Here is a 144,179-nt window from a genome sequence, read left to right as displayed (position 1 = left end):
TCATAGGCACAAGAAGCACAAGCAGTAATGTTGAGAAAGGTACATCAATCAGATGTTGATCACCCTCTGTAACATTACATGTCTGACCTACATTCTATGTATAATTAGACTTCCATATGACCCTGCCAGGGTAAAATGCATCCTTCCCCAAAGGCTTTAATTAAAGATAGGAATCTTGTTTAGCATCAGTTTGTATGCATCAAATACAAGGGAAGAAACCTGTAATTGCAACTATACGATCAACACTGTAATTGCATTTGAACATCTAGGGAGATTACTTACAAGAGGAAAGCAAACGCCGAGCAGATGGCGATGAAGTAGACGATGGCACGACGACGAGGGTGACGATGGCAAGGGCGACGACGAAGGCAACGAAGTGAGGCGCTAGAAACAGACGTGGAGGGCTGGAAGCAGACGACGAGGAGCACCGAAACGAACTAGACGGCGGCGAGAGCGACGAAGCAATAGGACCGAAAGCAGATGGCGGCGAAGGCAAGGGTGATCGAACTCGAACTGGAAGAAGAAAAAGAAGAAGAAGAGGAGGAGGAGAGGAACTAATTTTGGGGTTAAGGCTTTTCTTCAAGCCATTGAAATCAGCTGAAACGCATTTCCAATAAATTTTATTATTTGCTGAAACGGCCCAGAAGTATCTAAAAATTACACAAACGGCCCGAAAACGTTTCGAGCCGTTTTTTCCCGTTTCCGAAACGGGAAACGGTTCGAAAACGCCGAAACGGCGCCTCCGAGCCATTTCGTGCATCATTGGCTGTGATTGATGAAGATTGTTAAATGACTCAACAAGCAAAAAAATTGAATGTATAATGAACGACTGAGTTTGGATGGTTTGACAATGGAGAGAAAGAGAGTAATGTTAACGCTAGAGGATGAGAGAGAAGAGAAAAGCAATATGAAAGAGACAAGGGTATTTTAGTAAATGAAGATAAGAACAATGTGGCCTTTCTAATTTAAAATCTCATTAAGGGTATTTTTGGCATCTCACATAAAAGTAGCTATAGAGTGCAATTAGTTTGTTTGATTTGTCAAAAACGTTTTTTTACTAGAAATGGTTAAAAACAATTTTTTAAATTTCTTTTAGGTTATTTATGAATTTCTCTCTTCTTCTATGTTGACTATATAATTTGCAAATAATAATAAGATTAATATTGTTACGGGTATTTCCCGTTCTACTTTATAAGGGCTGGATTTAACTCGGTGGGCCGGCCCAACCGCTAAAGGGCCAAGAGGCCTCAAGCTAAGCCCCTTAGAGCGAGCTCGTGCGTGACTGAAGCCCAGGCTAGTATAACAACACCTAGCGAGCTCCCGGTAATGCCTCCAGGTTATCAACGTATCTGGGCGAGCTCCCAGCTACGCTTCGAGCAAGCTCCCAGCGATCTCACAGTTTGCTGGCTCAGCTAACCAGCTCGTATTATAAGAAAGGTATAAGCCCTGATACGCTAATAGGCCAGGGATTGCCCCAGCTAGACGGCTCAAGCCCACTTCCTCAGCCCATCTAGCCAGCCCATGCCAGTCCCATCCTAGCCTTTTCGTAACAACATCATTACCACCATGCCAGGGTTTTCGCGCGTTCGCCTTAAGATCCCATCCTCATTAATGACGGGTCCCCTCGTTATTAATAACGGATCCCATCCACATTAATGGAGGTTCCATCGGCATCTTTCTGCTGCATGGACATCCTTCGCTGGCACCAGGTATTCTGTCCCATCTCCTGCAGCAGGCATGCTACACATGCAGGGGGACACCTCTTGCTATATATCGGCCAGCTCTTTTGAGAGCAAGGTAAGAGACTTTTTATCTACACAAACTTATCAAGAATCAGGGCATTTTTTACTTACTCGTTCATTGACTTGAACTTCGGAGTACCTTGTAGGGACGGACCAACGGCTCAAGAAATAGAACCAGACATCTCATACACATTTTTCGGTTCCACAGTATCACTGCAGGCCAACGAATCACGGTCGACCAATTCCGAACGTCGACATATGCATCGAGTATGTCCCACATCGATTTCCCAGAGGGTAACCACTGAGGGGCTCATAAGTGCGGTGGGCCTTCTGGTCGTCGAAGGGTGATAGTTGAGAGCTAACCCGCAGCTGTGGGCCCCACGATGTGTGTAATACCCCAAGAGCTCAAATGAGGGTAGTATATATCAAGAATAAGTAAGAAGAAAATAATACCAGCTGGATACCTTTTGGGCTGAATGTAGGTAAAGAACTCTCAAGTTAAGCGTACTTGATTTGGGGCAATCCAAGGATGGGTGACCCCTCTGGGAAGTTCGCGTAGGCCCATCAGGGTAAGTTGTCCCGGACCTTCCTATCGCTCGATACAAGGTGTTACAAAAATATGTATCAACAAATATAGTTACTGAAATTTATTTTCTATTGAATTGTTGTTTTTTTTAAGCTTATGCAAAAATAGTGCAAGTAAAATAGTAACTTTCTTATCTTCTATTCCTGTTTTTATCATTTTTATCTTCATTGACTCAATTCTTCTACTTCATGTGTGTGTGTGTTATACTTAGCAATAATAGTTAAAATTATTAATGCTAATCCATCTAATCCTTGTTATTAAGTTATCTAATCCTTGTTAATAATAGCTTTCTTGTTTTCTCATTCTGTTTTTATAATTGGTGGGTTAAAAAATTGAACCATACATCTTTATTAATTTGCTTTCCTTATCTATTATTATATTAATAAAAAAATAATTTAATTTTAAAACATTTTGGAGTATAAGTATTTTATTTTAAAATCAACATTTCATCTATAAAATGATATTTGCTACATGGTAAGCTCTATTCGCATTATTATCATATAAATATTTAAAAATAAAATTTTTGATTTTTTTTTCGTGCCTTTTGCATTGTTCTTTATTTCTTTTATGGTTGTTTTTATATTTTCGTAAATAAAATTAATTTCAAGATCTCAATTATAAAACATAGTTGTACTAATTAAATAAGTTATAACCAAATACTTTAGGAACATTCAATTATATTTATATAAATTAAAATTAACTATAAATTCTAACTATACCACAATTTCAACCAATTTGTTACTCACCGCCAATGAACAACCAATCCCCTCACCAAAATTCACGCTAGTAACTTCCATGACACATGTCAAATGATTGGATCACGATAAATTAAAATTTACACTAGTAGGTCGTGGGTTCGATTTTTTGTTTTGTATGATGAAACAAAACTTTTACTTGTAATTTTTTTTATTTGTTGAAATCGAATACACGAGCGATAGAAGACCGTACAAGAGCGATAATTTTCATATTAGTTATTTTTATTTTATTTTATAAACAGGCATGATTTATTATAATTCAGAGTATGTATTTCACATTAGATAACTAAAGTGACTGGGGATGTAAATAACTAATTATATGAAAGTGGGGGTTAGTGATGGTTTTTTAGTTTTTTTTTTTAAATGCAAAATTGACATATGTTTTGTTTGATTTATTTAGTGAGATGTTGTGGATGTAAGCATTTAGAGTAACCACCTAACCATCTTAAATTTTTTGTGTCATATTTTCTCAATTATTTTATGTGATTTGAGCAATTAAATACTAATAATATATACTATTATTATAATTAATACTTAAGAATAGATTAATATAAAATATTACCTTATATATATATATTACAAATACTTTTTATTATTTAATATTATTAATAATTATTGTTACATTATCATATATGACATAGTATATAACATTAATAATTTAATTTTTATATTGAGGGTAGAAAAGAAAATAAAAGAACGAAAACAAAAATACAAATTATCAAACAGCATGTTAAGGTCTATTTTTGAAAATTAAAAATTAAAACAAGAAACATAAATTTTTTGATTTGATTTGATTTAACGATTATACAATTATTATTTATAATTAAATAATTTTTTAATAAACGATAAAACAATAAAATTATGTTTTAGTTGTTGTTGTTGTTGTTGTTGATAATTGAGTGGGCTCTGACCCATCATTTAATGGGTAACCTACGCCAATGACACCAACGAACTCTTCCAGGCTTGAGTGCTGAGACAAGGGGCAAAAGAGAGAATTTGACTAGTCGGTTAAAGGAATCGGAATCGATGAAAGTTTCCACTATAATAATAACTAGTGAATCACCCATGCGATACATGGATATCGTAAAAAAAAACAAAATTATTAAAGCAAAAGTTGTATAATTTAGTAGTTACAATAAATGAAAATCACAATAAAGAAGTAAAAAATAAACAAAATAATCGTGTTACAATCATGAGAATACAACAAAAGGATTACAAATTTTGAAAGATTTCCTTATATATATTTAATGGTAGACGAACAATAAAAAGCACATAACTCTATCCCGAAATCATGTAAAAAATAAACCTAAATTAACATGTAATACAATAAGCAATGTGTAAAAAACTACAAAAATTACACGATAACAGGAAAAAAGAATAAACGATAACCAACCTCTTTATTCTAAAATATGCATTCAAGAGTTCTTTTTTTTTTTTTAATTTTCACGTGTATTTGTCTCATATGTGCGTACCACACGAATCCTCAAGGCTTAATTTTTCCTAGTTGCATTCATATCACTCACTTGACAAAATAGTGGTGCTATGTTACACCAGAAGACCAAACTGGATAAAAAAATACAGTTAAAATTTACTAAATAAAAGTAAAGAATAAGAGAAAATTTAAGAAGAAGAATTGAGAAAGGAGAAGAGAGAAAATAGAAGTGTTGAACGGGAATGAAGAGGAAGAAGAGAGAGATATATTTGTTTTCTTTTATTATTTTTTTTTCCTTCAAATTCTCTTATTTCTCTCAATTTATCAAATCACATGTCACCATTAAGTTTCTCTTTTTTTTTTCCCACGCTTTGCCACACAATCCGAATCTTACTTAACATAATTTTCAAAACACAAATTTAATTTGTATTTAATTTTCCCAAGTCCAACATATAGCACATCTTCGGAGTAGACCAATGAGAAAAATGAGAATTAAACAAATGACACTAATCAATTAAGTTGAAAAATAAAATTATGACATTTAAAATTATAAAAAATAAATTTAAATTAATTAAATTGTATGTAAAATGAAGATAATTTAAATAATCAATTAATTATAGAAATAATAATAATCAAATTTTCAAAATTGATTATCCATACATGACTTTATGTATTTCTCCTAATAATTAATTACCAAATTTAAGATAGGTCAAATTTTTAAAGAAGTAAAAAAAAAATTAAAAAAATAAAATTATAACATTTAAGTTATATTTAAAATTATAAGAAAATAAATTTAAATTAATTAAACTATATATAAAATAAAGATAATTTAAATGATCAATTAATTATAAATGGTAATAATCAAATTTTCAAAATTGATTATCCATGACTTTACATGTTTCTCCTTACAATCAATTACCACATTTAAAACAGGTCAAATTTTAAGAAAGTAATAAAAAAATAAAGTTAAAAAGTAAAATTATAATATTTAAATTATATATAAAATTATAATATTTAAAAATATAAAAAATAAATTTAAATTAATTAAACTATATATAAAATAAGAATAATTTAAATAATCAATTAATTATATAAATGATAATAATCAAATTTTCAAAATTGATTATCTATATATGACTTTATATATTTCTCCTGACAATCAATTACCACATTTAAGATAGATCAAATTTTTAAGAAAGCAACAAAGAAAATAAAGTTAAAAAATAAAATTATAATATTTAAGTTATATATAAAATTATAACATTTAAAATTATAAGAAAATAAATTTAAATTAATTAAACTACATAAAATAAAGATAATTTAAATAGTTAATTAATTATATAAATGATAATAATCAAATTTTCAAAATTAATTATACATACATGACTTTACATATTTCTCCTAACAATTAATTACCACATTTAAAACATGTCACATTTTAAAAAAACAACAAATAAAAATAAAGTTAAAAAATAAAATTATAACATTTAAGCTATATATAAAATTATAACATTTAAAAATATAAAAAATAAATTTAAAATAATTAAACTATATATAAAATAAGAATAATTTAAATAATCAATTAATTATATAAATGATAATAATCAAATTTTCAAAACTGATTATCCATATATGACTTTATATATTTCTCCTGACAATCAATTACTACATTTAAGACAGATCAAATTTTTAAGAAAGTAACAAAAAAAATAAAGTTAAAAAATAAAATTATAATATTTAAGTTATATATAAAATTATAACATTTAAAATTATAAGAAAATGAATTTAAATTAATTAATTATATAAATGATAATAATCAAATTTTCAAAATTAATTATACATACATGATTTTACATATTTCTCTTAGCAATTAATTATCACATTTAAGACATGTCACATTTTTAAGAAAACAATAAATAAAAATAAAGTTAAAAAATAAAATTATAACATTTAAGTTATATATAAAATTATAACATTTAAAATTATAAAAAAATAAATTTAAAATAATTAAACCATATATAAAATAAAGATAATTTAAATAATCAATTAATTATATAAATAATAATAATCAAAATTTTAAAATTGATTATTCATATATGACTTTACATATTCTCTTTAGCAATCAATTATCACATTTAAGACATGTCACATTTTTTAGAAAGTAATAAAAAAAATAAAGTTAAAAAATAAAATTATAATATTTAAAATTAAAAAAAATAAATTTAAATTAATTAAACTATATATAAAATAAAAAATTTATTTGGCAGTCGGTATTTGACAGTATTACCTGATATCTCAAGATTTCTCCCGATTTAAAAAAGTCTCATTTTTCTGTAATTTATTTCAATTAAAATTTTATGTTAATATTTAAAAATTAATAATATAGATTAGATCTTATCTTTTCATATACCAGCATACTTACACATTCTCCAAATATTATTCAACCATAAAAAAATCATTTACGTGTTCCAAGAACTATACGTTTTTCATAAATCTAGACTTAATTAATAACCTATAAAAATTCTATTTCAGGTAAGCAAAAAAAATTAAAAAATATAATAAAATATCAAAATAGTAATTGAAAATGGGCGGGAAAAAATTTTGACGACTGTTTACGTTATATATAAAATTATAAAATTTAAAATTATAAAAAAATAAATTTAAAATAATTAAACTATATATAAAATAAAGATAATTTAAATAATCAATTAATTATATAAATAATAATAATTAAAATTTTAAAATTGATTATTCATATATGACTTTACATATTCCCTATAGCAATCAATTATCACATTTAAGACATGTCACATTTTTAAGAAAGTAATAAAAAAATAAAGTTAAAAAATAAAATTATAACATTTAAAATTAAAAAAAATAAATTTAAATTAATTAAACTATATAAAAAATAAAAATAAAATAAAAAATTTACTTGGCAGTCGGTATTCGACAGTATTACCTAATATCTTAAGATTTCTCTCGATTTAAAAAAATTTCATTTTTCTGTAATTTATTTCAATTAAAATTTTAAGTTAATATTTAAAAATTAATAATATAGATTAGATCTTGTCTCTTCATATACCAGCATACTTACACATTCTTTAAATATTATTCAACCATAAAAAAATTATTTACGTGTTTCAAGAACTATATATTTTTCATAAATTTAAACTTAATTAATAATAATCATTTACGTATTTCAAGAAACAAGAAGCAACGAACTCTTCCCGGCTTGAGTGCTGAGACAAGGGGCAAAAGAGAGAATTTGACTAGTCGGTTAAAGGAATCGGAATCGGTGAAAGTTTCCACTATAATAATAATAAAGAAAGAGATCAGCCTTCGAGCCACACGAGAGTTTCGTATTAGTTTTCTTTTTCTTCCTCTTTGTAATGTGATGTAGGGTTTTGGCTACTGTGAGTTCGACTGTTCGAGTACCGGCGGACAACTGGAGGCAAAGGCAAACCTCCTCCACTGCGACTGCGACGGCGAACGGTCTTTCCCCTCTATCTCCGGCAGACACAGCCGACGCTCGCCCCATTACCGGCAACACAGGTTTGAGTGTTTATGTCCCTCTCTGTTTGAAACTCTCGTATATGCTCTGTTTGGTTGTTGAGATGATCGAGAGAAATTATTAACAAATCGAATTCTGGGTTTTTCTTACTTTAGAGCTTTTGCTTAATCGCCGCCTCTGTCCTTGAGTGATCAGGGAGCTTTTAAGGAGTGGAATTCGTTATTACAGTTTTTGCTTTTCGTAGGTTTTTGAAAGTTTTCATATTTGAAATCTATTGTGGAGTTGTTTGTGGTTTCAGATTTTCATGTATTCTTGTTTATGTTTCCTTGTTGCAGGAAATGGCGGCTTCTTGTGAAATTACGGCGTCAGAGTTCCTTCAAGTAGGCTTTTTTATTTTGTCTTTGAAACTAGGGTTCATCAGTGAAAGGATCGCGGTTTATTTTACCTTTGTTTTGCTTTGCTTCTTGTTCTTATTCTTTTTCTTGACTCTTTGCGCTGGTATTCAATCTTTGGGGATGGAAGAAGTTTAAATGCATTCTCAATTTTCTAATTGCAGGGTTCTCGTAGGCAATCTCTGTTTTCGCCAAGAAATTTGCCAAGGCGAAGAGACAGTTTACTCTGGGGTTCACTAAACAGTAAAATTCGATCACTTAGAATATCTACCAAAGGTACTTCACGCGGGCCTTCCTGTCCATCAAAGGTCAGAGCTGTTGTCTCCGGCGGAAATGTGAGCAGTGCAGTTGATATTGAGATTCAGAAGCCTGCTGAAAGGATTATACATTTTTTCCGCATCCCATTTATTGGAGAGAGTGCAACAGCTGAACTTTTGAAGTCAGTTCAGACCAGAGTTTCAAACGAAATAAGTGATCTGAAAACAGAGCAGTGTTTTAACGTCGGACTTACTTCTGGCCTTTCAAGCAAAAAACTTTCAGTTCTTAAATGGCTTTTGGGAGAAACCTACGAGCCGGATAACCTGGGAACCGAGAGCTTTCTTGATAAGGAAAAGGAACCGGGTTCAAATATGGTGATAATTGAAGTTGGGCCCCGCTTGTCTTTCACAACAGCATGGTCTGCTAATGCCGTATCAATATGCCGGGCATGTGGGTTGACAGAGGTAACCAGAATTGAAAGATCAAGGAGGTACTTGTTGTACACTAAACCCGGAAGTGGTTCATTGTCAGATCATCAAATCAATGAGTTTGCAGCATTGGTGCATGATCGGATGACTGAGTGCGCATATGCTGGTAAGCTCACCTCATTCCAGACTAGTGTAGTCCCTGAAGAAGTTCAATATATACCAGTCCTAGAGAGGGGTAGGAAAGCACTGGAGGAAATTAATGACAAAATGGGTTTAGCCTTTGATGAACAAGATTTGGAGTATTACAGTAAACTTTTCAGGGATGACATCAAGAGGAACCCTACAACTGTTGAGCTATTTGATATTGCACAATCTAACAGTGAGCACAGCAGGCATTGGTTTTTTACTGGAAAAATTCTTATAGATGGTGAGCCCATGAGTAGGACTCTCATGCAGATTGTCAAGAGTACTTTGCAGGCAAATCAAAATAATTCTGTCATTGGGTTCAAGGATAACTCAAGTGCAATCAAGGGATTTATGGTGAATCAGTTGCGACCGGTTCAGCCTGGACTGACTTCTCCACTAAATATGAGCAGTCACAATCTTGATATCTTATTTACAGCAGAGACCCATAATTTTCCATGTGCTGTGGCCCCTTACCCTGGTGCAGAGACAGGTGCAGGAGGACGAATCAGGGATACTCATGCAACTGGAAGGGGCTCATTTGTTGTTGCATCTACAGCTGGCTATTGTGTCGGGAATCTTCATATTGAAGGGTTTCATGCACCGTGGGAAGATCCATCTTTTAGATACCCTTCAAACTTAGCATCCCCTTTGCAGATACTCATTGATGCTAGCAACGGTGCATCAGATTATGGAAATAAATTTGGGGAGCCCTTGATTCAGGGCTATACCAGAACGTTTGGGATGAGACTGCCAAATGGTGAAAGGCGGGAATGGTTAAAGCCAATCATGTTTAGTGGAGGAATTGGGATGATCGATCACATCCATATATCAAAAGGAGAACCTGACATTGGAATGTTAGTTGTAAAGATTGGAGGCCCAGCATATCGTATAGGAATGGGGGGTGGTGCTGCATCTAGCATGGTTAGTGGTCAGAATGATGCTGATCTTGATTTCAATGCTGTACAGCGTGGGGATGCGGAGATGGCACAGAAATTGTATCGTGTTGTTCGGGCATGTGTTGAGATGGGAGAGAATAACCCAATCATCAGCATTCATGATCAAGGTGCTGGTGGCAACTGTAATGTTGTGAAGGAAATAATATACCCAAAAGGTGCTGAAATTGATATCCGAGCAATTGTAGTTGGTGACCACACCATGTCTGTTTTGGAGATATGGGGTGCAGAATATCAGGAGCAGGATGCAATATTGGTGAAGCCTGAAAGCCGCAGCCTTTTCCAATCAATCTGTGAAAGAGAAAGAGTCTCTATGGCAGTCATTGGTACAATTAATGGTGAGGGTCGTGTTGTTTTGATTGATAGCAGAGCCATTGAGAAGTGCCGCTCAAGTGGACTCCCTCCACCTCAACCGGCTGTAGATCTTGAGCTTGAAAAGGTGCTTGGTGACATGCCGCAGAAAACTTTTCAATTTCATCGTGTGGTTCATGCCTGCGAGCCACTTGACATTGCTCCTACAGTAACAGTGATGGATGCACTTCAGAGGGTGTTGAGACTTCCTTCTGTTTGTTCAAAGCGCTTCTTGATGACTAAGGTCGATAGGTGTGTAACAGGCCTTGTGGCACAGCAACAAACTGTGGGTCCTTTGCAAATTCCTATTTCTGATGTGGCTGTTATTGCACAAACTTACACTGATTTTACTGGAGGTGCATGTGCAATTGGAGAACAACCAATAAAAGGTCTTTTGAATCCGAAGGCAATGGCACGATTGGCTGTTGGAGAATCACTCACAAATCTTGTTTGGGCAAAAGTAACTTCACTTGCTGATGTGAAAGCAAGTGGGAATTGGATGTATGCTGCCAAGCTTGACGGGGAAGGAGCAGCAATGTATGATGCGGCCACAGCTCTCTCTGAGACCATGATCAAACTTGGAATTGCTATTGATGGTGGGAAAGACAGTCTTTCAATGGCAGCCCATTCGTCAGGTGAGGTGGTTAAGGCTCCTGGAAATCTTGTAATCAGTGCCTATGTTACTTGTCCTGATATAACCAAAACAGTGACACCAGATTTGAAGCTTGGAGATGATGGGTTACTGCTTCTCATTGATTTGGCAAAAGGAAATCGGCGTCTGGGTGGATCTGCTCTAGCTCAAGCTTTTGACCAAGTTGGGGATGAGTGTCCTGATCTGGATGATGTTTCTTATTTTAAAAGAGTGTTTGAGGGGGTTCAGGATCTTATAGCTGACGAGTTGATCTCTGCTGGTCATGATATTAGTGATGGTGGGCTCATTGTCAGTGTACTCGAGATGGCATTTGCTGGTAATTGTGGCATCTGCTTGGACTTGACTTCAGCAGGGAGTAGCGTCTTCCAAATGCTTTTTGCAGAAGAGCTTGGTCTTGTTATTGAGGTTAGCAAGAAGAACTTGGATACAGTAATGGAGAAACTACTCAATGCTGGCATTTCTACTGAGATCATCGGACAAGTAACTGCTGCACCAATTATAGAATTGAAGCTTGATGGAATAATGCATTTAAATGAGAAAACTTCTTATCTTAGGGACATATGGGAAGAAACAAGTTTTCAGCTTGAAAAGCTGCAAAGATTGGCATCTTGTGTGGATTTAGAGAAGGCAGGCTTGAAAAGCAGACACGCACCTTCTTGGGCATTGTCCTTCACTCCAACTTTTACTGAAAAGAAATTCGTGGTTGCTAGTGTTAAACCAAAAGTAGCCATAATTAGGGAGGAGGGTAGCAATGGGGACAGAGAAATGTCAGCTGCATTTTTTGCAGCTGGTTTTGAACCATGGGATGTCACAATGTCAGACCTTCTAAGTGGAGCCATCTCTTTGCATGATTTCCGTGGGATTGTGTTTGTGGGGGGTTTTAGCTATGCTGATGTACTTGATTCTGCTAAAGGCTGGGCAGCTTCTATACGATTCAATCAACCTCTTCTCAAGCAATTTCAGGAATTTTATGATCGGCCAGACACATTCAGTTTGGGGATTTGCAATGGGTGCCAACTCATGGCTCTACTTGGTTGGGTTCCTGGCCCTGAGGTTGGAGGTGTCTTGGGCATTCGTGGTGACCCATCCCAACCAAGGTTTGTACACAATGAGTCAGGACGATTTGAATGTCGCTTCACAAGTGTGACAATTAAGGACTCCCCAGCCATAATGTTCAAGGGAATGGAGGGTAGTACACTTGGTGTATGGGCTGCCCATGGTGAGGGACGAGCATATTTCCCTGATACTGGTGTTCTAGACCATGTGCTTGACTCAAACTTGGCCCCGGTAAGATATTGTGATGATGATGGGAAACCAACTGAAGTCTACCCTTTCAACTTGAACGGCTCTCCCTTGGGTGTGGCGGCAATTTGTTCTCCTGATGGCAGGCACCTTGCCATGATGCCTCATCCCGAGCGTTGCTTCTTAATGTGGCAGTTTCCATGGTATCCGAATCACTGGAATGTGGACAAAAAAGGACCAAGCCCGTGGCTGCGGATGTTTCAGAATGCCAGAGAATGGTGCTTGTGAGGAATTTTTTCTTTTCAGCATCAAGCTCAGGTTAGTGTTCTGGTTATGTAATAGTACTTCTATTTTCTGTTTATACAACAACATCAACAACAACATATCCAGCCTTTATCCCACTACGTGGGGTTGGCTATATGAATTCTAGACTTCCATGTATTTCTGTCTTTTGTCATATCCTTATTTAGATCCATATATTTCATATCAAATTTTAATGTCTCTTCCAAAGTCTTATTGGGTCTACCTCTACCTCTTTTTGTGACTAATTGTTCCATTTCATCAACTCTCCTCACAGGAGCGTCTCTTAGTCTCCTTCTCATATGACCAAACCATCTTAGTCTAGTCTTTCTCATTTTTTCCTCGATTGGCACTACTCCTACCTTATCTTTTCTGTTTATGAAGAATGAAATTCTGCCACTGTAGATAAATTGTTTCTGCTCTTGCTAATGAGAAGGGACATAATTTGTCTTTTTTTAAAGACGAAGATGCAAAGTGAATTCTGCTGTTCTAACTCGCACCACCTGGATAGTCTGTTGAGGTTGAAAATAGCAGATTATTTTTTTTTAAAGAAAAAAAATGCTCTTATGCTTCTGTGTACCTTTCTTTTATTTTTCCTTGTATTGCTGAGAAATATTTATTAGCTACCTACAACAAGTGAGCTAGTTTCATTATTTCTATTGGAATTTTTGTTTACATTAAATGCTGCTTTGCTTCATTAGATTGCATTGACGTTTTCATTGCTTGCCAAGAGTCAAAATCTCGGAAGCAATGATTAATCTGTTGGAAAATTACATATTCCTTCTCCTGGGATGCATGAGGACCATATTTAACATCTGTGCTGTTTTTTAAGTAAACATATAATTCTGCTATCATTAGGATTAAAACATCAAATGAATGATTAGTGATCGATATGGTCAATAATGGGTTAAAAAAGGGGGACCCCCCCCCCAAAAAAAAAAAAAAAAAAAAATCAGTTGCTCAGTTACTCTTGAATACTGATTCTGAAGAACATCTCAATTGAATCGAATGTTGTATCTGCAAATTTTGGGTGTGAGATCTCTGTATACTGTTAAAGTTCAACTGTAGGTTAGGGTTTTGCCTGCTACTCTAATCTTGTGCAGATTTTGTATATTTATGTCTGTGTATTGAGTTTTGTCTCCTTTGGACTGTAACCATTGATTTTTATTATACATCTGTGAGGATTTCATCTTCCTGTCACCATGCATACCTGATTCTGAGCACTGTACCCTTTATTTATTTGCTTTTTTTTTATCCATTCGTTTCCAGGGTTATTTCTTCCAAGTTATATGTTTTTCCTTGCAATTACCGATGATGAGAGTTGTTGGTTCTTATGTCTCTGCATCCTAAATTTCATTGCCTCACTTAAGTTGAATTATTTTGCAGATTTCCTTCCTGTTTCTTAGGTTTAGTTATTGACATGAAATTCGAAAGAAAACTAAGTCCCAATTGAGCCAAGAATGTTTATAGCGATTAGTCTTTTTGTTGTGGTGTTCAATTCAGCCTGCATGTGTCTTATTGTCATTGGATTAGTCCATAAAAACAATCCCAATTTTTTTCTCTCTTTGCCTCATCATTGTAACTGTACACAGTAACAGCCCCACCTGCTAGTGAGCCAAAATGGAGTCTGGCACACAAACACACGTCATTTTAAATGATGTGTCAAACATTATTCCCTGTAACAAATATCAGTGTTCTAAAAATCGCTTTAGGTGGCTGTTGGCCGCCCCAAGAATGCCCTAGTCGGGCCTCCTAGGCTCCAGCCCTATTAATCGGCCACGGCGGCGCCTAGGCGGCCCACACCGCAATTTTTTGCTTTACATATCAGCCGATTTTAGGGTATTTTATTTCTTAATCTTGTCTCTCAGCCTCTCCCCCTCTCACCCCAAGGCCGCCGCTGCCTCAATGCTGCCGCCTCAACGCCGTCGGCTCGCCGGTACTCACCGCCATCGCTGCCTCCAGCTCCATCATCGCCGTCAAGTTTCATCAACACCACCTCTACGCCATTCGCGTCCTCTTCGCTGCCTGAACATTAGTTGCTGCAGCCACGTTCTCACCGTCAAGCTCCATCTCCACCGCCAGTGAGCTCCATCTCCTTCGTAACCACTCTCTCTCTGAGTCTCTGGTTATTGGTTTCTCTTTCTCTCCGTTACATTGTTTCTATTTTTCATTTTTTATTTTATTTTATTTTTCTGTTCTATTTATACATTAGATATATATTTAGTTTTAATTATTATTAATTATATATAATATATGTGTTTTTACATGATGAAGAAGATTGAAAACAAAAAATTATATGAGGTTATTGGTTATTTTGCAGAAAATAATTTCTGTTTTCATTATATTATAAAACAAAAGTTATTTTGCTGTTTTATTGTTTTAATTTGATTATTTTGTAGTTATTTTGCAGTTATGGCATGATATGTTATTGTTATTTTGAATATTAAGTGAGGTTATTGGTTATATATATATATATATATGTTTCTATTGCTAGTTTCTTCGATTAAAAAAAAAATCAAATTTTCCTAGGCTCTGCCTAGCGCCTTTTAGAACACTGACAAATATTAAGCTTCAAAATGGAGTTGGTTCATTTGCTTAATTGGTATTAACTTCATTTGATTATTATAGACTTTTAAGCTGATGTTTGGTGGTTTTGGCTGTTGGTTGCAGAGTTTTTTTAATGTTCAATTTTTTCTCTATTTGCAAGATCTGGGTTTACTTGTTAGGGGGATGGGAGTTCCCTGCACTACACTGTCTCTGTTTTGTTCTGTCTTCAATTCTACATTGTTGCTGCTGTTTGGTAGTGCCTTTTTTGAGTTGATTGTATCTTGTAGTTGTTTTGGAAGGGTGTTGACTTGCTTCTGGTGATGTGGGTGTTGGTTTGTGTTAGATGTTTGTTGTTTAGTTTGTGCTTGTTTATTTAAGTCTAGGGGAGTCTTGCTGTTTGTTTGTCTTTTGAAGGGTGTTCAGGAAGTCTTTTGGGCTTTTGCCCAAATCTTAGTAAAATTTTACCATTTATCAAAAAGAAAAAAATAATTGATCTTAGATTCAATTATTGCTAATTATACTAATTCTATCTTCATGATCTTGATATTAGTTCAATTCGCAGCTTTTGTAAAGAGGAAGAGTAGAGGTTAATAAGTATTTTATGACATAGGTAAATGAAAAATTCCCCAGAATTTCAAGCTTGAACTTCTTTGTGTCGTGAACCTTCCTTTGCTGGATAACCAAGCAGAAATTATTTTTTGGCATATTTGTTTTGCAATAGTTCTCTCTAATCGAGATGAGACCTTAAGTCCAAATTGCTTGAATGCTTGAAAATAAACAGACATAACATGTTACTTTTGAGTAGTTCTGCTTGAGATAGAAGATATTATTTGTTTCTAAATTGTTGAAAGTTCACATGTATACTTACATATGTTTTCACCCTTGTTTTATGATTAAATTATTTCATAGCAAGTGAATAGCCACATTCAATGTGAATTGTTACTCCAACATTCTTGTTGACCTAGTAAGGTTTGGTAACGTTATAGTTGGCTATATTCATACCCAAAGTTAAAATACTCCAGATAATTTGCTTGATTGCCTCAAGAGTTCTTGTTCTGATGACTGCTTTAAAATCTTACATTGGGGTGTGTGTTTCCTATTATGTTTTCTGGTTTGCGGATGTGACCCAGGGAGTTTCCTTTTTCTCTTGTTTAGGGTTTGTGAGTCCTCTATCCTTGGTTTGTTGTTTGCTCATTTTGTTCAATTTATATGTTGGTGGTTCTGGTTCCCGGTGAGATTTGCAGTCTGGTTTTCAGGCTATCTGTAATGAATATTGTTTTTTGTTTGAAGAAGAAATACAAAAATTTAGCTTTGCTTGACGTTACTTTTACCCCATGTACTAGATTAGGTTGGAAAATGATTCCTGCTCTTATCCCAACTCAAATTTTATTTTTTTATCTTGATTTTTGTTTCAGGTATTTGACTCTTCTTAAGAAGTACACTATTTTGAGGAAAGTTGTTACGTATGGCATTTGTGACTTTGATTGGAGTTTTGATCTCAGGTAGATCTGTTTTAAGTTTTTATTTCTTTCTCCTTGCCTTGGTATTGCTTTTCATCTTTTTTTTTTTTTGGCGGGGAGGGGGGGATAAGTTGAGAATTTGGATTAATAAGGCCATGTTCTTTTTTTGTTGTTTTTAGTTTTTCAACATAGTGAAAACGTGTTTACTTTTATATTTTAAAAAACGCATTTTCAAAAACAAGAAAATTTTTTGTAAAGAAAATTCAAAACAACAAAAATTTGTTTTTGCTGTTTTTATCACAAACACGCTCAAAATTTTTAAAACACGGAAAACACTGCAAACAAAAAGAAAGTGTTTTCAGCAATTTCAAAACAAACACTCTAAATATAGAATTGAAAATGAATTTAAAACTGAAAACTGAAACACGGAGAGAATAGTCCCTAAGGATTTCACTTTGGATGATCAATATGTTGAATAATGAAGGATCTTTTACATATGTAATCATGCTGTCTACATCTGGAGGGTTGCTTATCACATGAATTTTGTAGTTTCAGTCTTTAGTCTTCTGTCTGTTTATATTGGTCTTAATTAATTTATGTTTGGACTGTTTTTCAGGATACTGCCTAAAGGCTCCTCACCATTGTACTATTTAAAAATTTTGGATGTCTTTCTCGTCTTATAAAAGCTAGCATTGTTGCCCATGTTAGTCGTTTCAACTTGGTGGGAAGCTCTTAGGAATTGCAGCGTACTAGTCTGCTGGATTGAAAGTAGTTATTATTCTGTTATGAACTTAATCTGGTGTACTGAACTTGAAAATGGCCTGGGCCGACCTGATTGAAAATGGGATTGTAATGCTTTCATTAATTGGGATGTCTTGTTTCAGAAAAATGTTGATGATATATTGTAATGGATATGAGTATGCGCGCATAATTTACGGGTATATTGGAATATTATTAACGTATTTGAATGGAAGCCATCAATAATTTACAAGCAGTACTGACACGGGCTGCCCGTATGCTTTTGTTCTTTTGTTGGATTGTTTCTTCTCTAAATGCTAATAGGGGCTGATCTTGAACTAAGTAAAAGGTTTTAGCAGTCCTCTGTTTCTTTAAGTACCGTTTTATAATTTTCGATGCATTAAAATACCAGGTGCTTAATACAAGTAAGTTCTTTCTTCTTCTTTTTTATTTTTTATTTTTTTGTGGATTATGGATTGATAAATTGATAAATGTTTTTTTTTTCAGCTTTGGATTGCTTTGGTTCCTGACCATTGTTAGTAACATGGCTTTGGTTGTGGTAGCAGAAGAAATTGCTAAAAATGCTATCCTGAAGGTTCAACAAAGATTTTGGAAATTCTTTAAATCTCATCTTTTCTGTGTTAGAAGCAATACGTGAAATAAGAAGGAACCGATATGGATGTCCAACTGCATAATACAAGGAGAGGTGCTTTTGTGAGCGGCAGCTTTTTCTATTCTCTTTCATGACCAAAAGATTTGTTTATATACATATATGTTTATAATTTTATGCCTGGCGAAGTTGTTTTAATTCAGAATTTCAGACGAACCATTTGTGCCTTGTAGGAGTTTTGCTTAATGAAAAGTATGTTGTAAATGGAATGGGTGTTTTACATAGTTTGTGTTATAAATGTTTTGGTTTATGAGTAACTAAGAATGGAACATGCATGCCTTAGAATATTTTGTTCTTTGGGATTATGTAACTTTTGGAATAAGTAATTGATATATGTCTTATCATAGTTTCATTTTTTCTTATTGAATGATGTAATCTTTGGGTCCATATTATTAGATGCTTTAAAGATGAAAGTTCAAATTTTGCTTTGAATACCTATTTTCATTTTTCAACTTGAAGATTATTGGCTTTGGATTTGGGGGATAATTTTTCTTAACAGACATAATTGTTTTCCCTCACACAGGGTATGATGAATACTGTGATTTGTAGGCAAAATCAAGTCATTTGGAGTACAATAATAATATTGGGACACTTTTATGAACAAATTCACTAATAATTGACCTTTCTCATCAACGGGTACATCATGTTGGGAATGTTCATGAATATTTTACAAATTCTCTTTGTCATAATAACAGTTAAGCCACCTTTCCAATAGCTCCCGACAAAAGTTTAGCTCGTGGGGATTGATTTTGTCAATAAATTTTGTTGTTTTATCCAACTGAATCTGTTTTAGAATGTTGAATTATAAATTCAGACCAGATATAGCAAAGAACAGGCAAGTATATATTTTCAGGTTAATTGAACAAGAAGCCCAGAACAGAGGTATCTTTATATGGATAATAATAATAATAAACTCTCTTCTTGAAAAAAAATATTCATCTCCTTAATTATTATTATTTTTTTCATTTTATACACCAAGTAAATAAATTTAGGCTCGATTTCTTCATTTATTTTCTTACTCCTTCCATTTCCTTTGTCATCGGTCATCACTCATCAAGGCATGGCTTTTCTTAAGTGAAAATTCCTCTAGAAGCCAAAATTGGCACACTCCATTCCATATGTTCCCAAAAACACAGTACAAAATTCATATGGAAGCCTGCCAAACAAAACTTTTAAGGCAGTACAAAACTTGTTTCAATTTGGAACACTAAAAAAGACCCTACTTTACATTCACAAAATGTACCCATCTGTTTTCACCCTCTCAAGCTGGATGTTGCTTCCATTTTCTATCCATGGAGGATAGCCCAGAAACCCTCCTTGTTCAACTGCTTCAAACTGTCCCTCTACTGGAAAACAGGCCTGCTCTTCCAATCCAAACACATCAGAAGCCAACACATTGATCTGGGCATTAAGACCATCACTACCGGAAAAGTTTCCTAAACTGGAAAACAATGAGTTCTCATCAAGCCGAGATGAAAACTGCAAGCCATTAGTACTGACCATCTGGTTACCAGTCACTTGAGAGCTACCACAGCTGGAGACATCAATCGAGAGGCTAGCCATCTGATTTTCCAGGATCTCCATCTCCTCCTGCAGCCACGCAACCTGCAAGGCCAGTACCAAATTAGTAAGTTCCAAGGACGAAGGAAGTAATATATCCGATACCTCCCCACTAATAGACTCTGCTGGGTCCTGAAACCTGTTGCTGGAGAGCGATGATATGAGCGACACAGCCATAGATGGGATCCTGCATTCGTGCCAGGGCTTCGAAAGATATTGTTATGGCAGCATCAGTTCGGCTCTGAAGGGGAAGATGTGAGAGCAGTTTGGAGGCATTACTGGCTCCAAACACTTTGTGAACAGCAGCAAAGTGAGCTGAAGCCTCATCATAACAGAAGTAAGGAGCAAAGACACAATTTGTAGTGCATCTTCTTCTCAAAAACTTGCATGCTCCACAGGAAGAGCCAAGCCCTGTCATATTAATGACAATGAAGATATGATCATAGAACTCTTTGCCTTGATTATGGGTTTTGGGGATTGGATCTTTATAGCCACCACCTGGAAAAAGTTTTGATAGGTTTAAGGGGGATGGAACATTAATTCTCACTAGCTACTTTTGGATGGAAGTAATTGTTTTTGGGTCTCCTTATTGGGCAGCAATGTCATTCTCAATTGGGTAATATTTCCTAAATTAAGCCTTAAAAGGGCTTCTGTTCATTGTCAGGCTTTGCAGATTTGACAGGTTATGGAAGACCTAATCATCATATACAATGTTGGGCTCTCAAAATGAGAGAATAATTGCTGGTTTAGTATTATAAATTAATGATGTTATCCAGTAGCCAAGTACAAAGGCTCCTTTAATCCCTTTTGGCAATTATAATGGAAAAGCTCATTTTGCCTGCACTACAATTGTGCTTCACCTCTAAAGCTTTGAAGCTTGTGACACTAATGGAGACTCACATGAATGGAAAGCTGATCATATTGCCTGTACTGGGGTCTGGGAATTTTGTTTATGCGTATGGAATCTGAGAAACTCAGATTGACTTGATTCTACTCTCTCTCTTTTTTTTTAAAAAAAAAAAAATGTGGTATTTTCATTTTGGGGAATGGTATATGGGTCAATTTATCATTGTACTTTTATTTTTAAAGCTAATAGTATTTTTTTTTGGATTTTCTGACTGTCTTAATTTTTATAATGATATTCTACTTATTTATTCATGTATTATGTTTTATATAAGATTCGAACTACTGTAACCTCGTTCAATACACGACAATTCTTACTGACAACAACAGATAAAAAGAAAATTATATTATTCTAATTGCCTAATTTTCTATATAAAAATAGCCATATTACTTGGATTTAATTTACCAATATTATTGGTTGCAGTAACTCAGTCTGGTAGGTTAATTAGGGGTTGGATATAGAGTGCATGAGTCATCAACATAAATTTGGACACCCTCCATAATTGTGAAATATTTTAATTCTGAAAATATTTACCAAAGTTTGGCTGTTGGCCACTTTGGTAGGGTAGGGGTGGTCAAATGGACCCCCTCTCTTGTCTGCATGCAACACAGTTAAAAGCCTCCCTCAGCTTCACGCCCCCATCTAATTACTTTTTCTTTTTAGTTAAATTAATTAATTGTACCCTCCTTCAATTTTTATCTTTTCATTCGGATCCTGTTGGAATATTTTAACAATTTTTTGAAATTATTCGTGATATCTCCTAAATTTTGACTTTGACTTTTTAAGGGGTATTGTAATTAATTTTAGAGGGAACAAAGATTAATTATAATCGTTGTAATATTTTAAAATTTAAGAGATGTTTGGATTAAAGAGTCAAAATTCAAGAAATCTTACTCAATTTGTTCTACTTTTACTTTTTCTCATATCTCACGAGGGAGGGTGATGATGGGCATACCCATCACCCTAATTGATTGGTTATAAAATTACATAACTGGCTTTGAAAAATTAAAATGATGAAGAATATATGATATTGAAAGTTAGTGCACCGAACAGCAAAGTTATTGGGAAAAAAAAAAATTGAAAAACAAGAGCATAGAAATCATAACCGACCAAACCCTAAACAACAACTATTGATGTGATGTGCTTTCAAGGCTCTAGATAGAAATTTAGAGGGAGAGAGGAGAGACTGGAGAAGCAATTAAGAGGGGGCCTCCCCCTGGCTTTCTGTCTTTTCAAAGGCCCAAAAGGTTTTGTTTGAATTGAAAAAAACACAAACACTTCCATGAGAACTGGGAGCTAACTTGTTAAGTGATGGGGGTTTTGAGTTTAACGATGAAAGTGACTTCCTCTATGGATCGTGGATTAATCATCTCTCTGTCCATATGCTATGGTGGGCTTGCCTGGTTCATGCACTAATAATAATATATAAGCTAAATAATAAAAGCCATTCATGTTAGCAACTTGGTCTTCTTTAATTAATTTGTCCTAGTTATATAGATCGAGGGTGTAGCTAGATTCCTCCTCTTCTAGTTGTTTTCTTTGCCAATTTGATTAGCAGTTGCTAATGTTCATTTCATCTTACAGAAAAAAGATTAATATAATTTTTTTTTATATACATACTTCTCACACAAAAAATATATATAATTTGTCCACGTTTTATTTTGTTATTGTTCATTGTTTATATATATGAGTAAAAATTCTTACACTAAATGTAACATATTGTGTTATCTATAACATTGCGATCCATATCTTAATAATTACCCTTGATTTGTTAATGTGATACAATTTTAATCATATAATAATAATAATGTATGAATGAATGAGCCTATTTACGTTTACTCATTGATTTGAAATATATAGGAGATATATACAAATAGACTTCCTTAAACCATGCCGATTTGTCCTAAATGGTTAAGGGATAGGATGGTTCTTTTGTTACAAGGGCTCTCATCCTCGTCGATGCACTCCACCACGGTCGGTCTTTTGGTTTTTTAGATCTAGGGGTTTAGTCATTTTTATCATAATTTAATTTATTAAGATGTCACAAAGCAGTTCAATTTTGTATGAGAAGAAGGAACACAGAGGCAAATTATTTTGGATGGTTCAATGGTTCTAAAAATAGAAGAGTAGGTTGCAATTGCGTGCCACTAAAGCTTTTAAAAATATCAATTGCAAAATAGCTGTAACTTGGAATATTGATTTGTAATGAATATTAAATCATAAATAGACACGGTATCATATTCTGAGGCTCGTGATGGGCCAAGAACAGCCCATTAATGAGTCTCGATGGGATGGGCCGTAGGCTGCAAGGGCACCAACATACCCCCGTGTTACTGTTGGGTTCTGCTTGGCCCAAACCTTTGTAGTTATGGCCCGATTGGTTTAAATTATTATACAATAATAATAATAATAATAATAATAATAATAATTTGGACTCGAATTTAGTCTGATTGATTCATAAAATTAGACTAAGAACTAAATTAATTATTAATTAAAATTAAACTAATTCAACCCCATAAAAATTAGGTTGATTTAGTTGAATTCTCAAATAACGCAACTTCTTATTTTTTTTCTATTGCGTTACTAGTTTACACCTCACTATTTATTATCTAATATTGAAAAATGATTCATAGATTTTGGAAGTTGAGAACCTCTTTATTTAAATAACATCTTACTATTCTTTGTCTAGTATTGAAAAATAATCAGTGAACTTAGGGAGTTGAGAGGTCTCATCGTTTAAATAGAACAACAAAATAAACAGAGTATAAAGTTAAACAAAAAAATCATCATGGAATAGAATTTCAAATGATAGGACCTTATTTTTTTAAGGTCTCTCTTTATTTGGGGTCATAAGCATAGGCCACTAAGGGCTATGCCTTAACTAGCCTCGGTGTTGCTTAGACTTGATGCACAAATGTCTTCCATAATAAAACCACGAGGATCTACCCTTAAAATATGGTTATATAGAATGCAATTAGCAAAGACAACATCAAGTTATATTTTATATGACCAATATAGATAAGAATCTATTACACAAAGTCGTTTCTTTAGCATACAAAAATCGTGTTCAATTATGGTTCTAATGATTAAGATTAAACATCATTTTTTTCATTTTTAAGTGGTTGATTAGTAAATTCCTTAGCATGATATTGAGCCCCACAATATGAAGTTGTTAATCTATTTTGAGTTCCATAACTCGCATTGCCAAGATAATATTTTTCTACAAAGTTAATATAAAATATATTACAAATAAAATATATCTATAATTTTATAATTATATTTACAAATATAATTAATTTTAATTCTATGAATACCTTTAGGAATTTTAAGCCCTCCAACTCTTGATAATACATTATTTAGAACATGTAAATCATGCGCACTTCCTGCCCAACCAGGTAAAATATAGATAAATTTTAAATAAAAAAAAGAGATAATTACCAACACATTTTGTGTGGTCCCAATTTTTTCAACTATAGAATTTCTCTTTAATTTCAAAAGGTACATTTGTTTGAACATGAATTCCATCAAATGCTCTTAACACAATTTTAATTAAAAAAAATATTTAGTGAAAACTTTTGTTTTAATTGAATTGACAAATTAAACATATAGAAATAATTACTTATCTTAAAATAAGAACAATATCTTTTATTATTGACCATTTGGGTAGGGATAGAGTTTAAGGGTCTTTAATGACATATTTACATCATTTTAAAATTACACATAGCAAAATTTTAAAATAGCATTTAAAAAAAATTAAAATAGCGTACACAATTGCAAGGGGTCTTGAAAGAGTTAACCAACACAAATTGTTTTGCATAAACTAATGAAATTGCGAGATTAGAAAATAAATAAATAAATAAAAAAGTTGAAGAAAACATCAAAGGAAAAATAACTTCCTTACTATCTTTATCACGATGGAGAGAATCAAAGCTTAATTATTTTTTCGTTTGTTGTGATGGCAATCAGGGCAGATCTAGAGATTTATGTAAGAGGAGGTTAAATTTTTTTTTTGAGATGTAAAACTATACACCACAGATTTTAGGGTGGGCTGTAATTTTTTTTGAACTAATTTATTAATTTACTAATAAAAATAAAAATTAATTTTTTAATATAAAAAAATTAATTTTAATTATGGGCTGCCCTAGACTTCAAATGTTTAAATTTGCCTCTGGTGGCAATGACAATATATGTAACAGTGGAGTAGTGATGCAGGAAAACCTACACTCCACTCATAAACATGAAGAAAAAATCACTAATTCTTATTTCACAAGCAATTAAAAATTCTACATTGACTGAAAAAAGTCTTAAATACAATGCTTCAACGGGCTATAGACTCAAACTACATTGGGCCGTATAGAATAGGCCCAAAAATAAAAAACATAACTCAAACAAAAATAAAAAAATCATAAAGATAATTTTAAATGGCTAAAACACGACATCAATAGTGGTTACGCGCTAGTTCAATCTGATTCGTCGAGTTACTCTAAACGCATATATTATTATGAGCTAAAAATGAATTTTGTATGCAAATTGTATGCCTATAATATTGAACACCAACCACTATGATCATATATTCGACTTCTTTCTATCATGTTTGTCAGATAAACTAATGCTGCTAGATCCATCAAGTAGGTGGCTAACAGTGAACTGAAGGAGAGATTGGTTTTGGGGGGGCAAAAGTTGGAACTAGAACTAGAGGCACTTCGATACATAGAGACAGACCCTAGTATTAATGGAAACAGAGAGAGAGAGAGAGAGAGAGAGAGAGAGTGTGTGTGTGTTTTATTTTTTTTCTTTTCTTTTTTGGGAATTAGCACAAGTTGAAGGCTTTAGTTTTTGTTGACCAAAAACCAATTTCAACTTACTTTTATGTTTTTGTAAGTTCAAACATTGGAAAATAAAAAAAAAAAAGTATTTTTCTGTAAAATATTTTCTTGCAAACAAGCGGAAATAGATTTTCGCCCATTCCACCCATAGACAATTTAATTTTTACCTTTTATTAAGTAACGTGTATTATTTTATTTATTTATTTATAAATCAATTTGGTTTGTGTTCATAGAGCTAAAAAGATATACTCAAAGCCAAATCCAATTTCGAACGGATTTAAAAACTTGGATCCATGACTAAATCAAATAATTAATAAAATGAACCGAAAATATTGGTACAGTTTAATCTAAAATTTACCTAAAGAAGCCATGAATGCCTAATAACCTGTTTCGCTTCTCTAATTTAATTTCGATCTTTATATGTAAGTTGTATTTCTTTTAATATCACTATATTGTTGGACCAAAATTCTCAATATGTAATTTAAAATTCTATAATCTGAATTCAGTCCAAGTAGTCAACAAAACGACAGGCGCATTTACATTTATATTAATTAAAACTAAAAAAGTAAAATGTGGTAAGCCCAATTGAAATTTTAATTTGTCAAAAATCAATAAATCATCTTAATCAATCTTTTGTTTATTTCTTAATAAATAATCGATGATTAGCACTAAGGAAAGAAATTTAGGTAAATACAATTAATACATATTAGGAAAAGTTAAAATGAAATTTCCCCTACTTTCTGTTTCTGGTGGTGGTGACGGTCGTTATCTATTGAAACCACCACTCAATCTAAAACTGACATTATAAAATTTTTCTATTCAAATGTAAAAGAAAATAATATCGAGTTTCTTATTGTAAAAAAAGAATTAATTGAATTTAACCTTTTATTGTTAGGAATAAAAAAGAAAAAACAAATTTAAAAGTGGCGCGCATCACCACCAACTCTTTCCTTCCTCGCTCGCAGAACCGGAAACCCTTTACCTTCCCCCAAATCTGGTAAGTCTTCAAGCTCCGTTGATAAGCTTTTCGCCAAATCTTGGTAAGTGTTTTCTGTAAGTTCGAGTTCGATTATAGTAGTTACTAGTTTTATTCTCAGATTCACTTCTGAAAGCCCCTTTGTAACTTCTGAAACCTTTGGAAGATTATTCTTAAACCCTAGATTTTTGTTGGGTATGGTAGAATATGCAAGGATGGGAGCTTTATATACACGACATTCTATGCAGGAACGAACCGATGACCCAAACAAGAATAGAAAATCATTTGCAGATTGCAGCATGGCGTTCTCTCTCTCTCTCCCCCCTCTTTGTTTCGCTGTCTGAATTGTGTACTAGAATTTCAATCTTGTAGATTGGTAATTTATGTTATATATGCGTGCGTGCGTGCGTGCGTGCCTGCGTGTGTTTAAGTTAACGAAGGTGGCTCTGTGAGTTAGAAGGTGGTGAACCATAAATAGAAACGTTTTTGTCTTTCCTGTAATTTCACCGTTTATCTGAGAATAAATTGATTTTGGCTTTCCTGCAGGTGAAACAGAGCAGATTTGGACTTCACTCTAACCTGCCGAATACATGTATTTGTGAATCAAATTAACTGGAGGTACGTCTCCTTTTTGTGCTTCTTTTCTATTAGTTTCATCTCAAACCATCATCCTAACATGCTCTATTTCATCATAGAACTGAAAATTGGCTAGAAGTGAATGTTCCCTTCAATACATTTTTTGTTCTTAAATTGAATTTAGTTCAATCGATATGAGTTTAGGCAACTTATGCTACTAAAGTTTTTATTTTCTTCTTGTTGAATCCAGATTCAATGGGTAGGAGTTGGATGCAACTCGACAATAGACTTTGTGACCAACACTTGGGTGGAGTTGATGATTTTCTTGAACATGCATTTGGTTGCTCACATAACAAAGATAAGAGTTTTATGTCCTTGTATCAAGTGCAATAATACATACCACAAAGGTCCGGACAACATCAAATTTGATTTGGTTAGGTATGAAATAGGCAAGAATTATATTAATTGGTATCATCATGGGGAGGAGATATTTGTTGATACAAGCATTAGTAGTGAAAGTGATGGTGATGATGATGACGATAATGATGGTTGCCTGCCTATGTTGGAAGAAGCAGTTGGGATGTCAAACTTGAATCATGAGAAGGGTGGTGATGCATTTAATACTGATCAAGCTATTGTTGGTAAGAATAAGTGTTTGTTCTTTTAACAATTTACTTCTTGTTCGTAGGTTCCTTTTTTCTGATTTTATGTAAAATAACTTTTTCTTTTTGCCAACTAAATATTATATGAAATTAGTTGTATAGTTTTTTGATTTCTCCGTCATCTTTTATATTGCAATAAATATAGGATCACACCGGATTCTGCAGCAAGATTTGACAAGAGTCAACAAATTGGATCATCTAGCACTGGAAAAAGAACTTGAGGGAAGACAAGAAATTTAAGACTAGCAGCTCTGGGACCTGGAGAAAAATTGAGATTAGAGTTCAATAACCATGGCCAAGTCATCAGTTCGAATGCAAATTTGTTCGCTACCCAAATTGGTAGGATTGTTGGAAATGGCGGAGACGCTCCGATTACATACAGATGTTGGGAGGATATTCCACTAGAGAAAAAGACTAAGATGTATAGTCAAGTATTGGTAAGATCTATGCTTATTATGTATGATACTAATATAAAATTAGATTGTATGATTTAACATAATTCCCATTTTTTTTTTTTTAATCTTTAGGACAAATATGAGTTTGAGGAAACTGAAACGAAGAAATAGATGGATTTTGCAAAAGATGGGAAGGAAGACCACAAGTATAAATTAAAGTTCAATTATTATGATAAGCACGACACGGATGAGAAGAGACTTCAGCATGTTCCGCCAGATGTTGAACCAGAACAATGGACACAATTTGTCCGGTGGTTGGGCACACCAGAATTTCAGGTATATTTTATGCCTGTGCTTTATTTTTGTCTGGTTGCCATTTTATTATGGGTAATCTTTATAAACATGAGTTATTTCTGGAAGATTTATAATATGGATAGATTTCTTGAAATTTTAATGGCAACAACATACAAGAATTTAACATTTTTTTATTGGCCCTTGTGTGTGTAGGCTTTATGTGCTCGAAATAAGATCAATCGATCAAAACAAAAGATGAGTAAGCGCTAGTTTGGCAATGCGGTTTGATCAGTTATAAGCGCTTCATTTAGCTTATACGCTATGAAGCTTATTATATTACCTGTTTGGATATCGCAACAGTTTAAAAGCGAAGCAACTAAAATGCTAAACCACCAGCATTTTGGAGAAGCCATCAGCCACCTGCCTTTGCAAAGAAGCTTTGTGGAGTGTTTTGAGTTGACCAGAAATATTATCATTTCACCCTCCAACAATATCAAAATTTACAACCCCTTATCCCTATACCTTCCCGACTCCCTTTCACTGCTCTCACCTTCTCCTTCATTATTGTCGGATCTCCTCCATAAACGGTCGTCGTTGCTGCCTAGTGCCACCTTGCTAGCAGATTGCCTCCATCGCCAGCACCACAAGCTTCCATTGTCGCCCAACGTTGCCTTCGTCGCAAGCCGCCCTGCTACCAGATCGTCGCAAGCCTCCATCGTCACCTTGCTAGCAAATTGTAGCTATCGCCAACGCCCATCGCGTTGCCGGCCGTCCATCGCCCTCGTCTCCTCTGTGTTGTTGCCATGGTCGAACTATATATATATATATATATAAAATAGTTATATATATAACAGTAATATAAATATATATATAACAATAATACATAATAATATATATTATTATTATATAACATATATAATACATATAATTTATAATCTTAATATATTTTTAATAATTATGTATAATTTATTAACATTTAATGATAAAAATATATATTTTTAAATTTTTTTATAATTTATTAACATGTAATTGTAAGTATTTTAGTAATTAGAGATTAATTTATTTATTTTTTAAAAAATATATATTTTTTGAATTTTATTTACATTATTCAGTGTTATGTCTATTTTAATCTTTTTGTCAAGTTCTAATAATTTATAAGCTTTTACAAATCAAACACATAACTTTACACTAAATGCGTGTTTGATTGTATTACCTAGAATTTAATTCTAGGTAATATTGCCTAGAAAATAAAAATCACCCCACCCCCTTGGAAAATGAATTCCATAGAAATAAGATTTAAATGTTTGTACCATACATATTTTTTCATAGAAAAATTAATAGTGTTTGATTGTTTTTCATAAAAAATATGTAATAATTACATATTTTTTATGGTAAATGTGTGTAATCAAACACACTTTAATAGCTTAAAAAAATAATTATTTAAATACGTTATTAATTTAAACGTTACTTAGTTTAAACGCTATAATTAGCTTAAACACTATCTAGCTTAAAAGCTTTAAAAAAAAACGCATAGCCAAACTAAGCCTAAAACTATAGGCATTAGAAATTTTGCTCGTGTAAAAGTTGAGTAGGCATAAATTTAAACAATTTATGTTTTTTTAACAATGTATGTATAATGTACTATTCTTGTTCTTTCATGGTTGAAATTATGCATATTTACTTACATAATGCAGGCTAAAAAACTAGGACGAGAGCCAACCCAATTGGAGATGTTTTGTGTGACTTAGACAAAAAGATAGGGCAATGGTTGATACGACATCAAAACAAATAGTGGTAAAATATTTGTAATTATTAGTGTTGGGTAACTAGACCTTTCATATCTCCACATTTGGTATGATATTGTCCACTTTGGCTCTAAGCTTTCATGGATTTGCTTTTGAATTTTACCCAAAATGTCTCGTACCAATGGAGATATTGTCCACTCGTTATATGCCCATGATCTTCCTCATGTCTAGCCAATGTGGGACTTAATTTGCACACCCAACAATCCTCTTCTCAAACAAAGGATCACATCATCGTGGTATTTGTTTTCTTGGGCCTCTTCTCCAACGATCATCCATCCATCTGCTCTATTAAGATCAATTACTCATCTTCACCGTGGGTCAATAACACGTTCGTGAAGTTCCAGAGTATGTCCTATCTTAAGAGCTTAATCACGGATCCAATCGTGAGTTTAACGGGGGCCCAACACCTTTGTCTGGCATTCCGAGAATTTTCTCCACGCATTCTCCTGGCTAGGTTTGGGCCTGAGCTCTTATACCACTTTGTTGGGTAATTGGACCTTCCATATCTTCACATTTGGTATGATATTGTCCACTTTGGGCCTAAACCTTCATGGATTTACTTTTGGATTTTACTCAAAAGGCCTCATACCAATTTGTCTACTCTTTATCTGCCCATGATCCTCCCCATGTCTAGCCAATGTGGGACTTAGTTTGCACACCCAATAATTAGTTTAATTATGCTTATTGATTTTTTAATATATATTCTTACACTTTTTCCTCCTTGCCATGTAATATCTTTCTTTTCATTTTTTAGGAACAAATTGAGACTTTATCAACTCTAACTAAGGGAAGATCTTCTCAATCAGTTACACAATATGAACTCTTTGCACAAATCACGGGTAAAGAAAGGCATGGACATGTTTGTGGTTACGGGTGAGGTCCAACGGCCTCTTCCGTGTTTGGAAAGGCTCCAACTTCAACCGAGCTTGTTACAAAATTGAGAGAAGCAGAAAAACTCAATGAAGAAATGAAAGAAAAATTGACACGATTGAGACAAAGAATGGATGAAGAAAGCAATAGAATTAATAGCTTCATGGAGGAGGTCAGAGCTACCGTGAGGGGTCATGCTCATGAGTAATTAATTTGTCTGTTATAGACATTATATTTATTTATTTTGTTTAGTCGAACTCTTTTATAGGTTGAGTGCCATGCAAAGCTTAGTACATTATTTGTTAGTAGATTATGGTTGTTCATCTTTTTTATGAATCTTTATATAAAAAAGATGTCTCTTTTGTGCATTATGTTTGTTAAGTTTAATTGTTGATTTTTCAGGGAGATTTGATTGGATTAATTTTTAGTAGATTGTTGGTTTGGTTGAGGAAAAGGTTTTGGCTGGAATTGTTTGTTTTTATTTGTTTAATTGTGAAAATTAGAGTTAGAATCTAGAGATGGTAACTATGTTGCACGGAAATGGGAAATGCGGAAACAATATTTTTCAAAAAAGTTAGGAAACGGAAACACGGGGTAAACTATAATTTTAAAAATATAGGGGTGTATGTGAAATTAAATTATAATTTAAATTTAATTGTATATAATTTATATAATATAATTTAATTAATAGTTATTTAAATAATATAAATTTAAATTATATAAATAATATAAATAATGTATAAACAGAACTGATGTAATTTTTATAAATTTAAATTATATAAATATTATAAATTGCATCAGTGGTTAATTTAAATTAAATATTATTTATATAACAGCATCAGTGGTTGCTGTTAGTTTAAATAATTAAATTATATAAATAATATTAAATTTATAATTTATATACTATAAATAATGTAAACCCTAAATTGCATCAGTGGTTGCTGTTAATGGCGGACCGTCGCCGCCTCCCTATCTCGCTGCTCGCTCTCAATGGCCGATCGTCGTCGCTTCAACCGTCTCTGCCACAGTCGCCGCCTCTCTTGCTATCGACGTGTCTCTTGCCCTCGCCCTCGCCATCGATCTCGCTTTTCACAATCAACACATCTCTGCCATTGTCGCTGCCTCTCTCACCATCGACGAGTTTCTTGCCGTCACCCTCGCCTTCGATCTCACCTCTCTCACAGTCGACGCATCTCTGCCACCATCGCTTGCCTCTCTCACCATCGACGACTCTCTTACCCTTACCCTCGCCTTCGATCTCGTCTCTCTCATAGTCGACATGTCTCTGCTACTGTCGCTCGCTTCTCACCCTCATTGCTGACTGCTGTCCGCCATCGTACACTCCATTTCTCGCCTCACTGTCAACCATCGCTGCACACTACATATCTCGCCTCGCCTCTCGGTGACCTTCCTCGTTGCAGGTGACTGGTCGCTGGAAGTGCGTTTCCTGCGGGAGACGCGTTTCCAACATGTTTCTGTAAATTGCGAAACTCCCCCCGAAATGTTTCGTAATTTACAGAAACAACCCAAACACGGTTTTGGGCCGTCTTCGCGTTTTCGAAACGCGAAACGGTTCGAAAACTACGAAACGGCTTGTTCGAGCCGTTTCCGTGCTTCATAGGATGGTAATAGGTATTCACCTCATCTCTGAGTACATGCCAAACTCCCGTCCCGTGACATAGGATGAGTTTAGGTATTAAAATTTATGTTTTATTTTAGATACATAATAACGAGAGAGAGAGAGAGAATGGAATTTGGGACAAAGGACAGAGGGAGGGATCCCATACATTCAACTCCTTTCCATTAGAATCTTCTGCTAGTAGTAGTGGCAGTCTCAGTTGCGGTCGCTAAAAGGGAGAATGGCTTTCACCAATGGAAAAATGTTAGCCACGCAGGTGGGTTTATGAGTTTATTTAGATGGGATTTAGTGAATTTTAATAGTTGATATTTAATATTTAATGAATCAATTAGAGTGTAAACACACGTGACTCATCAACGAGTTTAGAAACCTACAGATCACTATAGCAAGCACTATCCTTTAACTTCACTCATGATAGACTAGTGAGATTTTGTGATAGCTGAAAGTGATGACCCTCCTTTAAAGAATCTTTTATGGTGGTGACCACAACTAGTTCCACTTAATGCTGTTTTCTAAGGATTTTGTAATAGCTTATGCGGTCGTGACTAAAATGAGGCTAATTTCAGTTGCAATTATAACTCCAATGAAATATATATATATATATATTAATTTTTTTTATATACCTTCTCAACAAAATAAAAAAACTGGTGTGACTAATATTACCACATGTTACTACTAACCCATCACTCTAGTAGTAAGGTGGTATATAGCCATCTCATTAATTATGGTAAGTAGGACAATTTATCACCGTTTATGTATTGATATTGCATTTATACGCAATGTACTTAGCAATTGGGTACGTGCATTAAATAACTAAGTCATGAATTTTGAATCATATGCCACAAAATTATCTCAATCACCCATTTATCTCTTCTAAATTTTTTTTTCATGTTTTAAAAACAAGAAAAGGAAAGATTTGTAATTGAAAAAGGAAAAAAAAACAAGCCAATGGGGAAGAGAATCATCTCCACTTGCTCCACGAGATCTTAATTATATTTGAATTCTTCTGACTTTTATAGCTTCCCATTGATTTTTTGGGTCAATTTATCGCAATATTTTGGAGAAAGAGAGAGAGAATGAATGAGAAAGAATAAGTAGGTATTCAAATTATTAATTTTTTGGGTCAATTTATCGCAATATTTTGGTGTCCAAATATTGTAATAAATTGAATTATTCAATTGATTGTCAAAATGATTGTGCAAATAACATTATTCGGCAAACTAACCAAACTTTTATGTCTCACAAGACTTATCTGCATCTTACTTTTAGAGTCTTGATATTTATTACTCCTTTACTAAAACTAGAAAAGAGAAAAACAAAAAAAATGGTTTGACTCTTTATTAATTTGTATAGTGATAAATTAAAATAACTTTTGAAAAAAACTATATATATATATGTATTTAGTTTATGTATAAAGTTAAGAAAATATATTTTTCTAATGAGAAATGTTTTTTCTGTATATTTTTTAAAATATTATATATCTTTATGGTTAGAAATGTGTGCTTCTCTATATTTTTGAAATATAATATATATTTAGTTTCTATCAAATTTAGAATATATATTTTTAGTAATTAAAATATATGTATATTTTTTAAAAATGCGTGTTCGGGGGGGTTTGTATATTATATGGATGCCTGACAAGTCCGCGTTAAACAATATAAGAAATGCCCAAGAGGGCAGGAAATTAAGACGGGAGATATTTTAGTAAGGGGTCTGTACATGGGGAGAGGAGGGTGTTTAGGGGGTGGTGCACTGGTGGGAGGGAGGGGCATGTCCATTAGATGGATGTTTGATACGTCCACATCCAATAAGATAAGCGAATTGGATATTTTAGTGGGAGGCCTTCATTGAAAAAGACTCTTGGGCCCATGTTAGGAAGAGGGGCAGCGAAGTCTTGAGTCAAGGGAACTTTAGGAATTTTTTCTTTTTTTTTTTGGGGGGGGGGGGGGGGGGGGGGGATGGGGGACCTTCAAACTCGTATTCTCTATCTTTTCGGTGTACACTAGAGATAGGTTAATACAGAAAATAAAACGTGTTCTTGTTATGTTATGCTCAATGAGTTGGTTGAATTTTTAAACTCCAAAAGCACTGCAATTTGCAAGACAACCGCCAACTTGGTAGCTGATGGATGAAATGAAGATATAAAAAAAAAAAAACAAAAGAAGAAGAAGAAAAATTAGTCAAATGAATGGTTTAAGAGAGTTGCTCTCTATCGTATTTGAACCTATAGAGTCGACTCGACTCCCAATCCCATTGGCTTCGAAAGATGCTGCAACATGTAGAAGAGCCCAACCAAATCAATGAACACCCAAACAAAAGATATGACCTATGCCAATGAGATCATGCACTGACTCCAAAGAAAAATAAAAATATATTATTTGTACATTTAAATTTAATATTATATATTTTGTATTTTGTATCTTATCAATATAAATATATAAAATTTAAGTATTTAGATAATATGCTTTTAACAGCAAAATTCATTTTTCTATGTTAGTAAATTGAAGAGACTTGAGCAGGAGCAAGCACTACTGTCGTAAAAATCATCTAATATCATTAATTAAAGCCCAACATATACTCTATTCTCATATTATCTAAACAAATGACCATAGATTCGCTTTCTCTTTTATTCCTGTTTTATTTTCCTTTTTTCAAGTTCTTGAATTAAATTAAATTAAAAAAATAAATCATTTTCTCGGAAAGCAACTTCCATTTTCCTGCACTTTCTCCGCTCGATCTCTCCATTCCTTCCTCTTCCCCTCTCCACTTTCAGTTTTCAAACTGGGGGTCGGTCAGCCTTCCAACTGTATACTACTTCGGTGTTTGATCAGAATCCAATTTCCCCTTCGTCTTCCCAAATCATCTCCATGTCACAATCACCTTCTCATTCCCAAACCAGAAAAAGCTAAGCTCATGTGATGTGAGGATTCCATCTCCATGGCCAAGAGGCTCCATCTTTACTGGCTCTCCTTCTTTCTCTGTTTCCTCTTCACAAACCCACTTCTCTCCCAGACGGACGAAGTCATCTACAGAGGATTCAAGAACCTCCGCGACCAGAACATAAGCCTCTCCGGCGTCGCAGAGATTCAGAGAAACGGAGTCTTGAAGCTCACCAACGACACGCCCCGCCTGATCGGCCGCGCCTTCTACCCAAATCCCATCAGATTCAAGCCCTCCCCAAATGACAAAGCTTTCTCCTTCTCCACCGCTTTCGCCTTCGCCATCATTCCCGAGTACCAGAAGCTTGGCGGCCATGGCCTCGCCTTCACGATCTCGCCAACCAAGGACCTTAAAACCGCCCTTCCCAGCCAGTTCCTCGGCCTTGTCAACGCCAACGACAACGGGAACTTCTCCAACCATTTGTTCGCCGTCGAGTTCGACACCGTCCAGGATTTCGAGTTCAGGGACATCAACGACAATCATGTCGGCATCGACATCAATGGACTGATATCGACCGCTTCTACGAATGCTAGCTATTTTGAGGAAGGCGATTCGACGCCGAAATTCCTGAATCTCAAGAGCGGGAAGACGATTCAGGCCTGGATCGACTACGATTCCGGGAAAAAGGAACTGAATGTCACGCTGTCACTCTCCTCGACCAAACCCAGTTCCTCGGTCCTGTCTTTTCACGTCGATCTGTCCCCAATTCTGGAAGAATTCATGTTTGTCGGCTTCTCTGCTTCGACTGGTTTACTCGCGAGTTTTCACTATATCCAAGGCTGGAGCTTCAAGATCAACGGCCAAGCTCAATCTCTTGATTTATCTTCTCTTCCTTCTCTTCCGGGCCACAGACAAAATCAGACGGCCTTGATTATCATCCTATCTGTGTGTATTTTTCTCGCCATTGTTATGGCAATTGGAATTGGTTTTTACGTAACCAGAAGGATCAAGAATGCCGACGTAATCGAGGCCTGGGAGCTCGACATTGGCCCGCACAGATTCTCCTACAAAGAGCTCAAGCAAGCCACTCGAGGCTTCCGAGACAAACAGCTCCTCGGATTCGGCGGATTCGGCCGAGTCTACAAAGGAACGCTCCCCAATTCCGAAACCCATGTCGCCGTTAAGCGAATTTCGCACGAATCGAAGCAGGGTTTACGCGAGTTCGTCTCCGAGATCGCCAGCATCGGCCGGCTCCGCCACAGGAACCTCGTCCAGCTCCTCGGATGGTGCCGCCGCCGCGGCGATCTCTTACTCGTTTACGATTACATGCCCAATGGGAGCTTGGACAAGTATATTTTCGAGGAGCCCAGAATGATTCTGAGTTGGGCACAGAGGTTGAAGATCATCAAAGATGTGGCCTATGGACTTCTATATCTCCACGAAGAGTGGGAGCAAACTGTTATTCACAGAGACATCAAAGCCGGGAACGTTTTGTTGGACTCGGAGCTCAACGGCCGGCTCGGCGACTTTGGGCTGGCGAAGCTCTACGAGCGCGGGTCGAACCCGAGCACGACCCGGGTAGTGGGAACGCTCGGGTACTTGGCGCCGGAGCTAGCCCGGACCGGGAAGCCGACGGCGAGCTCGGACGTGTTTGCCTTCGGCGCGCTGATGCTGGAAGTGGTGTGTGGGCGGCGGCCGGTGGAGGCCAAGGCCCTGCCGGAGGAGCTGATTCTGGTGGACTGGGTTTGGGAGAACTGGCGGGAGGGGGCGGTGCTGGAGGTGGTGGACTCGAGATTGGACGGCGAGTATGACGAGACGGAGGTAGTGGTGGCGGTGAAGCTGGGGCTGATGTGTTCGAACAATGGGCCTGGGAGGAGGCCTACGATGAGGCAGGTGGTGAGGTACCTGGAGGGGGAGGTGGGGCTGCCGGAGGTGGTGGTTCCGCCGTGGGATGACGGGAAGGGCGGCGGGGGAGTGGAGTTTCAGGACTTCGTGCGTTCGTATCCGTCGTCGTCGGTGTATGAGAGGGCGAGCGTGTGGTCGTCGGCGGGTGATGGGAATGTGGTGGATATTGAAGCGGGGACGGGTTCGCCGCCGTTGCTGTCGGCGGCCAGGGACTGGAGGTAGCGTCTGGTGGGGGTGGGTGGAGACGGTAGATGTTCTCTGTCACGGTTCCTTCTTTCTTGTAAATATCATCAATTATCAGTTTAATTTTGTTGAATATTATTAATTTTTAGAGATCGTTCTTGCGAGATTCTTCATCCTTGATTCCATTAATTTTGCTAGAGAAGATAAATAGCAAATAAAAATTTTACCTCTTGGGCTATTAGCATGATTGCTCTGGTCTGAGAGTGGTCCAATGATGAAGCCCAATCTCTCGAAATACAATGAGCCCAAAAACAAAGACAACTCTGTGAGGTCACATAATTGCTCAAGTGCGAGCTCCGATTACGACAGCAAGTGAGCTCTCGCTAATGGCTCTAGCTCGTTGGTCAACCTGATTAGCTCGCAAAGAAGACCACAAAGTAGAATAATCGGATATAATATCTACTTGTGCTCATTCGTGGAAAGCCAGACCCCATATAGTGCAAAACTTTTACTCCTTATTTGAAAGATATAAGAAGGGCACTTAGTCCCTCACGAGGTAGCCCCACCACCTTTAACTTTGTGTAAAATTGTCAGTATCTCACACTATAAATAAGAGATCGAAAGTTATTGTACATGTATGATAAAAAATATATATTGTTACTCTGTAAAAAAGATCAGAGAACAGTCATGGATTAGGCACTATTTTGGCCGAATCACGTAAAAAATTCTTGCACATTGTGTGTTGATGGTCTTGTTGTTCTCTCCCTTCGCATTTGTGATTATTAAATTAGTACGACCGACAAATCTCGGTCGACCATTTCTACACGTCGACAAAAGTCAAATAAATTAATATATCCTAAACTTTGAATTAAATTTTAATTTTATTATGTTTTAATCTTTACTTTAATTTGATCATTGAATTTTTACTTTTGTTTCAATTTTATACTCGATCCAGCAAGTGTGTGTCGTGATGGTTAAAGTGTCAAATAACAAAAATGTCAACAAAAACGATACCATTTCTAGGCTGGGCTTCAATGACCATAATCAAAACGACGTCGTTTTGCCTTACTGTTACACAAGGCACAAGGTCATTTTGCCTGTGTATAAAATTCCCCATCTTTCATGACTTAGAGTGTTTGAAGAGAAGAGGTCAGCGACAGTAACAGAACAGCAGGATGAGGAAAGGATGACGATAATGATGATAAAGGAACCAATATGTGATTCGAGAAAAAGAGAGAAGTCGGGTTGGTCGAGTGATTATTTTGGCATGCGACCTAGAAAGAGAAGAGAAGCTTCATACTCGAGAAAAAAAGATGTTGATACCTGGCCAGTGCTGATGTTTGTTGTTGTTGTTGATTGCAAAATCGTCGAATCCGTCGCCGTCAATTTCGTCATCGTCGAACCCTACGTGTTGCCTTCTCTGTCACCATTGAACCTTTGTCTGTCATAGTCAAACCTGTGCGTTGTTTCGTCATCGTTGCCGTCCTCCTCTCTTTAGAAACCCTAAGTCGCAAAAGATGGTGGGTTTTATGCATAGACAAAACGGCATCGTTTTGACCATACACATTGAAGACCAACCTAGAAATGACATCATTTTTACGGACGTATCCGTTATTTGACACATTAGTCATCACATAAATTGAGGCACACGCTTGTTGGATCTAACATAAAATTAAAATAAAAGTAAAAGTTTAACGATCAAATTAAAATAAATACTAAAATAGAATAAAATTAAAAATTGACCAAAAATTGCATTATTTTTATTGAGGTGTATTATTTGACACATCAATCACCACATAAATTGAAGCACGCTTGCTGGATCTAACATAAAATTAAAATAAAAGTAAAAGTTTGATGATCAAATTAAAATAAATATTAAAATAAAATAAAATAAAAAATTAACCCAAAATTGCATCATTTTTACCGACGTGTCCGTTATTTGACACATCAATCACCACATAAATTGAGGCACACGCCTGTTGGATCTAACATAAAATTAAAATAAAAGTAAAAGTTTGGTGACCAAAATTAAAATAAATACTAAAATAGAATAAAATTAAAAATTAACCCAAAATTAAAAATATATTAATATATATATTTGGCCTTTCTTAAATTAATATAAAGAGATGAAATGGATTATACAGTATGATAAGTGGAGTGGAACGGAACTCGTTTGTTTTGGCTCTCTCATCTGATCTTATCTCATCTGATCTTTATAAAAACTTAAAAAAATAACAATTTTAAAATAAATATTACTTATATTAATATTAAATACTATCTTCCATTGATAATTGAATAATGATACATAAAGACGGAGACCGTGACTCTGACTCTTGCGTAGGTCAAGTCATATGAGAAAGTATTGATGGAGAGAGTGACGGGCATTTACCAGAAACAGACATAGACATGGACATGGACATCATGTTCATATAAATTTAATCTGATATTTTGAGTGTTACTACTACTGAACATAAAATTGAATAACCATTTGAATGTTTATGTAATTATCCTTTTATTTTATTTTATTATATATGTTTTTGTTCTTATGTTTATATGATGATATGCAGAGTACAAAATGCATTAGTCAATAATGTTCCGATCCAGTGGCCAAAGTAGAAGCCTTAGCCCTTGGGAATCAAAGTCAAACATATTACACAAACCATCATGTTTATTAAATTTTAATTGAGAGTATGAGATAAAATTAACTATATATATATATATTATTTTAAAGATATAGAAATTAGAAATGTATATAAATATCGTATAAATAAGAATATATATGATTTATATATATTTAATTTGTATTTAGTTTGTTATCTTTCTTACCGAAACCTTCCCACAAGCTAATCTAAGTCAGGTCAAAACCCCACTCATCTAGCACGACCTATAATCATGCTTAATTTGGTCTAATATTTTTCACGTTAAATATGACTCATTTGACACTTAATAAAGTGCATTAATCTTTATAAATTTTTTTTTATTCACCTAGAATATCTGAACTTCTCCTGACTAACTTTCAGGGATAAGTGACCTTTCACCTGATCCACTCCTTTAAGTAAATCTAGATACAAATATAATCTATATACATACAGAACTGAACATTCGATGCAGTCCATACAGAATTTGTCTTTCAACATTTTTGTTGCTTTCCAAATAAAAGTTATTTTCCAGCAATAAATTTATCTTCTTAGTCGTCGCACTGATTCAAATTTTGATATTTCTTATGAAATTTTAAATATTTTACCATTACTGCATCATGCACCATGTTCGTGAGGCATCTTTATAGATATTTGAACTATGATTATGAATAAACTATTATAGTTTCTTCTGGAGCCTGCCTTGGCCCAGGGCTACAGGCCGGGGCCCACAACTAAAGGGGCTCAATGATTAGAAAAAATTTAATAAAATATATATTATATTTAATTTTGCCCCCTATTCTCTCCCTTCCACTCAAAAGTTGTCCCTTATACTTTACATTTTGTCTCCAACTATCTCCTCCACTTCCACAAAATTAATCTCTTTATTCCCTCACTATTCTTTCCTCCCCCCCCCCCCCCCATCTCCTTCATGGCAAAAATTTGAAACTCAATGCCATTTTCTCTATTTCTCTTCCTTTAATTTTCTCTCAACAATATATCAATAAACCATTGATTTTGTAAAATCTATCCGTTTGATCTTCGATTTGATCATATTTTCACCGTGAAAGTGGTCTCAATCTATAAAAATGTAAGTCTTTTAAAATTTTCAGTGATTATTTTTAGTTTTCAATATAGATCCATGATATATATTTCAAGTTTTAGTTATGTACTATTATATTGGACTGTTAAGGACATCAATTACATAAGAAATAATACTTATTGCTAAACCAGTGAGATATAATAAATTCTAGTCAAATTACACTGTTATGCCAAATTAAGAAATTTGTCATTTTTTTTTGTTTTAGGAATTTCTTGCAATTAGAAATTTGTAAATTGTAATACATATCTTTATTAACTTTTTCTTTTTTATTATTTGATTCAACATAAAACTTGATTGGGATTCTTGTTCTTTATATTTAGAAGTTTCAAGTGGAAGAAAATATGCTAAAAATTCATATTTTATTATTCTTTGTTAATTAGTTTTATTTTTTTTATTGTGTTGTGTTTATTATAAAAATAAAAATAAAATGTTTCCTAAGAAAACATTAAATATGATAGTATAATTGATGATTCTGCATATAAAAGTGCAACAAGAAGACATTTTAAATGATGTTTTGTGGTTGAGATTTCATTGTTATTTTTATTTTGTAGGTACATGTGATGGTTGTTTTTGCTTCAATTAATTGTGTAGGATGAAAGATTGATCAAATCAAAAAATACTTATAGAGATTTAGGAGGAAGCATATGGACTCAAATATGTAGTTTTCGTTTAATAATATAATGTTTACAATGTGGGATACTTTTTTTCCTTCGTTTGCGGTTTTGTCCCATTAAATTTTTTCCAAATAAGATTTTAATGAGGCCCCAAAGTATTTTTCTTATTTTTTGTAAATTTTTATAATTTTAATAAAATTAATTAGTTGATAACTTTTATTTTTTTATTTAATTTGTATAAAAGGTACATTTAAGAAAATTTGCCCTGAGCCTTAAAAAACTTAGGACTGGCTCTAGTTTTCTCCCACCAAGTTAATTACAAATTCATTTCATTTTTTTTTGAAAAATTGTAATTTAATTTATTATGGATAAGGAGTATTTAGTACACATTATTTTCAAATAATGTGTATTTGTTTATCTCATTTTTAGAATTAAAAAATTATTTATTATTTATTGTTAAAACAAATGCATTGCAATAAAACTAACCAAAAAAAAATTATTTAAACTAAAAAATAAAATATAATAAATACACATTTCTTAAAAACAATATATATATAAAATATATATAAATACACATTTCTTAATATATATTTAATTCCTTTTGTATCTCATCTTTATATATTTTTATATTTTTATTTACTTATTATTAGTATTAATAATATTTAAATAATATTAATAAACTATAATCAATTAATGAATAATAATTAATAAATTTTGTCGTGTTCAATATAATGTTTTATTAATTGAGAAAGTAAATGTAATGTTTTTATTTTTTAATATTATCGATAATTAAAATTTTTAGTTAATTATGTAATTTTTAGGTAATAATTTAAATTGATATATAATAAATAAGTAAATAATTTACATTATAAAAAAATGTTTAGAATCATAAAAATAAAGAAAAAAAAGAATAAACTATTCCTTTACCCCAAATTTGGGGTTAAGAGTTGGAGAGGAATTAGGTAAGTGGATAGGATTTAGGTCTTACCCCAAATTTGGGGTGAAGGGTTAGAAATGCCTACACTAATCAAAATAAAAATATCTTCTAAATAACGCGTATGTGGCTCACTAGTTACTATAAAGGGTCAAATGAATCGTATAAATAATTGCAATCGATATATTATTATTATTTTTTAGTATGATTTAAATATTTTTTTGGAGCAAATTAATTAGTGTGTAAAACATACAAGTTGTGGGACTAAACATATTATTATATTATTTGATCCTACAAATGCAAATGCAAATGCATACGTAATTTAGATTATTTTAACAAATTTATTAAAAAATATATAATAAAGATGTTAATCTCCAACAATATATAAATACTTAATGCCACTATATGGGATCACTACGAAAATCTTAATTTGTCAAGTGTCATGTCAGTCATTCTTTTAAGATAAAAATATTTATTAAAAAAAGAGAGTAGTAAATCAAATATAGTCAAAGGAATTAACAAATATAATAAATAATTAAATAAATTTTAAATATATATTAAAAATTAAATAAAATTAATATTAATGCATAAATTGTAATTGTAATTGTAATAGTACATCCTAACTTCAACTTGCCCTTTAAGAAGAAAGGAGGAGAATAGAAATTGAAGCATTCACTCACTTCCGAAGCAAATAATATGTTGGCATTGAAACCCTCTCTCTCTCACCTCCTTCTAGCCAAGAGGCAAATTCAAAGATTTATTTTTGTGCACATAAATTGCAGTCAAAGAAACACCTAGCGACGAACAGAAACAAAACCTAACTAATCAGAGCTTGAACTTCATCAACAGGCAGAGACTCCAAAAAACATTGAGGCCCATAAATTCATAGTGTTTAGCCATAATGATGTACATACTACTACTACTACTACACTAGCAAAGCAAGCATCCTTATCCTTTAAAGGGCTTACTCAATTTCCGGGTATATTACCATGCATGGCAAGGCAAAGTTGGGCGCCGTATGCACTGGAGGACGACGTCGTTTATAATACCACTATGCAGTCTGCAAAGCAACACTGCACATTCTCCGGAGAGTAAAAACAACCCCTTCCCCTCCCCCCATCATTGCATAACAAATAAAGAAGAAAGAGTTTTGCTTGCTACATTGGGCTAGCTCACTCCCCTGTCCTCTCTTCCCCATTTTCCTCTTCTTCGCATTTCACTCCTTGAAAAATTTCGTAGTCATCAAAACCTGCAGGTGGGAGAAATGTGGGTCAGCAGAGCTCGGGACAGAGCTTGACAGGATTAGGAAAAAGCTGCCATTACCTGCACCTAACTCCTCCACATCATCAGTTGACGGTCCCAGTAGCACCGTGTTGCCCAAGGGCGGATCAACTGCCATCCAATCCCGGTTCCCAACGCCCTCTGACCATCCCTCCTTGGCCACAACCCAGTCTCCAACGATACTTATGTTATCCAAGGAAATGGGATCGATTGCATCCTGTTCTTTTTCGTTTCGGGCCCTGTAAAGCAACACGTAATGCAAGGGTACCTTTTATCTTGCAACTGTAAATAACTTATTCTGTAACTAATACGCAAAAGATCATTTGTGCCACTTACATTTGTTTCAATTGCAAGTTGTAGTGAACAAAAACAAGGTCAGTAAGCCTCTGACTCTCAAGGCAGTTCCTTGCTTCATGCATTTGTCGAATGGTATTCCAGTTTGGCTTACACACCATCAAACTGCAGGTTTGGCTTAGAATACGGATAGCCAAACGAGCCAAATTTGGGCAGCCCCCACCATACGTTGACCACCATTCGTCTAAAATAATCAAAATTTACAAGAACATGAGCAGCGTATGAAATAAAGCAGGAAATATAGCTCAAAAATAAAATCAGCTCCACGTGCAACATGCTTTGACAAGAAGGGTTTGGAGCAAGCGGTTTGCCCCAAGTCGTTATGGATATTATTAAGCCTACCCGATTCAGTCCATGGTTCATACCCTGCAGGCCGGAGCCCTGACCCCAACAGAGAAAAATACTCAAAAAAAAAATACAGAAATGTTAACTGATGCTTCTTCTCAAATCCCCATATATCTTAAAAAAAAAAAAAAAAAAAAGGCGAAGAATAAAACGTTTGTGATCCATTAAGTAACAAAAGAGTTAACCGTCAAACCCCAGTCTGACCCTCCCTACCAAAAGAAGAAGAAGAATATTAAAAGGAAGAAAATACAACACAGCGCATACAATCACATTTTTCCAGCAAAAAGCAATGCCCTGGATAATGATAATTGCAAATTAGTGGATCTGCTAAATCATTAATAAGTTTTGAGTTTGGAAGTCCAATACAAGTATGATCGCTTTATAATGTGAACTTGAAAACATAACAGGTTAGCATATTAAAACATCCGTGCCCTTAATCATCCATACATGTAACCCAATTCAAAAACCTTTCCGTGATTATGCTCTTAAACCTCTCTTTACAACTAATTTTGAATTTCTATGTGCATCTAAATACCACCCAAAGACAACCTCCGTAAACTCAAGCCATGCTCACAATTTCACCAAAAACATACCCACTAAAAACAAACTCTGCAGTATCAATGGACCTAGAGACAAACTCTGCTATCACACCTCCATCATACCCACTAAAAACATTGTAATCAACATTTGTCCAATAAACAGTAGGCAATGTTTCGGTCAATCTTTTTGCAGCAACAGAATATCGCTCTTCAGAATGAGTAATCAGTTGCAACACGTTCCTGATTCCAACTTCTTCTACCACTTCCTTAAGCAATTCATAAAGAGCATCTGGGGAATTCATAGTGTCTGAAACATCCACAGACCTCAAAAATGTTATTCCCTCAGGACAATATGCCAAAAAGTTCACTATCGTTCTACCATTCTCAGAGACCCATTCATCAACCAAGACAGAACAACCGGTCTTCCCCCATGTCATCACACATTGATCAGTGTCATTCCTCACTTCCTGAAGCTAACTCTTCAAAATACAGTTGCGAAGATCATGATAGGAGGGAGCTACGACTCCCATTCCTTGAGGAGCAATGGCGTCAATCATTGGTTGGAAATAGACCGACTTCGCTGCATCCAAAGGGATTCCAATATCATAAAGGAACCGTCCTACTGCCATACTAACTTGATTGTTTGCCCTTTTTGCACCAACTGCAGTATTGCTGACAGTAATTAAAGCATTCGAACTAGGATTTGCAGAAAGAGAGGCTTTTCATATTCTGCCTCTCTTTCTCCTACCTCCACCTTCGTTATTCAAACTCGGATTTGTAGAAAGATTCAAAGGACTTGGCTAAGGCTTTGACCTTGCTGAGGTATCGGTCGAGTTGAGGGTCTCTTGCCTAAAAGTCTCCCCTTACTTGATTGGTCACCAATTGGGAATCGCTTCTTGCATCCACCCGGACTGCTCCCATCTCCTTTGCCAAACTCAATCCAGCTATAAGGGCCTCATATTCTACTTAGTTGTTACTTGCCTTGAAATTGAAACTGATGGACTGCTTGATTATCAGCCCATCAGGTCCTTCCAGAATTATGTTGGCCTCGCTTCCCTTGATGTTGGAAGCTTTATCGACAAATAATAACCAGGGATTAAATTCCAAGCTTTGACCAGAGGAAGATAATTCAGCACAAAATCGGATAGTACCTGGAATTTAATGTGCTTACGGGGCTGGTATTGTATGCCAAATTCGGAGAGTTCAATTGACTATGCGATCATTCTTCCTGAGAGTTCGAGCTTCTAGAGCTAGCACTTGTCAGATTGGTTGATTCGTCTTGTCTGTGATTTGGTGACTTTGAAAGTATGGCCTAAGTTTCCAAACTACAGTCACCAATGCAAGTGCTAGCTTTTCGATCTTCTGGTAATGCAGCTTGGGCCCCTACAAGACCATGCTGACAAAGTATACCGGTCGTTGTGATTTGATTTCCTCTCTAATCAATACTGTGCTAAGGGTGTTTTCAGTGACGGAGAGGTAAAGAGAGAGTTCTTCCTCGGGCTCCAACCTTGAGAGAATGGGGGGACCTACTAAGAAGCCATTAAGCTCCTAAAAGGCATCTTTGCACTATTAAGACCATTGGAACTTTGTCGGCCTTTTTAGGCATTGGAGCAAGGAAAAGCTTGGTCAGTTGACTAGCTGCACTCTCACCCTACAATTAAAACACAATAAAAACATATTAAAACTTTTATATTTTTTTCTTTATTTTGGTGAGATGTTTATACTCGTCAGTGGACGAGTGCAGTTGTAGTCCAAATTTAAATTTATATTTTTTGAATGAGTCCAGGTCGTCCACTGAGAGATTTATTTATAGCAAAAGAAAAAAAAATGTCACACACACGCACACGCATTTAGATGAATTGGCAACGAGGTTTTTTTAATGATTTTTTTAGATAACAAATACTAGGAAATAAAGTAAGGTAGAAGTTGAAATAAATAATGAACGTAAGAATATGAAATTGGATAGTACTTGAGTTAAGACAATTTCAGCGCCAACTCGTTAATTCCCAAATTTTAGCAGACAAGATTAGTAACATTAATTTAATTTCAAAAATGAGAGTTTGTTATTAAATACAATTAGAGATGGTAATAGTTCTAGTTTAAGCAATCTCATACATGATATGCGGGATTCTAATTTAAGCAATCATCATAAATTCAATTGCAATTAATACATAAAACAACTAAATTAATCATTCGAGTTTAAGTATGATAGCGTTTTCAATTCTAGTAACTCCCATACATAGCATGAAAGCTCTAAGTTAGGCTTACGTTCCAATCCAAACTTAGTGATTTTTCAATAATTAATACATATTCATACTGAAATTTAAATTAATGTCACTCATTTAAAGTGCAGCTTTCTTTGAGAATCATTGGCCTTGGACACGGTCCTTATCTTAACCCAAGATTAGATTTAGCTACTTATCTCCATTTGAAAGTTAATTGACAGGAATTTAAATAACAGAATTTAAATGACAGGAATTAAAATAGCAGAAACTAACCGGCCATTTAGGCGGTGGATAATTAAAAGACAAGAATTAAAATTACATAAATTTAAAGACAGAAATTAACCATCCATTTTGGCGGTGGATAATAAAGTAACAATAAATGACATAAGAATTTAAAAGAAAAAAGAAAGGAAATAAGATCACAAGAGAAAACAATAGAGAAAATAAGATAGAACAAAACCAATTCTCAAAGAGAGAATTCTAAGAAAACAACTAAGTTTTGATTCAAGAATAATAATCACCCTTACAAATACAATCAAGTGAGTTATTTATAACCCACAAGATGCAATACAAACCACATAATTTTAATTATTCAACTAGACATAATTATATCTAATGGGCACTCACACACTTAAAGTTGAATGGATTTTAGCTACAATACACACCTAATATTAAATGAATTTTAGCTAAAATATACACCTAATAAAGCACTTATAAAGTTAAATGTATTTTAGCTATAATACACACATAATAGTTAAATGAATTTCAACTAAAAAACACATCTAATAAAATACTCATAAAACAAATATTTAAAAAAAAAAATTCTACAATTGGGTTTTTGGTCTTCATTAGGATTAAAAAAAATGACTGACTCTTCTCCAAATGATGTCTTCCATGAGCTTGCTCAAGTTGGGATTTAAATATGTGTTGGGCCTTGGGCCTTCAATTTAATGGGCATATGTTGGGTTTTAATTCTTCAAGGGTTGGGTTTTAATTCTTTATTCTTCAATCCAATTTTGAATCTCTAATCCCACATTCTTCATGCCTACAAACAAGTAATTGATTGTTATTAAATTATATATTAAGTATATATTTATATGATATATTATATGGTATATTATATACTTATATATTATATAGATGCTTCATTCATACATTCCATTGAGTATATGTATTATGTTATAATATATATTATATTTACATGTTTATTATAATATATTATATTATATATATTACACATAACTATTCAATTAAACCAATTTAAAATCAAAACGGGGGTTATAATTATAACAAAATTTTACAAAATTAACCACTAATCATTAACTTTGAGAGAAAACACGATAGGGCTGCTATCTAGTGGATCAATCACTGAACTTCCTTCACACTATCAAGGCTGCACATGTCCAAGATGACATTGCACTTGTTCAGATTTGTTTCAATTCCTTGACTTGTTAGCATGAAGCCGAGAAATTTTTTGGCTTGCACCCGAACACGCACTTCTTAAGATTGAGCCTCGTGTTGTGTTGTTGGAGTTGGATGAAAATCTCGGCCAAGTCCGAGCAGTGATCCTTGGTTTTCGACGTCTTGGCCACCATGTTATCTATGTAGACTTCGATGTTCCTATCAATCTACTTTGCGAACACCTTGTTCATTAACCACTGATAAGTTGCACTCGTGTTCTTCAATCCAAATGGCATAACCCAGTAACATAAATTAGCATTCTCCGTGATGAACGTCGTCTTCTTCTCATCGTTAGGGTGCATTTGAATCTGGTTGTATCCGGAATAGGCGTTCATGAAACTCAAGTATCTATAGTCGGAGGTCCCATCTATAAGCCAGTCAGTGTTGGGTAGCAAATATGAATCCTTCAGGCATATTTTGTTCAGATTGGTGAAGTCAATATACATTCTCCACTTGCCCAAGGATTTTTTCACCATGACCACATTAGCCAACCACATGGTATATGACACCTCTCTAATCAATCTGACCCTGAGAAGTTTGGCTCCAAGGAAAAGAACTGCAATATGGTCGACTTCTTCAATGTGTTAAGAAAGGCTCAGCACATGATCAAGTTCGTGCCTAGCATCCAATGATCTTCCTCACCGACATCCCAATCCTCATTAATGGCAAATCCCATCCACATTTAATGAAGGTCTCGTCAGCACCATGCCACCGTCAGGGAGTCCCGTCGGCGCCGGATATCTAATCTCATTACCCTGCAACACCCGATGCAAGAATGCATGTAGGAAGACCTCTCCCCCTTCTATATAAACCAATTCTATCAAGAGCCAATGTATATTCTTTTCAAGCCTATTGATACTCTATCACTTTAATCGTTTACTTACTTGAGCATCAAAGTGCTTGCAGGTGGTAGTCACCCCCACCATGTAACCTCTCTTCCTTCTATATAAACCAATTCTATCAAGAGCCAATGTATATTCTTTTCGACTCTACTAATATTCTGTCATTTTAATTTCTTACTTACTTAAGTATCAGAGTGTCTGCAGGTGCCAGCCACCCCCTGCGGTGCTGATTCCAAAGTCAATTCCTTGTCACTGCAAACTCACGTCTGATCATTCCTTTGGGCCGAAAAAAACAATGATGATGAAGACGATGACGATGACGATAATGATGGTTGCCGATGTTGGAAGAAACAGTTGGGATGTCAAACTTGAATCATGAGAAGGGTAGTGATGCATTTAATACTGATCAAGCTAGTGTGGTAAGAATAAGTGTTTGTTCTTTTAACAATTTACAGCTTGTTGCTCGTAGGTTCCTTTTCTCTGATTTTATGTAAAATAACATTTTTTTTGCTAACTAAATGTTGTATTAAATTAGTTGTATAGTTTTTTGATTTCTCCATCATCTTTTACAGTGCAATAAATATAGGATCACACCGGATTCTGCATCAAGATTTAACTAGTAAAGAGTCAACAAATTGGATCATCAAGAACTCGAGGGAAGTCAAGAAATTTAAGACTAGCAGCTCCGGGACCTGGAGAAAAATTGAGATTAGAGTTCAATAACCATGGGCAAGTCATCGGTTCTAATGCAAATTTGTTTGCTAGCCATATTGGTAGGATTGTTCGAAATGGAGTACAGACGTTGGGAGGATATTCCACTAGAGAAAAAGGCTAAGATGTACAGTCAAATATTGGTACGTAAGATCTATGCTTATTATGTATGATACTAATATAAAATTAGATTGTATGATTTAACATACTTACTATGTTTTTTTTTTTAATCTTTAGGACAAATATGAGTTTGAGGAAACTGAAACAAGAAAAAGATGGATTTTGCAAGAGATGGGAAGAAAGTTCACAGATAAGCACGACATGGATGAGAAGAGACTTCAGCATGTTCTGCCAGATGTTGAACCAGAACAATGGACACAATTTGTCCGGTGGTTGGGCACACCAGAATTTCAGGTATATTTTATGCCTATCCTTTATTTTTGTCTAGTTGCCATTTTATCATGGGTAATCTTCATAAACATGAGTTATTTATGAAAGATTTATAATATGGATAGATTTCTTGAAATTTTAATGGCAACAACATACAATAATTTAACATTTTTTTGTTTGCCCTTGTGTGTGTAGGCTTTATGTGCATGAAATAAGATTAATAGATTATTTGCCCCTAGGGCGTAGAGCAACAGGCAAAGGAAGAACTCGCTAGGGTGTTGCTCTTTGGGCTCCAAGTCCCATGTTCGAGCCCTGTCCAAGAGATAGTTTAGTAGATAAGGAGCAATAATAAGTGTCTTTTATACACTTATTTTGGTTTATAAACTTAGCATTTATACATTCAATGAATATGATTGCTACTCATTTTGGGCTTAATATTGTCAATATAGGTACACATTGTATGTAAAGCAAACATGGAGCAAAAAGAGTGATTTTGGTGCATAATGGGAGTTGAAATAAAGCTTAGAGGCATGGTCGAGTATCGATTCAAAAGAAAACAAAAGAGTGTCGAGAGCAAAAAGTAGAAGATGATGAAGAAAGAAGAAAAATAAGAAGACTAACAGGCTTATAGCGAAATGCATACTGATGTAGGACCGTTGTAAGGTTTAGTTTCAGGAGCTCACGGTCTTACAGCGGAATGCATACCGCTGTAAGACCGCTTTAGGAATTGTTATCTGGAGCTCACGGGTCTGCAGCAACAAGCATACCGCGATAGGGTTTAAAACTTCGTGAAAATGTCATTTTAAGCCCATTTTAATCCAAATAAAAGAGAGATATACTCCTTCAAGGTGTATAACTTTGATAACCTAAAGAGGACTATATAAAAACTTATTCTTAAGGGATTTGTGAGTTTTTTGGGGGACACGGAAGAGAAGCGGACGAAAGATTGAAGACACTTGGGTTGTATTTTTCTTTTCTTTTTCAATTCTTTGCTATGGATTCCAACTATTTTCTTTTTCTTTTGATTGAGAGCATGCATGGCTAAGTTTTTATAGTTAGGGTGAATGATGAAATCTCGACTTCTAATGGTTTGATTTAAAGTTATTTGGTTTGCTATTTTCTTATCTATCCGGGTTGATTGTTTGTTATGTTTATAATATTGTTTTGATGCTTAATCTCCATTGAAACTTATTTGTGATTTGTATTGTTTTCGAGAGATTCAATATGGATTAGACATGGCAGCAAATAACGTAGGATCCAATAATAGGTGGAGATACCTGATTAGTGGTTAATTTTGTAAAAATTTTGTTATAATTATACCCTTCTTTCGATCTTAAATATGGTTTAAATTAGATATTAATATATATTTTATGGTTATATGTAAATTTAAATTGAAAGATGAATGAAATGAAGTTCTAAAGTAAATAATAATAATATATAAAATTATATATAATACATATATATCATTATATGCATGCATGTAATATATATATAATATAATCTAATATATATATGTGCCATGTGTAATACATATATATAATATATAATTTATTAATAACATTAAATTATTTTTATTTTTTTTAGGCATGAAGAATTCAAGCCCATGAAGACTTAAAGTCCATGAAGAATTCAAGTCCATGAAGAAATCAAACCCATGGAGAAATCAAGTCCATGAAGAATTCAAATCCATGAAGAAATCAAACCCATGAAAAATTAAAGTCCATGAAGAATTCAAGCCCATGAAGAATTAAGGCCCAATTTGAGCAACCCATGGAAAATATTATTTGGAGAAGGCCCAAGGATTATTTTTAATTCTAATGAAAATTAAAAACCAATTTATAGAAATCTATTTTTATTTTTTATGTGAGAGCTTTATTAGATGTGTTTTTTAGCTAAAATCCATTTAACTATTAGGTGGATATTATAGCTAAAATCCATTTAACTTTATGAGTGCTTTATTAGGTATGTATTTTAGCTAAAATCCATTTAATATTAGGTGTGTATTATAGCTAAAATCCATTTAACTTTAAGTGTGTGAGTACCCATTAGATATAATTATGTCTAATTGAATAATTGAAATTGTGTGGTTTGTATTGCATCTTGTGGCCTATAAATAGCTCACTTGATTGCATTTGTAAGTGTGATTATTATTCTTGAATAAAAGTTTAGTTGTTTTCTTATAATTCTCTCTTTGAGAATTGTTCTTGTTCTTTCTCATTTTCTTTAGTACTTTCTCTTATAATCTTACTTTTTTTTCTTTCTTCTTTTAAATTCTTATGTCATTTATTATTACTTTATTATTCACCGCCTAAATGGCCGGTTAATTTGTGCCTTTAAATTTCTGTAATTTTAATTCTTGTCATTTAATTATTCACCGCCTAAATGGCCGGTTAGTTTATGCCTTTAAATTTCTGCAATTTTAATTCTTGTCATTTAATTATCCACCGCCTAAATGGCCGGTTAGTTTATGCTTTTAAATTTCTTGTCATTTAAATTCTGTTATTTAAATTACGTCATTTAAATTTCTGTCAATTAACTTTCAAATAAAAATGTGTAGTTAAATCTAATCTTGGGTTAAGGCAATGACAGTGTCCAATGCCAATGATTCCCAAAGAAAGCTGCGTTTTAAATAAGTAACATTAATTTAAATTTCAGTATGAGTGTGTATTAATTATTAAAAAATCACTAGGTTTGGATTGGAGCGTAAGCCTAACTTAGAGCTTTCATGCCATGTATGAGAGTTACTAGAACTGGAAACGCTATCATACCCAAACCCGGATGATTAATTTAGTTGTTTTGTATATTAATTGTAATTGGATTTATGGTAGTTGCTTAAATTAGAATCCCGCATATCATGTATGGGGATTGCTTAACCTAGAACTATCATCATCTCTAATTGCATTTAATAACAAACCCTCATATCTGAAATTAAATTAATGTTGCTAATCTTATATGCTAAAATTTGGGAATCAACGGGTTGGTACTGAAATTGTCTTAACTCAAGCACTATCCAAATTCATATTTTTACGTTTAATGTTTATTTCAATTTTTGCCTTACTTTATTTTCTAGTATCTGTTGTCTAAAAACAAAACCATAAAAAATCTTGTTGTCAATTTGTCCAAATGCGTGTGCGTGTGTGTGACATTCTTTTTCTTTTGCCATAAATAAATCTCTCAGTGGACGACCTGGATTCATCCAGAAAATATAAATTTAAATTTGGACTACAACTGCACTCGTACACTGGCGAGTATAAACCTCTCACTAAAATAAAAAAAATATAAAAGTTTTATTATGATTTGTTTTTATTGTGTTTTAATTGCAGGGTGAGAGTGTAATTAAAAGTTTTATTATGATTTGTTATTGTGTTTTTATTAGGTATTAAAATTTATGTTTTATTTTAGATACATAATAACAAGAGAGAATGGAATTTGGGACAAAGGACAGAGGGAGGGATCCCATATATTCAACTCCTTTCCATTAGAATCTTCTGCTAGTAGTAGTGGCAGTCTCAGTTGCGGTCGCTAAAAGGGAGAATGGCTTTCACCAATGGAAAAATGTTAGCCACCCAGGTGGGTTTATGAGTTTATTTAGATGGGATTTAGTGAATTTTAATAGTTGATATTTAATATTTAATGAATCAATTAGAGTGTAAACACACGTGACTCATCAACGAGTTTAGAAACCTACAGATCACTATAGCAAGCACTATCCTTTAACTTCACTCATGATAGACTAGTGAGATTTTGTGATAGCTGAAAGTGATGACCCTCCTTTAAAGAATCTTTTATGGTGGTGACCACAACTAGTTCCACTTAATGCTGTTTTCTAAGGATTTTGTAATAGCTTATGCGGTCGTGACTAAAATGAGGCTAATTTCAGTTGCAATTATAACTCCAATGAAATATATATATATATATATTAATTTTTTTTATATACCTTCTCAACAAAATAAAAAAACTGGTGTGACTAATATTACCACATGTTACTACTAATCCATCACTCTAGTGGTAAGGTGGTATATAGCCATCTAATTAATTATGGTAAGTAGGACAATTTATCACCGTTTATGTATGATATTGCATTTATACGCAATATATGTACTTAGCAATTGGGTGCATGCATTAAATAAATAAGTCATGAATTTTGAATTATGCGCCACAAAATTATCTCAATCACCCATTTATCTCTTCTACTTAAAATTTTTTTTAAAAAATCATGTTTAAAAAGAAAGATTTGCAATATATAGAAAAAGGAAAAAAAAACAAGCCAATGGCGAAGAGAATCATCTCCACTTGCTCCGAGTTCTTAATTATATTTGAACTCTTTTGACTTTTATAGCTTCCCATATTAAGCAATTGACATCGTTGCCCAAGTAAGTTAGGTCCATTCTTTTTTGACGATCTAAATCACAAGTTTAAAAATGGTATTATTTAATTACTCTAAGGTTGGCTTGGTTTATGTGGACTTTTGTGCGGAACAGCTGCTCTCCAAATTACCTTTTTACAAAGATTTTCATTGTTTTGGAACAAAGTTATTTTAAAAAAAAAAAATAAAAAAATAATGAGAAAATCAGACAACAATAGCGGCCAGTTAAAGGTGGAGTAAGACAATGATAGCAACGATAAGATAGATAAAGATTGAGAGAGGCAAAGCGTGAGATGCATATGGTAATGTAGATGAAGATTGAGAAAAGTAGATCTCAGCAAAAATTAAAAAGTGAAATTTGAAAGAAATGACAATTCAAGAGGACACTAAGAGAGGCAAATGGCAATAAGACAAATAAAGGCAAAACTTGACGAAGATGGAGATGTAGGCAAAGATTGAAAAAGCACAATGAAAACAAAAAGAGGTGAAACAAATGAAGAATACGAGACAGAGAGAAAATGTCGTGATTTCCTCTCTTTAAGATGAGAAGTCACTTTCTTGAAATATGCATTATTTTAACTTATTTTTCTTGAAAATAACTTTCCTTTTACTTCTTATTTTCTTGATATGAAACATAAAAAAACAAAAAAAAAATTAAAAATATTTTCCCTGGCAAACGGAGCCCAATAGCCCTTTGAAGGAACCTTCCTTCGATTTAATTTATTTATTAATTTTAAGTAAAAAAAAGTACATGATGATTTGAGATTACATTGTTAGAATTCTTCAATCTAAATGCTCTTTTATATTATCTTTTATATATATATATATATATATATATATAAGATTCAAACACACAATTTTATAATAAATTCTATTTTGTCAAAAACATATGAACGTGGGTTTCAATTTTTGAGCAGTGGATTTTTTATTTTACTATTAATGTTGAGCTGGTCATATAGAGTTGTCACTTGGGTTGAAATTAGTTAGTCTAGGGAAAGGTCCTCTCAGTCATCAGTCCAGCACCAGCCACTTACTTCCAAGTAGGGTTTCTGTGGGGTCTCACTCATAATTAATGATATTAGATGGTTTTTATGGCAATTACATTTAGAGCATCTCTGTTGGAGAGTGGCATATGGGGTGCCATTTTCATAATCGTCAAAATAGCATCTTAAATTAAAAATTAACCACTCCAATGGGGGTGGGATATGGGGTTGTAAAATAGCAACAACCTTCTTGAGGTGTCATTTTTGCAATCTCTGGAGAAAAAAAAATGAAGAGATGCAAACTCCAACTGTCATTTCTAATTGGTCTATTTCAATTTTTATTATAAAATATTGATTATTTGAATTTAAAATATTAATGATACCACTATTTTGGCACTTGTCATTAGAGCAGATTTATTTTTTAGAAGTGCTATAATATTATTTAAAATTATAAATAGATAATTTAGCACTCTAAAATGGCACTCCCCTTGAAGATGCTCTTACGACAATGGTGCTCGCTCCTGTTCAAGTCTCTCTCCTCACTACCATGGAAAAATGAATTTTGCTGTTAAAAGCATATTATCTAAATACTTAAATTTTATTTTCTTAATAATATTTTATATATTTATATTGATAAGATACAAGATACAAAATACAAAATATATAATATCAAATTTAAATGTACAAATAATATATTTTTATCTTTCTTTGGAGTCAATGCATGATCTCATTGGTTCAAATACGATAGAGAGCAACTCTCTGAAACCATTCATTTGACTTATTTTTCTTCTTCTTCTTCTTTGTTTTGTTTTGTTTTTTGTTTTTTTTATCTCCTCATTTCATCCGTCAGCTACCAAGTTGGTGGTTGTCTTTTAAATTGCAGTGCTTTTGGAGTTTAAAAATTCAACCAACTCATTGAGCATAACATAACAAAAACATGTTTATTTTCTATTTTAACCTATCTCTAGTGTACAGCGAGAAGATAGAGATTACGAGTTTGAACCCGCCCTTGACTCAAGATTTCACTGCCCCAGGAGGCCTAGGGGCATACTTAAGTGGTAAAGGGGTAGATTGGAAGTTTGTCTAAAAATTTTTAGTATGGGTTCGATTTTTGAGAGAAGCAAAATATTTTTTTTTAGGGGAGAACCTTAGGAGTGATATTAGTGGTGTTAAGACCTATCACCCTAATTATTTGAACATATCTCTCGATTTATCTCTTCATTATAATTTTAAGTGCAAAATGAGTGAGGACACCAGCAATCAAGCGTAATCTAAAAGAAAAAAATATGGGCCCAAGAGTTTTTTTTTTTTTTTCAATCAATTGTCTCTCTCTCTCTCTCTCTCTCTCTCTATATATATATATATATATAGGAATATGCATACAGAAAGCACATGCCAGAGTGGCTGCCACTTTTCAATTGAATCGAGGGTAAAGCTTTACAGACAGACAGGGCCGCGTGAATAAACAAACAAAAGGACCCAACACCAACACCACCATGCATTCTTCAATTTCAATTCAAACAAACAAACGAAAGATTAGCCATCCCTAAGAATATTATTATAATTGTAGCAAGTGGTGTTTTAATAATTTTGAACCGTTTTAATTTTATGTTTATTTTTATGTTCTTATTATTATTTTCTTGCTTTTGTCCTTTTTGATTACTTTTCGTGATGTAATTATTGAAAGTACTATGATTAAAATTTAATCAATCTTATTATATAATTAACTTGTGTTTATCATTCTTGTGTGATTCTCTATTATTTGTATTCTCAATTTCGACAGAAAAGATAAATCTTAAGTGAATCTTTAGTTCGTACTTAAGTCAAATATTAAACTCGTAACTTATTAATACTAATAGCAATGTATCACTTACGAATTACTTGACTTATGTCTTGAAGTCATTTGTATAATTAATTTATAAGAGTTTCAAATGATTTATTGGGAGTTGAGTTGTTAAAAGTATTCTTTTTAAAAACATCGTGAATTTTATAGCTAGTGAGGGATCGCTCTATTATTAACAAAATTAATAAATAAAAAAATTCAATCTTTTAACTTACAAAATTAAGATTGAATTTTGATATATACCCAGGTAGAGAGAGAGAGAGAGATCAATCAGAGATATATATCCCTACATATATACATGCGGCCTAGTGTCTTGGTTGCCGCTTGGTATATGAGGTTGGCACTCTTTTTTTAACTCTAGTAGTACGTCACTCGCTCTATCTTTTCAATTTGAAGTTTGCATCTAATACGAGAAGACACGTAGTCTTTTTGTCACGCAGCTTATTTTGCTATCAACAAAAATATGTAAAGAAAACTACTTGTTTTGTTGTGATTTTCAAAACTATTACTTTTTTTTAGAAACTAAATAAATGAAGAGGTGGGATCCTGATTTTCAACCCACCCACCCACCTAACCTCCGAGACAGTAAATTGAACAAGTGAAAGAGAAATATAAATAATTGTATCAAGACCACCAGACCAGATGACACGACACAAGACAAAGACAACTAAAAGCAAATTAGGATTAAGATTATATGAGGGAGTGAGTTTATGAGGAAGCCATGCATCTCTATATATATATATATAAAAATTTGATATATCTCTATCTATTCTTATGTTATCTAAACAAATGCCCATTGATTCCCTTTCTCTTTTACTCCTGTATTATTTTCCTTTTTCAAGCAAGCTCTTGGATTAAATTAAAAAATAAATAAATAAATCATTTTCTTGTCAATTTTCTCGGAAAGCAACTTCCATTTTCCTGCACTTTCTCCGCTCGATCTCTCCATTCCTACCTCTTCCCCTCTCCGCTTTCAGTTTTCAAACTGGGTCGGTCGGTGAGCCTTCCACTTGTTTACTACTTCGGTGTTTGATAAGAACCCAATTTCCCCCCTTCGTCTTCCCAAATCATCTCCATCTCACAATCACCTTCTCATTCCGAAACCAGAACAAGCTAAGCTCATGTGATGTGAGGATTCCATCTCCATGGCCAAGAGGCTCCATCTTTACTGGCTCTCTTTCTTTCTCTGTTTCCTCTTCACAAACCCACTTCTCTCCCAGACGGACGAATTCATCTACAGAGGATTCAAGAACCTCCGCGACCAGAACATAAGCCTCTCCGGCGTCGCAGAGATTCAGAGAAACGGAGTCTTGAAGCTCACCAACGACACGCCCCGCCTGATCGGCCGCGCCTTCTACCCAAATCCCATCAGATTCAAGCCCTCCCCAAATGACAAAGCTTTCTCCTTCTCCACCGCTTTCGCCTTCGCCATCATTCCCGAGTACCAGAAGCTTGGCGGCCATGGCCTCGCCTTCACGATCTCGCCAACCAAGGACCTTAAAACCGCCCTTCCCAGCCAGTTCCTCGGCCTTGTCAACGCCAACGACAACGGGAACTTCTCCAACCATTTGTTCGCCGTCGAGTTCGACACCGTCCAGGATTTCGAGTTCAGGGACATCAACGACAATCATGTCGGCATCGACATCAATGGACTGATATCGACCGCTTCTACGAATGCTAGCTATTTTGAGGAAGGCGATTCGACGCCGAAATTCCTGAATCTCAAGAGCGGGAAGACGATTCAGGCCTGGATCGACTACGATTCCGGCAAAAAGGAACTGAATGTCACGCTGTCACTCTCCTCGACCAAACCCAGTTCCTCGGTCTTGTCTTTTCACGTCGATCTGTCCCCAATTCTGGAAGAATCCATGTTTGTCGGCTTCTCTGCTTCGACTGGTTTACTCGCGAGTTTTCACTATATCCAAGGCTGGAGCTTCAAGATCAACGGCCAAGCTCAATCTCTCGATTTATCTTCTCTTCCTTCTCTTCCGGGCCACAGACAAAATCAGACGGCCTTGATTATCATCCTATCTGTGTGTATTTTTCTCGCCATTGTTATGGCAATTGGAATTGGTTTTTACGTAATCAGAAGGATTAAGAACGCCGACGTAATCGAGGCCTGGGAGCTCGACATTGGCCCGCACAGATTCTCCTACAAGGAGCTCAAGCAAGCCACTCGAGGCTTCCGAGACAAACAGCTCCTCGGATTCGGCGGATTCGGCCGAGTCTACAAAGGAACGCTCCCCAATTCCAAAACCCATGTCGCCGTTAAGCGAATTTCGCACGAATCGAAGCAGGGTTTACGGGAGTTCGTCTCCGAGATCGCCAGCATTGGCCGGCTCCGCCACAGGAACCTCGTCCAGCTCCTCGGATGGTGCCGCCGCCGCGGCGATCTCTTACTCGTTTACGATTACATGCCCAATGGGAGCTTGGACAAGTATATTTTCGAGGAGCCCAGAATGATTCTGAGTTGGGAACAGAGGTTCAAAATCATCAAAGGCGTGGCCTATGGACTTCTATATCTCCACGAAGAGTGGGAGCAAACTGTTATTCACAGAGACATTAAAGCCGGGAACGTTTTGTTGGACTCGGAGCTCAACGGCCGGCTCGGCGACTTTGGGCTGGCGAAGCTCTACGAGCGCGGGTCGAACCCTAGCACGACCCGGGTAGTGGGCACGCTCGGGTACTTGGCGCCGGAGCTGACCCGGACCGGGAAGCCGACGGCGAGCTCGGACGTGTTTGCCTTCGGCGCGCTGATGCTGGAAGTGGTGTGTGGGCGGCGGCCGGTGGAGGCCAAGGCCCTGCCGGAGGAGCTGATTCTGGTGGACTGGGTTTGGGAGAAGTGGCGGGAGGGGGCGGTGCTGGAGGTGGTGGACTCGAGATTGGACGGCGAATATGACGAGACGGAGGTAGTGGTGGCGGTGAAGCTGGGGCTAATGTGTTCGAACAATGGGCCCGGGAGGCGGCCTACGATGAGGCAGGTGGTGAGGTACCTGGAGGGGGAAGTGGGGCTGCCGGAGGTGGTGGTTCCGCCGGGGGATGATGGGAAGGGCGGCGGGGGAGTGGAGTTTGAGGATTTCATGCATTCGTATCCGTCGTCGTCGGTGTATGAGAGGGCAAGCGTATGCTCGTCGGCGGGCGATGGGACTCTGGTGGATATTGAAGCGGGGACGGGTTCGCCGCCGTTGCTGTCGGCGGCCAGGGACGGGAGGTAGCGTCTGGTGGGGGTGGGTGAGATGGTAGGTGTTCTTTGTCACGGTTCCTTCTTTCTTGTAAATATTATCAATTATCAGTTTAATTTTGTACAATATTATTAGTTTCTTTTACCATATCCAAAGCAGCAAAGATTGAAACAATTTGGTGAAGGCAAAATAGACTAATATATCTTAATTCTGAGTTAATTTTTAATTTTGTTCTGTTTTGACATTTATTTTAATTTGATCCTCGAATTTTTATTTTTATTTATATTCAATTCGGTAAGAATATATCCCAACTTATGATTGATATATCAAATAACAAATGTCAGCAAAAATGACTATTTTTGGGGCTAATTTTCAATAAGCACAGCCATAACGATGACATTTTGTCTTATTATTACACAAAGGCAAAATGACGCCATTTTGCTTGTGCATAAAATCTCCTTATTTCGTGACTTAGGGTATCCAAAAAGAGAAGGTCGACAACGGAGTAGTATGATAAAGAAGGAACGACAATAGCGACGACAAAGGAACCAATATGCAATTCGAGCAAAAGAGAGAAGTTGGCTTGGTCGAGTGATTACTTTTGAACCTTACACATTGCTTTTTTTGTCACCGTTGAACCCTGTCTATCACTGTTCCGTGCGTCGCCTTTGATTCTTGTGCTACTTTGTTGCTGTCGTCGTCTTTCTCTTTTTGAAAACCTTGAGTTGTGAAAGAAGAGGGTTTTATGCACAAGAAAAACGTCATTTTATTGTGTAATACGACAAAATAGCATTGTTTTGGCTGTGCTCATTGAAGACCAACCCAAAAACGCTATCATTTTTGCTGACGTATCCATTATTTGACACATTAATCGTCGCGTAAATTGGGGTACAAGCTTGTTGGATCAAGTATAAAATTGAAACAAAAGTGAAAGTTTGATGATCAAATTGAAGTAAAGATCAAAACAGGATAAAATTAAAAATTAACCTAAAATTCAAAACATATTAGTCTATTTAGCATTTCTTGAATTAGTATAAAGAAATGAAATGGATTATACACTATGGTAAGTGGAGTCCACCTTGTTTGTTTTGGCTCATTTCATCTCATCTTTATAAAAATATAAAAATTAATAATTTTAAAATAAATATTACTTATATTAATATTAAATACTATCTTTCATTGATAATTGGATAATAATAGAAAATACTAATTATATAAATAATTAAATTACCGAGAGAATGATCGAAGACGTCAAATTATAAAAATGCCCTCAATTAATTTGTCATTACTGTCTCTGAATGAAGTCCAATCAAACTAAGCTCGATTGGGCTATTTTCATCTACAACATCTCGATGATTGATCAGACTTTATCATTCGATGAAGTTCGATTCGGCCATCAAACATATTGTAGCACGATCTAATAATAATACATCAAATTATGGAATGTGGATGTGGGAGAGGGCGACTGTTGTGAAGGTCAATTCCTTTGATACTATTGATGGAGAGAGTGACGGGCATTTACCAAAAACAGACATGGACATGGACATCATGTTCATAAAAATTTAATGTGATATTTTGAGTGTTACTACTACTGAAAATAAAATTGAATAACTATTTGAATGTTTATGCAATTATCCTTTTATTTTATTTTATTATATATGTTTTTGTTCTTATGTTTATATGATGATATGTAGAGTACAAAATGCATTAGCCAATAATGTTTTGATCCAGTGGCCAAAGTAGATACTAATCAGAGCTTGAACTTCATCAACAGGCAGAGACTCCAAAAAACATTGAAGCCCATAAATTCATAGTGTTTAGCCATAATGATGTACATACTATTACTACTACTACTACTACACTAGCAAAGCAAGCATCCTTATCCTTTAAAGGGCTTACTCAATTTCCGGGTATATTACCATGCATGGAAAGGCAAAGTTGGGCGCCTTATGCACTGGAGGACGACGTCGTTTATAATACCACTATGCAGTCTGCAAAGCAACACTCACCTTCTAAGCAGGAGCAGCACATTCTCCGGAGAGTAAAAACAACCCCTTCCCCTCCCCCCATCATTGCATAACAAATAAAGAAGAAAGAGTTTTGCTTGCTACATTGGGCTAGCTCACTCCCCTGTCCTCTCTTCCCCATTTTCCTCTTCTTCGCATTTCACTCCTTGAAAAATTTCGTAGTCATCAAAACCTGCAGGTGGGAGAAATGTGGGTCAGCAGAGCTCGGGACAGAGCTTGACAGGATTAGGAAAAAGCTGCCATTACCTGCACCTAACTCCTCCACATCATCAGTTGACGGTCCCAGTAGCACCGTGTTGCCCAAGGGCGGATCAACTGCCATCCAATCCCGGTTCCCAACGCCCTCTGACCATCCCTCCTTGGCCACAACCCAGTCTCCAACGATACTTATGTTATCCAAGGAAATGGGATCGATTGCATCCTGTTCTTTTTCGTTTCGGGCCCTGTAAAGCAACACGTAATGCAAGGGTACCTTTTATCTTGCAACTGTAAATAACTTATTCTGTAACTAATACGCAAAAGATCATTTGTGCCACTTACATTTGTTTCAATTGCAAGTTGTAGTGAACAAAAACAAGGTCAGTAAGCCTCTGACTCTCAAGGCAGTTCCTTGCTTCATGCATTTGTCGAATGGTATTCCAGTTTGGCTTACACACCATCAAACTGCAGGTTTGGCTTAGAATACGGATAGCCAAACGAGCCAAATTTGGGCAGCCCCCACCATACGTTGACCACCATTCGTCTAAAATAATCAAAATTTACAAGAACATGAGCAGCGTATGAAATAAAGTAGGAAATATAGCTCAAAAATAAAATCAGCTCCACGTGCAACATGCTTTGACAAGAAGGGTTTGGAGCAAGCGGTTTGCCCCAAGTCGTTATGGATATTATTAAGCCTACCCGATTCAGTCCATGGTTCATACCCTGCAGGCCGGAGCCCTGACCCCAACAGAGAAAAATACTCAAAAAAAAAAAATACAGAAATGTTAACTGATGCTTCTTCTCAAATCCCCATATATCTTAAAAAAAAAAAAAAAAAAGGCGAAGAATAAAACGTTTGTGATCCATTAAGTAACAAAAGAGTTAACGGTCAAACCCCAGTCTGACCCTCCCTACCAAAAGAAGAAGAAGAATATTAAAAGGAAGAAAATACAACACAGCGCATACAATCACATTTTTCCAGCAAAAAGCAATGCACTGGATAATGATAATTGCAAATTAGTGGATCTGCTAAATCATTAATAAGTTTTGAGTTTGGAAGTCCAATACAAGTATGATCGCTTTATAATGTGAACTTGAAAACATATCAGGTTAGCATATTAAAACATCCGTGCCCTTAATCATCCATACATGTAACCCAATTCAAAAACCTTTCCGTGATTATGCTCTTAAACCTCTCTTTACAACTAATTTTGAATTTCTATGTGCATCTAAATACCACCCAAAGATAACCTCCGTAAACTCCAGCCATGCTCACAATTTCACCAAAAGAGTATCAATGGACCTAGGGACAAATTCTGTTATCACACCTCCATCATACCCACTAAAAACATTGTAATCAACATTTGTCTGGGGTAACAATAAAAAAAGAGACAAACAAACAAGGAATGAAAGAATGGGAAAAGTTAAAACGCGTAAGCCAATTTTTATTGGTCTAATTAAACTTTCCCCGTTCCAACATGGCTGCCCCATGAATGGTTAAAGGCATGGAAGATCTATATCTCCCCAAAGATATCAAAACTCTAGGCTTGCGAATTATAGACAAACTAGAATAGCAAACAAACAAAACTATTATAACAAAATGAAACAATTATAGTTAGTAGAAGGACGCTCACCAGGGAGTAAAGTATCTCTGGCTCTGATTGCCATCTTCCGCGCAAAATCCCCTACAGCATTATGGTAGGAGGATATCTCTTTCACTATCTTATCCTGGGTTTTTGGGTCGGGAACCAACTTCTCTATGCAATCATACACAGACGATCTAATGTGATGGTTTAGATCCCCCTCGATACTAAAAAAGAACTTAGGATTGAGGTAGAAACCTGCAGCATGAAGAGGATGACTTTGTAGTTGCCCCCACCTTTTATCTATAATATTCCAATAAACCAAATAATCTTTCCTTTCAGGCAATTGCTTCTTAATCGATTCTTTTGCTCGATAAATTCCTGCATAAACATACCCCATTGCAGGCCTCTTCTCACTGCCAACCAACCTCAAAAGTCGCAATAGTGGATCGGTCAAACAGACAATTAACATGCAGGAGGACCAAAATGACTGACCACTGATATGATCTAACATCGCAAGTCCCTCTGGCTTCTTTGAATACGGACACTCCATCCACTCCTCAGAAGTAACCATTGATTGCAAATTGTGTCTGATATTTACCATTCTATTTAAGGTTGTGAAGTCTGTTGCAATGTGAGTAGCTCCTACATCAACTAAATCAACACCAAAAGTATACCTTCTCATCATATTCAATACAACACTGTGGTTGTATATAAATCTTGACATGGATTTAGCTTGCTCGAATATTACATTTATCCAGTCAAGTTTTTTAAAATCCTCAAGAATCAAATAAATGCAATGAGCCGCACAAGGAGTCCAATAAACAGTAGGCAATGCTTCGGTCAATCTTTTTGCAGCAACAGAATATCGCTCTTCAGAATGAGTGATCAGTTGCAACACGTTCCTGATTCCAGCTTCTTCTACCACTTCCTTAAGCAATTCATAAAGAGCATCTGGGGAATTCATAGTGTCAGAAACATCCACAGACCTCAAAAATGTTATTCCCTCAGGACAATATGCCAAAAAGTTCACTATCGTTCTACCATTCTCAGAGACCCATTCATCAACCAAGACAGAACAACCGGTCTTCGCCCATGTCACCACACATTGATCAGTGTCATTCCTCACTTCCTGAAGCGAACTCTTTAAAATACAGTTGCGAAGATCATGATAAGAGGGAGCTACGACTCCCATTCCTTGAGAAGCAATGGCATCAATCATTGGTTGGAAATAGACCGACTTCGCTGCATCCAAAGGGATTCCAACATCATAAAGGAACCGTCCTACTGCCATACTAACTTGATTGTTTGCCCTTTTTGCACCAACTGCAGTATTGCTGACAGTAATTAAAGCATTCGAACTAGGATTTGCAGAAAGAGAGGCTTTTCTTATTCTGCCTTTCTTTCTCCTACCTCCACCTTTGTTATTCATCTCTTCTTCTCGATTCACCAAGAAAGTAGAACTCGGTTCAACTGTTTCAGGAACAGCATCCAATGCAACTTCAGTATTCAAACCGCACTGATTGGTAAAAGCGTCTACCTCACCAGTGGATGGATTGAAATTCGACATCTCTTCCACAATTTTCTGCTTCTTCCTCTTCTTCGCCACAACACCGTTTAAGCTCTCCTGCATCTGAAGGCGAACATCGGGCTGAACTCTTAGACAGGTCGACGCATTACCCTTCTGCCCAGCAAGATGCTCCTTAATTCTATGAATCCCACCACCCTTAAAGATTTTCCCACAGTACAAACACTTGAGCTGAACCTTCTCCCCATTCTTAAACATCTGACAGTGCTTCCATGCCGGGTCATGCTTCTGCGGAGTAAGCTGCACAGGCTCCAACCCAGATGTCATTTTTCTACCTTAACAATTTTACATATGCGGAAACAGAGCGTCTTTGCAAAAAACGGCGAAGGGGAGGATACATACAAATACGACCCTCCTAAAGCAGCAAGCCTCGTGCACTCGGGACCCCTCAAGAACTTTGCATATGTCCAATGGCTACTCCGAAAAAGAACTCTCTTTCATTCGAAATTAAGCAAAATAATGAAGACCCTTGAACCGCAATACGGCATGTGACAAAACCCAAATCTACTGCTTTGAATTACACAAAATCTATTCAGCAAAACGAAGATTGAATAGGACGAGAAAGGGAGGGAATTGGACTTACTTTGTATTAATCCTTGATGTGCTTTGAAAGAGAGAGAGAGCGAGCGGCTAAAGAGAGACAGGGACCGAGTTGGGGAGGTTTCGTGAGCCTATTATATATAGAAGAGATGAGAATCGATGGTTAACCGGATGGACCGGTTAGGGCAGCGGTCAGGGAGCGTGGTTTCGCTTAATTAGTTCGGGTTTCACCGGATGATCCGGTCAACTCGCGCCGATAATTCCCAAATGGGCCGGGTTACGGTGCGGAGAACCGGAAGCTTCAGTCACCTGGATCCCAAGCCGGAGAAGGTCAGACGCCGGTTAGGCCGGCCGGCGGCCGACTATTTTCTGAACCGGACCGACAACGAGGACAAAGGCCTGAGATTTCTCATCATCCTTCGGCTTGTTTAAGGTATGATAAAAACTGGATCTTGGGACTGATCTCCGTCTCTCTTCGTTGGCGTTCGACCCTTCGGTTTATGCTTTTCATGATTCTTAATCGGATCGAACTGTTCATTCTGGGAGTATGAAGAATTACGCTCGATCCAGAAAGCAGAAGTTTATGGGTAGGGCTCAAATCGGTTTTGTGGGGCAATTGAATTTGCGAAATTGCAATGGATGCGAACACATGTTCGGTTTTTCCTTCTTCCAGTAAACAACATGATCTGTTTAAGATAATATAATTCTAATTCTAATTCTAATTCTAGGTGCTTAACTGCAATAAATTTAACCAAATCTTGTGTCTCTATGTTCCTTTTTTTTTTTATCCCTCTTTTTCTTTTATTTATTTATTTATATGTTTAATAAAAATAAATATATATATATTACTTCACCTTCTGAATAAACCTATATTACGTCTCTAAATAAAAAAAACTATCATTATAATTTTTCTTTAAATACAAAAAATTATGAGTAAATTATTTCCAAATTTTAGCGATTCTTTCGTTAAATATGATTAGAAACATCAAAAATTAAATCCCAACAATTAAGGAAATGGATTTCACAGTGTGTCAAACAATATAATATGGCCTTAAATTCATAAAAACAAACTTATAGCATAATATAAAGTTTTGGACTTTTCCCCACATAAAAAGTTTATGTGGAAATTCAACAAACAAGTTTTATTTTTCTTCTTTTGATATATTAAGCTTTTAAATTATGAAAAACATAATTACTAAGGTTAAGGTTGTGTTCTCTTTCGTATTTAATTTTTATTTTTAAATTTATTTTTAATTTTATGTTTTGATTATCTATTTTTAAAAAACTAAAAACACTTTTTGTTTATCATTTTGAAAAATTATTTTTTAAAACAGAAAATTAAAGACATGTTTCTTTTGAAATTTTAAAAAAAATATTTTCACTCACTATTCTCCTCTCTATTTCACTTACTATTTCATTATTTATTATAATAAATTTCAATTCTATTTATTTTACCTTATCTATAATTTTCACACATATACAAAATTAATAATCAAATACACAACTTAATAACTAAATACACAAAATAATCAAATACATGCATAAACAAAATAATTAAATATACACATACATAAAATCAATAATTAAATATACAAATTAATAACTAAATACACAATATCAAAATCTCACAAACCCACTTAAGAAAATTTGGTATCCACTTTCTGGAGATTCCAATCCAAAATTCAAAGGAAACCATGAAGAAACCACAAAGCAATCATTGGTCACAAAAAAACCCACGTCACTGATGTTGCTGCTCATCTCCACCGTTGTCGCTACTGATGCTCGTTGTTATCGCTGCCTTCGTTGGTCACCGCAGTTGTTTTGGTTTTTCTCCAAGCGATTCAACTTGCCCTGTGTCTAGCTATCATCAGATCTAGTGGTCATTGATTGCCGTTGGAAGAAAGGAGAGAAATGGTCGCCACTGGATCTACTACTATTGATGGTTGTTACAACTGACTACGTGCAAGAATGAGATGACGAGAGATTCTGGGTGTGCGAGATTAGAGGGGAATGGGGGATTGTTTTTTGTATTTTGGTGTTTTCAACGTGTTTTGGCTAAAAACACTTAAAACAACAAAAGGTTTTCTTTTCAAAAAAAAAAAATTTCAAAAATGGATTTTTGAAAATAGTAAAATAAACGCATTTTTAATATTTTGAAAAATTAAAAACTCAAAACAAGTTGAAAACAGTAAAGTGAACGCAACCTAAGTTTTTAAAGATAAGAAAATTTATAACAAGAGTAAAACGAACAAAAAGCAATTGTTTGTCTTTGTCCTATAAGAATATGAGTATGAATGTATTTGCAAATTTTACAATCAAATTTGGGATCTAACGAGGAATTTCAAATTGTTGAAAATGCGAAGGTTTGATAGTTAATGATTGCAGATATTAGCATATGAAAAAACAATGATACACAGTCTGAAAATATTATCTTAAAATGGAGTTTAAAAGTGTTTTTGTTTAGTTTTGTCCTTGTATTTTCAAACTAAAGTCAAATTGAGGAGATATTGAAATAAAACAAGTTACAAGTTGTTAACACATAAACGAGCGAAAGAGTTAAAAATGCTTTATCGATTATTTTATTCATTTAGATCTCAGCCATAAATAATAAACCAAAACCTATTAACTATTTACAAAAATGCCATTGATTAAAACAACAACGGCGAGTAATCAAACTATCTAACAAATCCAACACAACAAAAATACACCATCGTCACAAACTACAAAATAAACCAAAATATAATATATGCTAATACTCCTCCTCAAGATGAACTATGAATATTCATAACAGCAAGGTTGTTAAAATCAAGATTTTAAGTGGGATCGTAAGGGATTCATAAAATTAGATAGTAAAATTGTAAGATTTTACGAAAAATTAAAAATACCTTTTAATTTATATAAATATATGTTTTTAATGACATATTCTTTATTATAAATTAAATAGATGTACCTATTTCAAAATTACTTCATCTATCAATTTCAAAAATACTAAATAATATGAAATTTTTAAATATTAAATTCATCATTCATCCATCTATAATCAAAATTCAAACAATAAACATTACCATCATCATCAACAAACATTGTTAAAAATAACTAAAAATACTAAGTCATAAAAACAACAAATATTATTAAACTTTTACATTATGTCATTACACTAATTAAGTTACCAATACCAAAGGTATATTTGTTTCTTGCTAATCATCAATATTAATATAAAATTAGACTCACTCATGATCTGATTGTGACATATTTAAGATTAATTCTTTGAATCTGGACTTACTTATATGTATAGATAACAACATCACAAATAAGAATGTACACACAAGCACAGCTGCGTAGCACACTCACTTAGCACATCAATTGAATGTAACATAGAGCTCAGCACAGCGCACACACAGCATTTGATTATCGAACTTATCAAAACATAGTCATTCTCACTCACAACTTACTCATATACCTAGGTTGGCTTTGATTCTTTGAACTTTCAAGGTGAACGAACGAAGAAGAAAGGCCAAAAAAAGATCAACAACAATTATGGTTTGCAGAAAGACACAACAAATGAATGTAGCAAGCACACAGGCATAATGTCGTTTAGGTTTTGTAGAAGAACCAAAATAAGAGATTGACAATGATTGTATATATATATATATATGTTGGTTAGAGACAAAAATATTTTTGTTTCTAACCTCAAAATTGTGGGCAAGACTAAACTTAGTAAACTCGTAAAATCGTAAACTCAGACCCAATAAACTCAGATCGGTAAGCTCGTAGACTTGGGTTCAATTCTATAAAACTCGATCCTACTAGCGAGTTGACTCGTTTTATGCCTCTTGACTCGTAAACTCGTAAAATCGTATGAGTTGACTCACAATTTTAACAACAATACATAACAGTCATCTTGGACAATAGAAGAGACAATTAAAAAGTCGGTAAAGGCTTGATAAACAAATTTGCCAATTGATGAACAGAATGAATGGGCAGTAACTTGAGAATACCAACTGCCAATTTATCCCGAACAAAATGGCAGTCCAACTTGATGTGCTTGGTCTACTCATGAAAAATCGGGTTAGATGCAATGTGAATCGTAGTCTGATTATCACAAAATAAGATAGCATGATTGAGAGTAGAAACTTGAAAATCAGTAAGAAGCTGATGTAACCATATAATCTCACTGGCTATAATAGCAAGAGCCTTATATTCAGCCTCTGCTAAAGACCGAGATTGTACTTTGCTTCTTAGCCCTCTAAGAAACCAAGGAATATACAAAAACCCGTGACAAAACGTCTTGTATCTAGATAAGAGGCCCAATTAGCATCTGAGAATGCCCGAATTTGCAAAGAAGAAGAAGCAGAGAAAAACAGTCCAAGAGAAGATTTTAGATACCTCAATAGATGGTGGACTGCATCAAGATGTGATTTTCGAGGCTGAGAAACATATTGGCTAAAATTATGAAAAGAATAAGTAATGTCAGGATGAGATAGAGTAAGATAAAGCAAATAACCAATGAGTCATCTATAGGCAGATACGTCCTCAACCAAATCACCATCAGTAGAACTCAATTTAACATTGGGAATCATAGGAACCATAGCTAGTTTGCTAGATAAAAAACCCGTATCCTCAAGAATCTATAATGTATAATGTCGTTGAGACAAGAAAATACCTCTAGACAAGCAAGCAATCTCAAGGCCAATGAAGTACTTTAGACACCCAAGGTCTTTAAGTTTGAACTGACCATGAAGAAACTCCTTAAAAAAAGCTATAGCAGCAGTATCATTACCTGTGATAATGATATCATCAACATAGATAAGCAAAGTCACAAAAGAAAACCCACTACCCTTAGTAAAGAGGGAATAGTCAGACTTGGACTAGATAAAACCATACTTAAGTAAGGTAGTGAAAAACTTGGCAAACCATTGTGTGAAGCCTATTTTAACCCATAGATTGATTTATGAAGTTTACACACCAACCTCTCCCCCTGAGAAGGAGCAGCATCTCTAGGTTGATACCCAAGAAGCCAATTATGAATAACAGCTAAAGCTAAGAGAACCTTGACTATAGCCAACTTAGCTACTGGAAAAAAAGTGTCAAATAAGTCCAAACCCTCTTGTTGTGTGTATCCCTTTGCCACCAAACGAGCCTTATGCCTCTTTATTGAACCATCGAACTTATATTTGATCTTATACACCTACTTACGTCCAATAGCATACTTATCCTAAGGCAAAGTAGTGACAGACCAAGTGTTATTCAAATGCATGGCATCCAACTCAACTTTCATGGCATCCCTCCAGTGAGCATAGAGCATTGTCTGATGATAGAATTGAGGTTCAAAATTGGAAGAAACATTAAAAATGTAGTGCCTATGAGAAGGAGACAAAGCAAAATAAGAAACATAATGGGCTAATGGATAAGAAGAAGTTGTAAGAGGGGTTGATGTTTGAGTTAACAAATAACAACAATAATCTTGAAGATAAGAAAAGGGCCGAGTAATGCGAGTAGATCTGCGAAATGATAGTGCAGAAACAATAGGGTTGTCAAGAAGTTCGATCAAAGAAGGAGAATCAAATGCAATTAGATTGACAGAATGCACATCAAGCCCAAGCTGAGGCATGACTAGATTAGGAAAATGATCCACAACTTCCTATGAGGGAACAATGGAGTGAAAAGGAAAAACCTCTTTATGAAATACAACATCCCAAGAAATAATGAATTTCTTGGTGATTATGTCGTATAGTTTGTAACTTTTCATCCCATGGGAATAACTAAGATATATGCAGACAGTTGATCGAGGGAAAAATTTTGATCTGTAAAAAGGCAAGGTAGAAACAAAACAAAAACAACTAAACACCCTAAAATATGAGTAATCCACTGATGAATGGTAGAGAACCTGATAAGAATACTGATAATTCAATGAAGAAGTTGGAGTCCTATTTATTAAGAATGTTGTTGTGAGAATACATTCACCCCAAAATTGAATACGAACTTGACATTGAAAAAGCAATGCCCTAGCTACACTAAGGAGGTGTTGATACTTACGCTTTACCACCGAATTTCGTTCAGGTCTTTTTACACAAGAAAATTGATTAATCACCCCTTTGGCATTAAAGAAATTATGAAAATTCAGTTTAGATGCATTGTTTGACCTAAATTTCTTCACCCTTATATTAAATTGTGTCTCAATCATAGAGAAAAATTTAGGAATAATGTCCCTAGCTTCTGACTTATGTCTCATCAAGAATACCCAAGTGAATCGTGTACAATCATCAACTATTATAAGAAAATACTTATAATCAGCATGAGTCGGCACATGATATGGACCCCACGTATCACAGTGAATTAAATTAAAAGCATGTTGAGAAATATGGTTATTAGAGACAAATGACAGTCTCATTTGTTTAGCTAAGGGACATACAAAACAAAATACAATTTCAACATCTTTATATCTTATCAAAGTTTTCAGTTTATCCAGCTTTTGAAAATAAACATGACCAAGCCTACTATGCCAAGTATATTTACTAATAACATGAGCCACAATGGCATGAGAATTAGAAGTACAAAGCATAAAATCAGCATCAATCACATACAATCCCCCATGAAGACTAGCCATACCAATCATCTTTGAAAGATGGACATCCTGAATATCAAATGAATTAGAGAAGAATCTAAGGCTCACATCATTCATTTTTACTAGTACACTCACAGATATCAAGTTAAACTTGAATTAAGGCACATACAAAACATTTTCTAACACCATTTAATCACTTAATCTCACAGTCCCTATACAAGTTACTGACAACCGAGATTGGTTTGGGAGAATAACAAACATATCCTTAATTGGTCTCAACTTATGAAAATAAGATTTACTAAAGCACACATGACATGTGGCCCTTGAGTCTATTATCCAATACTTCGAATGACCAAGTAAGGGACTAATTGAAATATTAAAACAAATGCCTAATGCTTGATTTTGAGAAGCATTAGATTCTGCCCTAGCCTTTGCTGCACCAAGATGATCATTTAACATGCTCAATAGAGTATGATATTGAGTAGAATTCAAAGATTGCATGAATTTCCCCATGCCCTGAGTATTTGTAGTACTCTCAAAAACCTGACTCATAGTGTTGGAGCTGAAGTGATCAGTAGAATTCATGAAATTAGGTCCAGGTCCATTAGGATTCCTCTGTTTCACCTTATACCCTGGGCGATATCCATGTAATTTATAGCATTTGTCAATAGTATAACCATGATATCCACAATGTGTGCATATTGGCCTGTCTTTTTTTTGAAATCTATCAAGACTAGTCTTATTAGTATCATGCTTAGCATTGAACAAAACAAGATCTCTCCTATTAATCACTACATTCCTTTGTTTCTCCTCTTGTGAAATTAAGGCAAAGACTATATTTATGGGGGAAAATGTTCCATCAATAACAACTAACCTCTCACTTGAGCAAATGAATCATTTAATCCCATTAAAAATGGCATAGCATGGCATAATCCATTTGGTGATGATCCGTAAGAGCCCTAATACCTCCACGAATACAACTGCTACAATTACACGTAGGTCTAAAATTCCCCAATTCATCCCAAATAGTCTTTAACTTGGTAAAATAGGCACTTTCAAACAAAGAACCTTGAGTAAGTTCATTAATTCTTACCTCAATTGAAAGATTCTAGGCCCATTGCTTTGTTGATAGCTTTCTTTTATATCAATCCATATATCTCATGTCGATTCAAAATAAATATTGGCCAAGATTTCCTTAGACACGGGATTAAGAATCCACGAAATAACCATATTATTATTTCTAATCCAAGCATTTAGAAGAAAACCATCACCAGAAGGACGTTGGATCGAGCCATCAATAAACCCTAACTTGTTCTTGACAGATAAAGCAATCATTATCGAACGGCTCCAAAATGTATAATTATCCCCTATCAAGGGTTGAGAAACCAAAATAAGCCCTGGACTATCAAAATGATGCAAGAAGAAGGGACTCGAACCATCGCCAATGGCAGAATCGAGCCATGACGAGGAAAAAGACATATTAGGGTTTTCTATTGCCATAGATCGAACGAACAATTTGTGCAAAAGAGATAAAAGTAATATAATGACACAAATCAAAGGAGATCGTAAGACTCCGATCACCAAAAAAGATAAACGATCGTGGATCTCTGTACAAAGGAGATTCGCGAAAAAAAAATACATAAATCTCCAAACAAAGGAGATTCGCACCGATCAAAAGAAGAACACAACATCGCGACATTGGAATCAACGAGAATGGGAATCAAAACGAGCGAAAGGAAACCTAAGGCACAATATCGAAAATTGTCGGAGAAGAACCCTAGGGTTTCAAGGCTTTGATACCATGTTAACACATAAATGAGAGCGAGAGAGTTAAAAATGCTTCATCTATCACTTTATTCATTTAGATCTCAACCTTAAATAGTAAACCAAAACCTATTGACTAATTATAGAAATGTCATTGATTAAAACAATAGCAGCGAGTAATAAAACTATCTAACAAGTCCAACACAACAAAAATACACCATTGTCACAAACTACAAAATAAACCAAAATACAATAGATGCTAATACAAGTGTTTCATACACTCTTAGCTGATGTATTGATTGAATCTTCTTTTACTTTGCCTTTGCCTTTGGGCGGGCAAGCTTACGCATTGCTAAGATCGTGGAGAATGGGTCGGGATTTGGTTTTTCTAGTGAATCCGTCATCTGATATTATTATTTAATATTTAATTTTTTGGGGGTATATTTTGTCAGTTTAAAATTTTAAATTCATTGTTTAGACACGCAATCGTTGAAATCGTGTTCTGAGAAACTGCTAAATTTGTCTTGAATTTAGAGAAAAATAGTCACTAATATAACTGCAATATATTTTGTTATTTTCATTTTTTTTTTCTTTTTGCTCAGTCATTGTTATTTTCCATTGTGAGCCTCATCACAAGGAGAACAATAAAGGCAGTATACTTGGGATTGTTGTAAGGTTCTCTCAATTGTACTAAAAATATATATCTTTGAAATACTAAAAAAAGAGATCGGTATACTAAAAGTAGACAATATGTTGAATTCCCTGTGTTATGGTCGACCATATGCTTGCGTACGTAGACACTCGTATATTTCACGAAGTCCAAGTCCAAAATATATGCAGAAACTATTATTCTTAATTTGTAAAAAAGACTATTTATTATTCTTAGCTTGTAATTGAAAAGAGACTGTTTACCCAAACAATACAATCTGGCAGCCATCTAGAAAAATATCAACCAGCAGCTTTGGTTAATCAAGAAGACAGGAACGGCGTAGAAAGAAAGTTCTTTTACCAAAGAAAATTATCAAATTCCATACATAAGAAAATTTCAGGCCTCTTCTAGAAGACCACAGGCTCTCCAGCTGAGCAACATTCTGTACAGTCACGAGCGATTACATATCTTCCCCCTCTTTCTTTTGGTTCTTTACACCCTTAAAAACTTGTACAGTAAATATTATATATCTCCTCTCTGCAGGGGGATCAGATGAGTTACACATCTGAGCCTTAGCTAAGCCTGCTGCTGCTGCTGCTGCTTCTAGGTGTATATATATATATATATATATATATCCTCAAACTAAGTCGAAAATGTACAATTTTTTAAGTACAACCAACAATTTTTATTTTTAGTCAAGGCTCCTTTTCATCGGAATGAACAAACAGAGCCATACAAAGAGAACCAAGAAAGAGGGCACTCATACTAGCCTCACGTTAGCTGTACAACTACTTTTCTACGCCATCTGTGCAGAGTATGAAGACAGAACGCCGATCCTCCTTTCTGCAAGACATCAAGCACTTTGTCGGATTAACCATCATCATCCAACACTAACAAAATCCAAATTTACCAGTAATCTGAGAGCTGGCCATACCATACCTTGTGGCGGGGTGAGTGTGTGTGTGTGTGTGTGTATCAAATAGAACATCTGAACATGACAATAGATAGAAGTAACTGGTGAAGTAAAATTCTCGTAGTAAACCCCAAATAGTAGGATTAAGGCTTAACATGTTCTATACCAAATAGCATGTGAATGCCAATCATAAGGTGAGGTAGAGAAGCACTCAAGATAAACTCTCTCCGGATTAAGCAAGGCCACCAATATCTTTGTTCTTTTCTTTTTTTAAACATAGGTGTCTCTATGTTGCTTCTGTATGCATACTAATTTTAATGCAGTTCTTACATTAAAGCAAAAAGGAAACAGAATAAATGACAGGATGGGAGAGGAAGAATGGAAACAGTTCTATGTAAAATATCAAAGATATCTGTGTCCTATTTTCCTCGAGGAAAAGAAGAATAAAAAAATGTATCGCGTGTATATCCTTATGTACATCCCCAACTACAGTGCATTTAAATCATCTCCCACCATGGGCGAAGTTGAACAAAGACCAAGTCAACAATCAACTGTTCTACTACTAGCCTGCTCTCATTGATTAAACAAGAAAACTAGTCCCAAACAACTGATACCAAAAAGATTGCAGAAACGGGAGTACCCCTCCTAAATGATTTGATAGAATGCAAAAAGACTTGAGAGAAATTATAAGCCAAGAAAGGAGAAGAGCAAGTACCTCCAGCTGCAACAAGTTTCTCTACGCGTGCAACTATATGCTTTCCATAAGTGTACTTCTTCAGAGCATTCAGATGAACCTTTATTCGGTTAAGAATCAGTTCAAGTTGCTGGTCATCACAAGTCTCCAGCACTTTCTGTACAACATAGTTTGCAAACTGATCTTTCATCATGACCTGACTCCAATAAGAGTAAACAGAAGGCATCAGCGAAGATATGTGTGTATCAACAGAATCAAGCAATAGGGATGCACATAACCCACAAAACAAAGCAAACATAACCCACAAAAAATGAGAAAACTTTTGTCATCCAGGTATTTGCACAAACAATGACAAATAACTAGGCAGTTTTGTGTCAGCCTATCCTCATGTCTGGAGTTTCTGTTCAACTACATACAACTATAAAGTACAATTCATCTAAATTTTGATGTCCTCAAACAAAGAGCCGAAAAGCCGCCAAGTGAAATAGTGATGAAGAAGTGTAACAACAACAATCACAAGCCTTAATATAACTAGGAAGGGTCAGCTACAGGAATCCTATAACTCCAACCATCTCTATCCATTGCCATATACTCTTTAAGGTCATTAGTAATCCAAATAAAAAATAAGCAATTATCCTGATTAAGTTGGATATACTTTTCGTGCTTTTGAACAGATTAAGCTTAAATAAGAAAATGTTCTTTTGTTAATACTTCGTGGTACAAATTACGGCTGATTGAGCCTATGGTCTCACTTGATTCTATTCTAATAAAACATAGAAATCCTCCTCAAACTCCATTCATTTTAGTAAAGATTAAAAAGAGTCTCTCACTCCTTTCTTACAAATTAAAGAACTGCTAGGGGCTGTTTAGTTGTGGAAACCAATCCCAGTTTTTCAGAAACTTACTCCATATAAAACGGAAAACTAGAAAACTTGTTCAAATAAAAAAAATTCCAAATGAAAAATGGAGATCTGGAAAACACAGTTTTCCAAAGTTGAACTAAACTTGGAAAACTACTAAAATGAATTTTCTAAGTTTTCCTTGTTAATATGGGGATTTGGAAAAAATGCAGTTTTCCAAAAATTTTTACAAATCATCTTCATCTCCTTCTGCAACACAAGTTATACAAAAGAAATCAAAACATCTCTCTTCTTTTGAACATATGTTATAATTTTCTATATTGGAAGTTAGTTTCTGTACTTTTAACATTTGAACCTGTTTTCCAAATTTTCTATAGAAAATAAAAACTGGAGATTCTACAGAAAATTGGAGATAGGAAACTAGAAATCATTTTTCACGACTAAATAGCCTCCTAGTGATTAGAAGTAAGCTTAGGGACTTTTTTTATATTTTATTTATCTATTTATTTCAATTATTATTTTCTTTTTTGTTATTTGGTAATTCCTTTAGCAGATTGTAACTCTAATATCCTTAGTTTACTGACTATGCACCAGAAGGAACACCAAATGGATTTCAGAGTTCGAGTCGGTGGAAGAATAAAGAATATGACATCTCCCACACTACTGTTGCACAGAAACTACCAATCGAGCTGAGCATTAGATCTTTAATGAATTATCAAATGAGACAACACAAAGCTTTTTTTATCTTTTTTACTATCCCAAAAAATTTAAATAACTAACAAAGTAAATTAAAATGGAGGTTTAAACTAATCTATCTATAATTCACAAAGCAAGTCCAAAAATGGTTTCCGACATGCAAAGTTGATTGAGGAGAAGAATCAGTCTCCAGTCACCTAATGCAGCTCAAAAGGAAAGAAGGCAGGATAAGAAGTGCTATATGGCAACAAACAAGAGAAAGTATATCCAGAAGTTTGAAGACATTCTAGGATAACCTGAAGGGGCTCATTTTGATCAGGGGAGCCAAGCATCTCATTCACTAGGGTCTGGCGTTCTTCAGGAGTTCCGAAAGTCAAGCACTTCTCAATAACATTGGAGGCAAACTTCTGCTGGCTCATCTGAACTATCTGACCAATAAGCTTATTAATTATAGCAGTACGTTCATGTGGCTTCCCATGTTCCAGTACATGCTGAGAATTGAGAGCAATCAATCAGAAGGATAGATAAAATACAACAAATATTCTGGAATGGATGGCCGTAAAGAATATTCTCTTAAGAAATATTATTGTAGTTTTCAAGTTCAGAGAGGGCAGGTATAGAGTTAAATGGACAGACAGGGTCAAGACTCAAGAGGAAGTAGAGCCTCGCCGCCCGCGCCCGGGGGGGGGGGGGGGGGGGTGTTTGAACACATATTAAAGGATAAATGGAGATACAGCATCAAGAAGTAGAGTCTAAAACAAAATAAGAGATCCAATCATTTAAGGCCCGTATGATGTCATTGTTGTTTCTAGTTTTTTGTGTTCATTTTCAAAATTTTGAAAAAAAACAAAAACAAAAAAAGCCATTTGGTTGGGTGTTTTGCTTCCAAAAAAATGAACTCATTTACAGAAAAAAAAAAAGAGCAAAACATAGGAACACCAAATGGTGTTCATTTCAGTTTCCATTTCTAACTTGATTTTTTCTATAACTTTTCAAAATATGTATTTTCACAAGTAATTGCAAATATTAGTTAAGAAAACTAATATATATGAAAAACAAAATTATATTTACATAAACTTACAAAAGTTGTATCACTATATGAAGAAAAAAATCATAAATAGATTTATCAAAGAATACTTTGCACTTTTTACAACAAAATCAAACAACAAATCTAATTTTCATTTTTCCAACTAGAAACAACTGAATACAAAAATTTGAAACATAGACTAAAAAGTAACACATGAAAACTGACAACAAAATCTAACAAGCCTTCACATTTAAAGATAAGTTTTTCTTTAGATGCATAACACAAACATGATGCAAACTGAAGCTCATGAAGTATTTACACATTCAGTTGGCTGGTATTTCAGGTATCGGTTCTTGCAGAGAAAAAGAATGTCAGACCAACGTGATATATATTATGATGCTAATGAAAAATATGAAAGTGACTTGAATCAGTAGCTAACAACTAGACTAAGGCTCAGTTTGTTTGGGTGTAAAATGTTTTCCTAAAAAACACTTTCCTAGTTTTTGATGTTTGGTTGATAAAAATAATGGAAAATATTTTTATAATGAAAAAATTTTACACCAAATGATGTAAAATAACTTGACAATTCAAAAATTTTAAGTCATTTTTATTATTTACACCAAAATTAATACTCTTTTTTTTTTTTGTCAAAACATTCTTACATATATGTATGTGTATATCTATAAATAAATACATATATACATACATGCACACTCATATTCACACACACATGCACATGCACACGCATATATGCATACACACACATATAAGTGTGTGCACGCATACACATATATATACATACACACATACATATACATTCGTGATTCATGCATATATATATGTAAATGTTTATATATACATATAACTAATTCTTGAAAAATATCTAACAATGCAAACAAACACCAGAAAATAAGATAAAAAAAAAATTGTGTAAAACATTTTTGCAATGTAAAATATATCCAAACAAAGATAGCCTAAAAGGAAAATTAATTTTCAGTAGGATGCCCATGAAAGAATGTTTAGTGACAAAAGGAAAATCCATGGGAAGCTTTGTCAATACAAGTGATTTCTCTCCCATTCTCAATCAGTAACAGACAACTTGAACATACCTTTTCCTCAATTGAACATCCAATAGGATGATACAGGTTGACCAAGACAATAACTAAAAAGAAGTGTGCTGATCATATTCTGACATGGAAAGGAATGACAAGCTGCAGCTATGTCAACTGAAAGTTCCTGACTAACATACTGAAGAGGCTAAAGAATGACTAAATTCCACCAGACCAACAAATTCACATTCAATTATAATGGTCTCTACAAACCACTAACCAGTACACTGATAATGTGAAAAGGCAAGTCAACAATCCACAATCCATCATATAGGGAAACCCCTTAATGGGCAGAAACGAGGATACTTGGCAAAGATTTCATGGAAATACAGCAAACCTGAACAACATAGTTCCCGTATTGATCTTGCGCCAACATGCAAACAGACTGCAAAATCTCATCCATTACTATTCGTTGTGTTTCTGGATCTATGCAATTCTCCAGGACTCTCTGTAACATGAAAGGATACTGAATTATAATCCTACTCAGTACGTCCATTTCACACTCTGGCAAGTGTGAAAATATAGAAATTACTAATAAGGTAAAAACAGCAGTTTCTTAACCTGTATGACACGACAACCATATGGATGGGTTGATAAAGCCACTACTTGATCATAGAATACTGAGATAATGAATTGAATAGCTTCTTGAGGTATGCACTCAATGCACTTCTGGACAACATGGTTGCCATTCTGATCACGTACACAACGCATGATATGACCATCAAGCTCTGCAACCATTTTGGTCTGCTGATCCAGTTCAACAACTTCTATAGCCTTGATATTTTATCAAAAACATGTCAGTAACTTCAGCAATAATATCAGGATTAAAGTATGTCACAGTTCACTTTGGTCTATGATACTCTTGGATATAAATGATAAAAGTAAATTCCAGAATTCAGGTCCTCAATTATAAGATACTTCATACTTCTAATGTTTATTCAAACAACAACTACCAAGGACCATGGACCTTCTTCTAGATTGAGCATCTATGATAAATCTCAAACTGATTCCTATTTAATTTCAAATGGAAAGATTGATTGTATTATATGAGCATAACAAAATGGTGTTATTGACAATGTAAAAAATAAATTAATTAAAAATATTATAGGACAAAATCTAATTGAGAAAGACCTGATAAACCAAGGCAACTATTAGGATTGTGTTGATAAGCAAAAATATACTAAACTTTTAGCGTGCTGAAAAATCCAAAAAGGAATTTTAGCCTTAATCCATACTTAAAATTCTGTTTATTAGAGAAAAGACTCTGTACACCAATTCATACATTAGTAACTGCTGGAAAATACATTAAACTTTTAGGATGCTGAAAAATCCAAAAAAGGAATATTTAGCCTTAATCAATACTTAAATTTCAGCTTATTAGAGAATAGACTCCTGTACACCAATTCACACATTCGTAACTGCTGCCTTTTTGCCAGTACTCTAGAACAAGCTCCGCTGATACCTATACTTCAGTAAATGGAAGATGGCACAAAAGCAGCTGTCCTCTATCTAGATCCTCAACCAACTTATAAGATGTTAGATGATGTTCTTAAGCCAAAGCCATGTGTTTGTAGTAGCATGCAAGGAGCTGTGGGATCCTCAAAGATCACAAACTATTAGCCAGATAATAATATAAATAGACTTGATCCAATGAAAAGTTGTGGCCAAGGAGTAAATATTACCTTCTGGATTACTCGGCAACCATACATTTGAAGACTGAGGTTCAGAACATGACCAGTGAGTTGGTCAGCCAACTCTCTAATCTGAGATGCAGTTCCATGTTCAAAAAACTGGGGTACACAAAAGCAGCAAACATCAGCAACATAAAATTTTCAATAATGATTCTATCCCATTACAACATAACTAAATAAGTAGAAGCTCAGTGACCCAGTCAAATACAAACTAATGTAGAAACAAGTGTACCTTCTGAATCACATAGTTACCAAACACATCAGTCATCAGTACCAGAGCATGGGGCATAATTTCATGAAAGACCATGTTTTTTTCCTCTGTTGAGGCGGTTTCAAGTTTCTGCTGAATAAATCGACTACCATACTGATCGGCACTGCTAATTCAGGGTTTTTGAATAAGTAAATAAAAGCCCAGGGCTACTTGGACAAAAGGCGAGTGCATGAATATAACCAGTAATACATACCTGAACTCAAAAACATGACCGGCAATTTCTGAAAGCTCAAAACACTTTGTTTTATTGCTCTTAAACTCATCTAATAATGAGGAAGCAAATTGCTCATCCAAGTTACCAACAGCATCTGGATGCCAAGAACCCATGACACCGCCAGCCAAGTTTCTCAGCCCAGAAGAAAAACGCAAGTTTCTCTCACCATGCCTGACTGGACTCCCAGATCCAATACTGAAGTTTGAAAAAAGGGAGCCTGCCAATGGGCTTCCGGCATAGGACATGCCAGGACCAAATGTTGGGCTTCCATAGTAATTGTAATTTAAGCTACTAGATTTGCCAAGATATTGAAGACCATACTGTGATTTCTGAGGCGAAAGCAATGCACCCAGGTAAGCTTTTTGAAGTTCATTCAGATCCATGTATGAATTTCCAGTGCCTTCTCTATCGATTATTGGGTCATTGAGGGCTGCAACCTGTGCACCAGCATAATCAGTTGTTCTCAGGTACTGAAGATATAGGGGATCCATGAGTGGCATCTGCAGAGGATTCCCTGTACTGTGATTCCCAACTCTGCTAAGATTCTGCAACTCTGCTGCTGCAGCCATCAAATTAGGCCCTAAGGCCACACCCCCACCTAACGCCCTTGAATCTATGCCAGATACACCCCTTGCTGATGCAGCAGCAACATTTTCAAACAAAGGGGGCAAGTTGGAAGTTGGGTTTCCCATCATAGGTGGTGATGCAGGATTTACAGCATACCCACTTAACCCATAGCTTGAAAACGGGGAATTTGGACTATCCAAATTGTTATAGTTGGATGGTGAACTTCCTCTGCCATTCAGAATTGGTGTCGAAGGTCCATTTAAGTATGATTTAGCAGTGTATACAGGTTTGTGTAGTTCCGTTTGTCCATCAGCCATCAAGGATGAGTTGTTTAGATCTATCCCTATCGCACTATTTCTACCCAGATTGGCATAGGACGCTTTGGCTGATTGTGGAGCAGAATGCAAATGAAAATTTCCCGATTCAGACTTATTCCGATAAGCATGTTGTTTAATATGGTCCTGATCACTTTGCAGATGGAAAAGTTTTGCATGACCATCAATCTCTTGTTGAATTAGAGACCGGGAATGGTTCTCTTCATCTACTGGCCCACTAGTTGATAGAGTCATACCAGATAAAGCAGTTACGAGATCTGAAGTCTCATTAATACCAGCCAAGGCACCATTGAATGAGTTTGAGCCATTAAAACTTCTTTTATCCATAGAGCTGGCCCTACCTCCCCCAAGAGCAATGCGAGGCGTAGGAGCCCTGCCCATCAATTGAGGGTCAGGAGTGGTGCTTCTTGACAAGGAGGCACCCAGAGCAGAAGCATAAGTGTGAGACGCAGACGAACCAATGTTCTGAACTGAAACCTTGCTTTGGATGTTTGCACCAGAATGTAAAGGGTCCAATGCCACCAGGTCTTGGTGCGGATGAGCAAAGTGGGATTCAGAAGTCTCAACACTCTCATCAAATGCGTTATGGCTAGCAGGACGAGATGGGTGTCTAGAAACAGATGCTGCATTATTTCGATCATCCTGCAGTAAAATAACAAGGTGGCTAATTCAGAAATACAGCTCACACCTGGAAGAAATAAATTACCTAGGACCACATCATCAAAATGGGTGAGCGTTAAATATACATAAAAGAAAAAAGGAGGTGCTTGAACCCAGCTTCAGGGCCAACGGAAATCTGAAAGGATTAAAGGGAAGTCTACACATCAAAAGACCATGAGTTAGAAGTCTCAGCTTACAGAAAGCCATCTGATGCAAGGTGAATTTCTTTGTCCCGAAAATAATAGGCAACATGTACCCCAACTCTTTTCAGTCATGCTTTGAGGGATAAAGAGAAGTTTGGGAAAACAAATATCTCCAATAAAAAATTAAAAAGTTAAAACATACATCAAGATATAGAAAGATGACAGTTCCAACTTGATCTAATGCAAATGTCTGATTTTGGTCCCATCCCTATCATTATCTACAGTGTACATATTATATGCAAATAATGCCAATACATAACAAAGACCTGCGATGGCAATTATAAGACAATGCAGACAGCACTTGTTGGCCTATCTTTAAATCCCCACCATAATTGAGGCAACAAAAATTCCATAAGCTGCAAAGCTTCAGTTGCTACTGCTAGCAAGGTCAGCAAAATCATATGAATTAATAACTACAGTTATTTCTAATATGCTTTCCATTCACACATATTTCAGCACACAAGCAGATTCAAATATTCCCATTATTTATTTAATGATATGTCAACGATCTTAGTTCATAGCGCTTGTTACCTAATAAATTTTGGAAAAAAACTTAAGTGATTTCTAATATGCTTTTTCCATTTGGGCTTATTTAAGAACTCAAGGAGAGAAGTATTTCCATTGTATATTTTATGATGCATCAACCATCTTAGTACATATCCCCTGTTACCCTTTGTTTTTTTGGGTACATGGGAAACAACTGTAATGTCCACACCAAGGAGCGTAGGTAGTGTTACCTAAATATTTTAGAGACAAGTATTTCCATTGTATATTTTTTCTGATGCATCATCCATATTTAGTTCATAACCCTTGATACCTAATAAATTTTTGCATTGACAATTTCAGTAGAATAGGACTTGTGAGATCTAGAATAGGATGCAACAGTTAAAATAATAAGAAAACTAGAAGGTGAGCAAAGATTTAGATGGAGATCAAAAGAACAAAAACGAAATGATAGGAAAGAAAGATATATAGATAAACAGATGCATACACACATGAAGGTGAACACACACACAGAGTCAACATCTGTTAGCGACAGGAAGCAAGAAGCATGCCAATGAGACAAAAAAGGCCAAGATAATAATAATAATTAAAAAAAGGCGTCCCCATTCACAAGAGTTGTACTTGTAAGCAACCTTAGAAAAGGCCAACATGCCTACATTAAAGTAATTACATATTAAACCCTAATCCCAGTAAGTGAGGCTGGCAATATAGATTTAACAGACCTATCTGATAGCCTTCCAGTATTTTCTCTTTAGCTTTAAGCCCATTTTACTATCACTTAAAACATCAATCGCACTTCTTCATTTTAACTATTCTACCTTAATCCTGTGGGTAGCATCCTTAATAATCTTCCCATCTTTTTAGACAATTGATCCAACATATTTAAAACAATATTTTCTTGGAGTGTCTTGACCTTCAAGTCTCACCATTCTTCATCCACACTTCGATTTTACTAAACTTATATTCCACGTATTTGGTTTTCCATCCGCTCAACTTCAAACATTTGGATTCTAAAATGTCCCTCCCTATCACAAGCTTAGTATATGCATGCTCTATTATCTCATCCACCAAGACAATAATATGCAAATAGCATATGCCAAGGCACCACCAACACGCCTACGTATGTGAGCACTTAGAATTTGGTACTTTTCTACACAAGCTATGTTACATGGACATAGATACATGTTTAGGTTCCATTCTGCATCAAGGTGAATGGACCACTTGGAAGACTTACTCACAGAGAATGAGAACAAATGGAAAAAGAAAATCCAACTTGTACATGTCATATTGACAAAACCATTAAAGTTTAAAGGAAATTTCATGCCATGCATGAATTTGTAACACCCATAATTATAAATCCCAATTACTTTTATATAAAACACGTGAACACAAGAATATAAGCTGAGATAAAAATGAACTCCATTTACTTCACAGTTAAGGGGGATTAATCAATAGTCATCATCCAATTATGTTGTTGGCTCTTGCAAATAGATGCTAGTCAACATTCCAAGCACCAGAACGATATTATACAAATTAGATTCCAAACAACTCAAGATCGAAGGTAGGAAAGGAAGAACAACATAAGAACTCTCTAATGCCATTCCCAAATCAAAAATAACATAAGAACTTCACAGTCTCTGTGCTTCCGTGCATGAATTTGTAACACCAATAATTATAAAGGCCAATTACTTTTATATAAAACATGTGAACACAAGAATATAAGCTGAGATAAAAATGAACTCCATTTACTTCACAGTTAAGGGGGATTGATCAATAGTCATCATCCAATTATGTTGTTGGCTCTTGCAAATAGATGCTAGTCAACATTCCAAGCACTAGAACGATATTATACAAATTAGATTCCAAACAACTCAAGATCGAAGGTAGGAAAGGAAGAACAACATAAGAACTCTCTAATGCCATTCCCAAATCAAAAATAACACAAGTTCTTAGACACTACCAGAAGAGTGAGAAAGCACAGAGACACTCGCTATCAAGTCACAGGTTCCATCTCACTTTCAATGATTCCACGCTCAATGCTAAAAGCAAGGGCATGTAGGCTATTCTTCATTCCATCATTACAGAAAAGCAGATCACCCTCTTTCTCGTGACATGATGCGTTACAGTTAGGATACAGACAAAGAAAGAGATTCAAACCAAAATCAAATAGGTAGAACCATGCTGAGAACATAAAAATGCAAGCTCGGCATTTTAGGAAGAATTAGCACTAATCAGCCTATCAAAAACTAAAATCAATTCAAATTCAAATAGCAATGACCAGCACCGTGTAAACAGATAGTCAGTAAACATTACCAATATAAAAAACATGAATACAACAATAAGCATCAAAGAATAAAATCAAATATGAATCTTAAAACCTATCAAATTGATAACAGAAGCATAAACTCAAATCACCTTGTATGCATAAGAATACTATAGAAAAAATGCGGATACAATTCAAGTAAACAAATTTGAATAAATTACAAGGCGCTTTACCATATCACCACTAACATTCAGAGAGCAGAGTTGTTAAAATTGATAAGAGTAACTAATTTAAAAAGAGATCCCATTCCAGGAAAATCACCTGAATGATCTCTGCTATACTCTTCTGCCGGCTCCCCAATCCCAAACCCGGCAATCCGATGAGTCCATCACCGCCCCACTCAGCAGTTCCCTGCAGCTTCCTGGACTCGATTCCGTTATCTTCCTTCTTCTCATTGAAACCAGGTTGTTTCGAGAACAGGGAACTGTTGCTGTTGCTACCTCCGTCGTTACTCACCTTCCTTTTATCTCCAATCCCACCCAACCCCGGCAGCCGCTGCGCAAGCCGCCAATCTTCCTTCGAAAGAGGGGGCGGCGGAAGCCGAGGGTTCAGATTCACATTCGAATAGTAATACGAAATGTACGCCGGATCAGACCTCAGCTCCTCCTCGGACAGGCCGCCGAAATTGGCACCGCCTTGGCCGAACAAGTCTCCCACGGCGCTCAATGATCCTTCGATCGTCGGAGGCGCCGAACCGCTACGGTACATATTCAACTCTCGGTCCCGATCACTCACCTCTTGTCTCCGTTGCTCTCTGAGCAACAACCCTAACTCCTCGCCGTAATCGTTGCTCTGAAGCATCGATTGCATCTCTCGGTAATTATCAGTAATCATAACCTATAGATAACACAACACTGAAGATTTCTGCAACAAATACCCAAACCTTGAGCTCAAAACAAACAAAAAATTAAATAAACAAAAAGAAAAGCTCCGAAGACACGATCTTTGTGGAGTTAGAGCTTCGAGCAAGTTAATTGCACCACCAGAACCGTCAATCTAACAACAAAAGTAAAGCTTTAATCCGGCGTGCGAACGATTGGTTAAACAGTCAGTTGGAAAATTCACTCATAAATACAAAGATCGCACGAGAAAATGAAGAATCTTCAGGTGCTTGTCTCGGCTATCGACAATGGCTTCCGTCATTTTCAGAGAGAGAGAAAAAGGTTCAGTGAGAGAGAGAGAGTGGGCGAAGAGCGTGAGAGGAAGAAGAAGAAGAACAGTGCGAAGTGAAGGGAAATGGAGTGATAAGCACGAGCAGTGGAGCGGCGTGGAACGTTGGATGGTATGATGAACGGGTGGGATTGATTCTTGGGAGATTTGTTCTTACTGTGGTTGCCTTAGGGTTTTATTTCATGGATTTAATGCTGGATTGTGGGTTTGGATATTTTCTATTTTTAATTAGGACCAGTTTGGCTAATTTGGACAGCGGTTTTCATTTTTTATTCTATCTAAATTTCTAATTTGGATTTTTTTTCTTTTTTTTATTTGCTGCATCATTTTCCTTTTGTTTTTTTGAGTATGATACATTGAAAAAATGCCCATTATTTTTAACAATATATTATAATCATTTATCACTATTGAAAATAAAGAGGAGTAATATTATTTGTATAAGGAGTTTTACATATATGGTTTTTTAGTGAGAAATTGAATAAATTGTCACGATAAATTAATAATATTTTAAATTTAAATTGACGATATTTCTCATCTCTTATTATCTCCTTTCTCTCCTCTCTCATCTTTCTTTTCAACAATCGCCTCTCACAATTTTCTTCTCTTCATCGTCTCAGTATTGTGTCTTTCATTTGAAAAAGAAAGAGAAAAAAAAAAACGAAATGACAAAATGATCATTCAACCTATCTATAAACCCTCATGCATAAATAATATTATTCAATAAAAATAGATAAAAGAAACAGAATATACTCTTTACACATTTTCAATTGTTATAATTTTTTAAGTTAAAAATATACTGGCAACTTAGAGAAATAATGTGCATAAAACCTAACCAACAAATAATAAATAAAATATTAGATTAGATAAAATGATAATAATATTACAATTATTTAATTTACTATTATTTTATTATGTATGAGTAAAATAAATTTCAATTAAGGAAAGTTAGGCGTGCGCAATCCCAATCATAACCAACGATTTGCTTATATTCTAAATTAAATTAAACAATAGAATTGTAATAAACCACGATGAGTAATATAAAAAATTGTGTAAATTTTTTACCTTTCTATGTAAATCTTTATTTTGTATGAACATTTTTATTAAAAAATTTAAACAAAAAATTGATTATTCAAATATTTTAAAAAAATATTCCACATTGACATCTTATATCTAATGAATATTGAATGCATATTATACTTTATGGGTTAGCTTATGTTATTTTGTAACACAAACCAAAACTAAATCATAACTTAATAACTTTTTAAAATTTAAACATGAACAAGGCAGGTCATGTTTGGAAGGTCTGGTGAGAAGAGAAAGGAATGGTTTGTAAAAGAAAAGAACAGAGAGGGAGTGTGAAGGATGGAGAAAGAGTTATATTTTTTGATTTGGATGTTTAATAAGAAAAATGAAGAGAATTTTCTTTTTGGGTATTATTATCTTGTGCGGTCTCTCGTCACGTCACTCATGTTAATAGAATTTTTTTTTTATTTACTAAAAGAAAGTGAAAGAAAAATGAATAGTTATAATATATGTTTATTAAAAAATGTTGTCATTCGTTACCAGGCTAGGAGATGGAAATTTGGAGAAATAAGGGGGATGGGATCCCTTCTATCCGCTTCCTTTTGTTTGTTTTTTTTTTTTTTTATTTAAACATATTCCTTCCTCCTCTATACCCTTAGTCCAAACATATAACCTAACTAGTTTGGAGCGTGAGAGAAATAGAATAATTATATTTGTAAATTGAAAAACATTTTGTTTTTAGAATAATACATTATGTTCAAACTTTTTCAATATTTTTAATAGTCAATCATCATATTTCAAAATGGTCTATTTTCCCTTAAAACAATTGTGGTGATGAACCTTCAAGGAAGCGATTCTCAAAATTCAAGTTTAAACAGGAATCAGAAGTTTAAAATTTGAGTACAAATTTTTATTTTATTTTATAGTTTAGGTGATTATCTATCACTAATAATCCATTAAGAGTTATTATAGTGGGTTGTATAAATCATACATATAATAAGTAGAGCATGGATCTAGTTATGTGAAATCCAACCCAATGAGTAAGAAATGATTAGATGAGATCCGTAACGTATAGATCAAGTGATCGGATGAGTAATATGTTATTATTAATCTAATAAGTTGCGAGTTCAATTCTTGCTCTACGCAAGGGGTTGAGGGTCAACCTACAATTTACTCCCCTGAAATAATCGAAGACACGAATATCAAGAACCACGCAATGATAGTCATCCTAAGAAATGGTTAGATAGACTAAATTTTACACATGAATGATTTTTAACACTAATGTAATTCTTTAATCTCATATTAAATAAAAAGGTGAATTGCCTAGATACTATAGTATAAATTATTTACATGGAGACTTTTTACAATTTGAAAATGTCTCTTAGAAGTTCCATATGATATATCTTTTAGCCTAAATATCTCTCCACAGTCAAATAAGATATAAATCAAATTAAATTTTAAAAAAATGTAGACTGAAATCCATTACCTATCAATCGGCAATGGGCTTTTAACTATTTGAACCCATCTTTTTCAATTGTCTAAAATGATGAGTTCTTCTTGGAAATACCCTTAATCTCTTGGCCATGAATACTCCTTTGTCCAAAAAAAAAAAAAGGGACTAAATTATGGCTCTAATAACCTACAAATAAAAAGAAGAGATAATATAGAAAGAAAGAATTGAAAAAAAACAAAGCAACAGGTTCACATGAACAATCACTGATTAAAAACATCTCCCATGCATCTATTTCTTAGTAGAACTCTTGCAGAGAAGTGCGTGGTTGGTCAAATTCTTACGTCGCCATTGATCTGGCATCATCTAAAATTATCAAAATATTCCTATATGCCAACGGTCTTACTCGCCACGTGGATCGCTTGAGAGACTGACACGTGACAAGTCAACAATTCGAAGCGGAGTTCGAGAAATCCGGGCCGGGCCGCAAGACCTGTTCCACCTTGACCGAGATTCTCAGGAGTTGTGCCCCCGCTCAACACGGGTTTATCCCGAGTATCCTATAATGGGTCTACATATAAAAGGACAAGAATTCTCACTATGTAGGCCAAGTTCTACAACTCTTACATTTATTACGACTTGCATTTATTCTACCGATTTGAACGTCGGAGTCCACTCCCGGAGACCCTAGCCCTGCCACTCCGTTGTCTTACAGGTCCTATCACCGAGGTCTGACATCACCAAGTCCGAGATCCGATTCTCATGGTCCATTTGCAGAGGTGACACGTGGTAGTCAGTCCCGAAAATCATCATCAGCCACCATAACAATTTTTGAGATAATAAATAGATTTACTTGAAAAGGAATAATGAGTAATCAATTAAGATCTTGTATTAAAAAAACAATTATAAACAACTTAAGAAGTTATTAAAACTACAACTCCTTAATATACTAAAAGAGTTAGAATTGGTAGGTTCTAACGATCGTAGCTGCTGGAAGCCACTGCCATTGGCATTTAAATAATGACATTATTTCTTTCTTTTCTTTTATTTTCTTGAATTATTATTTGTATTACATTTAACCTAATTATGATTTAACTAATATAATTTTAATTATCTAATATTTAATTAACATTATTTACAATAGATGCGGTCTCCACGTAAAATTAATATATTGGTAAAATTTTATTAATTTTTTAATTCTCTTCCTTATATGTATAATAAACGTATTCTTTCATATCAATATATGTACGTATACAGATTGTGTAACATACCCACCATGTATACAATAATATTTTGGAGTATCTAAACATTATAAAACAATTTGAAATATTTCATAATATAAGCCTTTGTTTGTTTTCAGGTTTTTTTTTTTAAATATTCTATTTATGTTAACTCTAAATATAAAATGAGAAAATATTATTAAAAAAATATTTTACATAAAACTAAGGTAGAAATACTTTTATACCAAAAAATATATATTTTACATATAGTATGTTACATAAAATAATTTGTAATAAACTATTTTCCCAAACAATATGTAAAGTATATTATTGTGGCTTATATGTTTTATATACTAATACAAAAGTTATACTTCGTATGTATTTGAGAGTAGATTTTAGTTTTTAATAATTATAAATACAAGTTAAACACCATAAAATAAGATAAAAATGTTTATATACTTTTTAATATAAAGTATTATATTAAACCAAACATAGCCTAAATATCAAGATAATTCTTATATTTGACCAATTAAAATTGTTGTGTCCAATAAAGTATGCTGAAATTCAAGATGGATTTAATAAGAAGAAACCTAAAAAATGAAGACCATGAGGCCTCTCTGGGGTGCCTTTTAGATATTTTTTCAAAGGCTTCTTTCAACCATTCTTGGAAGACTCTTCCAAAATTCTCTCGTGTGTCTGAGAATGTGTTAATACTAGTTCCAGTGTCTTTATCTGAAAAATCAAAATAGATTATTTGAACGACATAGATGCTCCTTCACCTATCAATTTTATCACTATAAATAAGTAATTATTTATCAATTTAAGATAATACAAAAGCTCTACTTATATTATAATATATTTATTTTCCTATATTTATCTAAATACTAACTTAACCGTTAAATAACTCACCCGAAAAATACCCCACACCTTTAACTGCTTCTATTTTTATAGATCTCTCGAATATTAGAAACTCGAAACAAATACTCTCATGTAAGTATATATTCATTGTTATATTTAAGTAATAATAAAAACAAATACGTGTACATTAGAGGGAGAGAGATGACACTTATATTAGTACAGCACTAAATTTAATTGTTTGAAAATAAATTGTATATTTTATCTTGTGGCTAAGTATTTGGGAAAAAAACTGATTCATATTAACAGGCAGTACTGTTCACTTAATTTGGTGATTTTATTTTAAAAAAATAAAAACTATATTCATTTGTGCAGAGAGGGGAAACTCTCCAAACATGGTTTTTCAATTTTTTTAATTTCCAAAATTAAATAAATATGATAAGAAAATTTGAGAATCCATTGGTGGACAATAATTAATGACGTTTTACTGTGCAAATTTAAAGAGAACTAAAAGTCACGCACCCATTGCAGTGCGTGGATCAATAGGATATTCTGCACGTGTCGTTGCCGAGCAGCACGTGTCCTTAATTCTTTCGTGTTACCTTTGTGCAAGTAACGTCTAAAGTATGGTGCTTAAGTTAACGCGATATGGATGTCAACTTTTATGGTAAAAATATGGACAAATTGATTTGATAATTTTTTATAATTTGAGTTATTTGTGGAGAAATATACAGGGATTAAAATATTTTTTATTTTCAATATGATTATGGCTTCTTTTTTTTTTTTGGTTCAAGTAAAATATTCAGATGCATCTTTAAATTTTTATAATTTAAAAATAATTTTAAATATTATTATAATTTAATTATTTTAATCAAACACCTTATCCAGAGATGTATTAAAACGAGGGATGAAGTGTCTAACTGAAAACAAATAAGTCACATGCATATTTAGAGATATTTTTAAATCATTAGAGATATTTGCACAAAGAAATAAAATTACAAACAAAATAAATCTAATACAATTTATCTACAAAATATTATTCATTAAAGGAAAAAATATGCACTTTACCATTTGAAGTTTAGGCTAATTGCAATCACTACTCTTGATATCAGTCTGTTGAAAGCAGACACTGACTCGCTTCACAAATGAAGAACAACCAAATAGTACAACTACACTGCCAACTATTTAAAGTGGTGGTTCAATCACTCCTTTATAATTTCTCCACCCTCAGGCGTGCGAAGACTAATTAATATGTTTAATTAATAATAATGGGTGTCATTTCCTATTGACAAGGTTTTTGTTCAGTTGCAGTGGTTTGCACTGTCATGTCGTGGTCATGGAATTCAGCATTTTAAAAAATGTTGAATTGCACTAAATGAGACTGTAACATTCCGTTCGAGCGATAGGGAGGATCGGAATAACTTATCTTGATGGGTCTACACGAACTTCCCAAGGGGTCACCCATCCCTGGATTATCCCAGCTTAAGCACGCTTAACTTGGGAGTTCTTTGCCAACATTCAGCCCAAAAGGTATCCAGTTGGTGTTGTTTCCTTTCTTACACTATCCTCGATATATACTAACCTTTCTGGGCTCTCGGGGTATTACATTCTCCCCCCTTAAGCACATGACATCCTCGTCATGCGACCTTACAACTGGTCTCAGATCTCCCCTTGGGGGCTGCCATCCTAGAAGTCTGCTAGAAGCCGCTCCTTGTACAGGCCCTCAAGCCCCGGCGCCACTCCTCGCCCTCATCGGACCGCCTTCGCCAAGGGTCGGCTCTGATACCATTTGTAACATCCCGTTCGAGCGATAGGAAGGACCGGAACAATTTACCCTGATGGGCCTACACGAACTTCCCAGGGGTCACCCATCCCTGGATTACCCCAGGTTAAGCACGCTTAATTTGGGAGTTCTTTGCCAACATTCAGCCCAAAAGGTATCCAGCTGGTGTTGTTTCCTTTCTTACACTATCCTCGATATATACTAATCTCTCTGGGCTCTCAGGGTATTACAGAGACTATTTATATATATTTAAAAACAAAATTTAAATTTTGATCATATAATTTTAAAGCTTTTAAAAAAATAAAATTTATTTAAAATTAGCAGCCCAGCATCACCTAGACCCGGCCCGCTTGTTACATTAACCCGAGTCACCCGAACTATTGCATAGCTTAATATTCTATATGGGAATATCCTTTGTAGACCAGTGGAATAAATTGGTTGGTTGCTGAAAGTTTCCCACTTCGCATTGCAGGCCTTTTTGCTTCCTGAATCTGAACCCTGATGTAATTAAACTTCATGCACTGAAAACATGAACGCTGAAAGCCACGCACTAACTATTCATTTAGCTACGATCTGTGATGTGATGATCCTTTAAAAAATGCCCTTATGATATTGATATGCAATGTGACGGATGAAAATACAATTATGAACTAGTCTTCTTCTAGGTGATAAGATAAGATGCAGCACGTCACGTGACATTCATTTACCCATTACGTGTCAGAATTGGATCACTTTAACACAAATTTCTGCCGAAATCAGCCTTGTCCTCTTTTACGCTTCCCCTCATTTTGTTTTTTATCCACAATTTTGCGGCATCAATCAACAAGTACTTATTGTATTTTTTTTTAGAATCATGCTAAATATACATCTATTTTGTACATTTTAAATTACATAAGGGGTATTATGACCAAAATATCATGCGTCTCACATGCGCCTCATGAGAGATTTTTTTATCATAATACCTCCTTATATATCTCAAAATGTACAAAATAGGTGTACCAATAGCATTTTCTTTTTTTTTTAAGTGAGAACATGATTAAAAAAAATGATAATACCACGTAACATGGTATAGTAACAAATTATATCATGATTGATGTATTAGATAAATATCAAATTATCTTTGATATTTTATAAATAAATAAATTCAATGTAAAATATTTAGTAATTAATATTATCATACCATGTTATTTTTTCATTGCCATAGTAGATATTTTCATGTTTTGAAGAGACATTATTGTTAAGTAATAAATTGAGTAAAATTCTGAATTCTAAATCTCTCCCAATGGGTTTTTTTTTGGCAAAAACCCTATTGTTGGGTTCTTGAGAGATATGGAGAGAGTTCAAAAAAAAAATGTTAAAGAAAATGAGATTCACTAAAATATGATTCAATATTATCAAATCCCTTTCTATTATGATTTTTTTCATTTAGAGTGTTACGGGTATTTCTCGCATTATTTCTTATGAGCTAGGCTCGATCCAACAAATCAGTCCAATCACCTAAAGCCCAGTAGACTCCAAGTTGAGTTCGTTGAAGCAAGCTCATACTTCGCTGGATCCCAAGCTTAGATCGCGAGATCAAACAGGCTTTAAACGAGCTCCCAGTGATACTCTTAGTGAGCCCCCAACGATACTTCTAGCGAGCTCCCAGCAATATTATGAGGTCCCAATGACGTTTCCAACTCGATGGCCTAATTGATCAACTCACATAACAAGAAGGCCGTAAAAGTAACCAGAGAACACTTGTGGGCTAGGGGTTATTCTGGCTAGGCCATCCAGACCCAACTTGTCCCTATCTTATCGGCCAATTTTCTTAGCCCATGGCGGTCCCATCTTGACCCTATACTCGCCTATAATATCATCATTGCAGCCATTTCTAGATTTTCGCGTGCCTACCTCAGATCTCATCCTCATTAATGACAATTTTCATCCCCATTAATATCCCCATTAATGAGGGTTTCGTCGGTGCCATGCAGCCATCCAGGCACTTCCTCCGGTATTGGATATTCAGTCTCATCACCTGCAGACACATGACGTACCTAAGAGAACATTTTCTTTTCCTATATATCTGCCAACTTGCTTCAGAGCCAAGGGTATGTTTTTTTTGCTAGCCTACAGCTACACAGTTGCTCCTGACTCTCACACTTACTTGAGCATCGGAGTGCTTGCAGGTACCGACGGGCGGAACACTCGTCACAACCACATCAAATTTCCCTGCTATGCCCATTTTCCTTCCCAATTATGTTCATTTTATCAGTGTGAACTAACGAATTATGGTCGACCAATTTCTAACGTCGACATAAAAAAACCTAGATCTCCCTTCTCATTTTTATTTCATAGTGCTCACACACACTCAAACACACCCCTCGGGGGTATACCTAAAAACTGCATTGATAATCAAGTCTATATATTTCAACCTTGCTGAGATTTTTTTCCTTTTTATCTGTCTCTATAAAATCAAGAGGAATACAAATCAAGAACCAAATCTAAATTTCTAAATTTCTTGATGGAGGAACACTATTTCGGTTCCTTTCATTGTCAATGGATGTGGTCGGCAAAGACAATTGCCCAATACTAATTTATTCTTTATTTTTTTGAGGAATAATTACATAGGAGTTAGGGGGTGAAGACATATTGTAAACATTTAATAATTATTTTTTCATAATAGAAGAAAAGTGATTTATCATTAATAAAGTCAAAAGAGATTTTTTTTTTTATTTTTAATAAGCTGGGGTGCTCCTATATATCTTTTTTATCAAGTCTCAATAATATCAAGTGTAATTTATTTTATTTTTTTCTGTTCAATTTTCAAATTTGCATATGTGGTGGATCTTATATTATTTTTCTTGGTAGAAAAATGCAAAGAAAACAAGAGGATAAAACATAATACACACACAAATACAGACATTATATATAGTTTATATTGAAAATTACAATAAATTGTGCCTTTTCTCATTAATAAAACATGATTAGATAATAGATTATATTTATATTATTAGTTACCTAGATTTTGCAAGATTTAAAGTCGTAGAAGTCTAGCATTTCCTCCAGGAGTCTAGATTTGATGTTCGATTTCTTGTTGCTTTAGCTTTCCGCCAATAAAAATAAGATATACACATCATCAAACATTGATTATTTCAAACTAATAACAAAAAACTTAACATTCTTATTTTAAAATTCATTATGCAATTAATATAAAATATTCATATTCTATCTAAAAGTATTATGTTTGGAAGAAAATTTATTTTGTCTGAAAAAATTCATATCTTTATGTAAAATAAATGATTTTTTTATTAATTATAGAATTAATTTTAAAAGAAGAAATTTAATTTTTTTTTTGTTAGTTTAGAATAATTATTATTTGATGATGTATATTAATTTAATAATATAACTTATTTTCATTAATGAGACAAATTATATAACTTATTTTCATTGGTGAGACAGCAAGGAGACAAGGATTTAGAACAGTGGCTCTTCCTCAAGGAAGGGATCTCTTGGTGCATGGGCGAGCGCGCATATTTCTAAACACCAAAATTTGGGCCAAAGCCAACCAACGCTTTCGGGTTTGGCATTTCCACGCTACGAGAAGCTCTTGCATTGTGATTTCTCGCTTAGTTTACTTTGAGTTCAACCAAAGACCTTTAGTAGTTTCCGAAGATATAAAACCATATACTTCTAGCTACTGCAGGCTAAAGCTGCATGGAGATGGAGTTCCAGACAATCTTTGAGATTTCAGAGCTTACCAATCAGGGTCACTAGTCTACCATACTGGCTCAGAGCTTCCATAGATCATGGCATGGCAGTCCAAAGACCGGTGATTTGTGTGCTTTGAATTCAAAAGATATGTCTGGAACTGCATTCAAGCTTTAATAGAATTGTGGTTTTTTACTATGTTTCTTGAGTGATGACTGTTGTGCAAAATGAGCTCTACTCCCTTGATGAGTCAAAAGATTACTGCAAGCAAGCACGTTGCTACAAAAAAGAAAAAAAAAAGAAAAAAGAAGGAAAAGATCAATTGTACAATTCACATTCACCGTCCACAAATGACCAATGATATTACAGGTAAAATGAACCAATTTCAGTAAAAAAATTGGACATAAAGTGTATAACCCTTTGTAAGGTTGTAAATAGGCCAAGTCAAGCTTAAAAAGGAATTGTCAAAGATTAGTTGATTAACATTTTATGATATTTGAATTTGGTTTGATGAATAAGATTCGTTTAAATTAAATGAGTTTTATTATTAAGTTTAATAGATGCAAAATTAAACCCAATATTTGGGTTTAAAACACAAATTCAACTTTGACCATTGATTTCATCTTGAGTAGAAGTCATGTTTCTGGAAATCCAAATTTGTTAGGTTGCGGTGTCTTTGTTGTTTTCAAGTCATTTTTAGTTTTTAATTTTTTAAAATAATAAAAATGCGTTCTCTTTATTGTTTTTAAAAATGCATTTTTGAAAATAAAAAAATATTTGTAAAGAAAACTCAAAACAACAAAAAGTTGTTTTGAGTGTTTTCATCCAAAATAAACTCTAAACTCAAAACACATTTATTTATGTATTTATTCATATTTTACTATTATAATAGAAAAAAATATTACAAAATTTATTAACTTTAAAATGTATATATTTTTTAATAATATATTAATATTAAATATTTCTAATTTACTGAATAATCAATTTTTTGTGTATAAAATATTATTAAAAAAATATTTTCAAAATTTCAAAGAGAACGCGTTTTCTAATTTTCTGTTTTGAGAAATAGTTTTTCAAAATGACAAAGAAAACGTGTTTTCAATTTTTTAAAAACAGACTATCAAAACAGAAAACTGAAAATGAATTCAAAAACTCAAAACTGAAAATTAAAAAACAAAGAGAACGCAGCCTTAGTCTTTCATCCTCTATCTTCACCTTCTTTTCCATATCACCAAGACAATTTTTAATTTTTTTTCCCTATATGCTAGATCTAAGAGTTAATCCTTCATAGATAAATCCTCTTTACATTTGGCATGAAGGGAAAAAAATTAGGTTGGTGTACAAAAAACGGAGGATGAAAATGACAAAGATTTATAATTTGATGCTAATAGATATGATTTGTAGTCAAAACTCATATTTAGGGGAGAGTAAAAAAGAGAAAAGAATCTAGCATAAAGTTTGAAAAAAAGGAAAAAAAAACTTACGATACAAATTTATTTTGAAAATTTGTTGTTTCAAATCTTGAAGCTCTAGGTGATATGAAAAAAAAGATACAAAAAAATATAGACCGAAGAGATAACAAGAAAATTTGTGATTGAACATATATATTTGACCATAAATATCAATTTGATTTTCAAATTTGAATTTGGATAAATCTTAAAAGGGATAAAAAAAGGAAAATTTATATTGATAAAAAGACTGTGAAAAAAAAAAAAACAAGGAGATTAAAACCAAATAAAAGAGAAAAAGATGAAAGTGGAGGGACGCTTTCTATAATAATTACATTTAAATATTAAAATAAAATATAGTAAATATATTTTTTAAAAATAAAATATTTAACTAAATTACTTAAAAAAATAATTATCATAAAATTATGTTAGAAATAATTATTGTACTTTACCCTAAAAAATAAAAAATACTCTCTTCCGCAGCAAGACGCAGATTGCCCCAAAGTTCATGGCTCAATTGCCATGAATCGATGATTCTCCTCTTCTCCTGTCTTCATTCAATAATAGGCCTGCTCTCTCCTCCCATCTTCGTCAGAATCTCCAAAACCTCGAGGTTTCTGACCATGGCGGACCAGAGCCACTCCGATTTACAGAAAAAGAGGCTAGGCAATGACCGGAAAAGTGCCGCAATTTACCCTGTGCCATTGTCCCCGCCGTTTCCGGCCATATCCAAGCAAATGGAGTTGAATAGAGCCATGGCAGCTTCTTCAAAATCGAGCCTGTTTTCTCTCTCTAGAAGTGATGTCCTCTTCGAGGACGATTGGCTTGTTGCTGTGAATAAGCCTCAGGGGGTGTATTGCGAGGCCGTCCTGCCTTCGATCCCCAGTCTGCTCAATGAGTTTGATGATTCTGCTCAACTCGGTGAGGTTAATGTAATCTGTGCTTTTGTTAATTTAATTTCATTTCTTTTGTTGTTCCCTTCGATATGTTGAATTTGTTGCTTACTACTAACTTGATTTTCCATTTGAAATGATGTAGATAAATGGAAAACAAGTAAAAATGTTGAATCTAGAATTGACACAATCTGAAATTTAAAGAAAGCAAATGGCTTCAATTACCTAAGTTTGAGATGACTACTTCGGAAGCTTTGGTTGGTATCAACGTCTTGAACTCAGGACAATTATTAACATAGGATTAATGATTGAAGTGATTTTATTTTGGTTTATCAGCAGTTGGAGGGGGCAATTTCATATCCTTTAGGATGCACAGAAATAAGGTTCTACAAGAAGTAGGAATTCTACTTTGTTCCAAACAACTATTTGGCTTAATTTTGAAAGCATTTTCTTTGTCTTCAGCAGTCAAAACTAGTTGATTCATTAGATTTAAAATTTTAGTAGTTGCAATTTATTGTGGGGAGATGCAAGAATTAAAGCACCGCAGAGATGAGATGAAATAGTGAATTGGTAGATTCAACAATTTAAAGTACATGAATGTTGGAAGGAGTTGATTCATTGCAGGCATTAATTACTAGTCCAACCAAGCCAAAAATTACTCTTCTAATTGACAATTCAAATTGTATGAATTCTCTCCCAGAAGGGATCTAATTGCACTTCACAGTTCCAACTTTATTTATTCAGTTAATCTTTCTTCATGGTGAAACATAATGTGAATTCTAAAGAAGGTAATATATTGATCACGGTATTACATTTGATGACCAGCTTAATTCTGAAGAGGAAATGTCAATTTTTCAGTCTCTACCCATCCATATCAGTGGGTGCATATTTATCCTTTAATACTATTTCCCTTCCTTCTAGATTTTGTTTTTGGTGGTGGTTGTTGGTGGGAGTGGGGAGTGGGCTTGGGAAAATTGCCACAAATCTTGATTGATTGGTAACCACACTGCTATCAATTGATATCAAATTTCTTGACGGCTTGCATCATTTGGCAGTAGCTTAAAGTTGATAAATCCTTTAAATCAGAAAGGGAATATCATTTGCAACACTCATACAAAGTGACCTTTAATGAGAAAAGAAATAAACAAATCCGTGCCTGTGCTAACTTACTTAATCTCAGGGGCCCAAGTCAATCTCCCGGAGCTCCACCTTGCTAATAGACTTGACCGTGACACCAGTGGGGTAATGTTAATAACCAAATCACACAAAGTAGCTGCTAAGCTAGTGAAGGCTTTTACAAACCACAAGGTCAGGAAAACATACATTGCTTTCTGCATTGGACAAGTACCAGAATGGAAAAGAATCACCATTAAGTCGGGTCATGGTCGATCGAAGTTTGGAGCCTGGCGCGTCTATGCTTTCCAAGATGTTGGTCGAGCTTTACCCGGCAGATCAGTTGTTAGAGACATGCAAACTCTTTTTGAAGTATTATCAGTTAATGGGCAGGGGTGCTTCAAAGAGTTATCTGAGCGTGAAGAAAAAGTTATAATAGTTGAAGAAAAATCTGTGACAGATACTAATCTGCATCACAATGAAATTTTGGTGCGAGCATATCCACAAAGTGGAAGAACTCATCAAATTCGTTTGCATTGCCAATACCTTGGAATTCCCATTAGAGGAGATGTGAAGTACGAGGGTGTCTTTGAGTGGAAAGGGGGAACATTTGATGGTCATGAACTTCATGCAGAGAGCTTGTCCTTCGAGCACCCAGTTACAGGTCTTCCACTAGTGCTTCAGGCACCCTTGCCATTGTGGGCAAGCCAAGCACTGCAGCCGTTGTCAAGTTAAATATTTATCATCAGTCTGTAACTATTGATTATTCCTCTCATCAACAATGGTTTTCTTTTTTGTTTTTGCTCTATTTCTTGGTTTTTCTGTACTTATTTGTGCAATAACTGGAATTTTACAACGCCATGTGATATGTTGAATTTTGTTGACCGGCAGCTTATTGGAATAGTTAAATATATCCTTGATTTCCATTCCATGTAATTTATCCCTTCTGTAGCATTTCGACATTATGCATAACTAAGGCACTGTAAATTTCTTGGTGAGAAAGAATCACAATTGCCATGAATTTCTTTGCACCGATACAATAGCATCATCAATTATTGGCATTACCTGTTGTAAAAAGTTTTTTTTTTTTTTTAATGATTTTCTCATCTAGAATATCTCATACTCCAACAACTTCTCCCCTTCTACTGTGGGACAGCTTTAGGTAACTCGGGGTAAGATTTAGAATAGGTTAAACCTGTTCTCTTCTTCCCATTCATTAGCATGAGAGTGACAAATCTTATTGCCTTTCTCAGTACCAAGTCATTAGCATGAGGGAGAGGTCAAAGGGCCAAATCATGACAGCATGCAGTGAAATCTTGGAAGCCTTGTTTGAAATGTCTACAACAATTTAGAAATTTTAGAAATCCTTGTAGTTGATCAATTTGGTGATTATTTCTCTTAGGCTTTAATAGTGTTTTAGATTACATCCATCTGAAACCTAAGTATAAGCAGCATGAATTATGTCTGGGTTACTTCTCTTTGTTTAAGGAAAAAACAATAGCATACCATGACGGCATAGGAGGATATAGACAATATTTTTGAACTGACCTTATTTTGAATGAGGCAATGATTTGTACAGAAGAGTTCTCAAGACTTCGTTCAATAAACTTTTGCTTACAGCAATAGGCAGATTAGACGAAAACATAAGTATCTAATTGCATCACTGGTACCTCCTATGATTAGCATGTAGTGTTACAGGAAAGTTTTTGCCATTGCTATTATATTGGCAATTTCTGAACTTGTATGTGAAACACCACCTTATTCTTTTGCAGCTTGGGAGGAGATAGCCTTTGCTGCTGACTAGAGATCTCCGTTGAGAGCAGTGAAAGTTGTACACACAGTGCAGCCGTCTGGATAGCTTTTTGCGGCTGACCAACTGTTCAAACAAACTGGGTGAGGGTAGGCATAGTCATCCCCTTCATTGTGTCGATGAAGAATCAGCAGGTGCCGGCCTGCCCCATCTGGCATTTTCTCAACATCTTTTTCCTCGATTATATTCTTCTTCTCAGTGCTCAGAATGCTAAGTTGTGCCCTCTTTGAAGACGGGCATGGTTGTCCATGGCAAGGATGAGAATGAGAGACACTTTTGCTTCTGGAAACAACCATGAAATATGAGATCTTTGTCTATTTCTCTAACTCGTTATAGATGCATTGTTCTGTTGGTTTTTTGTTTGTATGCCTTTTTGCTGTTCCAGTTTCAGCAGAACTCAAAGATTTGCTATGAAAAGAGTTGGTCGTAATGGAATGAGAATGAAATGGAATGCAAACTATCTTTGTCTGAGAGAGTAGAGAGTAGGATGCTGATACGTTTATCTTTGTTTGCTAAAGCAATGTGAATGGATAAAATGGAAACATAAAACAACAGTTTGGGGCATATCCATTTCTTTGGGTTTGGTTTTTGAGAAATGAGACAAATTGCAAATATTAAACAACAAAGGGGATGGATGGAATGAGAGGGGAACTCTCCTTGGGGTGGAGAAAGAAATAAGGGTTTAAAGTGGCTTTTTTCTTTCTTTCTTTCTTTTGCCGTGTGGGTTTAAACTGTTTTTATTTATTTTCGTTCTATTATTATTGTGTCTTTTAAATAATAAGAATTCATTTTCATCTCTTTTTTAGTTCATCCATCTTTATTTGATCCTTCTCTTCAAATGCAATAAAGAAATAAAAAATATGTGACAAGCAAAAGCAAAAGGGCCAATAAACCCATGAAATTAGTTTAGAATTAGGAAAATGTTGTGGTCAACGATATTTTTAATATAAAAAATTTAATTAAAGATGTGATTTACCCTGAAAAATTATCATTGCCATGTGCATAGGTAAAACGAAAAAGATTATTATTGTACAAATCGTTAAATTAAATAATTAAATAAAATTAAGATGAGACTAGTAGCAGGCTAGTGGCTAAGATGGGAAAATTTAGAAAAATCAACAAATCTAAAGATTTGTCTTTAATCTCTTCAACAAAGTGAGAAAGAATTTAAGAAGGTTACAAAAATCTCACCAATCAAATCTCTTTCTTCCATTGAATTGGTTTACGAGTTAAGTTTACTGTAATTTACAAAATTCCGCCATGCATATTGATCATTGAGCATATGTTAAGGGTTTACCCGCAATTTACTGGATTGTTAAATTATATTATATACAATTTCTCTCCATACTTACCGATATATGAAAAATAATGATTAGGTGCAAAGCGGGTCCATGCTTTCAGCAGAGTTAAAGACGCCTTGATCTTATCCTCACCGTAGGAAGCGATGGTCAAATCGCATATATAAATAACTTTTTCTCGTGTGCTTTGGCTTCTCTCAGTCTTGGAGTAGCTATGGCGTTTCGGAGACGAAACCCTAGTCTTCTCTTTCTCGTTGCCTTCTCTCTGCTAGCGATCGCATCGGCCGAAGTTTTCTTTGAAGAGCGTTTTGACGGTATCTCGGATCTCTCTGTCTCCCTAAATTTTTCTTTCTGCTGTTCGCTTGCTTATCTCGCCTTCATTTCGGCGGCGCTAGGGGTTTTCACTGGTTTGGTGGGCTGAATTGATGTTAACAGTGATCCGTCTTTTGAATTTAGCGATTTGTTTATTTCTACGTTGTCGATCTGATGATTTCGAATCATTGCTTGGGGTTTTGCAATTCCATGAACCTAAATCTGCGTTTCTGATATGGATCTGTTGAGGAATTTAGTACATTAGGCCATTGTTTCACTAGCTTATCAGCATTTTATTTAGGGGTGACTTTGGGTTTAGTAGTTTAATTCTAGATGCAGTCATGAATCCAAAGGTCATTCCTCTTGCGGTTTTATTTGGTTTGTTGCTAATATGCGAGATAAGACAAAACTTCTTGTGTAGAAGCTATTTGAGTTGTGGCTTTTTCTGCATCTTATGTCTGAATCATTTGTTTCATCTATATTTGTGTAGCGCTACAAGTAACAAGTCTGCAACTTCATAGTATTCATATTGAAATTTTAATTTAGTCACTTATTTCTCACCTGTTTTGTTTTGATTTGTTGTTACTGTGCCGCCAACCCACATTTTGTGATCTCTGAATAGAGTTATACTAGAAATACACAAATCTGTATTACGCATGTATAGCTGATTTCTATTGGAACTGTATTCAAATGTTGAACGTTTTCTTTTTACTTGTTTTCCCTTTAGAGTACTATGTGGTGTAAATATGGAGGCTTTTATCAATATCAAACTTCTGTCCAACCTGCAAGTTGCTAAATATGGTGAAAAGTGGAAATGACATGTAATAGTTTAAAACTGAACGAGAAGATGGAATCTTCTTGCACTATAACTTCCTTGTGGCATTTGAGTATTTATCTAAAGCCTGGTGTTGTAGGATATGAGTATTTATCTGAAGTTCAATTACCTTCTCATCATTACCAAATAAAAGGTTTTATTCTTCTTGCTGTATTGTGCTGCAAATTTCCTTATTTATTGACAAGTATTCTTCCTGCAAGTTTATTGTTTATCTTTTCATGGGTGTTAGAACAGTTGTTTTGTGAAGTATGTAGGGGCTTTTCTAGTTTGACATCTTATGCTCCTTGTTACCATTATTTTCTGCTTAATGTACTCTTAAGATGGTTGGGAGAGCCGGTGGGTTAAATCTGACTGGAAGAAAGACGAGAACACGGCTGGGGAGTGGAACTATACTAGCGGTAAATGGAATGGAGATCCTAATGATAAAGGTACCTTCTAACTAATTTCTACAGTTACTTGTCTATGAGAATGTAGAAAGTTCTTTGAGTTCTATGATACATTATAATGCCTGGTACATAAATGTGCACTTTTTGGAATACTATTTGTTTTTCTTTGAACTTTTCTCTGCCTATTAATATTTTAGAATTCTATATGATTTGTTTTTCTTGCCCTTTGCAGGCATCCAAACCAGTGAAGACTACAGGTTCTACGCAATCTCAGCGGAGTTCCCCAAATTGAGCAATAAGGATAAGACGTTAGTTTTCCAATTTTCTGTTAAGCATGAACAGAAGCTTGACTGTGGCGGCGGCTACATGAAGTTGCTTGGCAGTGATATTGATCAAAAGAAATTTGGTGGTGATACTCCATATAGGTAACACAAATTTCCTTTTCTTTTTTCTTTTTTGCTAATTTCTTTTTGCGAGATACACAAATTTCCTTTTCATCCACTAGAAATATCATTTCTCTGTAAAGTTTCTGATTTGCTATCCCATATTGTTGGATGCAGTATTATGTTTGGTCCAGATATCTGTGGCTACAGTACCAAGAAAGTCCATGCCATTCTTGCATACAATGGAACAAATCACTTGATCAAGAAGGATGTTCCTTGTGAGACCGACCAGTTGACTCATGTCTATACATTCATTCTGCGACCAGATGCTACCTACAGCATTCTGATTGACAATGTGGAGAAGCAAACTGGTAGCCTGTACTCTGATTGGGACCTTCTACCACCAAAGAAAATAAAGGATCCTGAGGCCAAAAAGGTATTTCTCTATTCCTGAATACCAATTAGTTTCATTTTGATCAACCCAATTCTTTTGATTTTTGTATTGGGTACCTACTTACTGACAACAGCCTGAAGATTGGGATGATAAAGAATACATTCCTGATCCCGAAGATAAGAAGCCAGAGGTGATTAACATTAATTAGAGAATTGTTTTTCTTAAAATATATGACAACTTTGAATATTGGTTTTATGGTTGTGCTGTACTTTATTCTCCCTTTTTCCTTCTCTTTTCCACAGGGTTATGATGATATCCTAAAGGAGATACCAGATCCTGATGCCAAAAAGGTAGTGAATTAAAAACATAACTCTGTCTTAGCCCAAAAAAAAAAATAAATCTGTGCTTTATACTTATGTTTTGAAGCTTTTGTAAAAAGTATGGTAGTATTACTGTGAGAATGTCTTGCAATTTCAGCCCGAAGACTGGGATGATGAGGAAGATGGTGAATGGACACCCCCAACAATAGCTAATCCTGAATACAAGGGTCCATGGGAGCCCAAGGTTCGTGGGATTCTGAATCAAATATTAGCCCTCTTGTGATTTGAAACTATTCTTCATAACTAGTGAGTTCCTGTCTGCAGAAAATTAAGAATCCCAACTATAAGGGAAAGTGGAAGGCACCCATGATTGACAACCCTGGTTTTTCTCCATTCTGTTTTTGAAGGCTTTGCATGTTATCTCAATTCAACATCACTGCATTCATTTTTTACTGACAATAAAAATTGTTATGTATGCAGATTTTGTGGATGATCGTAACATCTATGTGTATCCAAACTTGAAATATGTTGGAATAGAGTTGTGGCAGGTATTCCATTTTTTTGCCTCTGTTACTGATACCATTTTGTTGGACATGAGGGGATCACTAAACAAGATTGCTCTCTCTCTCTCTCTCTCTCTCTCTCTCTCAGGTAAAATCTGGAACTCTGTTCGACAATGTCTTGATTTGTGATGACCCAGAGTATGCAAAGAAGCTGGCTGAGGAAACATGGGGCAAGCATAAGGATGTATGTTGTTTATTGGTCCCTAAAAATCAAATTTTGTTTAAAGTTCTTCTATTTGCTTATGTTCAATATTTTAACTCTTTTCAGGCTGAGAAGGCAGCATTTGATGAGGCAGAGAAGAAGAGAGAGGAGGAGGTATGTTCTGTCCCTAGCTGCTGCTACCTATGAAATGAGCATAACATTAAAGCTCTTAGCAATTGTGTTCTGCAAATGAATGAAAGCAGATGGCAGATACTGATCATATATTACCCAGCAATGTGGAAAATTTTTTCATTCATTTTTCAATGTACTTGGTGAAATATTTGAATCATGACTAGCTTCTTCAGTTGTAGGTGAAAAGTGATTATTTATTTTTTTTTTGTCTTTCTAATCTTTGGATTAATTTTGTTAGGAATCGAAGGATGATCCTGTGGATTCTGATGTAAGCCTAAACATGGCTTGACAATATTATTTGATCTGTTTATTTCAGTTTCAGCTGAATCCTTACTGTGGTAAACTGCATTTATCTTTTTTATAGGGTGAGGATGAAGATGACGCTGATGCAGATGCAGATGATGATGCTGATGACGGTACGACGGAAGATGCAGAGAGTACAGAAGAAAATGCACATGTATGGGTTTTTATTGACTTTCTAGCTTTTTTTAGGTCATCTGTCTCTATGAATCTATTGGTTTTCTCATCGCATATGTTCATGCTTTGTGTCTACAGGATGAACTGTAGGTAGAGAGAGCCATTCTAGAGAACATGGACGCTGAGGAGGTCAACATTTTTCCTCTGGTTGTTTGTTTTTAGCTTTAGTCTCTTTTAGGAAAAGCCAGTGGCTAATTGCTTCAGTGCCCTCACTTGATTCCGCGAGTATGAGAACAAAGGAGAGACTTGAACTATTTTGATATTCAGCAAGACATATAGACTGGAGTTTATATTTATGCTAAATGATCCTGTCTTGACATTTCCTTTTTTCTTTATTTTTTTCTCTCTTACCATTTAAATAAACCCACAATAATGAAATTCCTGAGGGGGCCGGTTTGAGCCCCTCTCCACATTTCCTCTTTTTTTTTTTTTTTTAATTTTTTTCTCTACTATCTAAGGAAAACCGCTTGAAGCAACTATCAAAATTCCATGAGTCAGTGTCGTGAGGTCAGGTCAGGTGACACAATGAAATTGAAAGCTGAACAAACAAGATAACCGTCATGATGTAACACGGCGATGAACAGTTAGAGATTGCAATTTGCACCAACTGATTGGATAGGGACTTTGCTACATATTTGTCCCAACTTCGTTGAACAATTTTGTTTTAGAATTGCAGCTATTGATGAATTAGATCACAATGTCATTAAGGGTTTTTTTTTTTCGTTTTTTTTCTAACTTATTTATTAGCCTACTAAATTATTTCGGAAATTTAAACTCTTCTTAGCTAGCGTTAAATTTTTGAGTTGCTTAACTTATATTTTAAAATATATTTGTTGAAACTGATATTAATAAAAATATGTTGGTAGCCCGATGACTTTGCTATTAGGAGGAAATTAAATAAAATAAGAACTTGCCACCTCGTTATTTTGTTGTTGCTGAGATAAGTAAAAGGAAAAAAAACAAAGAAACTTATTCAGTACTGCCAAAAGCCAATTATACACACAATTGTTAGCATTTATCAGTTAACAAAATTCCTTGAAATTCTAAAATGATTATTTGGAAAGCGACTTCTAACAATGCATTTTATTTAATTGAAAATCTGAAGGAACTTTTGATCGTCCAAGCCGGAGAGGTAGAGTGAATGGTTCAAGGTCAAACTGGTTGGGAGACTAATAAAGATGGGTTGGTTTGAGTAGAAGCGAACTGCTAGTGCTAGGAGTTACAGACGATCATAGAAGCTTCTGCAACAGTTTCCCTTCTATTTTTTTTCTCGAGTTTCGTAAAATAATTTGTTTCAAATATTATTTTTATAATTTTAATTAAAACGACATTATTTTTAAAAAATAAATTTAAAAAAAAAAGAAGAAATAAGAGATGGTCAGGGGTTGAAGATTCTAGAGAAACTTTTTTGTGTTATTTTGGGTAGACGCGACTTTTCCACCTTAGAGAGAGAGAGAGAGAGAGAGAGAGAGAGCTGGGTGGAGGAATATTCTGGAGAGATGCTTTTTTTATTGCCTTAAAGAGAATAATATTACTTAGATAAGTTTAAATTTTATGATGCAACTTAATAACTTGGCCAAATAATAAAAAATAAAAAATAAAACAAACACGTTTCTGATTTTATCCAACGAAGCAGACCAACAGGACGGCAAGCAGCAGGCCATTAGCCTTGATTTCATCAGCACCGTGGACAGCAGCGGACTAATCTCGTGTATAAATATCTCCCTCTCTCTTGCCCTTTCGCTTCCGTGCTCTCTCTCTCTCTCTCTAAGTCAGAGTGAACATGGCGATGGAGAGACGAAACCCTAGTCTTCTCTTCCTCATTGTTTTCTCTCTTGTAGCGACCGCATCTGCTGAAGTATTCTTTGAAGAACGTTTTGACGGTATTTCCGATCCCTAAATCGTTCTTTCTGCCTTTTAACTGCAAATTTCAGTTTCATTTTTGGTGACACTAGGGGTTTTCAGTGGTTTCTCGGAGTGAATTGATGTTGACTTTGATTCTTGTGAAATATTGGCGATATGCGTACGTTTGCATTGTCGATCTGATGATTACGAATCAACACTCGCGGTTATGCGATACGTGCATCGAGAACTGAAATTTGTTGCTGTAGATCTGTTGAGAAATTTGATGCATTAGTCCATTGTTTCACTAGCTTATCAGCATTTTTTTTTTTTTCTAATGCGCTTGGGTTTAACAGTTTAATTCTGGAAATAGTTATGGTTCCAAAGAGTCATTTCCGCTGCGCTTCAATTTGATTTGATGCCAATACTCATATGCGAGATAAGAAAACTTTGGACGTTTGCTTCTCTTCTGTTTTGTTTTGATTTCTTGTTACTGCAGTGCTTAAGTCACTTGTTTTTGATCTCTCAATAGTTAGACAAGAAATACACAAATGTGTATTATGCACATATAGCCAGTCTGTATCAGAACTGAAGTTCAAACTTCAAACTTTTTTTCACCTATTTTCCTTTCGTTAGAATCATCAGGCTATTATGTAGGTGCGAATATGCCCTACAGGTACCCTAACATCAATTTACTTACATTTGTAGGGAGGATTTTCTGATGTCAAATTTCCATACGACCTATAAGCTGTTAAAACGTAGTGAAAAGTGGAACAACATAAAATGGTTAACAGTTTGCAACTGTATAGGTAGATGTAATCTTCCTGCACAATAAGGGGCTGTTTGTTATTTAAAAAGAAAAGAACTAATTGCAATTTTTCATGTCTAATGTCTCATTTTATATCCTGTTTTCTTTTTCCACAGAAAATTTGAAAAACTTGTTCAATTGTTTAATATAGAGAACTATTTTCTTATCTTGAAATCTGGAGATACTAAATTTGTATTTAATTGTTATGTCAATACAATATTCATGACATTACTAATGTTTTAATTTTAGTCCAATGATTATTAGTAATATTATTGCATTAAAATTATGAAATAATTTAGATTGTTCATACTACCAACACCATATTCATGATACTGCTATTATTATAATTTTTATCATTATCATTATTGATGCTAATTTTAATTTTTTTTTGTAATTTTTAAGATTTTAAATACTAATATTTTAGCTATTAATATTTATATTACTATTAATAATGATAATGGTAAAAATATTTATATTACCATTAATCATATTTATATTACTATTTGAAATCTGCTTTTTATTTTTAACAATGTTGTTCAGGTTTTTCTGTTTTTATTTAGAAATTTTTTCTATTTGAACATGTTTTCCAGTTTTTCATTTTCCATTAAAAAAATTTTAAAAAAATACAGAGCATGTTTTCCACAGCTGAACAACCCTTAATTTTACCATGGCATCTGAGTATTAATCTAAGGCTCGGTGTTGTTGTACATGAGTATTTATCAAAGAAAAGGTTTTGTTCTTGCCCATTCTTGTGCTGCAAGTTCTTTTATTTATTGACAACAATGACAAACATTCTTCTTGCAAGTTTATTGGTTACAATTTCTTGTGCTTATTTAAAGATTTTTTTTGCAAAGCTTGTGGGACTTTCTTGTTTGGTCTGTTATGCTCATCACTCCTATTATTTTCCATTTGATGTACTCTTAAGATGGTTGGGAGAGTAGGTGGGTTAAATCCGACTGGAAGAAAGATGAGAACACGGCTGGGGAGTGGAACTATACTAGCGGTAAATGGAATGGAGATCCTAATGATAAAGGTACCTTCTAACTAATTTCTATAGTTACTTGTCTATGAGAATGTAAGAAAGTTTTTTGAGTGATGTGATGTAAATACCATGTTTTTTCTAATATTTTTTCTCTGCCTATAAATATCTTGGATTTTTATGTCACCTAACTTTCTTCTCCTGTGGACAGGCATCCAAACCAGCGAAGACCACAGGTTCTATGCTATCTCTGCGGAGTTCCCAAAATTGTGCAATAAGGATAAGACATTAGTTTTCCAATTTTCAGTTAAGCATGAACAGAGGCTTGACTGTGGTGGGGGCTACATGAAGTTGCTTAGTGGTGATATTGATCAAAAGAAATTTGGTGGTGATACCCCATATAGGTAACACGAATATCCTTTTCTTGCACCAAAAAATATCTAGTCCCTGTTAAGTTGCTGATTTGCTATACCATATGGTTGGTTGCAGTATTATGTTTGGTCCAGATATCTGTGGTTACAGCACCAAGAAAGTTCATGCTATTCTTACCTACAATGGAACAAATCACTTGATTAATAAGGATGTTCCTTGTGAGACTGACCAGTTGACTCATGTCTATACATTCATTCTCCGACCAGATGCTACCTACAGCATCCTGATTGATAATGTGGAGAAGCAAACTGGTAGTCTGTACTCAGATTGGGACCTTCTACCACCAAAGAAGATAAAGGACCCTGAGGCCAAAAAGGTGTTTTTTTTATTTTTATTTTATGCCTAGATACAATTAGTTTCATTTGATCAGTTAGTTTCTTTTTCCCCCTTTTATATATAATGAGTACTTTCTTATTGACAACAGCCTGAAGATTGGGATGACAAAGAATACATTCCTGATCCTGAAGATAAGAAGCCAGAGGTGATTAACGTTCATTACTCCATATCCTTGTTTTCCCTATATATATCTGAGAACTTGGATTGTTTTTGCAGTTGTGCTTTACATTTTCTTCTCTAACCTTTTCTTTTCCACAGGGGTATGATGATATCCCAAAGGAGATACCTAATCCTGATGCCAAGAAGGTAGCGAGTTAAAATTTTAACTTTAACTCATTTATACTAAGTTTTTGTTCGATGTATTGGTAACTGAGTAAGAGGGCTTGCAATTCAGCCTGAAGACTGGGATGATGAGGAGGATGGTGAGTGGACACCCCCAACAATTGCTAATCCTGAGTACAAGGGTCCATGGAAGCAAAAGGTTTGTGGAATCGTGAATCTGAAGTATACCTTCCCTTGTGATTGTAAACTATTCTTTATAATTAACAAATTCCGTTTGCAGAAAATTAAGAATCCCAATTACAAGGGAAAGTGGAAGGCACCTATGATCGACAACCCAGGTTGTTGTCCCTTCTTCTTTTGAAGGCTTTGCTTTTTATCTCAGCTCAACATCTTTGCTTTTCATTGTTCACTGACAGTAAAAGTTGGTTTTATATGCCAGATTTCGTAGATGATCCTGATCTCTATGTGTATCAAAACTTGAAGTATGTTGGAATAGAGCTGTGGCAGGTATTCCACTTTTTTGCCCCTCCTTACTGTTACCATTTTGTTAAACTTCAGATGATGACTAAAAGCAAGGTGCTCTCTTTTGTTAGGTAAAATCTGGAACCTTGTTCGACAATGTCTTGATCTGTGATGACCCAGAGTATGCAAAGAAGCTGGCAGAGGAAACATGGGGCAAACACAAGGATGTATGTTGTTTTGCGTCTTTGAAAGCTGAAAATAAATCTTGTGAAAAGTTTGTTCAGTTGCTGATGTTAGTTTTTATACTGTGTTGCAGGCTGAGAAAGCAGCATTTGACGAGTCAGAGAAGAAGAGAGAGGAGGTATGTTTTGTCCTTACCTGCTACCTATGAGATCAGAGTACGAGTAGCACAAATGGATGAAACCAAATGGCAGATACTAATTATGTTTTACCTTTCAACGTGGGAGTTTTCTAACTTTTGGATTAATTTTGCCAGGAATCAAAGGATGATCTTGCAGATTCTGATGTAAGCCTACAAACATGTCTCGACAATTTTATTTAATCTGTTTGTTTTAGCTGAGCCCTTATTGTGGTAAACTGCTTTTATATTTTTATAGGGTGAGGATGAAGACGATGCCGATGCAGATGATGGTTCGATTGAAGATGCTGACAGTACAGATGAAAGTGCACACGTAAGTGTTTCTATTGACTTTTAGCTGTTTCAAGTCATTTGGCATCTTTGAATCTATTGTTTTCTCATTGCATATATTCATGGTTTGCAATTACAGGATGAACTGTAGGGAGAGACGGCCGCTCTTGATAACTTGGAAGCTGAGGAGGTCAACATTTTACTTTCTTGTTTACTTTTGGCTTTTAGTTTTTCTTTCAGGGAAATCCCATTATCTAATTGCGTAGTCTCATTTGATTCCAACAAGTTTCAGAGCAAACGATATAATTTTGGTTGAGTATGATACAGACTGGAGTTATATTTATGCGAAATGACCCTATCTTGAAATTATTTTTCTCTCTACTAATTACATAATTCCCCAATAATGAAAATTCCTGGTGTTTCTGGGTTCTATCTTTCAGTCGGTTTGCGCAGCGGATTTCTGCTATGGCCTTTTCTGTGGTGTAGTGTCAGAATGGGCTGTTCAAGTTTGTGTGTTTTGTTTGAGTTTTGAGGAAAGTTTTTGAGTTGGGAGCGACCTTTTAGGAGAATTGAATTCTAGCAATTTCTTGTTATAAACTGAAGTCAACAGCCACGGAATTTTAAAGCGTAATCAGTCCTTCTCTTAGCCGGAGCCTGGAATCTTTATTCCTGTGGTTTGGTTTGGGAGGATGAGATTTCGGGTTCTTCGGTCAATGTTTGCCTTTTGGCAGTTAGTAGTGAGAGATCTAACACTGTTCCAGCCCTTCCCCCCCCCCCCCCCCCCCCCCCCGTTTTAGGTATGTATCTCACACACACCACATTGCACATACTCGGAAAAGATTATCGATGACACCTGATTATAGCTTACTCATTTCCATAGGGGAAAACCAACAATTTGCGTATCTACGGCTGCGTGCAGCTCTGTTAAAAAAAACAGACCATATATATATGTGTGTGTGTGTGTATATGGTTTCATATATTTGAGTTTCTCCAAACTATTAAAAAATATGGTGTTTTGCTCTTTATCATGTTTATTGTTCTTTTTTAAATTAATATTTTAAATTATTTTTAGTCCAAAGTTAATTGAGTGTAAATTAAAAAACTTAACACTGACTAGTTTTATTTAGCTTTTGAACTAAAAATATTTAAAATATTAATTTAAAAATGAACAATAAATGTGAATTAGATGAAAGACTATTATATTTTTTTGTGTGGGAAGCTCCAGATATATAAAGGCATGGAATATTGAATATTGATTTTGGTGTTTTGATAGACTTATGTTATGCCTAATTGAATTGTGTTTGTAGACTTAAAACAACATTTATCATTATCTATTTTTTTCTTGAGCTTAGGTCAGTTACAAATAAGCAGAACAATTTTGCAAGGCTCATTTTGCTATTACATGAACACATAATGTAACTCAAATTTGTTTCTTAAAATTTCATATATGCAATCTATTTGATACAAACAGCATTGTCAATATATTTTAGAGAGTTAAATAGATTTTTTATTTCTTAGAAAACACCAAATTTGCATTACAGATTTATAATCATAGGAATTTGGGTAACCTTGATTTTGCCAAAATATTTTCGTGACATGTCATTTAAATGCCGACTTATCATTTAAATTATTGATGACTTGTTATTTAAATGTTAATAATATGTCATTTATATTAGTGATATAATTTTAAATTCATCTTTGTTCGCATAAGAAAAACAACAAAGATTTTAATCATTAATAACATGTAAATATTTTTTTAACGTGCATTTGACGTTTTTTTTATTCCTCATATTAAGTGTTATTTCTCAAGTTTTTTGTTTACTCTCAATTAACTTTTGGACTAAAAATATTAATTTAAGAATAAATACTAAGTACGGATTAGACGAGGGAAGAAATATTATATTTTTTAATAATTTGAGTGCCCTAAATATATATCATGAGGAGGTGAGGATAGGTCAGAGGAAGGTAGGCGAGCAAGAATGGAGTGGACAAGAGGAATCAGTTGGGCAAGCTGTGACATCTCATCCTATTTGAAACAAAGATCAACAATCTTACTCTTTAGCTCGGCCATATCATTGTCTCTAGCCTGAGCTTCTTCCCTAGGTAATGAGAATGAGGTGCCAAAATCAGGCTGAGAAATAGGTTACTCATCCCCACGAGCTTCATCATCTATCTTCCTTTTCTTACTTCTTATCCATTCACCTTCTTCATTCTCTTTAAAACCAATTCTCATAGTAGTAGCGACATTGAAGTGTTGAGTGGGATTAATATAATACCTTTCCTAAATTTCCTACCTTGTTATCCAATATTGTGCTAACTGCCAGACCATAAGGCAGTGACCTAATCTTACCATTGAAAGCTCGAATCATTTGATTTACTATGAGTAAGCACATGTTTGGTCTTTTCTTGGCAATGATGCATTGCATTAGTCACAAGTCTTAGTTATTTGGGTAAAGTCTCCAGTTCTTGGGACCAACACTTTGTATAGATAATGTGTAGTAATCTACTATGTAAAGACATCCTAGTGGTGTTAAAGATAAATTCAGTGATAGAATCATCCTCAAAGATCAAACGGGATGTTACCACATAATTACAGGTCCAAGATGCATAACCTTCTCCTCTTTCTAGTATTCCAAATGAGTTGTGAATCAAATTCATGTACACTTCAAATGATGTGGATCCTATATTTGTCCTAAACCTTTTGTGTGATTTTCTCTCATTAAGGGGTTGTTACCATTGGAATAGAAGACTCTAACTACATCCACCAAAATATCCCTATGGATTGTCATGAAATTCCACCACCCAAATTCTTTGAAGGTATCCATGTATAGAAATTTTATTGATTCCAAAAATTGAATGTCTAAATAACAACTAAGTAATACCTCACAAGAGTTGAACCCTTGCTCGAATATCTCATTTTGACGAGGATTGGAGAAGAGCTCAATGGCGGGTTGAGGTTGAGGAGGTTGACTATCACTTGCATGTTACCATTACTAATTGGTTGAATCAAATGATCAAAATTTTTTATGAATGGGGTAAAATCGGTTGAAACAATTGAGGCACTCAAATGGGTGTTCGATTTTTGGAAGAAATTGGTCGAATGGATGGCAAATTGGTTGAACAAGATGAAAATGATCGGATGAGACAAGCAGGAGCAATTGACATAATGAAATAGGAGAAGAACAACTTGAAAGATTGTCGACTTTTGAAATGAAGGAAATGGAAGAAATGAATTAGCAAAGTCCCTTTTTATAGTCCTAATTCGATAAAAACGGTTGACAAATTGGGGAAGATTATCGTCTTTTTAACAAAACGATCGACAATTTTACTATACTATTCTTATTTCTTTTGATATAGGTGAAAAATAGTTGACAGTTATAAGAAAAACATTAACAATTCTTTCATGTCTTTCAAAACTTTTCAAAACATCATTCACAAACATTTCAATCAAATTTAAACACACATATATATGTCACAGCAACCCAAATTTCACACAAGATATTAATACCAAGTATGTGAAACCTCAAGAAACAATCATTCCTAGTTTGCTCCTCAAGAATTTAAATTTGTTCTTATATAATGGTTTTGTGAAAATATTAGCTATTTGATGATTTGTGTCTATAAATTCAAGTTTAATGTCCCCTTGTTGGACATGATCTCTAATAAAATGATATTTTATTTCAATATGTTTTGTTATTTCATAGATTGCAAGATTTTTTGTTAAGGCTATTGCACTTGTATTGTCACACTTGAATGAAATGTTGTTAAAATCTTCTAATTGATGTTTTATCCAAAGAATTTGTACACGACAACTTCCAACTGTTACATATTTAGCTTCAGCGGAAGAGAGTGTAATGGTATTTTGTTTTTCACTTGACCAAAATAATAAAGAATAACTTAAAAATTGGCATGATCTACTAGTGCTCTTTTTATCAATTTTACATCTATTAATCAACATTTGTATATGCAATTAGATTGAGCTTATCTGATTTTGGATAATATAATTTAAGATTGAAAGATGATTTAAAATACCTAAAGGTTATTTTAATAGCCTTGAGATGGGGTTACTTAGGATTGAATTGAAATCTAGCACATAAACAAACATTAAATATGATATCCAGTCTACTTGCAATCAAATAAAGCAAGGATTCAATCATGTTTCTATATAATTTGACGTCTAGGAGCTTACCTATTTCATCATTGTCTAAGTATGAAGATGTATTCATTGGAGTAGAGATTGACTTACACTTATGCATGTTAAATCTTTTAAGGAGGTCTCTTATGTATTTTTGTTGACTAATGAAAATACCCTCATTATTTTACCTAATTTGCAAATCAAGAAAGTATTTTAACTCACCTATCATACTCATTTCAAATTCACCTTATATAAGATTGGCAAAATCATCACAAAGTCTTTTATTTGAGGCTACAAAAATAATGTCATCAACATATATTTGTATGAGTAAAATATCATCTCCATGATTTTTGATAAAAAAGTATTATATCTACATTTCCTCTTTTGAAACTTTTTTCTAAAAGAAACTTAATCTTTCATACTAAGTCGTGGGAGCTTATTTTAAATCATTTAGGGCCTTAGTAAGTTTGAAAATATGGTTTTCATGATGGGGATTTTCAAAATCAGAAGGTTGTTTTACATACACCTCTTACTTTATAAATCTATTTAAAAATGTATTTTTCACATCCATTTGAAAAAAATTAAAATTTTTATAGCATGCAAATGTTGACAACATTCTAATTGCTTATAATCTAGTTATGGAGACATAGGTTTCATCATAATTTATTCTTTCTTCTTGACTATACCTTTGAACTACTAGTCTAGCTTTGTTTGTAATTACGACTCTACTTTCATCCATCTTATTTCTAAATATTTATTTAGTTCTTATTGTTGGATGATTGTTTGGTCTTGGAACAAATTGTCTACTTCATTTCTCTCAAATAAATTGATTTAGTTTCTCTTGTATGACAATTATCCAATCTTCATCTTTTAAGGAGTCTCTTATGTCTTTAGGTTCAATATGGGATAAGAATGTAGTGAACCTACATTCATTTCTAAATGATGATCTAGTTCTTATATCTCTAGAGGGATCTCTAATGATTTCATTGTTTTTCACATATTTTCTTTCTTTAAGAAATGATGATTCTTTTTCTTCTTGATTCAAATTTCCTTAATCAAATATGTTTTCACTAGTGGGTATTTCTTCCTTGTTTTCTAAGGATAATTTTTCAAAATTTTGATTCAAGTCATCATTTGATTTCTCACAAGGTTTTGGTAGATAATAGTTTGAATCATCAACCACCACATGGATTGATTTTTCTACTATTAACGTTTTCTTGTTAAACACCTTATAAGCTTTAGTTTGAAAGGAGTAGTCTAGAAAAATACCTTCATCACTTTATGTATAAAATTTTTCTAAGGCATCTTTTCTATTATTTAAAATAAAACATTTGCTACTAAATATATGAAAATAGGAAATATTGAGTTTCTTTCTTTTGAAAAATCTATAGAGAATTTTCTTTAAAACAAGTCTTATGGATACTGACATACTGTATTTAGAATATAACAAGAAGTGTTTATAGTTTTGACCTAAAAATATATATTTAGGTAGATTTTTATTTATAAACGTAGTTCTAGCCATTTTTGGTAATGATTTATCCTTTTTCTCAACCATTCTATTTTGTTGAGGTGTGTTGTAGCACAAGAAAAATTGTGTTTAAAACCACATCACAAAAATTATTGAAAGAAACTTATTTTGACATAAAATTATTGAAATACTCATTTTCAAATTCTCCTTTATGGTCACTTTTAATTTTTGAAATAGCAAAACTTTTTCATTTTGAATTCTTTTATAAATTTGTTTAAAAGCTTTAAAAGTTATATTCTTAGAAACAAAGAATATGACCAAAGTGAATCTAAAATAATCGTTTATGACTACAAATGTTTATTGTTTTCCTCCTAAGTTTTGAGTTCTCATTAAATCAAAGAGATCTAGATGAAGTAAGACTTGGCGTCTAGATGTTGAGACTTCATTTTTAAGCTTGAAAGATTCACTTATTTGTTTTCCTTTCGTACAAGCATCATAGATATGATATCTTTCATATTAAATCTTTGATAGACCTTTAACAAGATCAGTTTTAGAGAGTTTTGCAAGGATACTTGTGACGCCCCGTCCCCACTACCGGGTGTCACCGTAACCTAAGGTTACGTCAGTAGATCCCACTCTGGAGGCCAGCTATGCCCTAATAACAGGGGGATAAAATGACGTGGGCGCCCTGGGTGGGGTCCAGGCTTCGCCGCCTCCGGCCATTGAGAACTCGAGATCTAAGACTCATTTGTAGCGGAAGGACACTCGAGTCTCGAATCTGACCTATGCCTTATGAGCAGATTAATAAACTGCAATTAGGATATAATGTAATTTACTCACACAAAGTACTCATTAAAAGTAACAAGTCCAACTAGGAAATACAAACAATGTTCAACACAACCACAAAATAATTACATGACAGACACGAGTTACTAGGTCGTATTCCCATCATGGGTTGCCATTATCATTCAGTTGGTCTTCGACATATACCGCCTTCCCTTTATCGGACCTCGAACTATTTGTGTGATTAGTGGGAATGAAAAGGTGAGTCCTAGGACTCAGTAAAGGTAATATGCAATGCAGTAAATTATTAAGCATGACATCACATGTAAAAATGAAGTGCAACATGCATGCAAGTCTGTCCACCGCACCTATCTCAGGCTCTAGGTGGCCCCTAGTGGTACCATTTATGACCCCGTCCTAGGACCCTCACGGTCAACAATCCACTGCCATATTCCTAGTCACTTCCTCAATATCTTATGCAAGTCATGACAAAAGAGATTTACACGTAGAGCATATTAAACCCTTACCTCGAGATACGTGCCGCCTGATAGTTTGTACCGTTGACGTACTCAAAATCCCTATATGTATAACAAAATTAATTAATTAAATAAATTCATGACAACCATTCTATTCAAATCCTTCCATAAATACTATTAAATTATTTTACTAGGTTAATTTACTAACTAACGAGTTTATCAAGTTAACTAATTTAACTATAAATTAATATACCTCACTGCCGAAAATTCATTTCCAAGCTCTCATCCACCTCTCCTGCTTCTCCTACTTCATGTCTTCCATTTGACTTCTATGTCCACCTATCTATAGCCTTAGCTGCCCCTTGTTTCCTCATTCAAATCCATGGTCTCATCCATTATTTTACCTTCACAAGACACAAGACTAATTATGCCTCTGCAAAACATCATCATTTTATTCCTTTAATTTCCTAAGCAATCATTTGATAGTCTATCATTCATTTTCCCTTCGAGTTCCAAGAGTACTTACAACTCCACACATATATAAATATTATATTTTAATTATAACTATCACTTAGTTACAACTCCATATATACATTTATAATTCCATATTCATGGCTAAGCCTTGGCCTTCACGCCCAGGTTGTTAGAACGGGAGGTGCTATGGCACACACCAAGAGGGGGGTGAATTGGTTATTTTAAAAACTTGATTTAAAATTTTGAAATCCTTTTGATTGAAAATAAAAATTCAATGCAAGTGAGGATAATGAAAAGCTAGCAATGATAAACAAATCAAAAAACATAAGCAAGAGGGAACACAAAGATTTATAGTGGTTCAGCTTAACCCAAGCCTAATCCACTACCTTAGCTCCTCACTAAGGATTTTTCAAACCATTCACTAAAACCTCCTACTTACACAAGTAGGCCCTCTAGCTACACAAACTAGGAAATACAACCTCCCAATTTAATGGGCTCTCTAGCTACTGCTAGGAAAAATACAACCTTTCAATTTAATGGGCCATCTAGCTACACAAGCTAGGAAAATAGAAACGATACAAATGAAAGAGATAAGCTAAGAGTTAACACTCTTAGTCACAAGTTCTCTCACAATGAAAACTAGGCTTAAGAATAGATTTACAATGATAGAACGAAGCCTTGCATAGAAAAATATAAAATTGAAAGCACAGAGAACACTGTAAGCTCAAATAAAATGATTTCCAAATTCTAGATCATCTCGTTTCCGTCCATTAGCCTTCTCTTGATGCTCCATGAGTTATATATATAAGCATCCATAAAGATTGAAGAGGAAACTAGCCGTTTTTGTGACTGTTGGAGTTGAAAAACTAGCCGTTATAAAATCTGTGAAACACAATAGTCAACAGAGAAAATGATTAGTCGACTATTTTTACAAGTAAAATTAAGAATAGTTGACAGACATATACTGATAGTCGACAGATGCTGAAATGTGAAGAAATTTTTGAATTTTATGAACAAAAATAGTCGACAGATATGAAGGCATAGTCGACTATCCTTACTCGATAGTCGACAGATGTTAAAATAGTCGACAGATGCTTGAATAGTCGACAGAACAATCAAAATAGTCGACTATTTCAAAGCATAGTCAACAGAATGAACCTGATAGTCGACTATCCTTTTGAAAATCTTGAATTTTCAATACATCCTTATTCGATTCTTTAAAGACTCATTTTGATTATCTTGAAAGCAAGTTGAGATTATCAAAAGTATGATTTGAAACAAATTATTCTTAACAAGCAAGTTGAGATTATCAAAAGTATAATTTGAAACAAATCATTCTTACATCCATACTCAATATTTCGTATCTTGCTTTAAGACTTATATACTAAAAAATGCATTTTCTCATTCATATGATCCACATAATAGAAATTGATTTTCATATAGTCATTATTAAAACTATTTTATTACTAAGAGTGAAATATCACAGCTCACATACACTTCACACACATAAATACATATATTATATGTTGGAACTTGATCTTCACTCATTTATTAATATATATATATATAACTTATTAAAATCATTATAAATTCTTCAATTAAATTATTAATCCCACTTCATGCATTGCATACTTGCAATTATATCCTCAAAAATTAATAATCATTGAAATGCTTAAAACCCAAAATTAATAACTCTAAATTACTCGACAAGGTCGATTTCGTCCGTGCGCCTACACGGGATCTTTATTCCACCCGAAAATACTTTAGGGTTGCCTCACTGGCAAAACCAAACTACTTCTAGGGTCCCCTCAGCTTCCCGGAGGCCCCCTTATGATCATTTGGTACCAACATCCATTCGGGCTTATACATAAATTATTTATTTTTGGTTTGACTGTTTCGAGCATCATTATCCTCATCTCGAGATGCTCACCAATCTCATACCCTCTTCCCTGGACATCCAAGTCTCAAGGCATTTCCTGCCGTCGATTCAACTATTTATTAATTTTTCTCAAAATCGCACATAATTCAATAAATCACCTTAAAATCCATAAACTAATTATTTTCAAAATCAGGGATGTTACAATACTCGTACTAGTATGACCTAACCTATTGTGCATAGCCAAGAGTTTTGTGCAACGAAAGCAACTAGGTAACTTTCTATATTTGATGGTGAAATATCTAGGTATTCAACATAAACATTTCCTATCTTATTTCCTACCAATTTTGATTTGTTTGATTTTAAACACAACTTTACAAGAATTTAAACCAAAACATGCTTTATGACATTTATCACAGAATTATGCTTAATAAGTTGTGTTTAAGACCCTCTACGAATAACACTTTCTCTAAAATTAAATTAGGAAAAGAAATTGAGTCAATTATAAGAATTTTAGGCTGTGTTCTTTTTGTTTTTCAATTTTCAATTTTGAGTTTTGAATTCATTTTCAGTTTTATATTTTGGTAGTCTATTTTTAGAAAATTAAAAATGCGTTCTCTTTGTCATTTTGAAAAACTATTTCTCAAAGTAGAAAATTAAAAAAACACGTTCTCTTTAAAATTTAAAAAATAATTTTTTAATAATATTTTATTTAATAAATTTGATTGTTCAGTAAATTAGAAATATTTAATGTTAATATACAACATATATTATTAAAAAAATATATACATTTTAAAGTTAATGAATTTTGTAATATTTTTTTCATTATAATAATAAAATATAAATAAATAAATAAATGTGTTTTAAGTTTAGAGTTTGTTTTGAATGAAAACACTTAAAATAACTTTTTGTTGTTTTAAGTTTTCTTTATAATTTTTTTTTATTTTCAAAAATGCATTTTTAAAAATAGTAAAGAGAATGCATTTTCATTATTTTAAAAAATCAAAAATTAAAAATAACTTAAAAACAGTAAAAACAACGCAACCTTACCTTTTGAGTTATCCCATAGACTACACTATCTCCACTCTTGTAGATGAGATAGTTGAAGAATTGCTTGTCCCCTGTCATTTGCTTGGAACCACTTGCTCAAATCTAATGCCAATGCAATCGGTCAAAAAAACAAATTATGTTGTTCCCTTTGGTACCCATACATTCTTGAGTCCTTTTTAGTTAGCTTTAACATCCTCATTTGGAATCTAAATTTGTTTAAATCTTGTAAGATTGTTTCTAATAAAATACTTGTTAATTGAATGCCTACATTTCTCACAATAATAACAAATGATATTTGTTTTTAAAAAAGGTCTCTTTGATATAAATCTTTGGTACGAGCTTCTTACAAAAGTAGTTTTTGCAATCTTAGTTTGAAATGGATCAAAACCTATTCTTTGTTTTTTTAAAAAAAATTTTGATTTCCTAGAATCATTTCAAGTTTCTTTTTACTCTTAACTAATTTTTCTACCGATTCTTTCAAATCCACATTTTGTTTATGAAGATTGTCTTTTTCATCACTTAAGATTCTTTTTTGTTTTGTTTTTATCATTCCAATAATCTTTTTCCTTTTTCAATAAAATGACTTCTTCTTCAAGAGATTTGATTTTCTTTTTAAGTAAATTATTTTTTAAACTAATTTTTTCAAAATCTTCTACTAGTTCATTAAATGCATTGTATAGTTCATCTAATGTAAATTTAAAACTTGAGAGAATAGAAATGTTGGATGATACCTCATCATCTTCTTTGATTGCCAATAAAGATTAATCATTTCTTGATCACTTGACCCCTCACTTGATGAGTGTTCATTAGCCCATGAGGCAATAACTTCTTTTTCCTTTCTTTGATTTTTTATTTAAAAGATAACATTTTGTCCTTATATAATTTGTTTTTTTATACTCAAAATATTGAATTTTATTAGTGGCATTTTCTCAAAATTCAATATTTTAAGTGTAAGAAACCAAATCACATAAAGATGGAATGTTCTCTTGAAATTTGAAATTCAAGATCAAAATGACCTAATAAATGAGTTAATGCGTTATATTATGATTGATATGATCTATTTAATTACATGGGATAAATATAATTTGTCGTGTCACCAATTTAATAAGTACGTAAAGATTTGACACGATTAATTAAAGAGGTCATATTTCAATTGACCATATATATATATATATAGTGTACGTGTGTGTCAGCATGACATGACCTCTCTACCCCCAATTGCCACTAGTAAATTGGGGACCGCTATAATTATTATTATTCATTAGGAATTAGTCTTTGTTTTTAATTTTTTAAGATTTTAAAAACGTTACTGGGGGGGCATCATTTCGGTACCAACTCCTGCCCGGAGCAAGTGGATTTTGCTTATTGTTGAAGCAAATAATAATAATAATAATAATAAAATAAAAGCTCATAAAAATGGATGGGATTGGGATGATAATATAAACAGTAATATGCTTGATGATGACAAAAGTAGCTTCGAAGTTAAGCAGACCCTTTTAAAATAAATAATACCAGTTTTTGAGTAGCTTTGAAATTAGTTAAGCATCAAAACTTAAACCAGCATGCATCCTATTATTATTGCCTGAAATGGCAAGTCAAAATTTTCTAAACACCACTTTTCCATACATTACATTACTAGTAAAATGGAAAAGTTATATATATATATATATATAAGAATAATTCAATAAAATTAGTGATTATTAGAACCCTCCCCCACCCAAATTTATTTACCTCTTTTGGCTTACTCATATTATAAGATGAGATCCAAAAATTAATAAACATAATTAAAAAGTGAAACCTCCAACCACAACCAACTCAAGAAATCATCAATTTTATATAACAAAATCAAACTCAACCTAAATTTAAAAAAAAAGGAAATTATTATCTAATTGAAATAACTAAAATGACCAACATTAGCTAGCTGGCTAATATGATGAAAATAATCAGAATGACCCAAATCAATCGAAATAAATTTTAACATGTGTAATTAACTTATATTTATTTTGGACAATTTTTTTAAAATAATCATAAATTTAGTTATTTAGGTTTGTGTTATTAAAAATAGAATTACAATATTTAAAATCTAAAATCCATAATAATAAAAAATTAAAATCAAACCAAAATCAAATTATCTTAAAATTAAAATTCAATTAATCAATATTTTTGAATTTAATTTTAAAAGTTAATATTTACCATGTCATATATTTGTTGTTATGTATTTAAATTGTAAATGGATAACAAACAATTTGTTGGTGGTAAAGATCTTTTGATTCTTATCTAAATACAAACAAATATTTAAGATAAGTGTGGTATCAAATTATAGGAGATAATATCACAATTTAATGTGATATTATGTTACGTATTTAAATCTTAAATAGATAACAATTTATTTATTGATGATAAGCAACATTTAAAAATTTTAATTTATCTAAAATTATCAACTGCGATATATTAATATCATAAATATGAAAATAGATATTATTTATGAATATTTTTTTTTCAAAATATGATGTAATTTAAGCATTATTAAAGTATTTATAATTTTTAATTATATAAAAAAAATTATCACGTGCATGGCGTGCCCAAGCCCAAGTTTTGAGGGCAGCAAAGCGTGACTCAGCCTTTATCAGGTCCCCGCCTTAAAAAGCCAAGAATAGATCACTTCAGAGAAAATAAAGCGATGAACAAATCGCATATATAAACCACTCTTGTATCTTTGCGTCGCTCTCGGAGTAGCTATGGCGGTAGAGAGACGAAACCCTAGTCTTCTCTCTCTCATTGCCCTCTCTCTAGTAGTGATCGCATCTGCTGAAGTGTTCTTTGAAGAGCGTTTTGACGGTCTCTCTCTCTCTCTCTCTCTCTCTCTCTCTAAACAGTACTTCCTGATTTCGCTTTCATTTTTGGCCACACTAGGGGTTTTCAGTGGTTTGGGTGGAATAGTTTGATACCGAATTTGATTCCTCTTGTGAATTTGGTGGACTGAATTGATGCTCACTTTGGTTCTTCTTGTGAAATGTTGGGACATGTTTACGTTTACGTTGTCGATCTGATGATTTCTAATCGATGCTGGTTTTGCGATTACATGGGTCGAGGACTGTAATTGTTTTGATAGATCTGTTGAGAAAATTGATGCATTAGGCAATTGTTTCGCTAGCTTATCGGCATTTTGTTGTGAGTTTGTGTTTAATGGTATACTTCATGAAATAGTCATGGCTCCAAATAGGCATTTCCTTTGCGATTCAATTTGGTTTGATGCGAATATTTGTCTGCAAGTTTAGAGAAAAATACCAGTATGGAAGCTCTCTCTGTTGTGGCTATTTCTGGATCTTAATTGTCCCAATCACATATTTCATCTATACATGCGTAGCTCTACAAGCTACAAGCCTGCAATTTCATAATATGCATACTAGCATTATATTTTAGACATTTACTTCTCATATCTTATTGTACGTTTCTGGTACTTAGCCACTTCTTTTGATCTCTAATAGTTACACAATTATGCATATATAGCTGGTTCCCATAGGAACTGTCGTTCAAATTTTCAACATTTCTTTCACCCATTTTCTGTTGGCTTTGTAGAATTGGACTATTTTTAGGTTTGGATCTGCCCTATAAGTACCCTAACACTAACTTAATTTTGTATGGAGGCTTTCACCGTTATCAATCTTTTATTTGACCTAAAAGCTGCTAATAATGATTAAAAGTGGTAACAATGTATAATAGTTAACAACTGAATAGCTAGATGTAATCTTCTTGCACAGTCTTTTTCTTGTACCTTTTGAGTATTAATTCAAGGCCTGGTTGTGGTGTTGTATATGAGTGTTTATCTGGAGTTCAATTATTTTCTCATCATTATCAAGAAACTGTTTTGCTCTTCTTCCCATTCTTGTGCTGCAACTTCTTTTTTTTATCAAGAAGTATTCTTCCTGCAAGTTTATTTTTTACAATTTCTTATGATCATTTAAAGCAGTATTTTTTGCAAAGCATATGGAGCTTTCTTGTTTGATAGCTTATGCTCATTATTACTATTTTATTTTTATTTGGTATTCTCTTAAGATGGTTGGGAGAACCAATGGGTTAAATCCGACTGGAAGAAAGATGAGAGCACGGCTGGGGAATGGAACTATACTAGCGGTAAATGGAGTGGGGATCCTAATGATAAAGGTACCTTCTAACTAATTTTCTACAGTTGACTATTAAAATGTAAGAAAGTTTTTTGAGTTCCACAATACGTCATAACTCCTGGTAAATAAATGTATACTTTTTTGAATAGAATGTTTTTTTCTCTTTGAACTCTTCTCTGCCTACTAATATTTCTGGAGTTTTGCTTGACTGGTTTTTCATGCCCTATTGAAGGCATCCAAACCAGCGAAGACTTCAGGTTCTATGCTATCTCTGCGGAGTTCCCAAAATTGAGCAATAAGGATAAGACATTAGTTTTTCAATTTTCTGTTAAGCATGAACAGAAGCTTGACTGTGGTGGTGGCTACATGAAACTGCTTAGCGGTGGCATTGATCAAAAGAAATTCGGTGGTGAAACCCCATATAGGTAAATCAAATTTCATTTTCTTGCGCCAGAAATATCATTTTTCTGTCAAGTTTCTGATTTGGCATACCATATAGGTAAACCAAATTTCATTTTCTTGCACTAGAAATATCACTTCTCTGTAAAGTTGCTTATTTGCTATGCCACATGGTTGGGTGCAGTATTATGTTTGGTCCAGATATCTGTGGCTACAGTACCAAGAAAGTCCATGCCATTCTTGCATACAATGGAACAAATCACTTGATCAAGAAGGATGTTCCTTGTGAGACCGACCAGTTGACTCATGTCTATACATTCATTCTGCGACCAGATGCTGCCTACAGCATTCTGATTGACAATGTGGAGAAGCAAACTGGTAGCCTGTACTCTGATTGGGACCTTCTACCACCAAAGAAAATAAAAGATCCTGAGGCCAAAAAGGTATTTTTCTTATGCCTGAATACCAGTTAGTTTCATTTTGATAAACACAATTCTTTGGCTTTTCTCGTTTCCTTTTAATATAATGAGTACCCACTTATTGATAACAGCCTGAAGATTGGGATGACAAAGAATACATTCCTGATCCTGAAGATAAGAAGCCGGAGGTGATTTCATTCCTTCCCATATTATCCTACGTATATTTATTTATATTTGACAACTTGGAGCATTGTTTTCGTGGTTGTGCTTTATGCTTTCTTCTTGTTTATTCCTTTTCTTTTCCACAGGGGTATGATGATATCCCTAAGGAGATACCAGATCTTGATGCCAAAAAGGTAGTGAACTCAAAAATTAACTTTTCTATACTCCTGTTTTTGTTTGATGCATGGTAACTAAGTGAGATGGCTTGCAATTTCAGCCTGAGGACTGGGATGACGAGGAAGATGGTGAGTGGACACCCCCAACAATTGCTAATCCTCAGTACAAGGGTCCATGGAAGCAAAAGGTTTGTGGAGTGTGAATCTGAAGTAGACCTTTTGTGATTGGAAACTATTCTTTATAGTTAACAAGTTCTTTGTCTGCAGAAAATTAAGAATCCCAACTACAAGGGAAAGTGGAAGGCACCTATGATCGACAACCCAGGTTGTTCATTCTTCATTTGAAGGCATTGTAAACTTATCTCGGCTCAACATCTTTGCATTTCTTTTTTCACTGACAATAAAAAATTGCTTCTATATGCAGATTTTGTAGATGATCCTAATCTGTATGTGTATCCAAACTTGAAGTATGTTGGAATAGAGCTGTGGCAGGTATTCCACTTTTTTGCTCCTCATACTGTTACCTTTTCATTAGACTTCACATGATGACAAATTGAGGCTCTTTTTTTTTTTTTTTCGTCAGGTGAAATCTGGAACCTTGTTCGACAATATCTTGATTTGTGATGACCCCGATTATGCGAAGAAGCTGGCAGAGGAAACATGGGGCAAACACAAGGATGTATGTTGTTTTTGTCTTTGAAAAGGAAATCTTTTGAAAAAATTCTTCTGTTTGCTGATGTTTGATATTTATACTCTGTTTTAGGCTGAGAAGGCAGCATTTGATGAGGCAGAGAAGAAGAGAGAGGAGGAGGTATGTTTTATCCTTAGCTTCTACCTATGAGACCAGCAGAAGAGTAATACTATTGGGGCCCATTCGATTGCACTTCCATTTTCAAAATCTTGTAAACAAAAATAGAAAACTCTGCTGGTTACCTGTTTCCGTTTTCAAAATTTTGAACACACATGAAGCTTTGTTTTCACTTTGTGTTTTCATTTTCATTTTCATGCCTAGAGAGAGGGAATTGATTTTTTTTTTTTTTCTGTCTGACTTGGATTAATTTTATCAGGAATCAAAGGATGATCCTGTAGATTCAGATGTAAGCTTACATTGATGTCTTGTCAATCTTATTTAATTGATTTATTTAACAGAGTCCTTACTGTGGCAATTTTTTTTAATCTTTTTCTAGGTTGAGGATGAAGATGATGCCGACGCTGATGCTGATGATGATGTCGATGACGATGCCGAGGACACAGAAGAAAGTGCACATGTATGTGTTTCTATTTACTTTTAGCTGTTTTAAATTTTCTCATCTATGATTCGTTTGGTTTTCTCATTATGTACTTTGTGCTTTCTATTTTCAGGATGAACTATAGGTAGAGATAGCCACTCTCAAGAATTTAGAAACTGAGGAGGTCAACACTTTTCCTTTCTTGTTTATTTTTTGGCTTTAGTTTTGCTGTTAGTGAAAGCCAAAGTTTAATTGCTTTGGTCTGATTTGATTCCCCTAGTATCGGAACAAATGACCATCCTTTAATGATTTTTATGCAGTATATGATATGGACTGGAGTTATTATTATGTGTAACGAGTAACGACCCATCTTGATATTTCTTGTTCTCTCTCTACTATTTATATAACTGGACTGAAATTCCCTAGAGTTTATGGGATTCTAGCTTTTAACACTTGTTTAGCGTGTGCCTGATTCCATCCTCTTTTGTGATGGTTTGGCCCTCTAGGGGGCGATTCAAATTTGTGTTTCAAAAAAAGTTTTTGATCTAGGCGTAGTGACCTCTTTGTAGAAATGAATTCAAACTGTTGATAAGGCAGAAACCAGGGTGTGATTGAGCGGGTGTGGGTTCTTTCCTTAGCCAGCATTATGGCAAGTCGCAAGTGCTTCAAACAATATGATAAATTCCATTTGTCAATCTCATATCGTGAGCTCCCTCGTGGAGATAAAATGTTGCCCCATTACATGTACCATTTATTGGTGGGTAGTATATAAATGATGTGGTGAGATTCATTACCTAGTAATTTGTATGAACCGTACAATAGATAGTCTCACGTTGCCAGTAGGGAACGTCGTGTCTTGGATCTCGACTGCAGAAACGAATAATCTTTCATATAATTAAATTTAGTTGCATATATAAAGATGCAAATACACAAATAATTCTAAGCTTCTAAAAATTTTGTTTGAAAGATATACTGTTTTGTCAATCTAGGTGAATTGAGATATACTGTTTTGTCAATGTTCCTTATTAGGATAGTGATATTTAAACTGAAAAAAGTGGCGTATTCTATTCATTGTGCCGGCCGTATAAAATGTTCATTTTCTTCGTTTGTTCATTACCACCTGCACCACATCCCTCGAAATTGCCGCCACCAGCACCTCCATAACTTCTTAATCAACCTGTGAGCGTCTTCTTCTTCCATTTTCTTAACATGTATGTATATATTTTGAAATAAGCTCCAACCTCATCCCCAACATAGGCAACACAAGCCCAAATCTTACTACCTGCCCTCGAAAGATGTTTTTAATTCCCATCCCAGCAGCCCCGAAAGACCAACTGCCCAGTTTTGCCATCCGATTTCTACAGCCATCGACAACAATGGGCCATTTTATATGGGAATGGCCACAATTGATTAAAAAATAATAATAGTAATAAAAAAAATAAAAAGGGCAAAACCTACATTCTCAACCTTAGTGGGCCTACTGTTTTTCCAATTTAAATATAAAAAATTCTATTTGCAGCTAATTTTTTTGCTCTTTGTAGCCAATAAAAACTCATTTTCTTCCTTTTTACTCTTTCTAGTCTTATTAATAACTCTTTGCAATCAATATTTTTTAAAATACCCTCTTTTATTACTATCGCACGTAACCACAATCATTCCCATACAATCATCTCTGAAACACATTCTCAAACCCTAACAACTTGAATCATCGGCGGTGTTTGTGATGAAGACGAGCTTCATAAGAGGTAGACTATGTGGGTGTGGGTATGGGTATGGACTGCATTTGCAAAATTAAAGGCGACGTTGTAGCTGCCGACGACTACCTCCATCACGGTCACAAGCCAGAGTTTTGGGCACGATGGGGCCGGCCATACTCGCCAACCATGGGGAGCCTTGAAGGCCCCTGAAGGGTTTAGGGGGCCATGAAGGGTGATCGCCTTTGGCAGTTATGGCCGTTTTCCTAGCCATATTCTCCAATTGTGTGTTTGTTTGTGTATATATATGTGTGTTTGTATATGCATTTGGATGTGTGTTTGTGTGACTGTGTGTGTATATAAGGGTGGAGTAGAAATTTTGGGCAAGGTGGACAAAAATTAAATAGTATAAAAAAATTTAAAATAATATAATATTAAAAATATCAATAAATTAGATAATCGATGTATTTTTATATTTTAATAACGTGGCATAATAATATTATTATTAATTTTATTAAATATTTATTTTTTAATATACATAATTAAACTGTCATTTAATTATTAATTTTCAATTTAATTACGCAATTAAATCTTGATAAGCTCCTGTCGTTCCTAACACTTTTACTCCCATAGCCCAATATACTAAAAATTTAGAATTTTTAAAAATTACAGGGTGGGCATTCAAGAAAAAAATAAATAAAAATAAAAAATATTAAATTATTATATATAATAGAATTTTTAAAAAATCAAGGGTGAGCTTTGGCTATACGTGGCTCTGTCCTTGTGTGTATATATTGTGTGTCTCTTATGCTTTTGGATGCGTCGTCATTATTTTTTTATTCTATAATTGTATTTTAATTTCGCTGCATTGTATCCGACGTTCTCATTTCTGACGTGAATGGCAGTCGTATATGACAGTTGGTGGACAATTCACTAAAGGAGAAAGTGGTTCCAATAATAATAGTAAAAATAAATTTTTGAACAAGAATATTTCAAATATATTAAAAGGTAAAGTATACAGAGCAAAATGAGTAGGTGCTGCAAATAGAACTTCTCTTTAACTATCGTTATCCATTTTATTATTATTATTATTATTTGTATGCCATTCGTTGTTAACCCAAATGTCCCCACCTCATCGCAGGCTCAGGACGACTGCTTTGATTAGTCCCAACCCCCATAGTGGCCACTTGGCCACTCCAATCCAATCTAATCTAATCTGGAGACCTGCTTTTTCACGAGTGGTGTGCTTTCCGTTTGATTAATTAATTAATTAATTAATTTTAAAAAAACTAGCGACCGATGGTCAATGGTGACGTGGTCTCTTCTTTCTTCTCCACATTTTAGAAATGTAAAATGATTTTATTGACTGCTTGGCCTTCCTTTCCTCCTTCAAGAGAGAGTCGGAACACTCCAGAGTCCATACTACTCACACAGATTCCCAACAACACTAGTAGTAGTGGACACGTAAAAATAACACTATTGAAATTCGTGTAATACTTAACATTATCATTTTTTTATATTTATGTAAAAAGTTGTGTAATCAAATAATAATTCTCATTTTTCAAAGATATTTGTTAAGTTGTATTAATGACTTCACTTTTAGATGTAATGTAATAATTACATATATTATTTTTAATATTAAAATATTTTATCAATCAATAAGAGTGTTTTAGATTAAAAATAAAATTTAAATATTAATTTAAAATAAAAGATAATAAGTACACGTTGTTTAGACTATTTTTATATTGATAATATAACTTATTTTTAGTTAAAAAAAACTCTTATAATAATAAATTAATCATATTTTATAATATTGATCAATTAATAAATTATTTTTGATAAAAAAAACCAATAAGAATGTTTTAAAATTAAAAATAATGCCCAATATTAATGGAAAAATGAGAAGCAACTAAATAGTTGGCATTGCTGATTTTATAAATAATATTATTATAATCTAAAGCAAGAATGTAATGATTGGTCACAGCGTGCGAATACAAATAAATATTGAAGGTTCTACGCCCGACCCGGTCCGATGAACAGGCCAATGAGAAGGCGCCACGTCTTATGTGGCAGAGAGACCATTTAATACGTCTCCGTGCTCCCTCCCTCTCCAGCTCTCTGCGTCTCCTCAGGTCCCCCCCCCTCCCCCCCTCTCTCTCTCTCCAGTTGCGTCTCCTCAACTCGCTCGCTCTCTCTCTCTCTCTCTCCTTGCCGCCTCATTTGGTATTGGTAGAAAGATTGAAGAATGAAGAAGGTAGAGCTGGTCTTCGTCCCTGCACCGGGGGTTGGCCACGTCGTATCGACGGTGGAGATCGCTAAGCTTCTCACTGCTCGAGATCAACGACTCTCCATCACTATTCTCATCATCAAGCTCCCTTTCGACTCCAAGATCACTTCCTTCGTCGAATTGCTCTCCGACCAATCCTGCGATCGCATCCGCTTCCTTCAACTGCCCCATACCGACGCCGCCAGGGAGCTCCTCTCCAGATCCGACGGCCGCGGCAACCCAGCCGAATTCATCCACTGGCACAAATCACCGGTGAGAGATGTTGTTTCCGAGATGATCTCTTCAGGCTCCGATTCCTCAACACTCGCCGGTTTGGTTGTCGACATGTTCTGCACGCCGATGGTTGAGGTCGCGAAGGAGTTCGCTATTCCGGCGTACGTCTTCTTCACGTCCAGCGCCGGCATGCTCGGGATGCTGTTCCATCTGCAGAGCCTCCACGACGAGCACGGAATCGACACAACGGAGTTCAGACCGGATTCCGATGAGGTGTTGGAGGTGCCGACGTTTGCGAAGGCCTTTCAGGTAAAGTGCATGCCGTCGAGGCTGTTGGACAAGGACAGTGGGGCCAAGATGTTCTACGGCGTCGCCAGGACGTTTAGAGAAGTCAGGGGAATCATCATTAATACGTTCATGGAGCTGGAGACTCATGCCGTTAAAGCCCTCGCTGACGACGCTAGCTTACCGGAGATCTACGCCGTCGGACCGGTTCTAAACCTCAAGACGGAGCCGGGTGAGTTCCAAAACCTGCTTTGGTATTTCCAAAGACGAATAATATTCTAGAAAGAATAATGCTGTCCAGACAACTTTAGGGGGCTCCGTGTAAAATAATAATTTCCTGACGAATAGGTCTTTCTTTTGATCGTGTCGTCTGGTCTGGTGTTTGGCTTCGGTTGGGGGGGGGGGGGGGGGGGTGGTAGTAAACGGACAAGCAACAAATTGATTGGCTGGCGATATATAGCAAGTGATCTAGAAATTGAAATGTAGTTTTCCGCATGCACGTGTAATCTATATATATATATATATATTATAACAAAATAGTCGTCAAATTTTTTCTCGCCTATTTCCAGTTACTATTTTGATATTTTATTATATTTTTTTAATTTTTTTTTACTTATCTAAAATAGAATTTTTATAGATCATTAATTAAGTCTTGGAGATGTAATTCTTGAAACATGTAAATGGTTTTTTTATAATTAAATAGTGTTTGGAGAATGCGTAATCATGCTGGTATATAAAGAGCCAAGATAAATATTATTAATTTATCCATATTATTAATTTTTAAATATTATCATCAAATTTTAATTGAAATAAATTACAGAAAAATGAGACTTTTTTAAATCGGGAGAAATCTTGAAATATTAGGTAATACTATTAAATACAAGTAAATTTTTTATTTTATTTTTATTTATATATAGTTTAATTAATTTAAATTTATTTTTTATAATTTTAAATGTTATAATTTTATATATAAATTAAATGTTATAATTTTATTTTTTAACTTTATTTTTTTTGTTGCTTTTCTAAAAAATGTGATATGTCTTAAATGTGATAATTGATTGTTAGGATAAATATGTAAAGTTATGTATGGATAATCAATTTTAAAATTTTGATTATTATTATTTATATAATTAATTAATTATTTAAATTATCTTTATTTTATATATAGTTTAATTATTTTAAATTTATTTTTTTATAATTTTAAATGTTATAATTTTATATATAACTTAAATGTTATAATTTTATTTTTTAACTTTATTTTTGTTTGTTGCTTTCTTAAAAATGTGACATGTCTTAAATGTGATAATTGATTGCGAGGAGAAATATGTAAAATCATATATGTATAATTAATTTTGAAAAATTGATTATTATTATTTATATAATTAATTAATTATTTAAATTATCTTTATTTTATATAGTTTAATTAATTTAAATTTAATTAAATTATAATTTTAAATGTTATAATTTTATATATAACCTAAATGTTATAATTTTATTTTTTAACTTTATTTTTTTTGTTGCTTTCTTAAAAATTTGATCTGTCTTAAATATGATAATTAATTGTCAGAAAAAATATGTAAAGTCATGTATAGATAATCAATTTTGAAAATTTGATTATTATTATTTATATAATTAATTGATTATTTAAATTATTCTTATTTTATATATAGTTTAATTAATTTAAATTTATTTTTTAAATTTTTAAATGTTATAATTTTATATATAATTTAAATATTATAATTTTATTTTATTAACTTCATTTTTGTTATTTTCTTAAAAATTTGACCTGTCTTAAATGTGGTAATTGATTGCAAAGAGAAATATATAAAGTCATAGATAATCAATTTTGAAAATTTGATTATTATCATTTATATAAATAATTGATTATTTAAATTATCTTTATTTTATATATAGTTTAATTAATTTAAATTATTTTTCTTATAATTTTAAATATTATAATTTTATATATAACTTAAATGTTATAATTTTATTTTATTTATTTATTTTTTACTTCCTTAAAAATTTGACATGTCTTAAATGTGATAATTAATTGTTAGGAGAAATATGTAAAGTCATGTATGGATAATCAATTTTGAAATTTTGATTATTATTATTTTATATAATTAATTGATTATTTAAATTATCTTTATTTTACATACAATTTAATTAATTTAAATTTAATTTTTATAATTTTAAATGTCATAATTTTATTTTTCAACTTAATTGATTATTATCATTTATTTAATTCTCTTTTTTTCCATTAGTCTACACTGAAGATGTGTTATATGTTGGACTTGGAGAAATTAAATGCAAATTAAATTTGTGTTTTGAAAATTATGTTAAGTGAGTAAGATTCAAATTGTGTGGCAAAGCGTGGAAAAAAAGAGAAACTTAATGGTAGATGGCATGTGATTTGATAAATTGAGAGAAATAAAAGAATTTGAATGAAGAGAAATTAATAAAAGAAAGTAAATATCTATCTCTCTTCTTTTTCTCCATTCCCGTTCAACCCTTCCATTTTTTCTTTTCTCCTTTCTCGATTATTCTTCTCAAATTTTCTCTTCTTCTTTATTTTTTTTTAGTAAATTTTAACCGTATTTTTTTACCCAGTTTTGTCTTCTGGTGTAACATAGCACCACTATTCTGTCAAGTGAGTGATGTGAATGCAACTAAGAAAAATTAGACCTTGAGGGTTCATGTGGTATGCACATATGAGACAAATACACATAAAAATTCCCCCCAAAAAAGTATACCATTGAATGTATATTTCAAAATAAAGAGGTTGGTTATCGTTTATTTTTTTTCCTGTTATTGTGTAATTTTTTTATTTTTTACGCATTGCTTATTGTATTACATGTTAATTTAGATTTATTTTTACATGGTTTCAGGATAGAGTTATGTGTTTTTAATTGTTTGTCTACCCTTGAATGCATATAAGGAAATCTTTTAAAATCTATAATCTTTTTGTTGTATTTTCATGATCGTAACACGGTTATTTTATTTATTTTTTATTTCTTTATTGTGATTTTCATTTATTGTAACTATTAAATTATATAATTTTTACTTTAATAATTTTTTTTTTTTTACAATATCCATTCATCCATGCATCGCATGGGTGATCCACTAGTGGTAATGGTAATGGTAGTGGTAGTGGTAGTGGTAGTGGTACACCTAATATATATATATATATATATATCCCTCGTTTAATTAGAAAAGGTGGGCCACTATATGCAAGCACATGCATTTTTTTTTTAAATTATTATACTGAAATAATTTGAAAATACGTACAATCTTCTCTCGTAAAAATTAATAAAGCTAACTAATAATCAATATTATATTTGCCCTTATTAAGTTCTTAATAACTCATCATGAACATTTCTTATCATTTTTGTTAACAAGAAAAAGAAAGTCGTTTTAGTGATTTTGACTGACACTGGATTCACCATTGAATTATGAAGATAACGACGACCAAGTCAAATCCATCCTGGGCTGGCTGGACAACCAGCCGTCGTCGTCCGTCGTGTTCCTCTGCTTCGGCAGCATGGGTGTCTTCCGGGATGAGCAGGTGCTGGAGATAGCTCACGCTCTGGAACGCAGCGGCCACCGCTTTCTCTGGTCCCTCAGGCGGCCGCCCCCTCCAAACCACCGGGGGAAGTTCCCGGCCGACTACGACAACCCACAAGAAGTCCTGCCGGAGGGCTTCCTGGAGCGCACGGCGGCGACCGGCAAAGTCATCGGATGGGCGCCGCAGGTGGCGGTGCTGTCCCACCCGGCTGTGGGCGCCTTCGTTTCCCACTGCGGCTGGAACTCCACACTGGAGAGCATATGGTGCGGCGTCCCAATGGCGGCGTGGCCGCTCTACGCCGAGCAGCAATTGAACGCGTTTCAGCTGGTGGAGGAGCTGGGATTGGCGGTGGAGGTAAAGATGGATTACCGGAAGGAGAGCGATGCAGTGGTGAAGGCGGCGGTGATAGAGGGGGCGATACGGCGGCTGATGGATGGAGAGAAAAGCGGCGAGATCATGAGGGAAAAGCTGGCAGAGATGAAGGAGAAGAGCCGCAAAGCTGTTATGGAAGGTGGGACTTCTTACAATTCCATGGCCCGATTGATAGATGATTTGGTCAGCAACACTAGTAATGGTTCTTCATGAGAGAGAGAGAGAGAGAGAGAGAGAGAGATGGCTTTCAGTTTCCATTATTGCTTTTTTAATTTGTCTGTTTGGGCCGGACCTGTGTGAGAGGTTCTCATTATCCTTGTTGGATAATGCTACATGGCCAATTTGGCCGACAATGCGATTGACAATCTGATATAGTCGCGAGATTTTAATCAAATTATCGTGAGAAATTGAAGGTCAATTCTCTGCCCAAATATTTTGAATCCCCGCCCAAATTGAGGGACCCAGATATTCCCCTCCCCCCAAATCAGAACTTCTTCCTCACCTTCTTTTTCTCTCCACAGCGTCTTCTTGAGCTTCTTCCTCTCCCAATCCCCCCCCTTCTCTCTCTCTCTCTCTCCAAAAATTTGAGCTTCTTCCTTCATCTCACCCGCCACCACTGCAGCAAGAACCCACCCACCTACCCGGAAATTCGATGCCTCCTCGATTTCTAAGATTTTCGGCGTCCCCTCCTGCAGCAGCGGCAGTCCTCCGACGTCCCCTCCAGCACTCCGGCAACGTCCCCTCCACCTCCCGGCCTCGGTCTCTCCTTCTCTCTCTTGAGGCTGAGGCGATCCAATCCTCCTCTTACTGGAACACATTGCTGATTGATCCGCTTTGTGAAGACGACGGTCTTATGATTGAGTTTGGCAATGGTCAAGCATGAAAGCAGTTGCCCTTCTGTGTTCGTAGGAGCCTTTTTGGCCCAAAATGTCCAACACTTGACCTCTCTTCTTCTCCCAACCAAATTCATTTGCATTTATCCTCCTCCTATAACCCGATGCCTTATCAGTCATTCGAGAACGAGCGTCCAGTCACGAGAGAGAAGAAGAGACCAAAAGCTTGTGTTGGAGGATACAGAGGCTCCCAAAGGGAGAGCCTGTTGGGGCGGCATTCCAGAGCTGGATGGGCGATGGCTTTCCCGTCCACACAGGCAACATCTTTCACGCCATCAACCGTTTACGCAAGCTTCGACTGAACAAATGCGCACTTGAGGTGAAAGGATTTTCTCTTCCCTTCCATAGCTACACAAAGTTCACCACCTGTTTGTAAATGTGCCGAAAAGAATTATGCCAATTGCCCAATTAGGTAAATGCAGGGAATGTTGAACTTATCTATCCATTTTTTTTTTTACTGCTCCGTTGAATTAATACCGTAGGCTATAATGTACCGAAATGCATCGACTAATTTCATTGCCACGGCCAATCCGTTATGTATGATCCTTATATTAGATTATGTTTAGATGTACGTTCACAGTTATTTTAGTAAGCATAATTTGAGCATGAAATAGCATTCTAATAACTAATAAGTGCACGTTAGTAGGATGAAGAAACAAGAACAAGCATTTGATTGAGACTGAGGTTTACTATCTACCTACAACCTTTTACAGGTGATGGAATGTGTGATCAGGGAGAGCCATTTGGCAGGATTGGGGTTCTAAGTTGTGCTGAACAGCTTTGGTTAGAGATGAAGTTAGAGCAAGGGTTGAAACTAAAGCAACTAAGCTGTATAAAGAAATGGCAGAAAATGCTGTTGTTGTGCCATAGAAAAAATAAAAAAAAATGAAAAGTAAAAATAAAAGCAAAGCTGGCGGCAAATTGCCGCCAGCCTTGTGGCATGAGCTAGCCGCGGGGCTGGCCTTGCACAAGGGCTAGTCGCGAGGCCAGACTTGCGGCTGGCCTCGCGAGCGGCAGCCTCGCAGCTGCCTGCCGCGAGCTCGCTTGCGGCAAATTGCCGCAACAACAACAAAAAGCCAATTTCAACACAAAATGCCGAGAGGGACAAGATCAGCTAGTTGGGCGAGCCCGCCTGACCCCCCCCGAAGGAGCGCTCATACCAGGACGGGAGCCACGAAAAGCTCCCACCAGGCGAACTCTACAGTATCAAAATTTTCAGTAGATCACCCTAATAATGAAGTGCATTCCGGGAACTTTCTTGTGCTCGAATGTAACCATACTGTCGGACTGGGGGGCATGGAGTGTTTGGAGCAAGAAGAAGCACACGTAGACGGATACGCGACAGGGCGAGGGGAACAAGTCCCACCTACAGCGCCCGCTAACCAGGAACAACACTCATTTGGACAGTTTTCAATTCCAAATAAAAACCTCGTGGGAACTTCAAGAATAGCTCCACCCACAGTCTTACTCTCAGATTATGAACTATTGTGGAAGAACTTTGAGGAGCTGAAGCAGCAGAATAATGAGCTCAGGGTGAACAATGAGGAGAATATGAGAAGACTATAAGAGGTCACTGCTTTGTTACGTGAACTAGGGCTGGACATTCATATTCCCCACATGGGACAAATCGATACAAGGGTAGAACATCGGAGATTCCAAGACAACCCTTCAAGAACCCCTCGACAAGGGACAAGAATCAAAACTCCAGGGCTGAATAGTGAAGTTTCGGAAGTAACGGACTCGAGAAGGAAAAATTGTAGGAGGGTGAGAAAAGCTCCCAAGTATAGAGAGACAGCAGAAAACACCTACTCGGGAGTGCCCCAAGACCCATCTATTTGCCAAAATAAAAAGAAGTAGGAAACACTCAGCGTATCTGACATTAAACGCCTCATAGAAGAGGTGCTAGAACAGAAGCAGGTAATAATGATACTAAAGGTAACTCCCTTGAAAGGATTCCCTCTATTTGAGGAACTCTAGAGGCGACCAGTGCAACCAGGGTTTGAACTACCACAACTCTCGGTATACTCAGGAATGGAGGACCCCAAAAAACACTTACAACATTTTGTCGCAGTGGCCGTGTTA

The 144,179-nt window shown here is 34.5% G+C and overlaps 11 protein-coding genes and 1 long non-coding RNA gene across 23 annotated transcripts; 9 read left to right on the top strand and 3 right to left on the bottom strand.

Moving 5' to 3' along the window:
• The first annotated feature begins 7,854 nt into the window (after positions 1-7,854).
• LOC127799793 (probable phosphoribosylformylglycinamidine synthase, chloroplastic/mitochondrial) lies at positions 7,855-18,425 on the top strand. Of its 8 annotated transcripts, none has more exons than XR_008022661.1 (6): positions 7,855-8,067; positions 8,362-8,406; positions 8,583-12,806; positions 14,657-14,869; positions 16,751-16,837; positions 18,041-18,425. XR_008022661.1 is itself a non-coding variant. In XM_052334022.1 (4 exons), the coding sequence occupies exons 2-3, from the start codon at positions 8,365-8,367 to the stop codon at positions 12,774-12,776; spliced, it is 4,236 nt and encodes a 1,411-aa protein (XP_052189982.1). In that variant the 5' UTR covers positions 7,855-8,067; positions 8,362-8,364; the 3' UTR covers positions 12,777-12,806; positions 18,041-18,425. The 8 variants fall into 8 exon arrangements, 2 of the variants coding, with proteins under 2 accessions (XP_052189982.1, XP_052189988.1); XR_008022662.1 differs by having other exon boundaries at positions 14,657-14,887; XR_008022658.1 differs by lacking the exon at positions 18,041-18,425 and adding an exon at positions 17,412-17,790.
• Positions 18,426-19,166: 741 nt separating this feature from the next.
• On the bottom strand, positions 19,167-20,276 carry LOC127814019 (LOB domain-containing protein 33-like). The gene is made up of 2 exons (XM_052355236.1): positions 19,903-20,276; positions 19,167-19,808 (listed from the first exon to the last, which is right to left on the bottom strand). The coding sequence occupies exons 1-2, from the start codon at positions 20,179-20,181 to the stop codon at positions 19,434-19,436; spliced, it is 654 nt and encodes a 217-aa protein (XP_052211196.1). The 5' UTR covers positions 20,182-20,276; the 3' UTR covers positions 19,167-19,433.
• Positions 20,277-26,425: 6,149 nt separating this feature from the next.
• On the top strand, positions 26,426-31,433 carry LOC127811472 (uncharacterized). Of its 3 annotated transcripts, XR_008025694.1 has the most exons (7): positions 26,426-26,490; positions 27,016-27,087; positions 27,296-27,686; positions 27,853-28,144; positions 28,235-28,438; positions 28,610-28,655; positions 28,757-29,111. It is a non-coding gene; the product is annotated as an uncharacterized LOC127811472 (long non-coding RNA). The 3 variants fall into 3 exon arrangements; XR_008025693.1 differs by lacking the exons at positions 28,610-28,655; positions 28,757-29,111 and adding an exon at positions 30,956-31,433; XR_008025690.1 differs by having other exon boundaries at positions 28,610-29,111.
• Positions 31,434-35,427: 3,994 nt separating this feature from the next.
• Positions 35,428-37,881, top strand: LOC127795633 (L-type lectin-domain containing receptor kinase S.4-like). Its single transcript, XM_052327431.1, has one exon. The coding sequence runs from the start codon at positions 35,648-35,650 to the stop codon at positions 37,715-37,717; it is 2,070 nt and encodes a 689-aa protein (XP_052183391.1). The 5' UTR covers positions 35,428-35,647; the 3' UTR covers positions 37,718-37,881.
• A 21,281-nt stretch (positions 37,882-59,162) lies between these two features.
• On the top strand, positions 59,163-61,676 carry LOC127811202 (L-type lectin-domain containing receptor kinase S.4-like). The gene has a single exon (XM_052350910.1). The coding sequence runs from the start codon at positions 59,450-59,452 to the stop codon at positions 61,517-61,519; it is 2,070 nt and encodes a 689-aa protein (XP_052206870.1). The 5' UTR covers positions 59,163-59,449; the 3' UTR covers positions 61,520-61,676.
• Positions 61,677-63,154: 1,478 nt separating this feature from the next.
• On the bottom strand, positions 63,155-68,094 carry LOC127811184 (uncharacterized). 3 transcript variants are annotated; one of them, XM_052350904.1, is made up of 5 exons: positions 67,228-68,094; positions 65,349-67,125; positions 64,054-64,255; positions 63,760-63,956; positions 63,155-63,685 (listed from the first exon to the last, which is right to left on the bottom strand). In XM_052350904.1, the coding sequence occupies exons 2-5, from the start codon at positions 67,081-67,083 to the stop codon at positions 63,609-63,611; spliced, it is 2,211 nt and encodes a 736-aa protein (XP_052206864.1). In that variant the 5' UTR covers positions 67,084-67,125; positions 67,228-68,094; the 3' UTR covers positions 63,155-63,608. The 3 variants fall into 3 exon arrangements, with proteins under 3 accessions (XP_052206864.1, XP_052206857.1, XP_052206853.1); XM_052350897.1 differs by having other exon boundaries at positions 65,349-67,392; positions 67,469-68,094; XM_052350893.1 differs by having other exon boundaries at positions 65,349-68,094.
• An 8,649-nt stretch (positions 68,095-76,743) lies between these two features.
• On the bottom strand, positions 76,744-89,757 carry LOC127801011 (pumilio homolog 2-like). Its single transcript, XM_052335767.1, has 9 exons — positions 88,732-89,757; positions 83,858-85,422; positions 83,626-83,767; positions 83,385-83,492; positions 82,264-82,476; positions 82,040-82,150; positions 79,863-80,057; positions 78,032-78,206; positions 76,744-77,246 (listed from the first exon to the last, which is right to left on the bottom strand). The coding sequence occupies exons 1-9, from the start codon at positions 89,302-89,304 to the stop codon at positions 77,200-77,202; spliced, it is 3,129 nt and encodes a 1,042-aa protein (XP_052191727.1). The 5' UTR covers positions 89,305-89,757; the 3' UTR covers positions 76,744-77,199.
• Positions 89,758-101,572: 11,815 nt separating this feature from the next.
• On the top strand, positions 101,573-104,041 carry LOC127808995 (RNA pseudouridine synthase 1). The gene is made up of 2 exons (XM_052347772.1): positions 101,573-102,030; positions 103,183-104,041. Exons 1-2 carry the CDS (start codon positions 101,640-101,642, stop codon positions 103,848-103,850), a joined length of 1,059 nt encoding a protein of 352 aa, XP_052203732.1. The 5' UTR covers positions 101,573-101,639; the 3' UTR covers positions 103,851-104,041.
• A 2,344-nt stretch (positions 104,042-106,385) lies between these two features.
• On the top strand, positions 106,386-110,546 carry LOC127808968 (calreticulin). The gene is made up of 14 exons (XM_052347735.1): positions 106,386-106,537; positions 107,691-107,798; positions 107,989-108,181; positions 108,317-108,575; positions 108,667-108,723; positions 108,836-108,883; positions 109,011-109,097; positions 109,178-109,235; positions 109,334-109,401; positions 109,505-109,600; positions 109,685-109,732; positions 109,989-110,018; positions 110,115-110,207; positions 110,306-110,546. Exons 1-14 carry the CDS (start codon positions 106,438-106,440, stop codon positions 110,315-110,317), a joined length of 1,257 nt encoding a protein of 418 aa, XP_052203695.1. The 5' UTR covers positions 106,386-106,437; the 3' UTR covers positions 110,318-110,546.
• Positions 110,547-111,920: 1,374 nt separating this feature from the next.
• Positions 111,921-116,386, top strand: LOC127808986 (calreticulin-like). Its single transcript, XM_052347760.1, has 14 exons — positions 111,921-112,110; positions 113,803-113,910; positions 114,068-114,260; positions 114,346-114,604; positions 114,713-114,769; positions 114,883-114,930; positions 115,019-115,105; positions 115,187-115,244; positions 115,346-115,413; positions 115,500-115,595; positions 115,685-115,729; positions 115,865-115,894; positions 115,986-116,060; positions 116,157-116,386. The coding sequence occupies exons 1-14, from the start codon at positions 112,011-112,013 to the stop codon at positions 116,166-116,168; spliced, it is 1,236 nt and encodes a 411-aa protein (XP_052203720.1). The 5' UTR covers positions 111,921-112,010; the 3' UTR covers positions 116,169-116,386.
• A 12,558-nt stretch (positions 116,387-128,944) lies between these two features.
• Positions 128,945-133,165, top strand: LOC127808977 (calreticulin-like). The gene is made up of 14 exons (XM_052347748.1): positions 128,945-129,117; positions 130,336-130,443; positions 130,636-130,828; positions 130,987-131,245; positions 131,353-131,409; positions 131,530-131,577; positions 131,661-131,747; positions 131,827-131,884; positions 131,984-132,051; positions 132,143-132,238; positions 132,323-132,370; positions 132,627-132,656; positions 132,747-132,827; positions 132,922-133,165. Exons 1-14 carry the CDS (start codon positions 129,018-129,020, stop codon positions 132,931-132,933), a joined length of 1,245 nt encoding a protein of 414 aa, XP_052203708.1. The 5' UTR covers positions 128,945-129,017; the 3' UTR covers positions 132,934-133,165.
• A 3,447-nt stretch (positions 133,166-136,612) lies between these two features.
• LOC127808964 (anthocyanidin 3-O-glucosyltransferase 2-like) lies at positions 136,613-141,635 on the top strand. Its single transcript, XM_052347721.1, has 2 exons — positions 136,613-137,499; positions 140,726-141,635. Exons 1-2 carry the CDS (start codon positions 136,728-136,730, stop codon positions 141,415-141,417), a joined length of 1,464 nt encoding a protein of 487 aa, XP_052203681.1. The 5' UTR covers positions 136,613-136,727; the 3' UTR covers positions 141,418-141,635.
• The last annotated feature ends 2,544 nt before the right edge of the window (positions 141,636-144,179 follow it).

Source organism: Diospyros lotus, chromosome 1 (genome assembly GCF_014633365.1).
Source record: "Diospyros lotus cultivar Yz01 chromosome 1, ASM1463336v1, whole genome shotgun sequence".
NCBI classification, from domain to species: domain Eukaryota; kingdom Viridiplantae; phylum Streptophyta; class Magnoliopsida; order Ericales; family Ebenaceae; genus Diospyros; species Diospyros lotus.
The sequence above is the reverse complement of the archived record's forward strand: the minus strand, read 5'-3'. Positions and strand labels throughout refer to the sequence as shown.

Bases quoted from the DNA above. Each gene is read 5' to 3' on its own strand.
- LOC127801011 (XM_052335767.1), bottom strand. From the start codon at position 89,304: ATGATTACTGATAATTACCGAGAGATGCAATCGATGCTTCAGAGCAAC. The intron at 82,151-82,263 runs GTTAAGAAACTG...TTCATGTTACAG, and splicing joins ATGGTTGTCGTGTCATACAG to AGAGTCCTGGAGAATTGCAT. The intron at 80,058-82,039 runs GTTTGCTGTATT...CTCAATTCTCAG, and splicing joins ACGGGAACTATGTTGTTCAG to CATGTACTGGAACATGGGAA.
- LOC127799793 (XM_052334022.1), top strand. From the start codon at position 8,365: ATGGCGGCTTCTTGTGAAATTACGGCGTCAGAGTTCCTTCAA. The intron at 8,407-8,582 runs GTAGGCTTTTTT...TTCTAATTGCAG, and splicing joins CGGCGTCAGAGTTCCTTCAA to GGTTCTCGTAGGCAATCTCT.
- LOC127808968 (XM_052347735.1), top strand. From the start codon at position 106,438: ATGGCGTTTCGGAGACGAAACCCTAGTCTTCTCTTTCTCGTTGCCTTC. The intron at 109,098-109,177 runs GTTCGTGGGATT...TCCTGTCTGCAG, and splicing joins AGGGTCCATGGGAGCCCAAG to AAAATTAAGAATCCCAACTA. The intron at 109,402-109,504 runs GTATTCCATTTT...TCTCTCTCTCAG, and splicing joins TTGGAATAGAGTTGTGGCAG to GTAAAATCTGGAACTCTGTT.
- LOC127808986 (XM_052347760.1), top strand. From the start codon at position 112,011: ATGGCGATGGAGAGACGAAACCCTAGTCTTCTCTTCCTCATTGTTTTC. The intron at 113,911-114,067 runs GTACCTTCTAAC...TCCTGTGGACAG, and splicing joins TGGAGATCCTAATGATAAAG to GCATCCAAACCAGCGAAGAC. The intron at 115,730-115,864 runs GTATGTTTTGTC...TAATTTTGCCAG, and splicing joins CAGAGAAGAAGAGAGAGGAG to GAATCAAAGGATGATCTTGC.
- LOC127811202 (XM_052350910.1), top strand. From the start codon at position 59,450: ATGGCCAAGAGGCTCCATCTTTACTGGCTCTCTTTCTTTCTCTGTTTC.
- LOC127814019 (XM_052355236.1), bottom strand. From the start codon at position 20,181: ATGACAGGGCTTGGCTCTTCCTGTGGAGCATGCAAGTTTTTGAGAAGA. The intron at 19,809-19,902 runs GTTTCAGGACCC...CTGGCCTTGCAG, and splicing joins TCATCGCTCTCCAGCAACAG to GTTGCGTGGCTGCAGGAGGA.
- LOC127811184 (XM_052350893.1), bottom strand. From the start codon at position 67,152: ATGACATCTGGGTTGGAGCCTGTGCAGCTTACTCCGCAGAAGCATGAC. The intron at 63,957-64,053 runs GTAAGTGGCACA...GTTGCTTTACAG, and splicing joins AACTTGCAATTGAAACAAAT to GGCCCGAAACGAAAAAGAAC. The intron at 63,686-63,759 runs GTAATGGCAGCT...TCCCACCTGCAG, and splicing joins TGTGGAGGAGTTAGGTGCAG to GTTTTGATGACTACGAAATT.
- LOC127795633 (XM_052327431.1), top strand. From the start codon at position 35,648: ATGGCCAAGAGGCTCCATCTTTACTGGCTCTCCTTCTTTCTCTGTTTC.
- LOC127808977 (XM_052347748.1), top strand. From the start codon at position 129,018: ATGGCGGTAGAGAGACGAAACCCTAGTCTTCTCTCTCTCATTGCCCTC. The intron at 130,829-130,986 runs GTAAATCAAATT...GGTTGGGTGCAG, and splicing joins GGTGGTGAAACCCCATATAG to TATTATGTTTGGTCCAGATA. The intron at 131,410-131,529 runs GTGATTTCATTC...TCTTTTCCACAG, and splicing joins CTGAAGATAAGAAGCCGGAG to GGGTATGATGATATCCCTAA.
- LOC127808964 (XM_052347721.1), top strand. From the start codon at position 136,728: ATGAAGAAGGTAGAGCTGGTCTTCGTCCCTGCACCGGGGGTTGGCCAC. The intron at 137,500-140,725 runs GTGAGTTCCAAA...TGAATTATGAAG, and splicing joins AAACCTCAAGACGGAGCCGG to ATAACGACGACCAAGTCAAA.
- LOC127808995 (XM_052347772.1), top strand. From the start codon at position 101,640: ATGATTCTCCTCTTCTCCTGTCTTCATTCAATAATAGGCCTGCTCTCT. The intron at 102,031-103,182 runs GTGAGGTTAATG...ACTTAATCTCAG, and splicing joins TGATGATTCTGCTCAACTCG to GGGCCCAAGTCAATCTCCCG.